We start from the raw sequence: 144,179 nt of genomic DNA, 5'->3' as shown, positions 1-144,179 counted from the left end.
ATTTTAAAATTACTCTTATGGTAAAACTAGACATGCTCTCACGTGCTTTACTGAACCAATTTCTGGAAAGTATGTATATGATATGTTTGTTTGTTTTACATTTTCTATTAAAATTAAGGAACTACACATCATGCACAATGTCTATTTAATGCATAAATGGAAGTCCTATTTTTTCTATTGCTTTCAGGTGGGAAGACACATTTGGCTGTATTAGTGGGTTAGAATAGGTTAGACAGAGGGAACAGACACTTTTTTCTGTCTGAAGCCAATGAAATCAGACTAAGTCCTAGTTATAATAAGCTCAACTTCAAATAAAGGAAAATCCAAAGTAAGGTTCTTGCTGTTCTCCTGCTGTAGGGATGCTATTACCTACTTCTCCTCCCACTATTTCCATGCAGGATCACAACAGTTTCTCTTTCCATAGCCTAAATTCAGACATGTTTCCTTTACAGCAATAACCCAGTCTGAGCACCCGGAATGAGAATATTGGATAAATAAAAATCACAAATTATTCCACCTTTTTAAGCTTGAGGGTGGTGTGAGAGTGTACTCCCTCCAACCCCTTGAATCCTAACTACCTATGGGGGGGCAGTGATAACTGCAGTCAGACTGCCAGCTGGATATTAGGGGATGGATGGCAATGTGGTAGCCAAAAGCTGTCTGGAACAGCGATCCAGACACCATGCTGTTATGCAAACATGATTCCATCATCTTACTCCATAAATAGTGGGCAGCCTGAGAGCCACTGAGTTCTCCAGCACTGCAGTGAGCTCTCCCCTTGAGAGGCTGAGACTCCTCGTTGCCACTGATTCTTGGTAGGTGATTAATGTCATGCTAAATTTTGAAATCTGAGGCAAGGGCTATAAAGCATCAGCTATGCACAAATGAACACTTAGAAGCAAACTTTTGACCAAGTCTAGGACTAGCAGTGCAGGTGCACCCAGACTCTTCTCTGAGAAGGTCCTTTTCTGAACCTCATGGCTCAATAGGAGGATCTCCCTGACAATTTTGTGTGACCCTGTTCTCTATCCAATAAATAACCAAGTGTACCTCGCCGCTGAATCTTGTTAAATCACTGCCATATTTACCATTGAATTTTGTTAGCTCATGGCTCTATTTCAACGATGCTGCATCTTCTCTTTTCAGAGTGAAGTGCCTCACTTCCTTGGAGGGAGCTGGTTATGCAATCTCACAGCACCACAAAGCATATCCAAGCAAACCTGGATTAAATACTTTCAGTATGTCCTGAGTTGACTGCTTGGTCAACAAAAAATGCAGTAACATTCAAAGGAGGATTACTTTGGTTTCATTCCCTGCATAAGCCATTTTGATCATCATCACATGGAATCTTTTTCCTGGGATGAGGCTTCTGAAGGTCCTGTTGTAAACTAGGTCTGTCTGATCTGGACACCAAAGGCACCCATGTGGTTTGGAGGTGGAATTCGATGCTCCACCACTGTTGAACCCCAAAACAATGACTGTTTCAGGCTCCACCACAGACCATATGAAAGCCCAAGTGTATAACAACTTTTGATGGAATAGGCCCAAGTCTGGATTCAAGTTATAGGTGGAATTTGTATAGATTTACTTTACTGGTAAATAGGCAGAAGCTGTCGGTGTGAAAGTTAATGTTTTTTCAGGGGTCAACAAAAACATTTTAACATGCCTTTGCCTCCACCTCCTCTCCAGTGACAGGAATTATTAAAAAGCAAATTTATGCCTTAAACTATGAAGCAGCTCAAGATATTACAAAAGCTAGAGTACTGCAGTAGAGCAAGCTCTTATGTGCTTGATAAAGACAAGACATCAGATGCTAAAATGCTGGAAGAGATTGCAAGACTTTTTGTTTTTTTCCTTGATCCTAGATTTTCTTCCTGCCCAGCTTTGGCCAATTCACTTGAATTTCTTGATTAAATTTTAGACAGAAAGAGTGATACTGCCACAACTCACAGTGACAGAAGGGATAATATTTAGATTCTTTATATAAGACTGACAAAGGCACCCTTGACAGCTGAATGGTAAATTGAAGAAATATTGTTAATAAGCCCCAACAATTAACAACTATCCCATAAGCCAGTACCTTTGTGTCCTCTATATCAAATTCACCATGCATAATCCTTTCTTGTGCTGAGGTCTGCTGATAAAGGAAGGATTCGTTAAAAATTATTTGTGCTATTCATTAGGGAAGCTATACAGGGCTCCTGCATGACAGCAGCAGTTTCAAGAACCAGTCTGAAGATTTTGGGGAAAAAAATATAAAAAAATACCTCAGTTTAAAAGCAGAGGGGGGAAAAAGAACACTTTTCTACACTTCAGTAGGAGCTTTAAGAAACCAGTTTGGTTTTCAATAGTGTCCCTGTGAATAGAAGCCAGATGGTCTTTAAACCAGCATTTCCCCCACCATTTTAGGCATGAAAGCCACTACTCTGATGGAGCTGCAAGGGGGAGAGATAGGGATGGCAGGATACAGGCAGCACACAAAGGAGAAATAAGAAATCCTTTAAACAGGGATTGAAATAGTCTGTTTGACAGCTAGAAAAGGGGGGAGTGTCAGGAAGGTAAAAGGGCAGACTCCATAGGGGTAAGCAGAAATAATGGAGTGTAGAGTAACAGGATGTGAAGGGGTTATAATGATCATGGTAGCCAAGTGTGTAATTTGCAGTGAATAATTGATCCAGTGCGTTTTTCTTTTTTATTTTTTTTAATGTTTCTCATCAAGAAGATCACAATTTTCTTGCATCTGTTCCATCCTGATGATTCAGTGAGTGATTTCTGCAACTGAAGCATGGTCTGTATACTGAACACAAGCAAAATTCATTGTGAATATACAATATCAGAAATCCTAGTTTAGTTTTGATGGAACACATAAATCACATGGTATTTTGTACTTTCTCTAATTAGTGAGTGCGACTCTAACAATTGCTGTGACATTTCTCCCAATTACGTATTCAGAAAGTGTTTTTCATGAATATTCTTTTAAAATGGACTTTCTCTTCAAATGCTTATGACAGTAAACTCATTGGCAAGAATATTACTGCAGTGTTTGACAATCTAGGGATTTAAAATTCCATGGTGCTTTTTTGTTAAAGGGGAAGAGATTACATGAGAGACCAACCCTAATTCCAGCATATATAATTACTCATGAAAATATCTGATATGGTCTTCATTAAATGAAATAGGTCTCCAAGCCTCTGCTTCCCTCTCACTCTGGAGACGTTGCTGTATGTGTGACTGAAAGCAAATTTGCAGATTTCTCAGACATGAGATGGGCTGAAAATGCCTTCAAACCAGAATGTCCCAGCTGCCTCTAATGGAGGCAACAGGGAGAATTACATGCCCAATAAGCAAATAAATGTTTCCTTGGAATGCTAGGAAGGAATTCTTAGTGCACTATGCAAAAAATAATATGAGGGTGGTCTCATTTCATGACACAATCATAAAATTCCAGAGGGTAGAGTTCAGTCCAGTGAGACTCATGGAAAGAACAGGAATGTAATTAACACTCAAATACCATTCACAGACAACAGGCAGTATAAAAAAAATGATGGTGAGAGGAGTCTAGAGCAAGAAAAACTTTCCTTTAGTAGAATAGATCAGGTTAAAGAATTCTTAAGCAAGTTAGACAAATGTAAATCGATAGGTCCTGATCCCATGTACCCAAAAGTGCTGAGGGACTTGGATTATACCATCATGAGGCCTCTTGAAGTGACTGAATGATTGGAAGAGGTGACTGGAAGAGATGCCTGAGAACTGGAGGGAAGCAAATGTCACTCCTATCTTCAAAAGGATAAGAGGGATTTCTTGTAGAATTAAAGGCTGGCCAGTCTGTAGTCCTTGGGAAAGTGATTAGTTAATCCTAGAAGACATTTCCAGGCAAATGAGGAAGAAGAGTGAAAACAGGAGCAGCAGCATGGATTTACCAAGGGGGGCACAAGGAAAGAAAAAGCTGTGCACACAAGCAAAGCAAAGCAAAGATTAATTTACTGCTTCCATGGGCAGGTGCTCAGCCATCTCCAGGAGAGCAGGGCCTCATCACACACAGTGGTTAATTGGGAAGAGAAACACCATCACTCCAAATATCCCCCTTCCTTCTTCCTCCCCACCTCCTCCTCTGTCTTGTACTGAGCATGATGTCACACAGCCTGGAATGTACCTTTGGACAATTGGGGTCACCTGTCCTGGCTGTGTCTCCTGCCAGCCTCACAAGCACCCCCAGCCCCTCCCCAGCCTGTCAGTATGAGGAGAAGAAAAGGCCCTGCTCAGCAACAACAAAAACATCTCTGTGCTATCAACCCCCAATAAATTTTTGTTCAGCACAAATCCAAAACATAGCCCCACACCAGCCTGGGAAGAAAATTAACTCTACCCCAAGCCAAACCAGCATACCCTCCTTCAACAGGCACTTGCACAAGGTGACTCCATCCTTTCAACCTTCTGGACTCTCCAGCTGGTGCTTTCCCACAGTGCTGCAAATGGAGAATACTTCCCTGGCAACCTTTCCAGAGCACAAGTCAGGGTTCTTCCTGCACCAAGAAGGTCACCACGATTCCCCCAACTGCATTTGACTCTGCAGTGACTTGCTGGGCCTTTGTGTTGAGGATCACCAGTGTCTCATCACAGCACTTGTCCAGCCTGAGGTTAAACTGTTCCTGCAAGACCATGAGAAGATATCAACACCCTACAAAGCAGGCTTTTGCCCCTTTAGGGCATCTGCTCTCCTGGCTGAGCAGCAGCTGAGAGCAGCCCCAGAGATGACTCTGGTAGTGCTGGGTAAAGGCTGTGACTGCCCCAAGCTCAGTGTTCTTCAACAGACACACAGGCTTTGGCCCTCAGCATTTAGTTCAGAGCTCCTGTGAGCTCACATGCATGGTGTACAAGTTCCAGTAGGGCTCTGGTCTTTCACACAGAGGAGTGTCATTGAGGACACTCTTGGTTGGCAGAGGTGCTGTGGTCCTGCACGGTGGCAATCCCAGGACCACAGGCAGAAGGATAGTTCCAGCACCCTTGGTGCTGCAGAAGACTCCCACATAGTTCCTGAGCTTTGCAAGGTCACCTCTTGCATGTAACGTAAAATATAAAAGGAAGTGGATCAGGTTCCCTTCATCTCTTTTTTTTTTCTTTTCTTTCTCCCTCCTTTCCTCTTTCTTTCTTTTTTTCTTCTACCTTCATTTTCTTTGTCTCACAACCCCAGCTCCACACCATCCTGTGACAGCACCAATGCAAGACCTAAGAACTGGTGATACTCTTGTTTTATTCCCTTGCTTTGCCTGAGCAAAGCACAGCTGCCACATTCTACACCATTCTCCACATAGAAGTTTGTTGTGAAGGGGAGAATATGTGAAGGTATTTGTGGCTTGTGAGCAGAATCTTTGTGTTGTGGTGTTGTGGCTTTTGTGCCAGCACCTTTGACTGGCTGTGTGTTGTACCTTGTGAGGCAGCACCTTTTGAGGAGTTGGTTGTGGGAGTTGTGTTCTGTTGTAGAGCCATTCTCCCCATCCTTGGGACCTCCAGTAGCGTCCCATGTGCTCCCATGGATACCTGTATTTCAAATTTGCCTAAGTGACTCCCATTTTGATCTTTCTGCACAATCCATGGCATTGCAATCCTTCAAACTCTGCTGTTAGGAAAACATGGAAAGAAGACTGTACCACTAAAGACTGAGTAAAGGAAAACTCTGACCTCCTTCCATGTCTGTTGCCTGTGATTTCATTCAGCAGGGGACACAAATCTTCTTCAGTCTTTGTTTAGCTATTTGTGGGCTAGTAGAAGTCTTTCTGGTGGCTTTTCATATCTATTAACAACTTCAACTCCAGGTAATCTTTAAATTGTCTAATTGCATTGCTCTGTATTCCTTCTGGCTTTCAATCTCTACCCAGTATTTTTTCCTGCATGAACTCAGTGAACCAAATCATCTTCTAGCCAAAGCAGCTCAACATCCTTCACATTGAAATAGGTATTTCTTTTGCTCTAATTTTATCTTTGATGAGACATCCCACACCCTTTGGACCTTCAGCGCAGCATCCCATGAGACCTCATGAGTTCCCTGAACAAGACAGGAGTCACTCATTACTCTGCTAGAGGTTTTCCTATTTCCCTCAGGACCTTTACCTCAACTATTTCATCTCAATGAAGTTAGGTACAAACTGAAAATGAGATTTGAAGATAGGAACAATGCTAGCCATATGACCTAATCTGGAACGAGGAAATTTTGGAGATTAAGCACACTTTTAGCAATGGTAAAAATTATACAACATTTGCTGATGGAGTTTTATGAATATTATGTTTCCCAAACCAGACTGTAACACTAATTTATTGCTGAGACTATTTTTAGCTTGAGCTAACAAATACAAAGGTAAAATAAATTTTTATTATACTGAGCTTAGAATTCAGATATCCACAAGTAATTCAAGATGCTGGATTACCACATTACAACAGTATAATTCAATAAAATTCAGCCATTTCAAAGGTGGTGAATGGAAAGGAAACAATGTGGTCTTGGCAAAGGGTCTGCACGTGAAGAAAGGCAGATGTGTCCACCATAAGGCCAATGTGTCAAGTCTCACCTGCAGAGAAGTCAGACTCATCTAATTGCCTCCTGTCTCACTCTGTTTCTCTCCTACAGAGGTGTGCATTTCACTCATTTTCAGCACAGCATCAGAGCCTTACTTTTGGTACGTGACCATCACATGCCAGGTGTGGCTGGACGCCAGCATTCTCATCTGGGATCAGCTGGTTCTCGAAGTGGTAAAGCCAGAGAGAGAAGAGAAATTGCAGTGCTGTCCAGTACTGCAGTGCACCCTGTATTCATTTATTTAATTTATTAAGAGGCCAATTTCATTTATTAAGAAGCAATTTACCACAGAAAGAACTTTCCCAAAACTGAGGGATTTACAGAGGTTTCTTTTCTAGGGGTTCTTTACTGTCTACAAAGTTGTGAGGTCATATTCAGTAACACTTCTGTAGGGTTTTTGTGGGTTTTATTTTTAATCCAGACATTTCTTTTATGTTAAATTCTAGGAATTAGATTTTAAGGCTAGCTTTCCATATCAAATTTACTTGAAAGCAGCAAGCAAATCAAAAGCTTTTCGAAGAATTATGGTATCATTAAGGTTGGAGAAGACCTTTAAAATCATCAAGTCCAACTTTCAACCCAGCATCACCACCACTTTCACAACTAAATCGTGTCCTCAAGTTCCACGTCCACACATTTTTGAACACTTCCAGGGATGGTGATTCTATCACTGCCCTGGATATGGAGGGCATGGGGGAAAATAATATAAATGTAGGAATCACAATTGCAAAAGCCCTTTTCCCCTAGGATGCCATTTTATATACATTAAAAAAACCAAGAAAAACAACCAATACCCAAAAAAACAAAATCAAGATTGAGTGACAAAAAGTGTCAAAAACACCATAGAAGAGGAAAGTACCTGGAGCTGTAACATTATCACACCCACATTCAGAATTTACAAAAAGGAAAACTGTCAGGCATATTTGCAACAATTTGAACTTGATTCTTCATTGACGATGAAGCCACCTGCTGTGTAATCCCAGTAATGTAGACAAGTAGGCATATTAGGCTGGAACAATGTGGCCAAATGTTACAAACACTAACATCATTCTGTGGCAATATTAAAATACAGACAGCTGGTAAAAATAATATCTAAGATACAGCTTGCAGTCATTGATAAACTGATGCTGAATATCCTGAGAGAAAGGGCCAGGCAAGCCAGGGAACTGAAAAATTTAGCACACCATACTGTGTCTTGTATGAGGAACACAGTCACTGCAAACTGTATTCAGTATTCCCAGAGAATATAGCTTCTCAGACACAGGAGGAGATGTTTCTAAGAGAAGCCAAAGTTTGGAACAAATTTGCTTTTTTCTGCCTTTAAAATTATTGAAGCAGAGAGCTCCATAATACTGATGAACCACTATGGAATAAACTGGTGGCCTGATATGAACTGACAACCCAAGACCAAATGGGTAAACACTTCATCCATGTGAAACTTGCAGCAGCATTCTAAACAGAGGGATGGGGATGTAAATGAGTATCTTTAATTATCCAAACTCAATTAAGACCATGAAATACATTAATTGCTTGTTAATGTTTGTTATGTGGTGGCTGAGTTTTGGTTGGTTTCTTTTTTTGGTTTGCTAGGCTTTTTCGTTTGTTTGGTTGGCTTTGGGTTTTGTTTTGTTTTGTTTTTTTTCTTCTTTGAGATACTTGTGTTCAAAGGAGCCATGCACAATCCACAAAACCACCCAGAAAATTTTGACAGGATTTTAGAATTTGGGTTAGGAAGTGTTTCAAGACTTGTTATTATGTGCATGAGAGCAGCACCTCCTCAAGTTGAGGACTGGTGACACTTCCAATATTATGTGTCTGCGAGGTTGATTATTCTAGTCCACAGGTAGGAACTTCAGTTTGACCCTCAAAAGGGGAGACTATTAAACTAACATTAAACTTCTGGGATATGAAGGCAGTTTGGGGACTATTTGCAGATTTTAATAGCTGTCTTTTTCAAATTTGTGTACAGCTAGTAGAGGGATGTTAGTTGGTTGAAGAAAGGGTGAGTTCAGATGAAGTCAAGGAGGTTGTCTTTTAGCTATTATGTAGACTCTTTCATAATTTGTATAATTTTCTTCCAATACTCCTTATATAACTTGATTTCATTTCTCTCAGCATAGTGAAAAATATATTTCCTCCCTTTATTCCTAGCTTATCTAACTAAAAAAAACCCAAAAAACCCAGACTTCTAAACTAGAAACAAACTGTGAAAATTACTGAATTTGAGCTTCTATAGAATATTTCCTCCTTTGCAAGCACATCACCTTTGCCTTCAGATCTGTGTTTGATTTGTTCTTGTAGCAGGCCAGAAGTCCATGCCATCCACAGAAATACTAAACCTTTTGAAGAAATGATGTGTGACTTAACCATATATTTAATTTACTTGCTACAGCAAATATGATTTTCAAAACACAGATAATTAAACAAACTAGTGAATTTTCTTATTTTTCAAGTAATAGAAATCAGAGGAGAGATGGGATCCTAAAAATGCTCCACTATGGCAAGTAGCATGCAGTGTGAGGTCTTTCACTTGTCATATTAAAAAAGATCATGACATTTTGCTCCCAAGTCTCTGGCTGGTAAATTTGTACAGAACATAGTTTCTCTAATGAGTGAGAGTGCTCTTCAACTTTCCAGTTTAAATTAATTTTCAGCACTTCATACCCATTTTCTCTTTTGCAAACATTACCCGTTAGCTACAATAGGTCCTCTCTTTCCCTCGTGTTACTATTAAAACTTCCCTGATGTTATTTTAGACAGCAATCAAATCCTCTCTTGTATCCCTTTCATTTTGAAAGGCTCAACAAACCAAGCTTTCTAGACTGCTAAGAAAATTTCTCCATTCCCTTGACCTTCTAAGTAGCCCTTTTCTGCATTTGTTCCACTTTGTGTTTCATATCTGGGATTTCATAGTTCATTTATATTAAAACTTTATATGAAACTGGCAAATATATGAATTTCTTATTCCTACACTTTAAGGGAAGAACCACATTGAAGATTAGAAAATAGTCGATTGTCGGTGTTGTTGAGCTGTAATTTTGGGGACAGATATTTTTTGGACTTGTGTGTATTTGTTTGTTTGTTTGGTTTTTGTTATGGAAGTATTTCAATTGGCTTTAAAACATAGGGAAATTACCTGTTACTTACGAGATACACATGGATGGCCTCTACAGACTGAACTTGCCTGTAAATTCAAAATGGAGATTTGATGGCAGAGCAATCCCATCCCTCTCTCTTCCCCCCAAACCACTTCCAGCATAGGTGAATTTTACCCTCCTATACTTTTGGGAGTATCACTGCTTTTCCAAATAAGCTTAAGAGCTGTTCCCAGAGCAAATAAATAGGGCATGTACAGCACTATGTCTTCTAAACATGCCATATGCCTGGGTAGCAAAGGACTCTTAGTGAGAGAGCACCAAGCAGGAGCTTCCTCCAGGTGGAACAGTGTTATATCAAGTGAAGAACATTACTGTCAAGAAATTACAACCTCAGCATTGACATAAATGTTGACAGCACCATATCCACTGATAGTGGTATCAGAACAGATTATGATTCACACAGGACTGCCCAAAGAGTGATGATTTAGATGAAATGCTCTGAAATAAGAAAAAGTTCTGAAAGGAAAACTGCAGATGACAAGGATTTTATCAGGCCACTACTGAGATGGAGCACATTTTCACTTCTGTTCTCAGAAGTATCCTGCCTGTGGAGATAAACTAACCATAATGAAATCTCTTTCTCCACCCATTCCTTTCTTGATGGCAGCAAGAAACGTGATAGTAGGGCATGATAAATCCTGGGTGGTGATTGAAGGTGTTTAACTGCAAAAAATGTCATCTTCCAAGTGCATTTCTATATACATTTGAAGAACTCAGGCCCAAATCTACTACTAATAGTGTGACCTGAAAAAAGCCATTAAAGAGTTTTGAGAAATTTTCATGGCCATAATTTCCAAATGCAACATTTGGAGGTTTTCAGTCTGAGAAAGGGTAAATGGCTTTGTCAAACAGGCAGAATTTATGGCACTGTAGAATTTGCAAAGTATTTTTTTTTTTTTTTTTATTTGGGGTCCTCCTATTTGATGCATATTCACAACTCTCACTGTCCCACTTTCATCCCTAGATTAAAAACAAAACAAACAAAAATGAAAAAAGAGGGAACATCTATATCTAGCATATATAAGCAATGAAATAAACAGGGATGACTTCAGCCTGTAATCCCTTTGGAAAAAATATGTAAATGTTTAAAACCATCTAGGAATGCTGCAGATGGGGTGAAAAGAAGAATGTTGAGCTGTAACATTGAGGAGGATGTGGCAATAATAGTGGTACTGCTATATCAGTGACAGTCTGATGATGTAAATTAGTGAATTTTTGTGGGGCAAAGCAACATCTCTTAATAAGCTTCTAACAGAATTGGAAGAAAAAACCCATATTTTCTTATTATGGAAACTTTTTTTTTTTGACATTTGGGATACAAACGGTAATTTGGAAATCTGAATAGAATTTGACAGAAAAGGCAATTGATATACGAAAAAAAAGGTGAGTTGATAATAATAACCAAACTATAGTCTGGCCATGGACATCTGAAACAGTGATTTTCCTGCTGTGAAAAATTAATGAATGCTTTATTTTAAACTGCAATTAGTGAAGAATTCTTTGAGACACAGATTCACAGACAGCTCCTTCTGGTACCTGAAAAAGATGGAGAGAGACAATTTACAAGGGCCTGAAGTGATGGAACAAGAGAGAATTGCTACAGCTGAAAAATAGTCAGTTTAGATTTAATATCTATGAGATCAATATCTTACAAAACATTGTCCAGTCTGTAAAATATAGCCTAATAAAATAATACTGATCAAACTCAAATATTCAAAATTTTAAATACTCTTAAAACTATCCTGAAATCATCAAATACAATCACTGAGAAAATTTACTCTGATCTTAAAAGTGGGAGAACAGTTCTGGGACCAAGTTTGCTTTTAAGTTATAACTAGACTAAAGCTATCATAAGGTCACTAATTATATTTGGGTCACATTTGAGGTATTTACCCTCAAAATTCAGATGTCCCTGGGACAGCAAGGAAAATTGTCTGACACTTCTATCATTAAGATATATCTGTGTCTGTAGCACTGTGTATACAACCAAATTCAATCTATTGTATTTTGCAATATTTTATGAATTGTAGCTTCATTTTATTCACTATTCTCCATTTCTACTTACAGAGGTTTTAACAGGTTTATGATCTCATCTTCTAATCTGCCTGGGCTGTGTTCAGTGTTCAGAGGGCCTTAAATAATTCCCTTCTTATTCTCTGTTCATGGCAGGGACTAAGCCTGTTCTTTATACAACAGTTTTTAGGCTACTCAAAGTAATGTTGCTAAAAAAACCCATGAGAAACTAATCAACTTTCCTGTGCATGTTCTTAATCACCCATATAATCTGTTCTGTATTGACCAGAGATGAGGTACTTGAGAAACCAGCCTGTATCCCACGATTTGGCCTTCAACTTTTCTTGGAGAAACAGCATTTTTCACTGCAGATCTTAAGAAAGTAGAGAATACTGAACAAATCTATTCACCTTTATTTCTACTTTGAGATAAAAAAAGGACAGGAAATATCAGTATAATACATGTTGATTCCTTGTGGATGTGTAGCCTATTTTAAAACCATTCCCTTTTCAGCAAGCTGCTTTTAGGAGGCCAGAGTGTGATGTAGAAATTTAAGTGCAGCATAGAATATATGAGGAGAGCTTGCTCTGACATAAGTGTTGCAGTCCAGTAATTATCTCAAAAATCCAGATTTAGAGGGGAAGGGCAAGTAAAGTTGAAAAGAGAAAATGAAGAAGAAAGGAGGAAGGAAGACAAAAGAAAAGAAAAAGAAATTGGAAGCTGATCAAAATGAAAGGCAAATGTGAAGGAGGGCTAAGAATGAGAAGGAAGGAGAAGGTGTGCTACTCTGTAACCTTATAATACCCTATTAATTACTAACTAAAACAAACCTGGTTTTATTAGAGGTAAGGGAAAAAGGAAAGCAAAAATATTAGGTGAAAATTGCTTTAAATATATAACTGCTTATGTTGGAATTTACTTTACAAAAGTGTTCAGTTTTATCTGCCCACATTATGTCCTAGCACTGTGGGCAGACTTGGGAAAGACCTGGAAGACCTTTCCTTTCCTTTTGCCAACCAGCTCCAGAGGCCTTGATCTTAAGAATATTACCTTACACAGCAGAGAAAGGAAAATTGCTCTCACCCTTTTTTATGATTATTTGAGTGCACAGCAGAGAATTGTGTGTTGGAATTTATTGCTGATACAGGAAGAAGCACAAATGACCTGTGGTAGTGGGCTGTCCTTTCAGACCTCCAAAGGCACTTGGCATTGAGCTGAAAATACACAAAAGCCTCTATAAGGTGACTCTTGCTGTTTTGCACTGCAATGCAAAGATAGATAATGCAAAAATAAAGAAGGAATATTTATTTGGTGTAAATTGACTTTGGTGTAGCTGTATCAGTTTACACTGATGGGAGATCTGTTTCAAGAAGTCTACAGAGTTGACCTTACCTTCTCCTCTAGACAAACATTGCACTGAGCATGCTGAGAATCTGTTTCCAGCTGTCTGCATTTTATTTCAAGTTTGCAGTAGTTGGAGGGTGGTGGATTTGGGGTATTTTTGCCTGTTTGTTCATAATTCTGAGACCCAGATCTTGGGGTAAAGTGATTACATTAGCTAAAAAAAAAAAAAAAAAAAAAAAAAAAAAAACCCAAAAAAACCCCCAAACAAACAAAAAAACTCAAAAACAACCAATGAAACCAACAACAACAAAAAAACCAACAAACAATCAAAACGTTTAAGATTTATTTGTTGACTGAAGTGTCAGAGTACAGGGAAATGTTCTGTGATCATAATAAGCAAGTCATTCACTATTAGTTAAATCCCACAAAAAACAAGAGGAAAAAAAATCCACGTGCTTAAATACATATTCACTCATTAAAGGAAGAAAAATTAAAAGAGAAAATAATAGAGATTTTTTAAGCCAACTCCACTTGTTCAGACATAGCTATATTTTAAAGGAGTTTTATCAAATGATTACCAAAATTGCCTGGTAGGAGTATCAGTTGCTCCATAGCATTGCAGCATCATTCATTTCAGTAGATTTATAGAAATAATGTGGAAAACAAAAATAAAGCTGCATCAAAAGTTTGTTTTCTATTCTGAGGAGAGGGACTGCAACACAGTCATGTCTCCTTTTTGGTGGCTGTCGTGTGTGAGTGCATTCACAGGCATGCTGGCTTCAAATCATACCTTCCTCTCATACCTTAATTTGTTTGAACTCTAAATACAAAATTAAAAATAAAAATTAAAAAAAAAAAAAAGAGAAGAAAGAGGTAGCTAACACATGTGTGGGGGGAAAGTGTAGCATACCTCTTGCTTTCATGCTCTACCAGAAGCAAAGGCAATACCATGTTTGCCCAAGTTGTTAACTCCAAAAAGCACTACATTTCTCACCAAGAGAATGGAGCAGCAGCTATTTCATTTGGATTTTAGTGAGCAGCTTGCTAGAAAGATTCAAAGAAGGAGGAGTATGGGGAAAATACAAATAAAAAAGGAAAATAATCCAATTCGCAATTACCTGAACAAAAACCAAAACAAACAAACAAACAAAAAACCCAAAACAAACAAACAAACAAAAAAGGGAAAATAATCAAATTCCCAATTACCTGAACAAAAACCAAACCAAACCAAAACAAAAATGTAATAATGCAACTTTCACCAATTTAATGTCAGTATTTAAAAGTGAATCAAATGAAAGCTGAATCAGAGTGAGGCTAGCATTCATGTTTATTTGGACAGCTAAACTAAGCATCCATTTGGATTGCTGGTTTCAATCATCCAGAAATCATATTATGCATGATCTTTTTTTTTTTCCCCCTGACTATTTTCACATTCAGACATTTTCCAGTACTCATTCTTGTGGCCTATAACTCTTACAAGATAGAGTTCTCTCCACAGTCAGAATGCAGTTGTTTCCCAATTTCTGGGAACTGTTTCCCTGATATTATATCTCTTGCTCTGGCTTACTATTTGGAACTAAACTTATTTGTATCTCAATTTAACTGTGCATAAAGTAGTTGTAAATGTGTTTATTTCTCATGGGGCTTGAAGAAGTTATTTCTTATATTTTCTCTCTCACTCACTTTTATTGTTCTTTCACTCTTACTTTATGTTTCCCTATCTGTCTTATAACCAGCCATTAGAGTGAAATCCATCCTCAATTGAGTCAACAGTAAACATCCTTGACTTTGTTATTTTATATATATATAATTATAATGTCTTTGGAAAAGACATTGTGTTTTCAGCAAGGCACTGATCTATGCCACTTACTTCTGTAAGTGAGAAGGCCCTTAGCCAGCCAGCTTCCCTTCTGCAGGAGGACTCATCCTCTCAAAAGAAAGATGCCCAAGTAATGTGGAAAGAATTTCCCTCAAGAGGTACTTATTTTTCTCCATTGTCTATGGAGAGAATCCAGGCAACAATCCTAGATGAGGTGCCTATTTTTCAGAGTGATAAACTTAGTTGGAAAGAATAGGAAGAATTCATCTCACTTAGGCTAAGACTTCTAAGTTAGACATTTCAGTATGAACTAGTCATTCTAAACTCTTTTTTATAAGTAAAGGAGAGATATAAGCACTTTTGCTTGTTCCTCAGGGCTGTTCATTTCATCCTAAAATGGCTTGTTAAAATAGGTCAGATGACTTCAGTCTTCCAAAACTGAGAGAGATGAATCTGACCTATTTGCTGAAAAGTACTCAGCACAAAAAGACTTTGATTTTAGTAATATCATCAATATAATGAAAATTATAAATAGTCACTCTAATATTTAGTGGAAGTTTTTAGGGAAGCAGAAGAAATAATAACCTTGAATTATTCTCATTACCTGACTCATATGACAGTCTTTGATTTTCCACTGCTCCTTCATTTTGCTTCCATCTGTAGAGACTGCTTGTTTAGAGATTCTTAGTTCCTTTGTCATCTGCCATATTTTCATACAACAAAACAAGCCTTGAAATTACTTTGGATATGATGGAAATGGAACACTTAGCTGCACACCTGTGCTTTTGTGTCTGTTTCCCATTGTCGAGGTAGATGGGCTGTTATAACTTTGCACGAATATCTGCACAGGATGGATGTCCAGACGAAGAAAAAGAGGTGTATTTTTTGTGTTAGCAGAATAAACCATGGGATCTGTGCTAGTGTCTGGTTTTGTGTATTTCAGTAGGGCAGTGTAAAATGTAGAACTTAGAAAATGTTTTCTTTTTGTGTGCCAAAAGAAGGATATTTCATGTTCTTTTTAGATCCCTTTGGCAACTGTCAAGACACTTCAGTCTCAAACTCTTGTCTAACCAGGATGTCTCCATCTCCCCAGATCTTATTGTGTTACACTTACAGAGCTGAAGACAATATCTGTACTAGTTCAGAGCAATTCTGTGGAGAGTTATGGAAATTAGGAGCAAACCCTTGATCTTAAACTTGGGTTTATTAATTTGGATGCAGGAATTACGGACTGTTTACCATAACACATTGTTCCTTCAGAAGACTTTTATTTCCCACCCCGCAAAATTAATTTAATAAATTTTATTCATTCATCACTCATTCATTCATTCATTCACTCATTCATAACACTATTTGCAGGCATGAATTTTATTAAGAAAATTTTTCTAACATCCATCAAGGAACTCAAACCTGGACTGAAACTCCTCTTCCTTAAGGCAAATGCTTCCTTCCCTGATGTTTTGCAGCCTAGTTATTTACTGTTTTCAGCTAGAGAGTTGTTTTTTCGCCAGATCCTGGAATAGTCAAGAGATTCTTTGCAGTGTTCAGTACTGCAAAGTGAGTGCCTTCTTCATTGTTGTTAGTCTTAATAATTACTACTAAAAATACCTTTGGCTTACCATCCAGCACAGCAATTTGTCATATTCGTTGAAAAGGTGGGGACTAGATTTACCCAGATGGGCACATTATACAAAAAGAGACCAAAGAAATCTTTTGGGTTTAGTATGACAGGATTTACTGCCATCCTACATTGTACATATACAAAGTATTGAACATTGACTGCAGTTCCTTAAAGGAGCTGTAGGCTTATATTAGCACAATGTTGCTTTATCATAAAGATGTTGTGCTACCTTGAAGATAAAACAACAGTCCCTTTGCACAGCACTTTAAAATTCCACAGAGAAATCCAGCATGTAAGTGCAGCCATCTCATATCCAGAGGAGATTGTGGATGGACAGAAGAAATTGGAAGGACTGGACAAACACCTGCTTTTTCCTGTCTTTTTAAAGCATCTCCAGAGCAGGTGAAGGCAATGCATGCTGTATTCTTGAGAACCATAAGTGTCAGATCATGGATAATTTACCACCTATTCTCAAGACTCATTTCTCTTCCAGTAGTATTTGTTTTGCTTGGAATACCTAGGTGGTACTTCAACGTTGCTACTTCTACTTCTGAAGGATAGAAACTGTCATTCCCAGAGAGATGGAGTTATGACTGTTCCTGACTGAGCAATCCTTTCACAAAGTCATTGTTATGGCACTGCAATGTTCACTTATTCTAGTGACTATTCAGATTTCTGAAGGGGTGGTTAGGAACTTATCCCAGGTTGTCTGTCCCAGGAGCCTGGATAATGTTGCCAAAGTCTGGCACAGTAAAATAGTTTGTGTGAAATTTTAATTTCTCTGTTTCTCTGGTTGTGATTTTTTGGTTGTAGGGATTTGTATTTTTTCCTTTTATGCCTTTAAGAAAGGGATAAAAAGAAACAATCTGCTCATTAAGAGGAAAAAAAAAATTAAGAATCTACTTCTTTGTTCTTCAGCTATCCTGCCTATATTTTCTGCTGAATGATTTTTTCCTTCAACTGTGTAATGAATTTATCTTTCTCAGCTCTGCCTTTTAGGAAAAGAATAAACATTTCCCTTCTCCAAATGAAGAATGTCAAGGAGTGAACTTTCTTTTCCCCACATGAATGGCCTTGGCACTCAGATGTATGGAATTTCTTCCTTTTTTTTTTTTATTTTTCTTTTTTTGACTGAATGTGTGCCCTGTAGATCAGTGAATTGATTCAACTGTGGTGTGTGTGTGTGTAGTCTACTTAGCAAATCCATTTTCTGTTTAATATTCTATGTGTTTTAGCATCTGTGGGTCATCATTGAGAAAGGCAGCAGCTAAGCACAAAGATTTTCCAGTTAACTTCTGTTAACTTAGCAATATGCAGGTGAAATTCTGATTTGTTACATGGGATGTGGATCAAAAGAAATTCTCTTGGATCTATTGGAGCAATACCCTGCTTATACTAGTGCTATTTAACTGAAAATGGGGATGTCCTTTAAAAAAAAACAGCAACCAAAGAACACAAAACTGTATTTTTTTTTTTTCTTAATGGTTATTTTTTTTGTTTCACACTCTGTTCATTCATGAGGTAACCTGCTTTCATATCAATATGAAAAACCCTTGTTGAAAGTAAGGCTCTCTCGAGTGAGAGCTCGCACAGACAGTCACCCTGAGGTCACTTGTTGAAATCCAGCACAGATCAATAGCAATGATGCCTTTTTGGCAGACAAAAAAGCTCTTCAGTGGACTTCAGTCCAGGCCAGAACAGATAAGTTCCTCTGGAGAAGGGTTGAGTAGTCTGAACTCACCCTTCACTGAAGTAAATTGCTGAAGCAGAGGATGAGAAAGAAACATTTTGTGGATGAACCAAATCATTCACAATTTGAATTGTCAGCGCAGCACTTTTTCCCATCACTGGCTTCAATTAAAATAGTACCTTACAATCAGTTAGGAATTCTTTGTACACCCTTGCTTATATCAAGAACCGGATTGTGCTTATTTTCTTATGGACACTGTGCTTATAAATGGTTTTTTTTTTGTGTTTTTTTTTGTTTGGTTTTTTTTTTTTTTTTAATGAGAGGTGAATGAAATAACACTGTGACAGAAGGGAGAAAAAAATCCGAAGCTGAGTAAATTTTAAATTTTTCATAATTTTCCACTTATTTCCCACCAGTTGGTCAAATTTTCATATCTTTCATCTGATCTTCAAGGCTACATTGAAAGAGAAAATAAGAATGTAAAAACCAAGAACACATTAACCAGACATAAACATATTTCTGTTTGAGATTTCATGAGCTTAAAACAAACAAACAAATAAAAAATCACCCCAAAGCCCCCAAAAGTCATTTCTTTGCAAGAAAAACAAACAAGCAATATCAAAAAGCACAATGAAAAGAAAATCCAAAGCTAGAAATGAAGGGAAAGTATTGTAAGGAACTATGAAAATACCCTTAAGTGTGTGAAAAAACCCCAAACAATAAAACGGTTTAAAAGTGAACCTGTATAAATATTACATATTTGCATATAATTCTTTGCCTAGTCTCAAAATCTGGTCCTTCTCATCCCTCATATAACGGTTTTCTTTCCAGAATCACCCTCCCCATATCAAGAAATTGCATAAATAAACCAGAACAAGACTATATAGAAACATGATCTTACCTATGTCTTTAAGAGTTCTATGCACATGGACTGCAACGCATCCATGGGTCAAAATCTGCAGTGTGGGAAAAAAAAACAAAAAAAACAAAACCAAAGGAACTTAACACTTTCTAGGTAAGCATCTTTTAAAAAACAAAACCAAAATAAAACAGACAAATTAACAAGAATAATACTAGAAAGATGTGCACTGCAGATACCCTAGCTGTGATACCTCTCGGGAGCATAAATATTTTTCTACATTTACTTTGTGAAGATAAAAATCTCTGGTGCCACAGCTACACCAGTTCTGATAAATTAAGTAGTTATGGGCAATTTTTCTGAATTCCAGAAGTCAATTGGTTGTAAAGCTAAATTTTAATTTCAGTGGTTCCCAACACCCTTTTGAACCATCTGACTTGAGATATCCCAATTTTCAGATTTTTTTTTGTGTTTAGCACAAGCCAGGGACCAGTTTAAACACATCCACCTTCTTTTGAAGGTGAAAAGCATTTAATAATATGGACATAGCCTTTTCTGTGCCAGTTGGCCTCAGTGCCAGCAAACAGTGTTGGGCACACTTAAGCTGACAATTTCTCTGTTTATTTTCAGCTCCATCTGCTTGCAGATCCATAAACATTTATTTTCTCCCATTTCTAACAAATCAAAGAATCATGGAGCACTTTATATTGTAGAGATTGCTGGATATCATCTTGTCTTTCACTCAGAGAAGGGTTAGGTTAAGGTATTCAGGACTCTGTTTGCACAAACTTTGTCTGCTGGCTTTGCATGGTCTGGTTTTTGGTAGCAGAGGGGTCACAGAGATGGCTTCTGTGAGAAGCTGCTGGAAGCTTCCATCATGTCCATCAGAGCCAATCCCTGATGGCTCTGAAGATGGACATGCTGCTGGCCAAGCCTGGGCCAGGTAGAGATGGTGGTTGCACCTCTGTGATAATATATTTTAAGAAGAAAATTAAAACAAAGTTTAACACAGTTTTTTTTCTAGCCTGAGAAGGAGGAGGAGCTGAGAACATGTGAGGGAAAAAACACGGAGACACCAAGGTCAGTGGAGAAGGTGGGGGAGGAGGTGCTCCAGGCACCGGAGCTGACAGTCCTCTGCCAGCTGTGGTGAAGACCATGGTGAAGGAGGTTGTTCCCCTGCAGCCCATGGGATCCATGGGGATCCAGAGATGCACCCACAGCCCGTGGGGAGGTTCCTCTCACCAGAGTGGGTGGATGCCTGGAGGATGCTGTGTTCCAGTGGGAGTCCCAGTGGGGAGAGAGGTCTTGCTCCCGGTATGGAATAGCCTGGCCTTGGAGGTCTGCACCCCATGGATGAGCGACCCATGCTGCAGCAGTTTGGGAGGACAGTCTGCCCATGGGAGGAACTCAGGTTGCAGCAGTTTTGGGAGGACTGCTGCTGGTGAGATTGGACCATGTTGGAGGAGTTCACAGAGAACTGTCTCCTGTGAGAAGGGACCCCATGGTGCATCAGGGGAAGGACTTCTCTCCCTGAGATGTGGAGGAAAATCCTGGTGATGAAGTGACTAAAACCCCTGTGCCCTGCCTCCCTACACAGTTTTGTGGGAAAGAGGGAGGGGCTGGGGGGAAAGGGTATTTTTAAGGGCTTATTTTCCTTCTCGTTATCCTCCTTTGACTCAGTTAGAAATAAATTCACTTTATAACTCTAAGTTGAGCCTGTTTTGCCCTTGGAGTGTTTTCTCCTGGCCCTTATCTCAACTCACGAATCCTTTGTTAATTTTTTTCTCTCCTCTGTCTAGCTGTGGCAGGAGAGAGCAAGTGAGTGGCTGTTGTGGGTGCCTGGCATTTGGCCAGTGTCACACCATGATATTTTGAGTGTCATTAAAGGAGAGAGATCCCACAAGACCTTTGCAAACATTTTCCAGTGTTGGACCACCATGGTTTCGTGAGAGCTTGCCTGGACAACAAAGATGAAAGCAAGGAAGTTATTCAGTATCTCTGTTCCAAAGATCCACTTTCCACTGAGGAGCAGCTCCACATTTTTCCTAGAATTTGTGTTTTTATTGATCTATTTGAAAAAGAAAAATATGCTTCACATTTCCCTCAGCTTTCACTGAAAAGCATGGGGCATTTCCAGGGGATTATTCAGAACTCAGGAAGGCAGCAGCAAGCTGATGACCAATCCTGGCACTGCACTGTTCTTCAAATACTCCTTCTACCTTAGCTGTCAGCTTAATTTCTTTGTTGACAGCTGTAGGTGTGAAGATTCTGGCGCTTTCTGGTGTTAGCAAAACAGTGGGACTGTAGTCATTTCAGTATCTTTGGTAATCTTTTGCCCTGAGCAACTACTTTGCTTATGCTTTGAGTCAGTCTTACACTTCTTTCTTTAACAAATACATTTGCTTTTCTTAAAGCTCTTGCAAGTAAGTTATTTGCTGATGTTTCTGAGTGTATGTGTACAGAAAACCACTGAATAATGTAATGAGATAAAAGAAAGCAAATAGGGCATTTGTAAGTCTTTGCCAATACAGGGAGAGGAAAATAGAGCGTAGAGAGCATAATCTGCTAAACATGACAGGGGAAAAAAGCAGGCAATTAGAGTGAAGAGTTATATATTCTGTAATGTGTGTGCATCCATATGGAGAAAAAAATTTGTGTGTAAGTATGTGCACATACAGCAATAAACATATATACAAATGCAAACACATATACAAACACACACGATGAATTTCTAATTAAGATGAGAACAACATTCAAGCCTAGACTCAAAAGTTATCAGAGGCCTTGCAGAGATTCCCCCTGGAGTTTCTGAGAGCTGGGTTTAGTAGCCAGTAATTTTCAATTTCTTAGATAATGTGTAGGACCATGGTGCTGATTAGCCCTTAAATCACACTCTCCCTGGAAAAGCAAAGTCTTTAATTTCTTTAATGGCTAAAAACAGTCTCTGCTTTTCTCTTTTTCACCTTCAGAAGCTCTTGGTTAATTGCGATCTGGACTTGGTATTTATTTTTGGGTGCTGAGGATAAGCAAGGGTAGCCCTGTTGAAGAAAAATGCAAGGGGGTCTCATATTTGGGGAATTGGTTTCTCTAGCAGAGAAATGATACATCATTTTAATTCCTGCATTTCTAAAGTGATGCCTAGGGTTTTTAATCTTGAGTCTCCCTTTGACATTAATGGGAGTCATGTTGCTGAAATGAGCACGTGATGCTTTGATAATTGAAAGGGACCATGTGTGATAGAATCATAGGCACTGGAGAGGTAAAATACCTGTTCCACTAGGAGATCTTGCCAGTTTTCCTTCTAACTCAGGAAATTAAGAGATTTACAGCTTGTTTATTAATGTACTTTAGTCCATCTATAAATGATCCGGAATAGCTGCTTTCACTGGAAGATTTCTGCACAGGATAAACAGACTTTATCAATTGGAAATGTTCTCTTCCTTAATCTCATTCCATTCTTTGTTATTCTTTTTGTGACCTGTGAGTAATTGCTCTCACACCACATATTTTACAACAGTTTGTATGTTTTCAGAGGGTTACCCTGCTTTCCCCTGGGCTCTATTTTGTTGATTTGGCTATTTTAATCTACTGACTTCATAAGTCAAGCCTGAAAGTCCCTACAGGGATTTTGCTTTTTCCTTTTCCCCTGAATACTCTAGACTCTTTGGGTATTTCTCAAAGACTAAAAGAAAAACTTTTAGCTCTGGTATGAGGAGTCCATTAAAAGTACCAGGTGGAGTAAGACAGTGCAAAGGGGTCTCAGAGATGATCTGAAGACCATACTGGGGTATGAAGGTGTTTATTTCCTAGGTTTATTAAGTCTATAAAATCCATGGAAATAGTGTGCACATACTTCTAAAAGAATTCCTTTTTATTTCCAACAAGTAGTTCAGAAAGTAACATCAAATGTTTTTGGAGATGATAAGGTCCTTCACCCCTTCAGAGTCCATTACTGTGTATAGTGCAAGAACAAAGGAACTGAGAATCAAGATCCTGTGGTTTAAATATTGCCTATATTGTCTGCTGGTTTATCAGTTTACTCACTTCTCAACCCTGCCTAATGTAAGGGCATGACAATTTCTCATCAGTAAAACAAAACATCGTTATATATATTTACTTTCCCTATTCATCCTCTGAAAAAATCTTGTACATATTTAAGTGGGAAGAAGGAAGAAAAATGATGATAATATACTCTTTTACGGTTCATACAAGGCAAAACAAAAGGAATTTACTGCAGCAACATTTCTGCAGTTCACAGTGTAGAAAACACAACAGGGACTTCAGAAAGAAAAGAAAAAAAATCACAATCAAAATTTGAGCATGTATTTTTAAAGCACAGCAAAAGTATCTAAGGAAATTAATTGGGTAAAGTAGTCATTAAAGCACAGTTGAGGTCGCCAGCACAAATCATTTAAAATCAAAAGCAAAACTTTCAGTCTTTTTATGTTCATTTTCTCATGCACCCTGTGAAGAGCACTTTCTGGTTGCTGCTCTGTCATATTTGCATCAAAAGGCCATGGAAGTATCTAAAGCATCATGGCAATGTAAGCTGAAATGGAGACATTTTGCATGAAAAAACAGAATTTTCATGTCCTTCTTCCAGTTAATTATTAAGCAGCCCAACAGTCCTGTGAGCCTGATGGGAACAATACATCCTTGCTTTACAGTTAGGGGCATTCAGGTGTTAAGAGGATGGGCTACTGTGAGAGAAAAAGCAGGAATGGGTATAATTAACTTGTCTAAAACTAATCTCAGAATACAGATTCAGAATAACAGTATTTTTCCTAAGTACCAACAGTCTACCAGGAGGCCACATTATGATCCTGAATACTCCCTGTATTTCACCCTGGAAATATGCTTGTAGCTCTCTCTCAAGTTGTAATATGTCCAAAAGCTGTGTGGGCATGCACACCATCACTAATTTCTGCATGTTAAGTGCTGGTGTCTTCCTTAGCAGCAAAATGCAGCCACTGATAGCGGAACCATCCAGCTTCTAGAAAGAGCACTGAGTAAGAGATACTTTCCAAAACAAAAGCAGGAGGTTTGGCTTCATCGCCCTTTTTGTTTCAAAGAATTCAAAACTTCATCTCCTGTTTCTCTTGCAGGTTTCCTACCAACCATACCCTCCAGGGTACAGGGACCAAAGAGCTAGGAGGATGATGGAACACATTTTGGCCTCAGAATGAGCTGCTCTTCAGATAGGAAAACAAGCAATGAATCCAGGATGAGAGGAATGGGATTCCAAACAGTTTGGTCATACAGTTAGGAGAGGGAACTATGTACTAGAAGCTGCTCCTCAAGTATTTCCCTCTGGATGTGTAAGCATAAGTAAGCAGAAAGAAAATGTACTCAAGTTTTCTAGACAAGAAGGTTGTTTACAGTGCATGTCTAACATGTAATTTGTTTAGTCGTAGAAGAATTTGAGGCACAAGTACCCTTTCCAGCATATCTTAACCATTACTCTCCGTCTCCAAGCTACATCCTGCTCCTCTTCCATGCTATATTTCTTGTTTCCTCTCTGAACATGAGACAGAGGACTTCACAGGAAGTATTCTTCATGGTGTAAGATAAAGACTTCAGCAGGTTTTTTTTACAGCAAATCTTTGTTACAAAAACCCTACTGTCTTGTACTGTTTGAATTAGAGAAATTACTCAGTCTACTTCTAGATCCTGCATGGGCAGAAGTGCTTAGATTCTCACAAATAAGTGTTTCCTATTATTTATTTCTAATATTCTAATATTCTAATCAGCATGCAAGGGCTTGGCCATCCCAAAGGTTAAGCACATCACTTCCTTCCACTGAATTAATCAACTGTCATAAGCACACAGGCCTTATTTCCTGTGTCTAAGGTGTTTGGAACCAACTCTATACAGTCAGAATAACATATAAAATGTTTATGAAGATTGCCCTGTCCCTAGTGAAAACACTGGACCAGCTTATGGAAGTTTTAGCCTAACTAATTTGGGTCAGTGTGATGGGAAAACAGAGGTAGAGCTGTGGTTAGACCTCAGCAATTGATTCCCAGTTCCCCCTGACACAAAAACTATTGAGAACAGAAATGGTTCTGGTACCACAATGACAGAACATGCAATCCATAGACTACATAATACTTCTCTTTTATATCTGTGTCAATGCAATTTTCTTTTGGTGATATTTTGAAGATTTCACGTTAAATATGAGGCTCTGAACACCTCTAGTACTGAAGCTTTCGCTCAGTAAAAATAATAGCATGAAAACATCAAGTCCACTCTCTTGAGTTTTCATGGTCTATTTCTTTGCTTGCAGCAAACTTGGATAAAAGTATTTACCTTCTAAATGTTTACCTAATACAGTATGAAGAGTTGACCTTAAATGGTCTTTACAGCTCATAGACCATAAAAATAAAATTTTGACTGAGCCATTTTTATTCCTACAAAACCAATGACTGTAGAAAACTATGTTTTTTCCAACTCTTATCTTAAGAATACAAGTAATATCGTCTTGTACAATTACTATCGTGTGCAGACATCAATTGTCAGTTTTCAACTTAACTTTAAAGCCACAGGCATCAGTACAGGAAGGAGTACAATTTCTTCTCATATTCACTGCTGGGGTTGGTGAGTAAGTCCTGGATCCTTCTGTTTCTTTACCTTGTGGCTTCTGTGAGGTCAGTTTTTCTCCCCTTCCTTGCTCTCACAAGAATTTAACTTAATTACAGAGCCAATCTCTTACAAATAGCATTTCAAATCTAACAATTGCATCTTTCCCTCTCCTTCGAAGTTAAGCTCTATATTAAAATGCTGTCCATCCCTCAACTCACAGAACCACACTGGGACAGGGACTGCAGCCCATGAGTAATGCATGCCAGGGAAAGAACAGCCTAAAGGACTGCATCCATGGGCCACTCTATTCTTTCAAGAAATGCATGTTTTCTAACTCACCCGACTTTGCAACTTTCCTCTTTCTCTTCTTTTGGCTTTTTCACAACAGCCATGTGTTTCTAATGAACAACAAACCTGTATATATACTTTATATATGTATTAAATCTTACACATGCATATATATCTATTTGTTAAGCAAAAAAATTATTCTGTATTCATATAATGGGATGGTCGCTTCACTTAGGATTTATGATGAGAATCCATTATTGAGAGAAAAAATGCTTTTCAAGTGCATTGCATTTTTTCTCTCTTTCATGGCTGGTCCTTTGATCTCCTCTTTTCATGTTTCTGGAGTTTTTTGTTTTGTTTTGTTCTGTTTTGTTTTATTTTTTTCTTCCCCTTTCAACCTGCAGCATAAGTGATGAATACTGATGTGACAGAGTTTGGTCCTGTTCAAAAACTGAGAGCATAGGCACACAAGCCTATGCCTGTTGTTTATAATCTGCAGGTCAGGAGATATAAGATATTAAATTATTTTTTTGAGGGAAGAGTCATGCTTTGTGACCACTAGATTCAGGTTAAATAGCTTCTGCAATGCTCCCAATTTTAATACAAGTCACTGTGAGACTTGTTGCCAGTGGCTTTTCCTGATATTGAAATCTATTCACTGTTTTTGGGGAAAAAAATTACCAGACATAGATATTTTAAAAGGGTTTGAGAACTTACTCAGATTTATAGCTCAGCTGGACTGATATTATTCAGTTTATTTTCTCCTGAGATAGTTGATTTTGTCTGTCTGTCTACCTGCACAGAAATATATAATGAAGTAACTGAGGAATCTGTTAATTTTTAGAGATAACCCTCTCAAAACCATAATAGTGAACAATCTTGAAGAACAACCTTGTTTATGAATATGTACTAAATTTTGAGGATCAGCTCAAGCCATATTCAGACTGAATTTCTGTGTCCTTGCTGAAGCAGATCTAAGGTTTGCCTAAGGTATTTACAGGGCATTGAAGCTGCAGAGCCTAAACTGACAGGATATGGCTGCAGCACATTATTGTATGTTTTTCGAACTGGGAGATTGCTTGCCTGTAAAAAAGCAGCTGATTACAAAGGAAACAACATGATAAATGCTTCAGGACATTAAAAATCAGGTAAAAAAAGATATCCTACTGGGCTCTTCACTTCCAGATTGTAATAAAATTGGGTAAACTATTCACCGTGACTAATTTATTCAAAAGTTGCCCCTTCATGAGCTCATGAATTTATATTCAAACAGATTTGGATTTCTACAAATTTGTTGCTCAATGTCACAATTACTGAAATAGTTGTACTTTTAATCCTTTTTTGGGTACTTTCCCTTTACACATTCTTTGATTCTTATTTTGTGCATGGGGCTTTGAGAGAAGATGAATTACAAGAAGCTATTGTGATGGAGTACTGATGATGGGTCTTTATAGGATTATTCTTTCATAGCTGTCCTACTGAATATAAATACTCTGCAGCAAACAAAAATTTTGGTAACATTATCAGACGGTATACTAAATTACATTATAGTAATCTGTTCAGGAAGGCACATTTTGGGAGCAGAATCACTAAGTTCTCACTTTCAGTTTAGATTTTGTCTATAAAAAAGTTGCTTATCTTCTATAATTTACAGACTTATCTGACTGAATTGAGGCCCACACGACTCTCTTACTTAAGAACTAGGTTTCACAGAACGCACTAAAGCCTCCTGAGGTAATTAGTATATAATTTTAAAGTAGAATAAATTCCTAATATGGAAACCTTTGGAGCATTTCATGCTGTGAACACAAATGTGCCTTATTAACCTTATGACTCAAAGACAGGGCAGATTGATGGGAGACCCTTAGCAGCTCAGGCATGTGGATCCAAAGAAACTCCAGTTTGAGGATGGGTGGCTGATTTATGAAAGGTTCCACAAGAGAGAATATGAGCTGTTTCCTTAAAAGGTTCAATACCTCAGGTTGCACATGGTAGTAAAGTATGACAACCAGGCAAGGAGTCACTTGAATCTGATATACTCTAAACACAGTAAAAACTTCTTTCAGTTTGCCCTGCTATCCTATATGCATTTGAAAAAACAAAACCTCATGGATTTTACATTCTTGCATGCATGGATTTTACATTCTTGGGTGTTGAGGCCTAAGGCTCACAAAGCATCTCCAATTTTTTTCTTTAACACTGGCTTGACTCTGAATTCTCCATCACCTCCACTCACCAGTTATTGTCAGCTCCTCAGGAACGTAATGATAGTCTACAAAAGTACCTGGACCAACTTAGGGAAGGTCTGATAAAGGACATTTTTGTGAAAGGACTCTCTATATTGTGGAGAGTGTTCCAAAATGGGTGTATCAGAAATTCCTCCATCACCTTCCCAAATGATTTCCTGAAAGTCTAGATATTAAATTAGTTCACTGCATACATATAAATAAACAAAACATCAAAATAAACAGGTCATAGCTTAATATTTATAAATTATTAGAAGAAACTTTAAATCCATCACACTCAGAGTTACTGGATAAGTAGTTTATGTAAATACTCTGCAGTCCATGGAGAGCTCATACATTATTATCAACAATTATTATGCAAATATTCTCTTTCTTAGTAATTTAATATCAACACTAATTGTCCACTTAGACTGTTTATTATTGGTTTTGCTTCTTGGATGACAAACATTGGGGGAAATCAAGTATTCTGTGAGATCATAATCAGATTTCTATTAACATTGACTACATAATTGCTGGGATATCCCTTACAATCAAAATCTCGAGCTAAATGAAAAGCAAAGAATATGATTAAAAAAGGGTCATGAGGCTATGTAGATGAGTCAATCATGACTGACATCAAGTTTTCTTTGTCTTACATCATTTCCAAACCAGGAGTCTTTGCCTCAAGGGCACAGTTTCTTCATAGCTAGCACAATCTACATGCAAATAATTGAGGATTAATTGCAGATACCCACAGAGTATGGATAGATTTTCACACAACTATTTGCTTTATCTCATTCTTAGAAGGACCTTGTCGACTTTGTTTTGTGAACAGACGGATTTATCTGTACTGCACAAAAAAGTGTGTAGTGTGTACCTGAATGAATACCTAGAATGTTTCTATTTCTGTCTCCCACAGCTGGTTCATTTTCAGCCCATTCTGGCAGTGAAAGACGGACATGAGCACATGACGAGTGGTTGGCAGGTCTGTAAAATGTTCTGCTCACTGCAAATATAAAAATCATCCTTTGACAGCATCCACACAGGAAGCACTGTAAACTCCCTGTTTTAGATCGGTGATGGTGGAGGGAAGAGGAGAGAAGAAAAGAAATGAGAAATAAAGAGAGCAGGACTTATTAATTATTTAATAAAAATTCAGGATAAAGGTTGAGGAATACATTACTACCAGGTGTAAATGAAAGAAAACTTAAGCATTGCGATTGGTGCTGTATTTTTTCAGTGGGTAAGTGAAGAACTGGTTTTCAAGGGGCTTTATTGTTTAACTGCTACCTTTCATTGGCCCTAAACAATTGCTGAACTTCTCTTTTATCCAGAGATATGTATTGTCTCTCTCTTTTTTTTTTCTTTTTTTTGTTTTTTTAAGATAAATTATAAGAACTGACACAGAAAATTTTATGTTTACACACTAAAGATATACTTTATACTCTGTTGCTGAAGGAATTGCCAGCAGGAAAGTATTATTTATTAATAAGTTATTTAAAATGTCCTGTGTACTATTTTCTGACAATTTTCTATTGGTGCTTTTTAACACAAAGGTACCTTTCCCCCAAAGATGTAATTCATGACTTTACCTCTCAATATTCAGCTTTCTAGTGTAGTTATATGATATCAACAGCTGTAAAACACACAGGATAAGTAAAGTAAATAAACAAGTTAAGGAAATAAAAAGAGAAGAAGGAAGGAAGGAAGGAAGTAAGGAAGGAAGGAAGGAATGAAGGAAGGAAGGAAGGAAGGAAGGAAGGAAGGAAGGAAGGAAGGAAGGAAGGAAGGAAGGAAGGAAGGAAGGAAGGAAGGAAGGGAGGGAGGAAGGAAAAGGAAGGGAGGGAGGGAGGGAGGGAGGGAGGGAAGTCAATATGAAAGGAAGACAATGAGAGCCAAATATCAGTTTGGAGTGTAGTACTGCGAATTGTGACTAAAGCATCTTCCATGATGAAATTGTCGCTCTTGTGTTAATCCATCTCCTGCACATTATGATGCCAAGCTGGATGAGAACATCTGGAGTTTGTGGTAAAATAAAGCACCATCAACATACCAAGGTTCTGTTCAGGGTAAATTTAAGGTTAGTTAAGGGTAAATTTACCTCCTGAAAATGTATTCACACTTAGACCAGATCTCTCATTATGCCATCTCTTTGGATTGAACCGTTGTTTGTACTGCTGCAAGCCAGGAAAAATCAGTTCACTTGCCCTTTTTCTTTAGGGAGAGGATTTTTTATGAACTTAATTTGAATCAAAGATGTGCAAGAAGCAGCTTCTTTCCTGTAATGACATAATCAGTAGGTAGCTCTCACACAAACCATGTCATATGTCACTCCAGTTGCTATGCCCTTCAAAATTTTACTTGCTGTCATTGTTTTATCAGGATCTATTATAAGATCTTAAGAAAAAGACAATTTAGGAAAATCTTTGTGCATGTTTCATTCCAGTCCACAGGAAATCCCAAAGTAATTCACAGTCTATTGAATTTTCAGTTAAAAAACATGGTGGGAGCCAGTGTTCAGCAAATGCAGGAGGCAGAATTCTAGCCAAAATAGAAAGCTTGTCATATTCAAGCTCAGGATGGGTTCCTTGAAAGAAAACAATTCGAATTCAAAAGGTTGACACAATTAGGCCAATTTCTGATTTCTATACCTCACAACTGGACATGAAGGCTGGAGAGGGAAAAGGAACACAGGAATCATGATGGAATCAAAACAAAGGGACTGAAAAGTTAGCCACACTGAAATGGTTTTCTTGATCTTGAAATGCAGCCAGTGCTGGCAATTATGCAATTTAGAAAATTGGTTCAATCAAGGCAGCAGCTTCTTACATTGAAAGCTGGGAGCTAAAGAATGGGGCAAGAGCTGGTTGTAGTAGAAATCAAAGGACAGTCATCAGAGTTGTAAGCATAAGATCCAGGACAGTAATTTTATGCTGGAAGGAGGGTTTGAGAGCTCATATCTCCTCAGTGGAGCTAGACCAGATGCAGTTGAGGATTGAAGAAATAATTTGGATTTTTCACTAAAGAAGACAGAGAAACCTCACAGCAGATCACTAATTAGAGAATCCTTGAGTCAGACTGAGGTGACCTCTTACATCCTTTGCACAGTGTGTTTGAGAGGAGTAAATCCACTTCCCCACAGTACTCGAGGAGTTAACACTGCTGATGTGTATATGTATACATTTAAAAGAAAAAAATGCCTTTGCACCAAATATTTTCATATTTATTTTCATTTGTAATGGTAAGTTTGAACTTAAAAATTTTAATTAGGTAAATTGACTTTTTTTTTCAGAATTCAATAATGTTTGGATATATTCTATCTGAAATAATGAAGTCACACTCTGATAATAATCATGATAGAAAAAAAAAAATATTTGAGAGGTTCCTGTTATCTGGCAACAAGTTCCATCCAGTGGATATAAACTTAATTGCAATATATTTCCTTAATGATATGGCCTTATTGGGACTCAAAGATATGGTATCTTTTAAATGTTACCTTGCTTTAATAAAGTGTTTGTAGTCTGCTTTATTTGAAGCACCTTTAAATGATTAGCTTTATGTATAAGTAATGATTTTTCTGAATATTTAGTAATGATTTTTCTGAATATTTAATCAAGACTTGAAGAGAAGGATTGGCAGGAAATCATAAAAATTAGCAACAGGAATGACCTGTTGGGTCATTAGGCATTTTTTCCCCTTCATTTCCAGTCACAGAAGAGTAGAGATGTTTTCCCTGCAGTATGTTTTTCAGAGTTTTGTCCATTCTTTAGAATTTGAGCATTTAATTTTGAAAGAATGGCTGGAAAAGGGAAGCATGCTGGAACCAAGTTTCCTTCTCACCACCAGCAGTAAATTAAAAAGCTCATCACCACTGAAATCAATGCAATTGTTACTTGTTTCTATTAATGTGAAAATTGGAGTGCAAATTCCAGGCAAAATCACCACTGGTCTGAATCATCCTTTTGTGTTGTCTATTTCCTTTGGTGATAAAGGGAGACTCCAGTAACTACTTTCCTAATGTCGATTTACTGTTCTTATGCTAATTCACATTACTTAATCTGATCATTCATACACATGCACTCTTTAACACTTCACTCAGTCACACACTTGTAATTATTACGATTCATCCAAACGGTACCAACAGCATGAGAGCAATAGTTGTAACTAGCAAGTTGTAAGTACTTCAGGAAGGAACAAAAGGTGATGATGGTGACATGGTGACAGCAGCTGCTTCTGCTGATGCTTGGAATGTTCTGCAGTTGCAAGGACCCATGGAAGGGAGGAAATTACAGGAGTGGACACAAAATGAGGCACTGTCACTATCCAGTGATCTCACATTATGGAGACTACTATGAATCCAAATATTTTTATATTTTCATTACCAATTTCTGTTTCAGAAGTCTGCTTTCTTTATTTCCTGTTTCTCACCATCTCCATTCTCTTTTTTCTTTCGTTTTCCATTTATTTTCTTTTTTTTTTCTTTCTTTTTTTTTTAACCAGGAAGGATGTTAAAAAGGTACTTGACCCTAAAACATAATTGCACTGATATTTCAAACCATTATACTACTTCTGCTGCATCCACACTAGCTGCCAGCCATGAATAAAACACTGACACATTGAGGCAACTTTAAAACCAAGTATATATCACCCAAATTCAAACTGTCATGCACCTTTTATTGTAGTTTATTTTTCCCCCTGTTATTGCTCATTACCAAAGCATGTGTTCATGTAAGCAGAATCTTTCTTTTCCTTTATCAGCCTGCATGTCTCCTATGTCAGCCTGTAACTCCATTCATGAGTTATGCCAGAGACTGACTTTAGTAATATCACTATGCTTTTTTATTAGGAGGGTTGCAAGAGGCCTGAACCAATCAAGACCAATCTCTTAAAAGATTGGGAAGAATGGACCTTGTATAAATACCTTACAAATTGAAAAGGCAAGGGAGAGACAGAACATAAGGAGGAAGACAAAGTTGTTTTTTCACAAGGAGAATTCAAAGGCTGATAGATACAGAGATACACATACTGAAAGTCATAGGGTGGGCCAAATACCTAAACAACCGTGCAGTGTCAGAAATGCCTGATATATGAGTTACCTACAAAGGAACTGGCAAATATGACACAATATTTCTGAGGTGTCCATATTCTTCTGGAGCTGCAGCTGAACATTAACAGCTTTGCTGGATGTGTAAAATATCAGTGAGTGCTTGTGTATGTGAAAGTGTACTGCTCTTTTTTTTGACTTTTAAGTAAATTCCTTTCTATTTGTGAAGCTTATTAAACCCTGTCTTATGTCTCAAATAATGCAAAATAAAACATTAACTAGATCACAATTTCAAGCCTTTAACACTTTATTTCCACCTTATCCCATGAATCTGTTATTCAAAATACACCATGATCATGATTAAAGTACATATGGGGGCCCACACCCATCTTTACTTTCTTTGGAGATCACAGAACCACAGAATGGGTCCGTTTGGAGAGGACAACAGTGGCACCTCTGGTCCAACCTCTCTACTCAAGCAGGTCCATCTCAGCGCACAGGATTGTGATTCCAGAGGGCTCTGGAATATCTCCACACTCTCTGTGGACAATCTGTTCCACCACTGTCACTTTACACTAAAGAAATTCTTCCTCATATTCAGGTAGAAGTTCTGTGTACCAGTTTCCTCTTATTCCCTCTTCTATGGATTGGCATCACTGACCAGAGCCTGGTTCACCCTTTTGAAACCCCTCTTTAGATATTTACAAACATTGAAGAGGTCCCCTCTCAGTGGTCTTTTCTCAATTCTGAGCAGACCCAGCTCCTTCAGACTTTCTTCATAGGAGAGATGATCGTCAGAGTAGTCCCTTGATCAACTTTGTTGCCCTCCACTAGACTCACCCCAGGGGGTCCATGTTCCTCTTGTCCTGAGGAGCCCAGAGCAGGACACAGCACTGCAGATGTGCTCACCGGGCTGAGCAGAGGGTCAGGATCCCTTCCTTGACCTGCTGGCACCCAGGAACCCACTGGCCTTCTTGTCCAGCAGGACCCCCAGCTCCTTCTCCTCAGAGCTGTTCCAGCATCTCAGTCCCTGCTGGAGTTTGGGGTTATTCCTCTCCAAGTGCAGGACACGCATTTGCTCTGCTGAATATCATTGGTTTCCAGTATGTTAATTTTCAACAATGTCAATTAAGACAGATAAAAAAGGGAAGCATTGTTAGACCATGTTTTACATAGTCTTTAAATTATAAAAAAAAGAAAGAAAATAGATGAACCAAAGAAGAAAAAATATATTACCAGAATGCTTTTCTTTTAAGCATGTGGGAGTTATGAAGACTCTGGATTCAGTCTTCACATTTTCTTCCCTCTGCAAACGCCAAGCAGATGAAGGATGAATCTCCCAAATGGTGTAGTTTAATTTGGGAGTAGATAAAAGACTGATACAGATCACTCATCTGTAGTGTGGTTGGGACCAACTTCCCTAAGGAACCTTTATTTTTACCTCTTTTACTTTTTACCTTAATTCTGCATGACATTTTGAAAAGGCATCTCTTCAGTTTGATAGATGATTTTGTGGGCCAAGTGTCTTACCTCAGATTGAACCTAAACAATTGCTTTCCCTAGGGGGGAAAAAATAAAATATATGTAAGTAGTTAGTGTTATTCTTTGCTCTCAACTGTCACTGCAAATATACCTCACTTTACATGCAACCAGAAGACAGTCGATGATCCTTGCATCAGTGTCAGGTCTGTTTCATAAATCAGACAGCAGGAGGTGGTCCAAAAGTCAAATTCTGAGTACTCTCCTGGGGTCTTAATAGGTTACCTTTGAATTGGAGCAAGCCCTCATGGGTCCCAGGCTGCTTGAACTCCATAACTGGGTCTTTCACATAAGTAGCTATCAAGCCAATGGGTCTTCTGGGTTCTTACTTAATATGCTTAGAGGTTTTGCTATTAGAATAAATGCCAGTTCTTTTTGTTGCTGGATTCCTCAGGCTTTTGGAGTGTAGTTTTAAGCACTCTAAATGCCACCAGTACTCATTATCCCACCTCCCATTCCCCAGTGGAATTTTTAAGTGACAAGAAGCTGGAAAAATACAGATGGCATAATTATATATTTTGCAGTTGATTAATCACCACAAAACATTAATCACATTTGGTATAACAATACCTAATCAAATTCTTTATAGTAGAAATTAGGTTTCCTTCTGATAGGGAATGGATTCCTTTAGGATATTGACATGGCTTTTCAGCATCTGTTTTGCACAAATTCCACATCTGCATTTGATTTAATCAGCTTTAGGGCTCTACAAAAACAAAATGGCTTTAAGGTTTGTTTCATGTTTCCAAGTGCACATGTTAATAATAGGAGAAGTACAAATAGAGATGTAACTGCTGTGACAAACTACACTTTGAATGCTACTTTTTCTCACTTTCTGTCTTCAGTGGATCTCTTCTTTTTTTAAGTTAGTTTGTCGAACAGAAAATTTCTTTTGAAATAATTCAAGTTGCTAATATTTTGATGGAAAAAAGGAAATCAAGATAGAACACAAAAAAAAATCAACTACAGATAGCTTATCACAACTGTCAGCATCAAAGGCATGAGAATTGTTGTTGGCCCAGTGGTCAAGGCATGATGCTGTGGACAGTCATATCAGATATATTTACCACCTCACTGTCTTTGACTCCCCAGTCTCCATGGTTCATCACATGCAGCTCTTCTGCCAAGGAACGAATTGGTTTGGCATTGGTTCAAAGCTATGACTCTGTGGCACAGACCCACAGATTCTATGTTGACCCAGGATATGCTAAAACTGGTTTCAGCTCTTCAGATGTGGGCCACAGCTTTTACTTCCAAAGTAAGCTTCCAAGTAAGCTTTTACTTACTGAAGCCACAGCTTCAGAAGGCCACAGCTTTTACTTCCAAAAGTGTGCTTTACCAGCCATGTTATGGAACAGCCAGAGGCCAGGACATGTTCCATTGCTGCAGCTAAATCTGGGTCACTGTGCAGTAAAGCAACGTAAAATGTGCAAACCAGAGGCAGAATAATTAAGCAGAATTGAATTGCCAGCTACTAAGGGATGCTGTCTCTTAGGTAATGCATGTAAACATAACTAAAAAACAGGAAGATTACTTCATAAGATTAACTCACTCCGGTAAACATTGGTGTTTTAGTCCAATATAACCTATATGCTTTTCTGGTATATTAAATAATCTAGCTGCAGCACACAGGTTAGAGAAACCTTTCTGTTCAGGCAAGAGGTAATGAAGCTAACTTGGGATGTGGAAGCTCACACTGAGCTCAAACCCAGTCCAGTGGAGGCTTTTGAGGATGCTTCCTCCCATTTTTACAGGAAGTATTCTGACCCCTGAGTTATACTGGAGAGGAGATTTCATCCTCTCTCAAAGAGTCCCATGGAGATACATAAGTTTGCTATATAGTCACTGGCACTTTGTTCCTCTGAACAACATTTTTAAGACACATAGTTTCTCTTCTAATTGTATGGGAGACTGTGACAGACCCAAGGTTAGAAAAATACACCAAGATGAGTGCCTTGGTTTGAATACGAAACCACTGACTTCCACCAGTTTTCACAACTGAGATACAAATCATCTCTGGGGGGGAAAAAAGTCAGCAGGATTGTTTTTTAAAATTTAGAGATAATTTATACTGAATAGTACATAAATTCATCAGTTATACCACTTCTTTAAGCAAGAGCATTGTGCAAGCAGGCTATTAAGAAAACAGTGCAAAGGAAAATCAGTAAGAGGCTGTACCTCATATTCAGTGTGTTCAGCTCTTGATTTCAATACCTAAACATTTGATTCAGAGTATGAATGCATAGTAAAAATATTCATATTTATTCTGTTTTCTGAGGGACAGCAGGAGAGCAAAACAACCCATACATGTTTGTAATAACCATTTGCTGCTGTATGAACATTATTTGTAAATTAAGCATGCAACTTACAAGGAGTGATTAAAAAAGCAAACAAATAAAACAAAAAAGCCAAGCCCACCCCACTTTAAACTAAACTAGATCAACTAGGATTTGAAACAAAGAACTGAGGCATGTTTTCTGAACACATAATTTGTCTGCTGGTGCTCAAAATTGGGATGTTACTGGCTTCTGTGAAACACTTTTAGAGCTATGAAGAGTGGTGCTGTAGAAATAAAGTGACTGATGTTCTGCCAATACAAACCTCAAAAGGAAGTTGAAAAACACAGCAAGTGTCGCTTCTGAAGCTGGAGATAGGGAAGCATTATGTTTTATTTTGCCCTTTAATATAAACCCCAAAGCATTGCTTCACTAAAACTGGTCTGCTACCTGAACTGAGTCCAACTCAGTCTCTTAGCACAAATGCAGGGATGAAAAAACATTCAGCATGTCACTGTAAAATTTCTGTGTTTATTGCTGGAATTAGCAGAGCACAGGGTCTTCACATCCACAGGTTTTGACTTCTATTTTGTTGCATACTGAGGAGATGTAGAGCCAGCTGTGCACTGCTTATTCATACTGGGAAACTGCTACTAGCCCAACATCCCCACTGATAACAAGAGGATTGCTATAATTGGAAACATTAACAGTCATGGGGAACCATGTCTGAATCCTTAAGGACACACAAGGGCTCTGCCATGATCAATGGTAGATGGGAAAATTGCTTGCTTGTTTGGGAAGAGCTTTTGTTTTGGCTGTCCATGCAAAATACACTTGTCACTCCTGCATGCTTTTGAGACTTTCAATGCAAAATTTTATGCCATTATCATGTCTGCCAATAAAAAAGGAGCATTTCACGATCTTCGTTTAACCCAGGACTTATCCCATTGTCCCCAGGAAGCCTCTACTGAACAGAAGATGAAGATCTGGCTTGGGCTTGTATAGGCAAGGGATCATGATGCTCCTGCTACAGTGTTTCTCGAGGAATAAACACAAAATCTCATAGCATCTTAAAAAAAGAGATGCTCTGGAACATGTGCATATTTTCTCAAAGTCTTTTAAATCAATCAATGTAGTTTGGTGCAAGTCTTTAGCATGTAATGCTGATCCTCGTTAAGGCGAATTTTCCTTTCTAGTGCACTTCATGCAAAGTAAATTTGACATTAACACTGTTGGATAATCTTTTCACCCTCCATTTGAATATTTAAAGCAGGATTTAAAATATCTTAGTGGGAAGAATCCTGGTCTGTCAGTAAGTGGAAAAGCAATAAAGCAAAAGGTATTTCTCATCTCTGTTCTTACAGTCCAATATTTTTAGTAAAAAAAATGAATCTGGTCCTTTGAAATACTTGGCATTAACATTAGAAACATGATTTTTATGGTCAAATGGGACAGGCTGAAGATACTAAACACTCATTAAATACTTTTAAAGTGGTCATTGGGTATTTAAAATCACAAGAAACCCTTTTGCCACAATAGAACTTTTTCAAATCTGCAAAGATTTTGTTGCTGGAAAAGAGGCTCTTATATCCTAATATTTAATAACTAATATTTGTATTTCTAAACATATATCTGCAGATCCCCTGCAGCCCAGGGAGGGCACGGGGGAGCAGAGATCCACCTGCAGCCCCTGCAGGAGCCCAGCTGGAGCAGGGGGATGCTCAATGGAGGGATGTTAACCCTTAAGAAGCCTGTCTTGGAGCAGGCTTCTGACAGGGACCTGCAGCACTGTGGAGAGAGGAGCCTAGGCTTGAGCAGGTTTTGGTAGGACTTGTGACCCTGTGAGGTCCTGCACTGGAGCAGGCTGTTGCTGAAGGACTGCACCCTGTGAAAGAGTGACCTGTCTCCCACAGCAAGGAGCTCACACTAGAGCAGAGGAAGGACTCCAACTCCTCTCTCTGAGCAGCAGCAGGAGCAGCATGTGATGGATTGATCATAACACCCCTTCCCGTCTCAGTGTGTGGCTGAGGGGGAAGAGGAGGAGCCTGGAAAGAAGAGAACAGTTGGAGGAAGTTGTTTTCAAGATTAACTTCTCATTATTCTGCTCTGCTTTTGTTGGTGATAAATTCAGTTAATATCCCCAAACTGAGTTTGTTTTGCCCATTATGGTAGTCAGGGACTGATGTCTCCCTGTCCTTAATTCATGAACCTTTTGTTATTTTCTCTCCCCTGTCCAGTTGCAGAGGGGAGTGAGAGAGTGGCTGTGGTTGGTGTCTGGCACCCAGCCCGATCAATCCCCTGCAGATGTTCATCTGTTTGTGTACTCCTGGAACATCTGTATAATGATGGGGGTAAATCTGCCCAGATTTACAGACCAAGTCATAACAGGCACCTGATTTGGGAAAAATACACAATGGTAATAGGAAGATGTCAGTAAGAAGCCTGCAGTGTATTTATACCCTCAGGAGTCCACTCCAGTGATATCTCTGATACAATAATAGACTAATATAAAATCCTATGCTAATACTCACATCTCTCTCAGTTGTTTCACAAACTTAACTTCCCTAGACATTTGCAAGAGTTGTACCTGAGCAAGGACCAAGCAAAGGCAGACTCAGCAACTCAGGAATAAGTAATCTTGGGGAAGTACATTGATTAGCTATCTCTATTCTTGTTTAAACATATTCCTGCTACATTGTTGACTGAGAGGATTTGCATATGAAAGCAGAATGTGCTCCAGTGTTGAGGAAAGGGTGAGATGCTCACTGTGTATTTATGGAAAATAAACTGTTAAAGAGTGACAACCAGCTCTGAAACTTCAGGGGTAGAAAGAGAAGAGAGAGCCGTAGAAAGAAAGAGATAGAAATCTAGCAGCTTTTGACAGGTATGCATAAATCTTCCTGAAGGCTAGAATCACCTGAGGAAAGAGAGTGTGAGAGACCATTAAACCTTAAGAGTTTTGCACGATTCCTGAGGAAAATGTGGAAGTTTGCAAGGCATAGACTGGAAACTCCAAATGTAGATTGAAGATCATCAGGAAAGCTCTTTGTCTGTGAGGTATTTGGCTCAAAGGACTCACGTTAGGAATGTTGCTTCATAAGGTCATCTGTTGGTGAAAGACAGCCTTGCTTTCCAGGGTAGCTGAGCAGATTTTGTTGCAAACCTCAGCAAATCCAGCACTTTTAAGAAGCAGCATTTAAACATTTTGCCTTATAAGAAACTAGACTGGACAATCCTTGCTATTGGTTTCTAGGCCAATCTTTTCACAGGTGCAGTGCCCCTGGACTGAGTGATGAATGACACTGGTTATAGTTCATCTGTGTTTGAAGAAGACAAACAGCTTGGTGCCAGTTAACTCCCTTTCCACAAAAGGAACGACAGAGTAATGTATTAAAAGGAGAAAAGGGGTTTATTTATCCTTCATTCTTCTATCCATCTGTGCAATTCTCAACTTTAAGCCCCTTATTTGTCCCTACATGGCTCATGGTGGAAAGTGAGGAACTGTTCTCTTTTAGTTTGAGGGTGGTTTTATTTTTTTGCTATCACGAAATGGGGCAAAGATGAAAGGCTGGGACTTGGTGAGGTGGCTGTTAATTTTCTCACTTTGCTGGCTTTCTCACTTTTCCATGTGCTTGTGGGGACAGCGACACAGGCAGTATTGAAAACCCTTCCCCAGAATGCAACACTTGTCTGAGGACACATGTGCCTTGTTTGTTCATACCTCTTAAAAATTATATTCTTGAACAGCATCTGAATGATACTATTTCACCTTTCTTCACAATGTTCACTCCCTGTGAAAATCCAAATCAAAACAATCCACTCCTGCCCTCCACCACAGTTGGTATTTCATTACCAATAATCAGACACAGTGATCCTCATTGTCTGGAAAGACAAAGAAGACCTAGTCAGTGCAGAATGAACAGTTAAGAAGCTACTTAGCTGCAGGGTTTGGCTTAGGTTTGTGACACTTTCTTTCCTAAGAAATAAGATCTATTGATAAACAAAAGATCAGGTAATTCCTATTTTCTCTTATGTTGTTGTGATATCAGACAAGATCATACCAGAAAATCAATAAGGAATTTCAGACGATGCAATGCTTAGCAAGTTATTTCCTCCTTAGTTCATAATGTCTTTAGATATTCCCTACTATGACGAACAGGAAATTGGTGATTTCATCTCGTACACACTGACTTGATAAAACAAAACAAAACAAAAACAAACAAAAAAAAAAACCCTCAAAAAATCATGCTGTCCTTGCATATGAGAGGAGTTTGTATGTATGCTTGCAAAATTCAACCACCAAATATCTCAACAATTCCAGTTTTTGCTAGTCTCGACCAGAATGGCAGATGATGGGACAGTAAAGGCAGTGGTCACTTTGTCTCAAGAAGTACCCTACAGAAGAAAACAAATAAGGGGGGAAAAAAGGAAAAAAAAAAAGACAAAAAAGAAAAAGAAAAACATAGAAGAAAATAAAAAAATCCAAGGAGAAAATAAAAAAAAAACAAGGAAAAAATAAAAAAAAAAAAGGAAAAAATAAAAAATCCAAGGAAAACAAACAAATAAAAAAATCAAACCAACAAAAATAAACCCCCTAATTCCCTCCGCCCAACTTTTTCTTAAAGTGCAAAACTCAGGTCAAAGCTTTCCTAATGACAAAACACCCACTTTTATATTTTTATTTAAGATAAGTACAGTCCACCGCTGAGAAAGAGCTACATTCAAATAGAGAAATAAAGAATGATCCACCTCAAGTAATTTTAGGTGTGTATGCCTTTTATGTTTAGTCCTCAGCTGGTTTTAACACTGCCTTTATCTATTAAAAAAAACCCAACCAAACCCAAAATCAAACCGCCACACACTGGAAGAAAAAGAGTCTTGTTACTGGACATATTTTAGATTTCTAGTTAAGAATAACATGTATTGCACCCTAAAAGTAACTGTTTATCTGCTTTGCTTCTTAAGAGAGCCAGAGGATCACTAGCTCAGGGGTGAGGTCTACATTTAATTAGATAAGGACTACTCCTAGTATTGGCAATAATGGTAGCAGTGGGATTAATGTGACTCTTATGGCTGTCACCAGATGCCATAGCTTCAAGGCAAGTAGAGTTTTTATGCAATGTTTACGGAGAGATACGGAGAGATACATCTTCAGATGCCAAAATCTGAGTGATTTACTGAAAACCATGAGCACTCCAAAAGATTCACTTATCTTTTGTAATGCAAATATCAGCTGAAGATTTCCTTCCTCTGCCTTAGACAGCAAAGTATGATTTTTTCCCTAAATTCAGACCTACAGCAGGTCATAACATGTTGCTTCTTTTTTTTTTTTTCTGTAAAACAGCAACACAGAAAGGAATTGCAAGTGTTTACACCCCACCTTAAATGTTCAGCGGTTGTAGCACACCCTTTGAAAAATCTTTCTTTAAATACTCAAAGTGTTTAATTTATGAGACCAGAACTCTCACACCTCAGGAGGGAATCTCCACTGTGCAATCAGATATTCTTCAGTGCATTTCCAGCTTGGTAAGAAAGAGCAGAAAAAGGAGAGGAACGTGGTGAAAGATAGGTAAAGAAATCAATGAACTAAAAAGAAGGAAGCACTAAATACCAGGTCCCAATGTGTTAAATACTTCATTAACTCTCACTTTTGTTATTGTAAAATATGCTGATTATCTACTTCTGATCAGCCCTAATAGGAAACAGAACTAGCACATGTGCTGGTGATACCTGTGGAGGAGAAAACACAGCCAGGGCTGGGGTCACTTCCAAGGCCAAATAGGTTGCCCCCAAACAATAAGGCAACAGTATGGGTAGGATGGAGGAAAAATGCCAGTGGGAGCCCAAGGAAGAAGAGCTTATTTTTACTCTAGAGTCTATCTTTTAGACTCTACTGTCCACTGGAATCTGCTGGGTAAGGCTGAAGCAAAAAGCACCATCAGAAAATGCTGAGCAGAGTGGTTTCTATAGAGACACACAGGACACCTTTACCCAGAATTCAGGTGATTAAATAGAATTGTCTACATGGCTACCTTGCAGCATTTAAGATCTGCCTGAGACAGACAGATATGATGTAGGAGCTATAGGAGGTCTGTTTCTGTCTGGATTGGTGGCTGGAGGCACCTCAGTATGTTTTCTGGTTTCTAGAATCTGGGCAGAGGCTGGAATCCTAAGTAAATAGCCATGGGACCACCTTATTTTGCATATATCTGCAGGTAAAAATCAAGGTTTCAGTGATTTTGATGTTTATAGTACTAAAGTACTATAATACAAATATTAAATTGGGATTCTGAGAATGAAAAAGCATTTTGTGACTCCAGTGCTGAATTAACTTGCTTATTTCTATGAAAGAAATCTTTCAAGGAATTGAAAAAGATCTTCCATGCTTCATTCTAGGGTTTCAAAAGCCACACACTTCCTTTCAATGTTATATTATGAAACAGATAAATAAAAAGCAAAACATAGTTGACTGCATGAGCTGAAAGTTTTAAAAGGCTTTCTTTCATTCTGCCTGAGTCACTGTAAAGAGCCCTGGCTCTTTTTTCTTTGTGGGAAGTAAATCTGAACTCACCAGCCATTGTTTCAAAGCAAAAAGTTTTAAATCAAAAGGGAAAAGAAAAAAGAAAAAAAAAATCAAGTTCAGCAAACTTTTGTAGTGAAGAAGAAGAGCCACTAAGCATACAGTCGTGTATTCTCAGAGTAAATGACATGCGCTTTTTGCTCTGGTGAGCGATCCATATTTTAAATGTCCCCATATACCATTATCATGCATAAAAACCTGTCACTATTATTCATGTCTTTTTCCCAATATCCCTATTTTGACATTACCACTGAAAAGATCCAGTGTGCTCAGTGGCTTCTTAAAAATAAATAATTGAAAGCTACTGTAAATTATATTAAGCCTCGACATGGCTGACCCTCTCTTGCCTCAGTCCATTGCTATCTCTTTAAATGTATTCACTCATAAATTATATTGTAATTTGGAGGTGCTGAAGTCTTAAGTTTTTTGACTCAAATGTAACTTCCTTCCCAATGCATAATTCATTTTCACTTTGTTCTTGGTGCTGCGTGTGCAATCGCATTTTTGGCAGCCAAATGCAGGCTGAAATCAACAACTCTGTAAAGGGTGAGAATGAAATCAGAATGGACGGCTTGGCGGAAGAAATATTAAGCATGTCACAATGTTTTGTACTCTATCTTGTGAAATGGAGACAAAAACCTCAAACAACTCTTGAGTTTAAAAGGAATGACATTTAAAGTCTGAAAATTATCTACTGCTGATGTCATGCTGTTGTTGCATTTAATTACTTTTCACATCACATAAGCTGATGGCTTCTGAATGTTTTTATGCCATGAGATTTTTTGATGGAGAGCATACACTACCATTTTCCAATTTTTAAACTGGAATAAGTCAATCAATCTCAGTGGACTCAGATGATGGACATCAGGCTTATCTGATAAAAATGAGTGTCACTAACTTCAAAATATAGACATTATTTTCTGAAATAGGGTAGGGTCCTTGCAAAAGTCTTGAAACTCCCATGAAATTAACATGGTTTTGAGTCAAAACTTCAACTCGTTTAAGGCAAAGTAGTTTTGCAACCTTATGTTGACTGACAGTTATACCTTTGTTTTCATCTTTTCAACATGAATAAGTAGTACTGGAAACAGACTCATTCAAAAAATAACATCCTCCAGTATTATGATTTTCTTAACATGTAGCTGTATCTGTAAGAAGCAAAGTAGACAGAAGTGCAGCTGCAACGTGATGGATCAATGACAGAAACATGTCATATTGATAAGCATTCATGAAGATTTCACATGATCAAGCATAAAGTCGACAAGTTTTTTCTTTATGAGATCACACAGCACCTTCAAGATAGAAAGGTGAAGAGGAAGCTGCGAAAATTCAAAACAACCTGGAAAAGTGAGGAGGGTAGAAGGACAAACTTATAAAATAATAAATGACATGTAATGACCCAGGAAGACTTACATAAAACTTGTGAAAGAGAGAGATAGTGGTTAGAGGTAAGCTCTTATAAATATTAAGAATAGAAAAGGAAATAGGGTTCAAAAAGGCAGTTGAGACTTAGAAACACCTCTCTCCATCAAAGTGTACTTAGGGATTTGTCACTTACCTGAATAAAGTCATTATGTTATAAATAAGCACCTCTGTGGTATTAAGAGTGGCTAAATCTAGCGATGTGAGGCTGACAATCTGTGATGACTACCATAACCTGTGTGTCAGCAATGACAGCCCACCTGGCTAACATGACTGTTCCTTTTCTCATGTCTTCATGTCTGGCTCCTCACTCCCCACTTGCTTCATTTCTCGGTTGTGAGTTCAGCCTTTTGTCTGTACCTCTGAAACATGGCACAGCTGAAACCCTCAAACACTGCCTCATTCCTTGAGTGACCATTGTCTTCCTGACACCTCCCTCTGTCCCTCATCACAGCTTTAGTCAGGAGGATAAATAAGTCAGCAGAACTCAAGATCAGTTTCAATGTCATGAGTGATGCATACCTTTGCTTTTTGTCTAGCTTTTCCTCAATTCCAGCTCATGATCTATGCTTTTCCCTCCTGAATTCTCACTATCCATCTGTCCCAGCATTGCTCCTTGTGCTCATTGTTACCGCAGTGAGGCAAGTGTTGTTTGTATGGTAACACCTCCCGTCCCAGTCTGCCTCTGTGGTTTTTTCATGTTGTTCTGCAGGACTAGAACAGCTGTCCTGAGGTAATATGCCAAGCCGCTTAACCTTGCATTATTCAAATCTGTCCCTAGGGGACGAGGAAAGTCTGTGAGCATCATCCACTTACGGGAATCTTTTGTCAGTGTATATGGTGTTGTCTCAGCCCTGTTCCTCTCGCCAGAGAGAAGAAGCTCATTGCTTTGAACAGGTTCTTCTCAAAAGGCTGAGATGCCCACCCTGGCTCATTAAGGCAGAGAATGTAAAGACAAAGAAAATAGTTCAAATGGGACATTTAACTAGTATCTTTTTAAGTCTCTGACACAAAAAAAAAAAAAAAAAAAAAAAAAAAAATCAAAGTGAATTACAAGGAAGAAAAGGAAAATGTCTGAAATAGAAACTACATGCTTAGATTTTGACAGCTGCCATATTATAGGCTGAATTAATGTTCCATAAATATACACTGGGCATTTCCATTACAGTAATGTCAGCTCTCATTGTCAGTTAACAGGTGCCTGTATAGTAAACCACATCTGACTTCTGAGCTGTACCTTGAGTTGTATTTTCTGATATCAAATGATACTATCATATGATGGCTTACAGACAGTCTTTAATTTTTCTACTGAAATGCTCTACTAAAAAAATAAAAAAAACCAAAACAACAACAACCAAAAAAACCCAAACAAACAAAAATCCCAAAACCAAACCCCCCAAAAAAACCCAACCAAAAAAATACAAACAAGAAACACAGGGGAAAATTTTGCAATTTTGTTATAGTCATCATACCATAACATATCTTAAAGTGAGGTGTTGATGTGTTATTATCAACTGTATCATTCACATCAAGAAATATATCAAAAGAGAAACCCATTAGCTATTTTAGTTATTGTCAGAGCTATCTGTAAGGTAAACCTTAAGTGAAAATCATCAGTTAAAATACCAGGGTTTATTAGAGATACATAATTGCTACTAAGAACGATGACTGTAGAACTACTTAGAAAACGACCTCCAACATCTAAAAGGAAAAGATGTAAAACTGAAGGAATTTCTGAATTAAAGTGACATGGAATCACTGACTACATGAGCCTGGATGAAAGTAGTATACCCTTTTTATGAGAACAATATGTTTTTTTTCCTCCCACCAAATAAAAGCAGATAAAATTGAGGTTTTCTTTTATGCCACCTCTTTCATTTTTTTTCCTTTTCCCTCTCACTTTATTTATTTATTTATTAAATTAGTGACATGGAAGTTGTCTGGACACGTGGTACAGGAGAGCTTTAGCATTAGCCTAGCCCTCAGGGAAGTGTTTGAAAATCTCTGTGCATCCAGCAAGCAACGACATAACAGATGGGTGAGTTGGTCACAGTAGCAAAGACTTTTCCTTGCATTACCACATCACAGGAAGCTTCTGAGAGAAAGCCTCAACTTCACACACCCTTAACTTCAAGCAAAAGACAAATAGAATTTTTCACATTCTTACATTGCCTAAGAAGCCACTCAGAATGAAATGTCACAGTTCTCCTTAGCACAAAAGTAAACGTAGGATATAATTGTTTGTCATCTTTTATTTAAGTTGTGGTTCTATTCGAATTTCAGGCATGCTTAATTTGACCACAGTCAACGGTCTAAATAAGCAAGCCTCAGTACTCCTACTGCATCAACAACTAGCTTAATAACATCAGCTTATATTTTAAAAGGAATTTGCTCTAGCTCCCTGAAAGTGGTATTTCCTCTGCTTGCTGCCATAGGTTAGTTACATGTAGTGGAGATCAGTTTCAGATACACTGGGTATAATGAGAAAAAAACTAGCATCAGACAGAGCAATACTGGCAGCAGAAGTCTGTGAGAGAGGCTGTCTTATTATTCCTGCCTCAGCCTTCCAGTTTTGGTAAACCTGGACTAAATAAAAGCAAAAAAATAATTTTTTAAAAAAAGGAAAATAATCGTGGTGGACTATATGTAATAGAACCTGTGTTTTTTATTAGACCCATCCTCTGGCAAAAATTGCATGACATTACATGGGTTCCTAGCTTTAAGGCTGGATCTAACCTTTGCTTTTTGGACAAGCTCAGTCCGACTGACTTGCATGTGACCATACAAAAAATTCCATAGTGAAGCAGAGAACAGACACAGAATGTTTGCAGGCTGCAGTCATCTAGTTTATCTATAAAATCAGATGTATTGCTCCAACAGTCCAAGGAATGTGCTAACAACTCAAATTACAGAACCACAATGTTAGTAGTTTATATATATATACATATATGTATATATATACACAGCTAAACAAATGACTTTTCAGCCTGGTCTAGCCCTGTTTCTTTCTCCCTTTAGTCCTATGTCTTTGTATGTCTTACTTACCTCAAAAATCCCTCTGCCTCCAAAGCAATTACACCATTGGTACTTCTACTGGCACTCATTAATTGCTCATCTGGTCTGCAGAGTTAAGCAGAATGCTTTACTCTTTTGATTCCTTTCTAATTAATTGGCACCACAGTGATGTGTAGGTGCTAATACCAGTTCTACTATTTCAGTACATCCTGACAGTGAAACAGACAACCTTGAACTGCTGTCAAATAATGCTACCTCAGTTTCTCTTTTACTTGCCCAGATGGAAGGATGTTTACAACTCCACTGAACTGCAGAAATGAGAAACCTCAGGGATGTTCTCCAGCTCCATACAAAGTGTGGTGTGGCATTCACAAAGTGGCCTCAGGGAAGCAGACATGGCCAAGATGTGAGTCTATAGGTGTTAAATCCAAAGCAGTGATTGCTAAGCAGGAGCATTCTTGACAGATCACCAGAGCTTGTGTTTCTCAGAAGGATCCCTCAGAAGGCTTGAGTGGATAATTACAGAATGACATTGCTCATCCAAAAGCTGTAAACTTTGTTGGGATCTGCATGCAGAAATAGAAACACTACAAGAATGGCCTGCTTTGTGAGAGCTTGAGTATTCTCTCTTATCCTAAGGACTAATATACTTCATAAATGCTCTTTTCCACTGTATTTTTCAGCATCATCTTTTGCTTGTAAGTGTGAAAATAATGCATATGTAAGGATTAAAACAACTTCCTGTACGTCAAAAAAGTTTATGCTCATGAGTTTATACATTATTTGCACTATCTGTTCTTCTTGAATTCAACTCATCTCTGTGCCAGAAATTCTGGAACACATTATATTCCTCCTGGTCCTTAGCCAAGTATGAGGCTTTACTGCATCAAAGAGTGAATTTACTGAGATGAAAAGTTAGTGCAATATTGGTCCCGAAATGTAGGTGGTATTGTTATCTTTTCATAGCCACATATACACCTCTCTTGAGGAGATTTCTTTTAGCTTCAGTCTCGGAGACAGTGCTTTTGAGTCAATATTATGCTGTGATAATTCTTTGAAACTTTATTTCTTTATATTAGCACCACTGGACAATATCCTTCTTTGAGTGAAACACCATCATTTACCAGTAGCTTATATTCATACTAGTCCCTGTAGCACAATTCAGAAACACATTTTCTATTTACATTTGTCTCTCCCAGCTCTCATTTCACTTCCCAGAGCTTTTCTCCCCATGCTGTAATAGGCCTGAATTTTGATGAGGCCAAAACACAAAGCAGCCATCATGAATGACTTATTTAGATGCACAACTTTTAGCATACTGCTGATTCTGTTACTACATCAGTCAAGTTTCCTGACTACTCTTCCTGAGATGTAACAGCTCCAGAAGGATTTGGAGAAACACTACAATAGCCTCAGAGTTGCATTTGTTCTTGCTTTTGCTGTTGCCCAGCCCTGATTAGAAGAAATGTTCCTGTTAGCTAATTACTTTCTCAGTGGTGACAGATGGCCGAAGGGTGTATATGAGGGAAAAACAGAGAGGAAAAGGGTTAATGTTGCAGATCCCCTTGTTCCCCTTTTATTTAGGCTTCTCTAAAGCGGTTGATTTAATGGAGTGATCTCCGATTGGGTGTGGAGCACAGGCTGGAGAATCAGGCCCACGAGGTTTGGTGACCTCGGGTGAAGGCACTGCAGGCATGTGGCTAACAAGGTGCTAATTGGGTACCAGAGCGAGGATGAAAGCAGCTACAAGCGGTTGGTCAAGAGGCAGCATTGTACCCCAAAGAGCTGAAAGTGATGGGCTTTGTGTCTGGGAGAAGAGGAGAGCTCTGCTTCTTCTTGCTGGATCTTTACTGCAGATCCTGGCTGCGAGTGTTTTCATCGGGAGGAGCTGGCGATGCTCTCCTGCGCCTTTCATGCAAACTGCTGAATCTGAGAGAAAAGTTAGACATTTAATTAACGGGTGTGGATGTGGCTCAGTGACTTGTGCTTTCGTAGGAGCACAGATACAAAGAGAAAATCCTTCAGTGAGAGGCTACAGATTCTGCTTCTCCTTTTCTCATGAAATATTGAGAAAGTTGTGATGCCTTCATTTCTCTATTTTCCCCACTTCCCCGATTTTCTTTTTTCACTCTCAGCTCCATAAAGTCTGCTTCTCCTTACTCCACTCTGTCAGGATACAAGATGCCCACCTGCTAACACAACTTCACCATGCTCAGGAGTCACCTGCATCTGAAACCAGCTGAGAAAATAAAGATTGCAGGCAAAAATGCACATGCTCGAAAGGGTGAAGCGATGCTGTCATTAGTGAGTACCGTGTTTTTGGTACTCCACCTGCTACAAACCCTTGGTTTTGTTTCCCTGGCTGTTATCTTGGTTTTAAACAGTATTTTTTGCAAGCAAGGGAAAAAGATACCGGCTTTCAAATATATTGGTCAGCATTTCCATGATAAGCCTGCCTTATGTAGGATTTTCATTTAGAGCTTGATGCAAAATATACATGCCTCCTTCATAATGCAAATTTCCTTTCCAGGTGACTGCTCATTGTGTTTATTTTTGTATTAATGCAATATTGACAGCTTTGTCATCTACGAATCTTTACCTTTTAAGTAACCAGAAGTAAGGGGGAAAAATAAATGGCTGATATATTAGTGGCAGTGCTTGTAGAATATTCTTTTGTGGGTGTTTTCATGTCTTTTTTTTTTTTTTTAATCAGCCATCAGCTGTACTTTAAATCGCTGCTGAGATGAATGGAAGCTAATAGGAGATATTCCTGAAGTTTGTTTTCTAATCAGATCAGACTGGATCTTACTAATAAAAGTGACTACTGTGAGCAGAAATGTTTGTGACTAAATAATCAGTTTTGTTATTGAGAAGTGATTAAATTGCCTAAGGAAAAATTTATAAATAACACCTAGTTTACTAAGATTTAAATTAAGGGCCTTCCCCCCCCCATCAATCTATTCCGAATTGCTTTTCTGTTTAATTTATTTATTTATCTTTATTCTTCTTTATTTATTTAATATCAGTCATGTTGCCTCTTCTATAACATGCAGCTCTGTTGAACTGTGACTATATTGCAAGGAACAATGACAAGAGTCTCCTCCATTTAAATAATGGGGAAACTGTGGTACAGGAAGGTGAATGCAACTAGGAGTAATTGTAAAGTATCAGCTGAAGAAAAGAAAATTAGGGGTGTAAAAATATCTCTTTATGCAGTGAAGTGCAACTGATATATCTTTAAAGAAAGGGAAAATTATTTTTATATTTTAAAACATAATATTTGCATTTTGACATGAAAACAAAGCAAGTGATCATTTTTGCACAGTTCTGGTAGCTTAAAAAAGCATCTCAGTTACTTTTATTGGTAGTTTTGCTGGAAGGTAGGACTTGGGATAATATGCTTAGCACAATTGACTTTAGGGAAAGCCTGAACTCTTCCCCTCCTTCAGTTCACAAAAGACAATATTCCAAAGAAACAGACCATAAAGTATATCCTTCTTGATTTAGACCCTGAGTTGGCACTTACCTTCAACTGAGTTATTAAATCATTTTGACTCTATCACATGCTTAAGTGCTTTGCTGACTTGAGATCTTAATGAGGCCACCTGCAATGGTTCCTTGAGGAAGTTCTGCCTGAAGATTTAGAATGGGGGAATAGGTGGCTCCAAATTCCCATTCTCTTTCTCACTAATTTTTCCAACTTGAGCACATCCCTCCCCAGCTCAGGCTTGATTGCTTGATTACAGCACTGAGCACACTAATGGCACTCTACCAAAATGCTTTACAATTAGCAGGACTGATAAGTGAGAGAGACAACATTAAAATAATAGTTAATGGGCACAGTGCAACAACGTTGATGGGTTAAATTTTTTTCTTGCCTTCACAGTGCAGCTGAGAAAAGTTGATTATTTTTGTTTCTCCTAATTCAACTGTTAATTGCCTATATTAACCACAAGGCACCTTCTAGGACCAAAAAAAAAACCAAAAAAAAACCCAAAAAAACCAAAAAAAACAAAAAAAAAACAAACCAACAAAAAAAAAAAATTCAAACAAAACCAAAATAAAACAAAAAACCAGACAGCAACAACAACAAACAACACAAAAAACCTGAAAAGAAAAAATAAACAGAAAAGCCACAAGAAACCAAGTCAACAATAAAATACCAACCAACAAAAATAAACTAACAAAAAACCCCAACAAAACCAAATCTAAACCCAAAAAACTCATACCTTAATTAAATATGAAATACTTCCCTTCAACTAACAAAATTTACAGATCAAAACTCCACTTCCTACAGCAAAAAGTGTCAGTTCTAACAGCCTTCATCATTATTCCTGAGGGGACAAATGAGCTTCGTGGTGCACTGTGAAGGAGCTGGAATTCAAATCCCACAGGAATGGCTTGAAGATCTCACTGGGAAACTTTGGTGGTCCTGTTTCTGATTAATCATGGTGTCTGCATATGAGAGGAGCCCTCTTAGAGCCAAGTATTCTTATATAAAGGAAAGTTGTCTCAAATAACAGGCTCATAATACATTCAAGATTTGATTGACTAAAACCTGTAACTTTTATTTGACCTAGTCAGGGACTGCAAATGCAGGACCTCAAGACTACAAGGATTTGACTTTAGAAGTGGAATTATCCACATTTGAGTTTTCAAAAGGCTCTGAGTTCTCCAAATCAGTTAAAAGATTGTCATGGGGCTGGTTTGTGACTCTACAAGAGATTGTGTCTGCTGTTATTGGCCACAGCACTCCACACCAGAGCTGAGTCCCTCTCGTGTCAAAGGTGTCTCTTGAGCTTCAACACACATGTGTGACCTCGTCTGCAGGCAATAAAAATAAGGGGCAAAGGAAAAGAAGGCTGCTATTTTCCTGACATGGACAGGTGGTTAGAGGCATTCTTACGACCCCAAAGTAGTTCATTGTTCCAGAAGAAGTTTCAAAGGGTGCCTAATTCTTCAAGCTCAGAGTCTCTTCTCTTTTTATTATTATTCTTTTTTCTCCCAGATTTTTATTTCATATATTTCACAGGATATTTTTTATTTATAGTTTCTTGTAATTATAACCCCAAGAAGGAAGCCCAGGAATAAAATTCTCAAAGTAAAATTCCAAACAAAACTGTAACAAAAACAAACTACCTTTGAGCAAACAAATAAGCAATAATTTAATTGTATTATTTAATTAATTTATTTAATAAATTAATTTAGGATTTTGTTTGGTGGCATACGAAAACTTGAGCTCAAGAAGTTTTTATTCTTGAAACTTTGCTGCAGGCAATATAGATGTATTATATATATGTAATATATATATTGTGCCCATAGATAATTTGTATATGTAGACAAATAAGTACATAAGCACAGATACATAACATCTGTATTTTGCAGGCAGGAGGAAGAGGGAAGAAGAGAAGTGCTTTCCTTTGGCAGTGTTTAGTTCCAGAACGAAGTATTTCAATATTACAAATTACATGCAATCACTGGTATTACAGTTCTTTATCTCCCTGTAACATTCAGGACTATAGTTTTTTTACTAACCTGAGGCACTAAGATGGAAAAAAAGGGAAGGGAGAGGGAGTAGATTTGCCTCTCATGTTTCCAGAAATTGCCTCCTATTCTTCTCCAAATGGAAACCCAACAAGTGTGACTCTTCATAGGCAGCTGTTCTGAAGAGGATCAGGATATTACTACATCCTCTCAGACTAGTGGGCACCTAGCAAGCATTTGCAGAGCTCAGTAGGAAAACTGGAGTACTGGGAAATCACATTTGAATATCCTTTCATTTCTCTCCTGAATATATGTATAATGGGTATTGGGTACTTCATGGCATATGGCCATTGAGGTCAGGAAGTGTGTACACCCATAAATACCACCACAGCAGTCCTCAAATTTATTTTTGGTGAATTATTCTTTATGGCTATGAATCTCAAGATGTCAGGGACAAGTAATGGACTGTGAACCTGTAACAGATCTGACTGCTTCCAGTGGATATGTGCCCTGATCTCTGAATATACTCAGTTCTGAGTTTTTATCTCAGATCCTTCTGTACACCCATCAGTCCCACCATTGCAGTGGGACTAAAATGGGATAATGACTCTATTCCAGAGCATTAATGGGCAGAGCATGTTTGCAATGTGTTTAGCTGCCATCAATATTAATGCACTCATTTGAGGGGCAATAAATTGATAGAGTGTGGCCTTACAATGCATAAAAATTGCATCAGCTTCAGAGCCGTAATGGAAAATTCCTCCATGAGTTGAAGTAATTGGGGAAAGGACTTTTTTTGGAGTCATTTTATTTGGCACTTTGAATACTCAGACCTTGACAAGATCAGTCTTGCTGTCTTCCTTTAGAATCTCAGTGGGACAAAAACAAAGGGTTGTTATGGTGTAATAAAAACTTAAAAAATAGTAAGTGAATAAACTGTCTTTGCAGTTTCAGAGACAGATTATGAGAAGTAGTTGCCTTCTGTAATGACCAAGTTAGATATGAATACGCAATATTTACCTCCAACTTTAACAGTCTGAGAAAATGACTTAATAATGCTCTAAAAGAGAGCAAACAGTGTATTAAGAAAGTTATATATCTATTTAAATACCTATGTCTGCCTCTCACCTACAGCCAAAAGATGTCAGAACATCTTAGTGAGTGGCCCCTTGGTCTGTACCTATATCAGTAAATTAAATGTTAGATTTCTGTACTCTGAATGGGAATGTCTGTGGTGTTGTTAGAAATATTCCTGGCCTGGGTTTGATCTGGACCTACTGGTAAACTCCTAAATAATCCGTGTTCATCACTGACCATTGTCACGCCTTACAGGCCCAACAGGCAGCTGGAAGGTGTCCATCCTTTTCATAGGGCTAGATTGATAGCTGGAAGGTGAGTAATTCAGTGTGGCTTTTTACCTCTGTTACTGAATAGTCCCAGGGATTTATTTAATTTACAGCTAAAAACTTAGCCATCAAAAACTTCTGTGCTTGCCACTTAAGAGCCAGCAAAATATCATTTAATTAAGACAGAAATCATGTATGTGCTATAGCAGGGTGACAGCCTTATTTATAAAAAAACAAAACAAATAAAAAAAGAGATGTGTGGAGATTAACACACCAAATCACATTTAAATGTATGTGCAAGACAGTCAGAAGGATTATTCAATTTCATCTGTGATAGTACATGTCACTTGTGACTGGTGATACCTCATCTGTTCCAGGCTCCTGGACAGGGTACCAGCTGTGGCAAAGGTCATTTTGATAAGGCAAGAAGGTCTTGATGTGTGCCACAGGGGGCTCACCAAAACAAGGTAGTGCAGGTTGATTCAATCTCTAAATTAAAGCACAGCTAGTGTGAGGCATGGACATATGTAAAGAGTCAATGTTATAAGGCAAGGAGCTGGGAAGACCCATGCAAAACTACGCAGAAATCAAGTAGTACAGTGGATCGTTTTACAGGCCAATTTAGGAATGATTGACAGATACTGCCATAACCCAGACTGAAAAATGCAAATAATGAATATTCTAGATTCACACACAAACACATACACATACACACAGAAGTAAAAATGTAAGGGCTGAGGACTGATCCAGCTAACCAGCCTGACAGAGAGGGGATGCGACACTCTGCTGCCTGCTGAAATAGAGATGTAGAGTGCTGGATGACAACAGCATGCTGAAAAACGCTGTAGCCCATGGCTCCTCATTATCTTCATATCTGTGACTCTACATCCTGACCTGTGGGGGATGCCTTAGGGTACATATCCTGAGGTAAGAAATATCCAGCAAAGACTGAGCAGGAAATGCTGCACAATGCCAGCGTGGAGAGACACTCGGCAAATATAGGAAGTAAGCAGCTATGCAGTTCTCTTTTCCCCTTGGGTGTCTTCTGAAGGCCACAATCATGAAAATACAGAGTTTCTTTCAATTTGGGGCATGCAACAAGTAAGCCTTAAAAAGCTTCAGGCATGATGAAGATGATGATGAAGATGATGATGGAACAGTGGACCTTTTGATGTGATAAGGGGATGAGGAAAATGTGAATTATCTCTTAGCTGTGAAACAGAAAGCCTGAGAAAAAAAAAGTTAGCAAAGAGTGTGGAGGTTTTCTAAAGCATTCACAAGAACTGGATGCCCATCCTCCATCACTGCTCTGGGGCCTGATATCACTGGCACTGGAATTCCCACTCCATGAACCCATTACACCCATGGTGATTTAAGGGTGCCTCTATTATTCATCTCTCCCTAACACCAAATTTGTATTGCAGTAACCCCTGGTCACCATGTTCTTGACTTGGGATGGTGATGCATTTGGCATTTTTTGAGAAACAGCACAATCTGCCCCAAACAGGAATCTGGATTCATGTCTCCCTCCTCACTCTTTTAAAATGCCAGGCACAGGCAGGGGTGATGAGCAGATGTCTCAAGGCCACTGTCATCTTCATGGAACTGCTGCCTCCACGTTTTCAGCTCACCAGGACACCCCATCATGCTCCCAGTGCCTCACTGTGCTCTCAGTGGGGAAAAGGTGCTTTCTGCATTCTGGGACCTAATCACATTGAGGAAGAATGGATGAAAAACCAATGCAGTCACCATCAGGAGGACCTTTCAGGCCCCAGAAGACCATGGATCCTTTTCCTTTTTAAGACTCTAACTCTTTTCTCTTTTACATTTAGACAAATGACATATAGTAATTAGTTTCCCTGCTCTGCCAAAACTTTAAATAGGATCCTTTTTAAATAGCCTTTAAAACTTCAAGTCTTTTTTGTTTTTTTTCAGGCAACGAACAATAGAAAGAGTCTGCTTTTTTAACACTTTTTTAACAATAGAAATTTTGAAATGCAGGCTGAATGCTGACAAGTTTGACTAGCACAGAGTTTTGGAGCCTATTGAGGCACTTTCTGTCTTTTTCACTTCATACCACTCCACCTCTCCCTTTTGCCTCTTCCTTTCATTCACCGTTGACAATGTATGCATTCATAATTGAAGAAATTCTTTTCTAAATGACTTAGAGTGGTACGAGTTGTTGCTCTTGTCGATGGTGTGGCTGCTGTTTCTGCAAACTAAACACATTTGACTGCTAATTTCCCACTGAAAGACATTGCAAGGTTTCTGAAATTAATGGTGTAAGACAAGTTTACAAACTGGTCTGCTCTGATGTGAAAATTAGTGTGTCTCTTTTGCAGAAGCTAAGTGCAAAAGGCTGGCATGGTGGGGAGCAGCCTGAATACCCATAAAGCTCCTCAGCAAGGAAGACAAAAAAAAAAATTAAAGATTTCCTATATTTCAGAGACTTGGAAACTGCAAGAAATAGACAAAAATATCAGGGTGTGTAGGCATGGAGCAGGGGAAAGTGGACTTCTTAACAAGAAGAAATTGCAGAATTTTTCATGTAGAAAGCTCCTTTACTCTGAGAAATCAACTTATTTGTTAAGGATCTGCTCTTGGTATTTTCCTTCAGTACGGTATGCATTAAGCTATGAGTAATGTTTGTGGTAAATTTTAAAGATATTTGAGCCAGGAGGTCACAGCGTGCAACTTTATTTAGGAAACAGAAATACAAGAGGGAAAAGTTCATAAACCCATGGAAGTTGAATATTGTCTTCCATACACATAAAGAAGGATTCATTTGGTTAAAGCTAGTGAAATATTCTGCCAGAGTAAGACAAGGTGATGTAAAAACACTTTGCCCTATTTCTTTCAAGAAAAAAGAGAATAGTCCTGGTTGGCCATTTGCTCAGGGACATACATTTCACATATGCAGGCAGCCACTGCAGCTGTCACCTAAAAGGGTTCTGTCCTTAAAAGCAATGTGTCACATGAAGCAATCAAAGTCCTCAACCATATTCACATTCTTCTAGTTTCCTGTGATTCCTAGAAATCTCTGTGAATATTTCCTTGAGGTACGAAAAACTGGCTTCACTGGTTTTGTGGTTTTTGGGTTTTTTTTACTATCAAGATACTTGACTAAATTATTCAAAACACTATCTAATTCATTTTATTTTATACAACAGAATCAACACATGTTATCTGAGAGGATTATTTTGTATTTTTGTTTTGAAATTATGCCATTTCTAATATCTCCTGGTGTAGACTTTGTTATCTCATTAATAGTAGAGCTAAATGGAGTTTGAAAATTATGCATTTTTCACTGAGATAAAGCCATGTTAAAATAAGAATAATTTATTTTAGACATACTTTTGCCCACATAAAGAAAATAGCAATGTGTCCTAACTGTTGTGAATGATTTTCAGACAATAAAAATATCAGGAAACAGTTATGACAAGTAATATATGTTATCCAAAATTTTTATGTGTTGGTGATAAATGTAATTACAATTTCACCATCCTGTCCTTTTTCTAAATGACCTGCCCATGACCAATATTTTCCACAAGCTATAGGCTACACTGACATCCCAAATACAGATGACCAAAATTTAATAACCTATATTTATATTTTGAATCCATGTAAAACCAACAAATAAGAACAAAACAAAACAAAACCCACAAAGGTTTGTCCAACTGCCCCTCTAATGTACAAAATCCACATCAAAAATAGAATATATGAAGCTGTTATTTGACTACTCAGAGCAACTTTTAATTAAACGATCTTGGGGCTGACTAATTCTGCATCCTGTTAAAAATTTAAAGTAAGCATAAGCAGGAATAGAGTGTTAATGGCTATGTTGTAATGACATCAGGAAGCCAGGGAAAAACTCAGGAAGTTTGGAAAAGCACCATGAGAGCTCTTACAACAATGAATGATCAGTACTGTTCTATGTGGACTTCTCTTAAAGGGACTAGTAACCTCTGCTGTTTTTCAGTGAAGTGTTTTCTTGTGAAGATGTAAGTTTTCTTGTGAAGATGTAAGTATTTTTACCCATCACTCATCCTCTGTGTGAACATCAATGATCATAAAGTGTAATATATGAAAATACTTGAGGTGAGTGTGCGTTTTCTTCTGTCTCCCTAGTGAATTGAGATGTAGATGAAAGATAAAAATAAGAAAGACGAGAGAGTTCAATGGAGAAATACATGTCCTGTACACCAAGAACTAATTTAATAAGAAGCTTCTTCCTGCTAGTGGGCGATTAAACTAAATTGCCAGTCTAAACTTTTCTATGCTGCATTTCAAATGTCAACACATTACATTGCTATTCCTCTTAATTTCTCACAAAGAAAATGCAAAATGAATTCATTATGCTGGAGTAAGTGGAAAAAATGATGAGTTTCTCCAGAAGAGTAGGCAATGGGGAGAGATTGGGCAAGGCGATTATATTGAGATATTTGAATAGCTGGCCATTAGCAAGAGGATCCCCATTACTTTGCTGATAATTATATCCTCTTCGCTATGACTTCCCAGTGGAATAATACAATGTTCCCAGTGCAGGAGATAATGAAAAATACCATTCAGGTGGTACATATATGCCAAGAATAGTGTGTTGTATTTCTTCCCTTCCCCCATCATGTAGATTGCAATAGCACGCACCTACACGATATGTTAATGTGTGTTTGGTTGTTCAGGGCTGTGTGCAGGGCAAATAAATGTATCTTGAAAATGGAGCTGGCAGTGGAATATCATTCTCCCAGTGTAATTATCTCCCGTGTTTAGTGGGCCCGGTGTATTGCTGAGTACATTTTTGTTAGCTATTATGTAAATGACTTTCAAAGCCCACCACATTGTAATAATGAGGACTTTGGAAGGGATCTTATAGAGATGAAGTTTTTTTTTTTTTTTTTTCCTATTTTATAGAGAGATGTATGTTTCTCCTAATTAATCCATCATTTTGCAGACACGCTTCTGTTCAGCAATCAAGGAAAATGAAACAAACAAACAAAAAAAAGAAAGAAGGAGGGAAAATACAGCACAAGAACACCCACTCATTTACACTAACTATTTTTTTCCAACTGATACATAAAATCTCTCATGTGTTATTGCTGCCTTATCACTTCTTGGCATTTTTATTGCTGTTCTATTTTCAGTTTGAGGGAATCTTGCTGCATACTGTATATCTGTCTCAGATTCATTAATTTTCACAGAAAACTCAATTTGCATCAAAATACTTTGCTGTTTGGATGTTACTTTACATATCTTGGGGCCTCATGGCTTGCATGAGAACTTTGCCTTCAAATTATTTACCAGAGTGGAGAAAAGCAATGCCATTGAAATTGCTCAAATTTGAATACTGCAAAAGGCAGTAGCATTTTGTTCTTGGTTTCCCCTATGAAAGCCTTTTATTGGACAACCCATGTCATAGGTTTGGTTTGATTTGGATTTGATTTGTTCTAGTATTTAGTAAGACCCACAGATGAATGTAGGTTAAGTTCAATAAAGACCTATGATAACCAATTCTTCATTATACATTTTTCAATCAAAAAAAAAAAACCCACAAACTTTTAAACATTTACAAGTCATGCAAGCAGGATTTTTTTACAATATTGTTATAGAAGAGGAAATATTCACTTTGTTACTATTAAGGAATCTTATGAAGGAAGCTGTAAAAATCTGAGGGGCTGGATTCCCTTCTTACTTATTGTACAGTCAGTCTGGCATAAATTTAAATGACTTTAGGGAACAGAGAGTGTTTCTCTTTTTTTTCTTTTGGTTTGGAGGTTTGAGGAGAGGGAGGAGGTTCAGACAACAAAGAGAAACCAAGTCACTTTATCTGGTGCCAATGTGATAAATCATAGAACCAGAGAATGGCATGGGTTGGAAGGAACGCTAAAGATCACCTAATTTCAACCCCAGTTCTTTGAACTTCAGTTCCTTTGAATGGAACTCTCCACTGTAAAATATGGTGTATCAGTGGAAGGAAAAATAACCTCCAACATATTCATTTTTTTTGTTTTTCAACAAAGACTGTTAAAATGAGTCAGAAGCTCCTGGACATCCTTTTGTATGTGGACATTTATATTGATAAAGTTTTCAGGTATGTGAACTTCTGCAGGTTCAGTTGGCACTGTCAAATATCTAGATTATCCAGAATACGTGAAATAATATTTGGAATAGAAGCTGCAATGAGGATGTGGAAGCTTATAATTTACACAATAAATCTGGATAAACATAACCACCAAAAGGAAAAACAGTATAGTAGTAGTTGCAAATGAATTGTTGTGTGAGTTACCTGCAATAAACTGGTCCTAATTCATGTGTTTCAATGCATTGACTTTCCCTCCTCTTGTTCTTTTTCTTGTGCCCCTTCACACTGTTCTGTCTATACTTTTTTGTTGTTTATTTGTTTGTTTTTAATATTCCTTTTACTCAGATGCATTTGAAATTCTTGTGTACAAAAAAATAAAGCTTTGTGAACATTGAGAACTATTCACTGGTCTTTACTAATATCCCTTTTTGAATGAATACTTAAATAAGCAACGTGTGGACACTCTATGAATCAAGAGCTTTGAATACTAAGTTAAAAGGATTGTCTCCACTTTGCCTCCACTTCTCCTCCTGTAGAAACTTGACATATAAGATGAAAAATGACCAGAAAGTTTTCATATTTTTTTTAAGGTTGTGATCCCTAATCTACCCTTCTACAGCAAGGACAGACACTTCTGAATAAAAGTTCTTGAGTAATAGCAATATATTTTCTTGTGTTTCCCCATATTTACAAGGCATATATTTGTGTTAAACAAAAAACCTTTCAGCTATTTGATAACCTTCATCAGATATAAAAGCTTATGATTTTTTACCAAAAAAAAAAAAAAAACCAACTTTTTTATATGTAATCCATACTACAATAATATACAAACATCTTCCCAATAGTACCAGATTTTGGTAAGAACACACTACAAGAAAATCTGTTTCTATTTTCCATGTAAAAAATAGATGGATGTATTAGATGGTTATAAAGATAGAATGTTATTTCATAATGGACTTTATGTTTTGCTTTATTAATATTTGTTTAAATTAATACTTAATGTTTCATTTCATTACTGTTATGTCTAATGTTATTTCAATTAGTCTGGGAGGAGGGTTTTTTGTGTTTTATGTGACAAAGCTTGAAAAGCTTGGACAGAATCATGGAAATGGAATAAATCTGTTGACGTCAATCTAATTGTGCAATCTACACAGCGGTGTTGAAAATCAATCAATACAAAACATGTTTTACATATTTCAATATGAATTTCCTCCTGTCACTCAGCAGTGGTTACTCACCATAAAAATGTATATTTTCAGCACAAAAGAGATTATGAACTTTAAAGACTGGAATCTTATTCTGCAATCTGTGTTCAAGAAAAATCACTTTAGCTTGCCTTACAAATGACCTAGAGAGGCCTCCTACTGAAAAGTGATGGTTTTCATTCTCCATCTTCAGTCAAATTTTAGCATCCTTCCTGAGGGAGCCAGCTGTCACTTGGTTAAGGGTTTGGGAATCTAGGCACAAGCCTACTTTTATTTCATCAAGACAATTCAGATAATGTGGGCGCATCCAAATAGCTATTAGAGAGAGTGTTAGCTTCCACTTGGTCATTAGGCTGGGATTCATCTGACTAAATGTAGACATCAATGAGGTAGCCACATATTTTTTATCTTGTCACCCCAGCCAATGAGGGAAACAAGGTCATGATTCATCTTGTCCTTAAGAAAATGCTCAGAATATATTAGATTAATTACTATTCCTCTCCCTAGACAATAACAAAGAGTACCTGAAAGGCTCAGAGGAAGATGTCCAGTGTAGATAACTAAAAGTAAAGATGATGAATCACAACATAAATACTTGGATCTTTTTCTATAGATTCTGAGTAATTTTTATTTGATTTTTCAAGACTATTTCAGACTAGCTGATTAAACACTCTTTAAGCTTGCCCTAGTCTGACTTTTGAGTCAAAGACAACACAGGAAACTCTGAAGGATCATTCATCTGAACCTGTGTGAGGCATCTGACTTTCTCTGTTGATTATTTATGCTTAATTTTTTTGTCTTGGAGTATGATTCTTCCCATAGAGGTTTTTCAGCCTTAAAGACATCTAAATTTAACATCTGTCCCTGTCCTTCGTGTGTCACAGAATGCTCACATCACAGTAATGCCCAGACCTTGTTTGATGTCTCTTGAAAGCTTGGACCTCCAAAGACTTTTCTAGGGAGCTATTTAGACATATCCTTAAAAAATCCTAGGATATTGCATTATCCTTAAGTAACACATGCCCAGACCTTTTTGTTTAAATAATAAATGAGAAGCTTTGGAGGCCATGCCCCTGATCTTCACTTTCTTGGAAGCCCATTCTTTGCATTCCAGATCTGTGTTTTCTAACCACTTAGTGTGCACTTGTCGTGTGACGTATACTGAGATGACATCACTGTGTCAAATGTACATTATCACTTTTTACTGCAGTCAAAGGGTCAGATAATTAAGTTATGACTGCCAGGTTTCCCAAAAGCAACAAGAAAGTGGTGTTGTTTCTATGCAACACAGTGTATCACCAAGAGTTGTGCTTTCAGAGTAATGTCAGAAAGATCTCCAGAGCCCTCAGCTTATAAAGCCATCCAAGATAATGGTTCTTGTCTTTCATTTGAAGGGATAAAACTAGGGTTAAGGGGAGCCATTTCAGAACAGCCCAGCTGCCTGCACAATTTGTTTCTCCTTACTGAGCAAGAAGAAATGGAAAGTGCTACAGGACAAAAAACTTTACATAAATGAGTAGAGAAAGAACCAGGGGAAGATCTGTCAGGCTGTTTACCTCAGAAAAAAGCAAGAAGACAAAACAAAACAAAACAGAAAAGTGTCTCCACACATGAATAGCATGATCATTATCAATATTTAAAAGTTTATGAAAGTAATTTTGAAAAGCAGGTCCAGGAAATTCAGTTTGTAAAAACTATTTTTTTTTAAAGACGAGTGAAAGGAGAAAGACTATAAGTCAATACTGGTCACATCAAACTTGTAAATGGGGAGAGGGGCCATTACTGCTTATATTGCTGTGCATCTTACTGCCATCTCAGTCAAAAATTTTGCATTACTACCCTCTCTTTCTATTTTCCATCTGCCTTTTCACACTTTATATACACATTCTTTGTTCAACTGTCTCCAGCCAGGATGTCTGTGACACTCCAGGAAGATATTTTTATGACTGATATGTACAGTAAATATGCTCACTTCAAAAAAACGTGCTGTAAAAGGTCTACTCCATCTGACTCCATGATCTCCCTGATGTCTCATCATCGTGAAAAGTAGATACTTTAAAAGCAGGACAGCAACAAATTTCGCAGTGATGGTCTTGTACTTCATTTTAACATTTACAGCAGCTTTGGGACCTAACTACAGAACCCAAATGCTGGAAGGTCAGGCTATGTGCTGGCACTAAACTGGGCAGAAAAATCATAAGCATTCTGCTGAATTTGGTCTATGCACTTTGATAAAATCTATTAATTATCTTAGACTTCAAATAATTTAGGACTTCGTCTCTAAATCTGTTCATTCCTGCATCATCTACTCTAAAATACAATCATAGTTTTGGGGCTATTTTAAGGGCTCTAAATGTGTAATATAATAACAGGTTATTTTATTTCTGACTTACCCATTCAACTAAACTACCATGATTCTAACTATTTCCCAAAGCACGATGAATGCCACTGAAGACAAAACAGTTGCCCCATATATCCCAACTTCAAGAGGGCCTTTAGTTTCACAGAATCACAGAACACTCAGGTTGGAAAAGACCTCTAAGATCATCAAATCAAAATTTTGACTTATCACCACCTTGTCAGCTATGGCCTTGAGTGTCAGCTTCCTTGAGCACCTCCAGGGTGGTGATTACACACCTCCCTGGGCAGTCCATTACAATATTTAACAACCCTTTCCATGAAGAATTTCCTCCTGATGTCCAGTGTGACCCTCTCCTAGCACAGCCTGTTGCTAGGTCCTCTTGTCCTGTCCCTAGTTGCCTGAGAGAAGAAACCAACCCCCAGCTTGCCAAAGCAATTTGTATGTATTGTCACAGAATCACAAGATTCAGTAAGACTGGAAGACACCAGGTCTTCTAGTCCAACTTCCCTGCTCAAGCTGAGTCCCCCAAAACATGTTACTCTGGATTGTGTCTTGACAGATTTTTAATATCTCCAGGGAGAATGACTTTTTAACCTCTCTGGGCAGCCTGTTCCAGTGCTCAGTCATTCTCACAGCAAAATTCTTCTTTATATTCATCAGTAAATTCCTTTGTTTCAGTTTTTGCCTATTGCATCATGTCTTATTTTTAGGTCACTACCAAGAAGAGCCTGGCTCTGTCCTATTGACACCTTACTTTCAAACACTTGTATATATTGATAGAAAAAAATAGGAACCAAACAAATAGGGCCAGAAATAAACCCACATTTGCAACCAAAATAAGTCTTTCCCAAACCCAGTTATGAGAAAAGAGTTGTTATTAAATCTTGATCCTGATAGAAATTGCTCCTTGTCATGAGCAGATATTGGTGGTTTTGTTAGGTTTTTTTTTTTTCCCCTCTTATAATCTCCTGAAAGAGAAACCTGTGACTTCATTAAAAATTTTTGTCTAATAGATAATGTATAATGCAGAATTAAGGAATGAAGATAATTAGCCAAATTGTTCAGTAATTTAATAGCACACTTTTATTCTGGAACTTAGATATCTTTGGGTATAGGATATTCATGATAAGGGGTGACATTTTGCACTGTGTTTTCTCACACACCAGAACACTATTTACATGAGACTGTGGCAGCCTGTGTTATTAAGAGGGATAACACTGACTAGGAGCCAGAACCTATCCAGAGGTTATAATCAAGATCTTTATTTTATTACTTACTTTCTCTTCTTTTAGCATTTCCATTGAGGAGTTTAAGTTTCCACAAGCAAATGTTCTTCTTGAGGACACTGAGCACACCTCAAGAGAAAACTGAGGTAAACATTCTTCAGATTATCAACTGACTTGTCTGGCTCTGAGTTTCTTAATGATGTTTTTTCAAAAATACATCTTCAAAAAATGCAACGAAAAGAGACTAAATCTGTTTCTTGACCCTTTGAAGAGTGTTGGTGAATACAAATGGATGGAAAAGGGTGAGGCTTTTGAATGTCTTTGAATTTTCTTTGCTCTTGCAATTCATTTATTATGCCAGTGATTAACAAACTTGATTTCCAGTCACCATGGGGAATTATTAGATGTAAGGAACCTGCCTCAGAAAGGAGGCACTGTAAATTTTCATGGTTTTCTGGGATTTATTTCTGGACAGAACAAGATTGAAACCAATGAGGTTTAACTAAGGTTAAAATCATTCACTCATGGGGAGTTCCTCATAAGAGTATGGCATGACACAAACAACTACCATTGAAGGAAACAAGATATAAGAGATAAGGTGAGAAAGCAGTTAATGGACAGTAATGGGTACACAGTGGTGAAGGTTTTATACTGTGTATAAGACCAATTAATGTAAAATATGTTCTCTTTTAAATAAAAAAGCTGCAAAAGAAGACAATAAAACAGGACAATAAAACCAAGAAGACATTCTTAATTACTTGTACATATATGTGCTCCTGATTTCAGGAACATTAAGTGATTTCTTCAGGCAGCTCTTGGGATTTCTGATAAAGAGTGCTGTATGAAATCAAAACATCATTAGAGAGACATCTAGTTTATGCTGGTAAGTAATCCTTTCCATCAGGGACTGGATTTCACAGCAAGGAGTTTCTTCATTGAAGACAATTCTGGCCCACTCTTTGCCAGACTGTTCCAGTGCCAGAACTCTTTCTGAGACTAGATATTAATTCCATATTCTATAGTAAAGAAACCATCAGAAGCCAGTCCCAAACTAATTGGTGTCCATATGGAATTGCATTTAGGGGTTACCTGTATGTAATTCAAAAATATTTGATGCTGTGGACATATGCATATATATGAAAATTAAAAGAAAATGCTAATTAATAAAGTTGCTTATGATTTTTCACAAAAATAACTAGGCAACTGATGTTTTAAGCCATTTCCTGTTCTGTAAAAAACTCCATTCTTTGTGAAAAGAAAGGGTTTTACTGCATCTAATAAGTGTATATCATGTATTAACCCTGTTTGCTCTGCTGTGGTTTTCTAATCATAATGTCTTTCTCTCCTTGAAGATGCAGAAAAATTAGTTTGTTTTTCCTTGTTTATGTATCTTTCTTTTGTCTACATTTTGTAGGCTGTTGTAATCTCTCTGCTGCAATGCTTGTTCTTTAAAATGTCTTCATGGTTTTGGGGTTTTTCTTTATTTTTTACCATAATATTTTTCTTCTTTTTTTTTTTTTACCCTAAGACTTTTCTTCTTTCTTCCTTAGCTCAGTTGGTTAGATCTTGGTGTTAATAGCACCAAGATCATGCATTCAATCCCCCTATGGACAATTCACTTAAGAGCTGGACTCTATGATCCTTCTGGGTCTTTTCCAACTCAGACCATTCTGTGATTCTTTGTGATACCTTCTCTATTATTCTTCCCCTTTTCTTGTATTTCCTTTACTGCTTTCACAGTGAAAACTTGAAATCTGTACTGGGAACTAAATAATTCCATTATGGATTTCCTTCCTGGGAGAGGGAAGGAGGTAGAAATAAGACTCTTCTTATTTTGAACATTTCAGCAGCTCTAAAAACTACTTTTGAGATGTTGGTGGGGGCAGGGAAGTGAAGGATGGTAATTTTTTTGTTACTTCTTCCCCCTGTAGAGACCTGAATGCCAATCGACTCTTCTCACAGCACCACCTACTGAGGTGGTCTAGCTGCAGGCTAGTGTGGGGAAAGATTAAGCTTTTTCATCTGTAGTGTTACAGTTCCTGGGAGGCTCCTGCACTGCTGTTTCGGTAAAGAGATTTATAGAAGCACTTGATGAATTTTAGTCATTTTTTTATCAGTCTGTAACCATAGAAATATGTGTGTGGAGACCACTGCCATCTTAGGCACTTCTGCAATTTCTACAAATCATCTTACTTGTCTGCCTTATACCTTGTTTTATATCAAGCTTTTCATTAGGAAGGAATAAGACAGCTTATACACAGAAACAGTACCCTAGTGCATCTTTATTCTGGTCATGCAGTGCAGAACATCACAAGAATGAGCTGGAAGAACGAGGCAGGGATTTTGTAGGAGAAGGGGATCACCTGATTGTGTAAGGTTGACACAGATGAGAGTTCACAGTCCTTTGCATTCTTCTTCAGACACACAGAAACTTCCAGAAGAAAGAAGTCTAAGGGATCTAATAATGGGTATTTTATTGTCCTCAAGATGCTCTTAATGCCTTTTGTCCCTGAGATGCTTTCTGGCCAAAAATGTCTCCCAGCCAATTCCAGGTTGCTAAGAATGAATCTTCTGGGATAAATGTCTTCAGAGAGAGTTAATGAATCACAAGTCTACCACCTGCTATCAGTGTAAAAATTAATATGTAGATATCACTCAAGGGTCTTGTCCTGTGTCTCTTGGGATACGAGATCAAAATGATAACCAGTGTTTTTCTGTTTAAATGAACAAGGTGGCAGAACTGGGTGCTCAGTAGCTGCTTCTCAGAATAGCAATGCTCATCTTCAGTGTCACAGAATCACTGAAAGCCATTGTGGGTCAGGTTGGAAGGGACCACAGTGGGTCATCTGGTCCCACCTCCCTGCTCAAGCAGGGTCATCCCAGAGCACACAGCACAGGATTGTGTCCATAGGGCTCTGGAATATCCCAGTGAGGGACACTTCACAGCCTCTCTGGACAATCTGTTCAGGGCTGGTCACTGCACAGGACAGAAGTTCTGCCTCCTGTCCAGGTGGAACTCCCTGGGCTCAATCCCTGCCTGTTCCTCTGGTGCCATTGCTGGGCCCCTGGAGCAGAGCCTGGCCCTGCTCAGAGCCCTTCCTGCACACAGGGACACCTGGGGATGAGGTTCCCTCTCAGTTCTGTATTCTAGATTCTAGATAGCTGCATCTCCCTCAGCCTTTGCTCATAAGAGAGATGGTCCAGATCCTTAATAACCTTTGTCACCGATTGTTGGACCCACTCCAGGAGCTCTCATACTGAGGAACCCAGAATGGGTATGTCTGTCTTCTTGTGTGCTAAATTAATTTTCCCTGGAAACCACTGGCTTGTTCATGTGTGGTTCCCTTCCGTGTGTCTTTCTTTCCATACTCTTTAAGCAATTTTTTGTTTATGTCATTGTTTTAGGGATTTTTTTGTTTGTATTTTTTTTTTTTTAACCCCAGATATATAGATCTCTGGGATTTAGACAGTTAAATGATTCTGAATTTCTTGTGTTTATATACTGCTTATAGACAGTTACTAGTAGGTAGTTAAGATACATCCCAGCTCCATCTTGAAACTTGAAGCTTGGGTGAAGTGTTGATATAATTACATTTAACCACAAAAAGCCTTTCTATGTCAAATTAAAAGTATTTCTACTATTTTTTTCTCCATCTCTTGGTTACTCTTTTAAATTTTCTTTTGTGCTCTTAAAGACTTCCTCACTGCTGCTGTGAACACTGAAAAACAGAGCTGTCAATAATGCACATTGCTTCCTACGTAACTCCCTTGACTTCATAGTGCTGCTGTTGATTTTCCTGGGTAGGAAAGGAGAATGGGCCATTGCCCTACACACAGCCACATTACATTTAAGGCAAGTGATTCTGTCACCAGTAGGTTTTTTCACATCATCTCCCCACAGCAATCCAGCAGTTCTTCTATCAAAACATGGTAGATACCTCCACCAGTCAGCTGCACCTGTTAATGAAGAATAAAGATCTCCCTATTCAAAGATTGAGCCTTCTGTTTCAAAAGTCTCTGCAATATAATGTAGCATAATGCAAAACTGAAGAAACTCTTCATTCAGGATTACATCCATTCGCAATCTGACATTATTCAGGCAGGATTGCTATATTATGCAGAGCGTAATTACAAAATGCTATCCCTGTAGTACTGTGCTTTTGTACGTATGCAGATTATTAAAAATGGCTAATCTTAAAATCATTGCACATACAGTGCAGTCAACAGCGAAGAGTCTCAGCTTTTGTGCATTGGTATAACAACATTACAGCTCGTGGAGCTGAGGTCCTGGCCTTATTTCTGCTCCATTATTGCGCTCTTGTATACAAAGGATGAAACCTGTTTCTCCATTACATCCTGCAACACTTGAGTAATTCTTCAGAAATAAAAGACAAATATTGGTTTCATATTGTTTTTTCTGACTCAGCGTTTGAATACTATTAAAGTGACAATACTTTTTTTTTTTTTTCTTCTAATTCTGCAGAAATTCTCCAGCCATAGATACAGGATCTGAAATATGAGTCAGAACCCAAATGATTCAAAACTCTCAGCAAGCCAAAACTGCCCTACCACATCCATATGACATTCTCATGAAACAGGATCAAACACAAGTTTCCTTGTATTCCTGACTGAAACAAATAGACATCTAAAATGTAAGTTTTCCTAGATTCATAATCATAAATTCTTAGAATTACTCAAGCCAGAAAAGACCTCTAAAATCAGAGTGCAGCTGTTCACCTGCACAACAAATGTGTCCACTCCTAAAACACATTCCCAAGTGCCACCTTCACACACATTTTGAACAATTCCAGGATTCCACCACTGTCCTAGGCAGCCTGTTTCGATGTCTGACCACCCTTCTAATTAAGATTTTTGTTTTTAAACTATCTCATCTAAACTTCCACTGGTGCAACTTGTTTCCTCTTGTTCTATCATCTGTTACCTTGGAGGTGAAGTACCCAGCCAGCTACAACCTCCTTCCAGGGACTTGTAAAGAGAGTCCACCCCCTGCCTCCTTTACTCCAGGTTAAACACCCTAGCTTCCTCAGCTGCTCATCATCAGATGTGTGCTCCAGACTTCCCAGCTTGGGGTGATACAGACCTACTAATGATACAGACCTACTAAAAAATTAGAACAAGTCACACATCCTCTCAGCAAGTACAAATTTCTTGACTCTGAGATGATTATCTGGTGTAATGATTCTGTTCCCACTGGCACCAGTAAAGGTGGGAACCATCTTGAATTAGCATGGAAACATGGAGTCAGTGATCTCCTGCCCTAAGACCATCAGCCACCAGAGGATGAGTGACTTAACCTGCCTGCAGAAACACAGCTATAATCACCAATACAGCAAAATCCTAATGATGGAATCTATACAGACAGAATAAATCTATGCTATGAAGAAGAAGAAACATTTTCCCAGCTGATACAAGTGAAGAAAGAAGCAGATACGTATTTGTTATGATTATTCACTATATTTTTGAAGGACAGTTTCTGATCTGATGACAGAATTGGGGCAGGTGAGTGGAACAGAATTTTTAGAAATGAATTTCACTTCATTAGGGAAGCATTTTCTACTCAAATCTGGAATATAAGTTTAATATTGTAGGTGATTATAACTGCTTCATATCTCTCATGAGCTGAGAGAGCTGATATTATTTGCATTTGCATCAGTGTAGTCTTGTCTCTCAAGTGTGAGTACATTCTTTTTAAATTTAAAATTATTTTAGTAAATCCACCAGAATAATTTTATAAAACACTGTAAAAAATTGTAAACAAAATTGTCTTTTCTAAGGCAGTAGGGACAGTGTGGGATTCATCCCTCTCACATTCAGCATCATAAATTCAACATGCCATCAGTTAAACTAAATGAATTGTGCTGTTTATAAAAGCTGAAAGAAGAATCCTATCCTTTTGTGCATGATCTCTAACCACAAGTGGTTCATTACAGTAAAGGCAAATGATAACCCTTTTCTGTACCACACACAAATCTAAAAAGTGCTGTACAAACTCAACATATAGATGTGAAGATTGCACAGGGCTTATGCCTTTGCCCAGTGCTGAAAGCAACCACAACCTCAAATAAAACTGCAGCTTGCAACCCATTTGAAATGTTATTCAGTTAAGCTCTATTTATTACCATCAAAAATAGCACACACAGGGACAGACAAAACAGTCCCGTTTCACAAAGCACAACCGGGATCAGCTGACTGGAACTCACACTTATGTTCATCCAAGGGCCGTATTCTCATTTTGTGCTCCTTGTTCCTATTTAGAGTTAATGGTAAGTGTCTTTTCCTTATCAACTGTCAAATTGTCAGAACACACTTTGTATGTTCGAGGCTGGAGGATTCAGGGGGTAACGGAGGAAGGGGGAGGACCATCTGCTTTGTTGACAGAAGTTTACTCCCAATATTTTATACTGAGTAATTATTCAAGGTCCCTTGTATTTTGTGTCTCCCAGAGAGGAGGTATTAAAAATGCCCACTATTAAATGCTTTTCACATAGAAAGCAGGATTTTATGACCCTGTAACTGCAGGATCAGTGGTTTTACACTCTTTAGCCTCTGCAATAATGTGTGCCTGGTTCCCCCATGCAGGCCATGCTGTGGTTAGTGTTGATTCAGTAAACAACATTTTGTTTCATCTCCACGGATATTAGGTCTATAGAGGACAGATTGCATTTGCTGATAGTGCCTCATGGTCTTAAAGCACACTTGACTAATTCTAGCTATCGTTTGTTGTTTGTCGTATTTTAAACAAGGGCAGAATTTTTTAAAGAGAGATAAAGCAGAAGAAAGAAGAGCAAGGAAGAGGCCTGAATTGAAGCAAAGACAGGAGAAGTTTTCAATGTCTTTAAAAAATTAAAGACTTCCCCAAAACCCTGCTTTAGTGATTACATAAGGGTAACATTTAAAGGAAAAAAAAAATCCACTCAGGTATCCTGTTGAAGCATAAATGCTTTAAATTTCTATTAATAGAAAATGTAAGTTTTTTTGATTACCCATTGTTCACTCTTCAGATGCCATATTCATTACTAATGCAGCATCTGAAGATGTTGTTTTCCCTTCTTTGGACTGGCACATGGTTCTTCAAATCTTATCTCATCCGTTGATTGACCAACCTTATTAAGAGGTTTACATAAAAGACACAGGTGAGCAGCAAATTTGCCTGAAATTACACAGCTGCCTGTGAGAACAAAGGACTGCCTCAGTAAGGAGGTACTGACTGCAGGGATCCCTTTCAGGGCTCTGTTTTTGTGATTATTCCATGCAGGAGAGCTCTCCATGGGAAAAAAAAAAAAACTTACATCACATTCTGATCGTAATGTTGTTGCCTACCAACGTGTAATGATGGCACTGAGGGAGATGGGATATCAGTCCCTTCCCGGTTCTGACAAGGATGGGAGACAGTGGCAGAAGAGAAAAAGCTGTGAGCCTGTCCTGCTCACCAAAGGGACACTCCCAAAGCATGCCAACTTTATTCCCAGTTCATGAGGCTACATCAGCTCTTGCAGAACACACTGAGATTGTGTCTTTGTGGTGTCATCAGCATTTCCAGCTCAGACAAATGAAGCACTTCCCCTATAATTTATATTGAAAGATCAACTTAAGTGTAGGGCAACAGCTCATTTCTGAATAAACAGCTGACAAAGATATTCTGTCTTCCTGTTGTCTATTTGCTTCCAGAAGAGTTATTTAGGGAGGAATCTCAGTATCCAGTACTAAGACTCAGATTTCACCCTACAGGTAGAAGACTTCAGTCATTTTACAGAGTTACTGATCTGACCCCATTTTCATTGTTGAGATGTGTGCTATTGTACATTTGTCCTGTCCTAGACCTGTCTGCCCCAGATTGGGATTCATAAGCCATTACTTGGAAGCTTCAACATTTCACCATTCCTTGAAGTTTCCTAGAGTCTTTTTAGAAATTATCAATTAAAGCTGCATTCCAGTTGCTTCCCAGCAAGGTTTATTTTTGTTGTTGTTTTTGGTGTGTTTTTATTTTTGGGGTTTTTTTTAAGCTCTTGCAGCAAATTCCAGTCACCTTAAAAGCATCAAAGATTCAATTTTTGATGGCCATCTCTTAATTTATAAAATGATGTCTTCACCACTGTCCTTGGTTTTCAGACCTTTCTAGCAACAGCCAGTGTTTCAAATCCTTATCCTTCTAGAGAAAACCAGACGGGTCTGTTTCCTGAGATTGCATCATCTTCCTCTTTCAAGCTACACCTATCTGGATAGAAGATCCAAGAACCATAGAATGTTAAGGATGGGAAGAGACCTTAAAATATCATCTAGTCTCTAGATGATAGCCGTAGGCAGGGACACCTCCCACTAGATCAGGTTGCTCAAGGCCTTATCCAACCTTGCCTTGAAAACTTCCAGGGTTGGGGCATCCACTACGTCACTGGGGAATCTGTTCCAGTGTCTCACCATCTCCACAGTAAAGAGTTTCTTCCTAATATCTTACCTAAATTTCCCTTCTTTGAGTTTGTACCCATTCCCCCTTGTCCTATCCACTACAGATGCAGAGTCCCTCTCTGGCTTTCCTGTAGCCCCTTCAGATTCTGGAAGGTTCACATAAGTTTTTTGCTCAACATTCCAGGCTGAACAGCCCAGCTATCTCAGCCTGTTTTTGTAGGGGAGGTACTCTAGTCCTCCTATCAGCTTTGTGGCCTCCTCCAGACTTGCTCCGACAGTTCCATGTCGTTCTTATCTTGGGAGCACCAGAACTGCGGTCAATTCTTCAGGTGGGTTCACACAAGAGCAGAGCAGATGGAGAGAATACCCTCCCTTGACTGCTGCCTGAGCTCCTTTGGGTGCTCCTTCTGGGCTGCAAGTGCTCACTGCTGGCTCAAGCTATTTTTCGTTAACCATCACCCCCAAGTCCTTCTCCTGGGCTGTTCCACCCAGCCTGTCAGTGTGTCTGGGATGGCTTCAATCCAGGTGTAGGGCCTTGCACTGTGCTGGTTTGAATTTTGTGATGTTTACACCATCCCACCTCTCCAGCAAGACCTTTTCTAAAGATCCCTCTGGATCCCCATCCCTCCCCGCCAGTGTGTTGACTTGCTGAGGGTGCCCTCAATCCAGTGTCCCTGTCACCAAACAAAGATGTTGAACAGTGTCAGCCCCAGCACTGACCCCTGAGGGACACCACACATCAGTGTTCTCCACACGGACAATCAGCTGTTGACCACAGCTCTTGGTGTGGTTAACTCAGCTTATCCAAGTTAATTATTATCCAGTATTCCAGCTCAGAGAAAGATTTGTACCTCTTTTGACAACAGATGGCTGTCCATTCAAACTTATTCAGTGATGCACATGTTCATAAAAGCCCACCAGAATGCACATACCCTTCTTGCACATGTTATGTGCATTGTCATAGGAAAGAAAGAAAATAAACAAAAAAGGAGGTAATGGAAAAGTTAGAAAAATGGAATATTGTGAATGAGGTATCTTTCCTACCCAAGTTATCTGAGCTAATTTTTAACCCTGAATAATCTTTGTTGGAAGTAATGTCTCTCATTACACATGTCTTTCTATCTATTTACATAAATATATACATAAAACCAGTCGCCCTCACAAACTTCCCATGACAGAAGTCTGCTATATTTTTTCTACACATCCTCACACACTCCCCTCCCCTCCTTACCCCTACCAAGTAACTCCTGCTGGGGAGATGCGCCAGCCAACTCCCTTGATGTGTCCTGCCCCAGAGATGGCAGCCAGATGGCCTGACATCTGCAGCAAGAAGAGCTGGCAGGTCGCCCTGAAATCTCCCACTCAAGGGAGCTGTTGTTATGTACTGAAGTCCTTATCCCTAGAAAGACTTCTTTGAATAAAATATATAATACATGATAAAATGCAATAAATCCTGAAGAAAAGGAACGCAAATAGTATTTTGAGACTACTTACCACAGCCTCAGGAACAACTTTTCCCCATGGGCAATATTTGCAGTGGAAGCCCACCAAGTCTGTCATCATCCAGCACTTAAACACAATATGTGCCATAGCACACACCATGAATTGCAATTTTTGTTAACACATATTAGAGGAGGCCATGGTATATATAAATGGAAGAACAGAAGTGGATCAGCCCAAAGAGGAGCAATTACAGCTTGTGCATGTTGTGTCACTTCTCATGATCACGATTTAAGTACGTTGCACTGCTTCCAGACTATGCATTTTGGGAACTGTATGGGAATTCAAACACCTTTCAAACAGAGGCTGGTTTGCACTCCTTTGCTATGAGGTTATGTAGAGAGACAGAGAGATTGACAGAGTTCTGAGAGGGTAAAAAATGAAAGGAAATAATGTTAGCAATATAAAACCCCTCTTAAACCAGTATTTTTTCCCTAAAGCTATGAGGAATGCTGTGGCTTCAAACATCACCTGTGCAGGATTCAAAGTGCAATATCCCTAAGGGACATCTGGAATCACCCTGGCCCTCTTAGATCAATCTCCATTGCTATCTCCATTGAGTCTCTGGGTGTTCATTCTCAACATATAACAAAGGCTCTCAGAGTACTTCCCTGATGGAGATTTAAAGAAAAAGACAGAAAATAAGAAAAGAAAGGAAAAAAAATAAAAGGGTACCTGGCATATTGCCTTTTTAAAGGAATCTGAGTTTGAAGAACAGTTAGAGGATTTGAGCAACAAAATAACAAGTAAAGAAAAAGAAATGGAGAAAGTATAGATGAAACAGCAATCAGCATATTTTAGTATCAATATGAATTTTCCGCACATCTCAGTCCTTTTGGGAGATCGCTACATGTGTGTATAAACAGACAAAGCTCAAATCTGAGCTCTGAAGGACCTCTTTATTTCAGATGCAAATCAAAACCTTATCTGTGCACTCATTCTCAACCTAGAATTCTCCAAAGGTGAAAACCAAGTTCAAGGTTAATTTTGTTGCAAGAGAGCAAGACACCTTTCACTAAATTCAGAGATAAAAAGCAAGCGATATCTGGTGGGAAAGGAAAGAAAAAAAAGGCACCACCAACATAAATCACTCAAACCAATCCACAGGTCAAATATGTTACGTGCATATTTGTCACCTTTTGTTGTCCAAAGCAATATCCACAAACTCGTTAGTGTTTTCCCATATAGACAGCCAGGCAATAGACTCTAGCTATTTTATGCAGCTACTGGTAACATCTCTTGCCCAGAAGGCAGTGACAGACAGAGAGAGAGAGAGCAAAGAAATAACTTTCACAGTTTTTGTGTTTTCCCAGCTATCAATCAAATTCCCTCTGACATTGCTTCATTTATGGATTATTGCAAAAACACTGAAACAATGTGCAATGATAATGTTGTAAAGCTACAGAAATGAAATTGGTAGGAGTAACCCATTTCTCACTGTGTTCCCAAGCACCTCTCCACTCTGAATCCCCAGCATTGTTTAAGCTTCAGTTCTATATAAGAAAGCTAATCAAATGACACTCAGGAAAATTGACTTGGGTTTTCAATCTAGTTTCAGATCTCTATTGTACTTATTTCAAATAGCATTTGTTATTCTCTGCATATCCTTAGGAACATGCCCTGTCAAGAAATGCCATACAACTTCAAACCATGTTTTTTCCCACCTCTATAACTTTTTATGTATTCCCTTTTTACATTTTATTACAGCATAACATCTAAAAATGAAATAAAGATTATAGGCAACGCTTCAGGACTTGTAGTTCTGCGGCTTGCCCTGAATATCAAGTATTGTTGATAGGAACTTGCTGCTATACCACTATAAATCGCCCAAATCTCCCCACTGACCATCACTGTAATTATTTCTGTTTGGAAATGAAAGATTTGATCAGCAGACTGACTTTTTCTTTCTTTATATTTCCCACTACCTTTCTTGTCTATCTTTCCCCCATTCACCTGGACTTGCATTTTCTCTTGATAGTGGATTTAAAGATTAAATCTGTATTTATTTACCATAGTTATCTCTAAAAGTAAAAGAAAACAACACATTGCAGGGGGAAAAAAAAGTAAAAGAAAACAGGGCAAAATATGGAGGGAGGGAAGAAAGCAGGGGGAGAGAAAATGCACAGAACAGCCATTCTAGCCACTAATTTAACAGGGATTTTTTTTCATCAATGAACAAAAAAAGGAAATAAAACAGAGGTAGTTACTCCCTTTGCATCCAACACCTAGGGATATTGGTAGGATAGGTACTGAAATTTAAAACATGCTTCCTACAACACTTTATTGCCTAAATGTGTCAGAATAGGAACAACAGGTCAAATTTAGTGCCAACAAAAGCCTTTTTGAGGAATAACTTACAATTTAAATCCAAACAAATAAAAAAAAAAAAAAAGAAAAGAAAATTCAACACATCAGTAAAGAATAATCAGTGTCAAAGCATGAATTAGAGGTACAGGCCAAAAGTATATAAAAGGGGAGGATTCAGGAGTTTTTTGTAGGAGCCAGGTTCAACTCCAAGGTCAACAACAGAGTCGCAATAAATGGGAGTAATTTCTTTGTGTCAAAGAAAAATGTCAGGGAGAAAAACTAGAGTTTGTTATTGTTTTATTTTCCTTTAGACTTTGGACTGAGACTCAACTGTTGTGCAGCCTCCGTTTCCAAGACTGCTATTGATTTTTCAGGAGACAGAGAAGTGCTGTTCTCCGCTGGGGCCTGGCTTTTCTCCTGAGCAGGCAGGAAGAATAATGGTCCTTTTGTCCTCATTTCTTTACACAACATCTACCCTAACCAATGTGGTATGCTGCAGTGAGTAGATCTGCATCACTGGGAGATTATACTGTTAAACAGAATGTTGTGGTGCCATCCAGAAGTGAAATTTAGAGCCTTAACAAAAATGTGGGGATGATAAGAGAACATTATGCCAATCTGCTAACTGGGATTACTAAAAAGCCTTTGCTAAACCATCAGACTGATGGGTCTAACCTTCTTCTGAGTATGGAATTTGTTGCTTCTGTGGGAGATCTCCATAGGGGTTTCTGTTTCTCTGCATTGTTTGAAGGTGCCTCAAAGCTGAGAATAATCTTGACAAGTACACCAAGAGGTTGCAAAATAATTATTTTTTATTTATATGCCACTTGTTTAAACTAATTTTTTTAAAAATTCATGAAGAAGAAGTTTTTAAATTGAAAAGTGCCAAGCACCTGTCAAATACTGACAAACTGGGGATTCACTTATTCACAAACAATATGAATTCTCTACTGTTTTGAGGTGTATACACACACACACAAGGTTATTTAATTTCACTGAAACAAAGACCCACTTTTTGTTGCATTAATTCTTAAATTGCAAAGAATTAAAAAAACTAACAAAATATTAGTAAAATATTAGAACAATTGCATAATGAGTTTCTTTATGTTATAATATATGAGTAAATATAATTATATCTTTGTACATTGTTAATTTATTGATAAAACATGTATTCATTGTACAAGCAGATGATTCATGCAAATCGTACACACACATATAAATTTTAGATAAATGTACTTCAAATGAGGATTTATATATATATGTGTATATGACCTATTTTTCATGTATCTCCCTTTTGTCCTTTTTCAACATAGGGGCAATGTTTGCTTTCTTCCATTTTTCTGCTGCACTCATCTCCAAATTTTCAAAAAGAAAATCACTGAGACTACTTCAAAGTTTGTCATGGATGCTGATGTGATATTCAACCAACTTAAAAGCAGAATGCATTCCTGTATACCTATAAGTATATGACATTTGTTTAAATGACATATTAGGATAACTAATCTTTGTGAATTTTTAAGCGAATTAGTTTAAACAATTGGCATATACTTATATGAATGCAAGTAGTGCCCTGTAACTTCCACTATTTTAGATCCCTGTCCACCATGCAATGACATAAATTTTGTTAGCTGCCTAAACACAGCTGCATCCAATACAAATTTATTAAAAATAATGAAAAAAAGAGCACCTTAATAAGGTTTCACTGAACAGATCTCTCTGAGGCAGGATGAATATGGTAATTTTTTGGGCCTTTTTATTTTTTTTTTGGAATATATGATCATATTTTATGAACTTTTGGGGTATGGTTGCTTTCTGTGCATTTCTGTTTCTTTTTCAGTCTGCCTCTGTAATCTCAAGCTATTATCTTTATAGACTTTACAGAGTGCAGCTTTATGGCCAACACATGCCAAGGCAGGAGCAGTGCACTGATGAAAAAGGTAGCCAGGCTCTGCAGGTCCTTATCCCATTTCCACCCCATCCCTTCCACTGGCACTAATGTTGTTGCAGCTGCTCAGGGAAGCAGATCAACCTGTAGAAATGATAGAAGAGGGATCAGCTCCTCTCAGGGGCTGATTTGGATCAGCTCAAAAGGTGTCCTGTGAAAAGCACAAGTGAAGTTGCAAAGAATAAGGGAATGTTTGTCATATTTTCATCAACAGCACAGAGATCCACCTAAGCTGGCTTGGAAACTTCTACTCAATTCTGTTTTCTTCCTTTCTGTATTTAAGACCAGTAAACACATATTAGTGTAGCAAATCTTATCACTTACTACCGTTTCTATTCTTCCTTCATATTAGGATAACTTTTTCTTCTTCTATTACTTATTTAAATAAATAAACTTCTCTATTACTTTTCTTTCATAACACATTGTTGTCTAATTCTCTGAATTTATTGAAATATTCCTTACTGAAGCCTTATTTATGAATTCTTTTATTTTCTCTTCCTCCTTCTTAACTATCATGAGCTTTATCTTTTTGTGGTGCCATTTGTCTTCTAGATTGTTAATCGGTTCCTCATTTTGGATGAGATGATTCAATTAAGAGCCTCTGCATAGAAATGAATTATTCTCAGCACGTCTGTGGGATGGTGGAAGTTTCATTCCACCAGCAAAGTCTGTTTGTTACGAGTGTACATGAATGTCTATTGTGGAAGCCAGTTGAAGCTGAAGTTTATCTCCCTGAAAATGTTTTTAATTTTGCTGTGTATGACTCAGCTAACCCACCAAGGCTTCTTTCATATTCAGTGGTGAGAAACAGGCACTTCCAGATGAAAGAATCTGTTCAGGTACAGTTCTTCCTTGAAGTACCTGTTTCTCTGTTGGACTCTTAAGAGGTTGAATCTAAATAACTCAGGTGTCTAACTTTTGGAAATCTACAGTTAATGAAGTAAATCCTGTTACCAATGAATTGAACTCTTTCAAAACAATTGAAATCAGTTTTGAATTTGAAATCTCATTTTTAACCTCCTAAAGGCTATAGACTTCAATCCATAGTTAAATTTAAGTAAATATATAAACATTCTTTTTAATCCTACTGCAAGAATAATTTGGAATTAATATAAAGAAGCTGGATATGAAACAAATCACCTTATTTCCTTAGTAACTCCTTCGAAGTGTGTTCCTTCAGATCAGCCATTCTATGAATCTGCATTTCCTTGAACCCTCTGTAGCATGATGCTGAAATGATATCTGCCTGATGACTTTTGCTCTTAGTTTAATTTACAAACTGCAGTTCTTTCTTTTGGTGGTTTTTTTTTTTCCCACTATCAGCCTTTGTTTTTGTCATCCCCTCATTCTTATTCTCTGAATATGGGCACGTAAAACTTAAGTTCCCTCTTATCCTCTCTCTCCTGATGTTGTTATAAAGTTATGCCCAGTTATTACAATATGTAATTCATTTTGTCATCCGACATTATCCTTAGATGGCCAATACAGTTCTGTTTGTGTTCTGTTTTTAGGATAGCTGCAAGACACAAAGCCACTGCCTATCCTACATGTGGACTTAAGGACAGACTAATCTTACTTAGAACACTGCCAGATCTCAGTAGGTTAAACCAATTACAGCAGTTTATACCTACTGAGAACCTGCATGACACTCTTTTCATTCAGAAGTGAGGCTGTGATTTTGGAACATTCTGGATAACAACATAATAAAGGGGTGGTTTGTTTTGTTTTGTTTTGTTTTGGTGTTTTCTTTGTTTGTTTTTTTGGGGGGGTGTTTTTTTTTGTTTGTTTGTTTGTTTGTTTTTATTGCTAGCTCCAGAAGTTTTTACTGGACCAGACTTCACATGGAACTGAGAGTTGTCATGTAGAAATTAGGACTTCTGAGCCCCACTTCTGAAATCTGGGTTACTTCCATCCGAATGGGGAATTTCTGTTTCTGAGTTTACCTATCTGCAGCCTAGGCATAATGTTTTGTCTCTTGGCTCTTTCAAGGCTTAATTAATGAATGCATGTTTTACAGCTAGTTGAGAACCTCAGATAAAAGGGTCTATAGAAGTGCAAAGCATTATTATGTTGCAGGAAGCCTGATTTTCTTTTCCATCAGAAAAACAAGACTTTGTGCAGACTTAATTGGGTTTTTTTAAATTTATAAAGAGGATTAAGAAAACTGAGCCTATCTAAGTCTCCCTACTGGTAAATGAAAAGAAAAAGAAATAAAGACTAGAAGCAAAGAGAGGATTTATAATAAAATAAATAAATATATCCAAAGGGTAATACACAAGTAACTGCTTGGAAAATAAAGGGCCAGATTTTCTGAGTTATGAAGTGGTACATTAATAGAAATTTAAAAAAAAAAAAAAAAAAAGAAAAAAGAAAAAAAGAATGAAAGGTTATGGGAAGGAAATTTTGGAAAGCATCATGTTTTAATCAGTTATCCTAATTCAGTTTCGTGATTCCCACAGATAAAGGTGAGTTTAAGAAGATCAGTGAAGACAGATCCACTCTCTCTATGGTTTTAGTTATTTAATTCTTCATACAGATATTAAGGAATCCTCCTATGTTACCCAAAGGGAAAGAGTAGGTCTTTTATTTTGAGTCAGTTAGAGGACACTGTAATGGTAGTGAGAACCAAAAGATTAAAACCAAATCCCTTACAGATGGAAATCAGCAAAGCTCCATCTAGACTAGCTCCATTGTGCAGCTATGCCAATTGATGGTGGCTGAAATCTGGTCTCCAAATGTCACTGTAACTTTGTTCTTGATGTTAGGGTGGCCAAAAGAATAAGCTTTCTTATGGGTTTTCAAGGACTTGGTGCCAGTTTGCTAATACTCCTCTCATTGCATTTTCTCAACATGTTTTGTGTTTTTGTGTTACCAGCTGAAATCCATGACAACACATGCTGAAAGAGATAAGACATAATGAACCCATGTGTTATGAACATTCAAATAAAGTTTTTCAGATTACATTCCATGTTCAGTTTGAAACATTTGGATTTTAAGTTTCTAAGACTTGTGGGGTGTACAATTGGTTGGGAAATTGAAAAGCTATTTTCATGGTATTTTTGTAAAAGTCAAAGCTACTTTATTCTCATTTGTTCAAAGTCAGATACATGTTTAGCCTAGTTTCAAGAGAACAGGGAGTATATATAATCTTTTGATGTATGCCTGTACACTTACATATATCTCTTTCTGTATTTTGCACCCAAATCTAAGAAAAACATGAAAAATAATGTGATATTAATTTCTTCCCAAAACCATGAAAATTTATGGCTGTTTAAAGACAAGAGCAATCTTTTATGCATAGAAACTTTGATACAATTTTGCATTCTGACCAAACCCATCCTGGATTAACTTCCAGAAAATCCACACAGGAATTCATTGGCTTTACTTCACTCAGTCATTTTTACTGATTTTCTGCACCTGAGAAATTTCGCTCACACAAAAAGCAAAACACGACTATCTGATAAAAACAACTGATGTACAGATAAAGGCAATTAAGGTGATTTCTCTTACAGTTTTTTAGGTTTCCCTTTAGAGAAGGAGGCCTTCCTCTTTGTGTTCTTAAGAGGTTCCATTATAATTCTGTGAAGCACAATATTTAGTCACACATTTTTGTTTCCTTCAGGCTTCCATCAAGTGAAAAATATTATTTATCTTATAAACTAACATTTTATAGGTCAGTGGTGTCATTTCAATAACCATGTGGTGCTTATCTTTGGACATTATCAGTTGTGAACTGGAAGCAGCAGGGATATTTCTCCTCATGGATCAGCTATCATCACTTGCCTTCCAGAATCAGATAGAAAATTAAAACAAAATAAGTTTGGCTTTAAGTGGTAGAAGACACAGAAGAGAGCGCCTATGATGGCCAAGAGTGTAGAAACATATTTTGCTGGAAAAGGAAATTGAAGTAGCTTTGTTTGTTTAGCCCTGAGGAAGCTGTTCCCAGCAGCCCATGACAGACAACTAGAAAGAAGTCTTCTGTCGATAGGTTTCAAAAATCTGAGGAAGTGTTCAATTTTCCAGTGCAAAACTGTATATGATTGGCAATCTGCAAATACTGGAGAACAGCCATCCAGCAGGTAAAACTGACTGGCACAAACATATCAGCTAAACTCCATGCTCTGGGTAGGGCCACATCGGACAAACAGACATCTTTGGGAATAGAAGAACTCAAGAATTTAATTCTAACAAAATAACCTTCCAGGGTCATGAAATTAATAACTACATATGACTGAGGTACTAAATTTAAGAATTAAGACACTCTATTCCAGACTTCCTTCCTGTAAGGACTGATTTTGAGTGCTGTGTAGGCATTCCACTTCCTTTGCATTCACTGAGAGTTACTAAGAGGATACTTGTGTAGCTTTAGGCCTGTGGATTAATGGACTAACTTTCAAGATGTTGCATTAATATAGTCACTTTTTCACTAGGTAAACCAAAGATGAAATGTCCCACACATTCAACATACTCACTATGAAATTGTACATTAGGAAATGTTTTCCTTTCTCTTTTTGTTCTCCTAGGAAAGAATGGGAATATATAAAGAACAATACTGTAATGACACAAAAAATATGATGCCTTAATGAGTCTTTTCATCTCTGTTCCCTTTCCTCCTTGTGTATATTTTACTTAATGCACATAAAAGGCAAATAGAAAGATAGGGGCTTGAACAGCTGTATCTCTGATATGATGAAAATGGTTTGTGAACTCACCACCACTCTTTGTTTATATTCTATTAACAATTTTCTTTATATCACAATCACAGATTGTGTAAGGCAAATTCTTACATGCACATAAATTAGAGAATTATCATCTTTGGGAAATGGTTTTAAGCTTTATCCATCATTTGCATGTATTGGGAGGATCATGGTGGTGAATTTAATAACTGGCTCAGTGCATTAAGTTATTAAATGTATCTGCCTTGGAACTGAAGGTAAGGGTATGCCAGACAATGGCAGAGAGGAGCCAAATAGCTGGAGTGGAGAATGAACAGCTCTGATTGCTTTTACATGGATCCTACATTTAAGAATCTGGTGGAGCTGAATTGTTCCCTGTGGAGCTTAAAAGTTTGATATTCTTTTTTCCTCTATATAGGAAATCATGGTGATTGCAAATCCTAAAGCACTAAAGTTATTTAGAAGAGAAGCTGTAAATATATACAGTAGAAAATAGGCATTTTCCTTGGTTTATAGCTCTAAAGGATTAAAGCAGGATTAAAAAGAGAAGAAAATAGATTTCAAAGCTGTTATGTTTTCTGCTAGTAAGTGTCATGACTGTTTTCTTTTTTTTTTTTTTTTTTTTTTCTTTTCTGGAGGATAGAGTAGGGAAAATCCAAAGCAAAGGAAGAAATAACTACAGGCAATAAAAAGTGAAATTATAAAATAATAAAATAATATTAACAATAGAGACATACACACATACATATTTACATACATGTATATGTACTTTTATACACTTAAAGCTTACATTTGCACAGGAACTTTATTTCTAAAGGAACTCAAAACCTCTAATTAAATCATGTAATGGCCAGTCACTGTAGAACCAACTAATGTTTGCAATATTACTTTTCCTGTTTAATTTAAATAGTATTCTAAAGTAAACAGAGCTGAAAACAGATTACTAAAGGTACTCTCAGAGGGTGTAAGACAACTAGGAAAGTGTGGTGGGAAATTCTTAGAAACTGCGAATTTTCTATATTGTTTCTTCTCTAATCTCCAGAATACAAAAAAATGCTGAAAACACAAAATAATAGTCAGTTTTACAAAGCAGAACTTAAATATTATCCAATATTTTTGTGCAGAATATAATTTTTACTTACCCTAAGGCAGATTTACCTTCCCGTAGGGATGGTCAGGGCTGAGAAACAAACAGGAGCAAAGGTAGTTAGAGTCACTTTAATGTCTCTACATTTTGCTTTCTGTAGTTAGGGAGTACAGACCCAAAATTCACTAGAGGTAACAGGAATCTATTTACTAACAGGAAGAGAATAATAAGGACTGGGGCCTTTCAAGTCAATTGAAATTGATGCGGCTTGAGAAAATGCAACATCTTGTGGCTGGTGCTGAGCACTGAGCCAGATGAGCTTGAAGTTCCTGTTTTGTGGCTGAGAAAGCTACTTGGATTCATGTGTATACTAAGGACTCGCTCCAAATCTTTATCACAGAGCTGTTCCTGAGAAATTGCACTATAGTTATGTTTCCAGGGTAGGGTTTTCTCTGTTTGTTTGGTTTTTGGGGTTCTTTTAGTTTTGGGTTTTTTTGTTTGTTTGTTTGTTTTCTTTTTTTGTTTTGTTGGTTTTGGGTTTTTTTTGGGTTTTTTTGTTTGGTTGGTTTTGGTTTTTTTGGGTGGTTTTGTTTTGTTTGGGTTTTGGGGGACTTTTGTTAGGTTTCGTTTGGTTTTCGCTTTTTTTTTTTTTTTTTTTTTTTGTTTGTTTGCTTCTTTGTTTTGTTCTGTTTTGAGAGGAATAAATGATGTACACAGAAACTACGGACATCATGCAGTGAAGTGTGCTTGCTGTTGAGAGCTCCATGGTGTGCTTTATGTGGCTGTGGCCATTTGCATCAGGATTATCTCATATGCCCAAATGGAGGGGTTTGGCTGAGGGTTTACTCATCGTCTGAACAAGGGCATCAGTGGAAAGCAAAATGGGCAGAAAGGTTATCCTGATTGTGCTCTTCCCTGTATGGTTTCATATTGTCCTCTCTACAAAGGATTGCTGATAACCTTCCCTGAGGGGAGTGATGAAGAAGTGCATTTCATGAGAGTACCAACAAAAGTACTCATGTTGGATGAAGAACAGAAGAGATGATTTTTAAAATTTATTTGGCATTGTTGCTTTTAAGGGAATTTTGGGGAATACATAGATACAAAACACAATTTAGTGGTATTTTTGTCGTGTATAGTTAGGGCAGGTGGAGCAGCATTAATTCTTGACTCAAAAGGATGGGGACCTGCAGATTTTGTAAGTTATTCTGTGTCAACTCCCCAAAACACCTATGGAAAAGCATTTGCAGATTTCTTGGCTTGAGCAAAGCCTCCAGCACAGGGCTTTTGTATCAGGCTCTCTGTACCCATGAGAGGACTTGGCACAGGGGGGAGTGTTTCTGTTCCAAGTGGGTCAGCAGTGGGCACAGACCATCATTCATTGATATGAAATCTTTGGTGGAAACTGCACTGTAAACACATGAAATATGGGAAGAAAATTGTTCTGGCTGACTCCAGTGTTAGTAACAACTGGCCAAACAGGGCCCACAAGAAAAGGAGAAGGCAAGTTATAAATCCCTATCAGATCTAGAAAGATTGTATTGACCATTCAACAAGACTTCCACCTCTAAACAAGTAAACATCTTCCAGCTACCTATTATGAGAAGACAGGAGAATATTTATGTTTGACAATTCCTCAGGTGTGAAGTAGTTAAGTTCCATATATTTACAATTGCCCCAGGAAAACCTGTGAGAACTTCCCCACATTTCTACAAGAGGTAATAAATGATTGATTGTCCTCACTGCACCACAGCTTATTCAGAGGCAAAAAGGTACCCTTTAGAGCTAGCTCGATTGAATTTTGTGGAATTTTTCTCTCAAGGCCGTGATAAAGCTCCATGAAATCTTCCCATTCTTCATTCCCAGTGCTCACCCCAGGCGTGGGGGTCTTTTACACTGGGAAATGTAGCAGAAGCCATTATATATCCAATGTGCTGACTTTACTTGCTTTCTGAAACCCCGTTTTTTGCATAGCAGGGAGGATATTCCACGGTGGCCAGTTCCATGGGCTATAAGGCTGCTTTTCGCTGCCGCAGCACTGTAAAAGAGCCATGGTGAAGCTGAGAATTGTGCCTTACAACTGCCTGTGCCACTGGGATGCATCCCTTTGGAGGGATTAAAATGCCTAAAATGAGGGATGTAATGTAACAAGGAGAGCACATAGAAAGACAAGAAATATAAAAGGGAGAAAGGGAAGGAAGTGATTTTGAAGAGGACTAATAAAGTATATGTCACCCTGCTGATTGCTTTTTCTTTTCTTTTCTTTTCTTCTTTTTTTTTTTTTTTTTAAGCTCAAAATGCTTCCCACTCTCAAGAGTCTTGCTTGCCAGCAAATGAATTGCATTGAAAATCTCTGTTAGTATCCTATTAAAAAGGTGAAGTTTTAAAGGCATTTTGTCCCATTATAAATTTGAAGTGATGAAATATAAAAGTAAATATTTTTGCCAGTCTAGTCTGCCCTTTACAGTCCTGCTTTCCTCTAGAGAAACAAAATCTGCCGGCTCTGGATTAGATCCATTTGCAATTGCCAACAGATTCTCTCTGATGAATCTTCAAGCGGTTGAGTCAGGTTGGACAGGCAAAATGTCCATCTGTACCATCCCTGATGGATGTAACAAAGCTTGGAATGCATTCATAGTACCAGAGCAGCAATCAAGAGAGCAGAGAACTAGTAGAAATGCTGATCTTTATTTTATTTTATATATTTTTAGTCTTATTCTATTTTGATTTAATTTAGCTTTTAATATAGATTGAATATTTTCTGCATTTCTCTGCATGGAAATAGTGAAGTACTTTTCCAAAGCCCAACAGACAGGATGCTTAGGGGAAAATTTTTCAAAGCGAAGGCAAGTGTGGGATTTAATCGATCAGCTTCTGTTGATGTTTCTGAGAGTCATGCAGCTAAAACTCTGTATGCTGCTTTGAAAAGATACCCCTAAAATGTCACAAATCTGGTAGGCAGACAGCTGCAGGAGATAACAATGGTACATCTCTGTCTGTTTGTCTAATTTTAGGAAGATTACCTTAATCGTATCTAATGACAGAGTATTTGGGGGGAAAATATTTCTATCAAAATAACGCTGCCAGACTAATATTTCCTATAGCAGTGATATATTTTTTCTTTTATTTCAATTTATGTATTTTGTAGGAAGCTTTTTTCTTTCCTCCTTAAAGTATATGTGTATTCATATCTGAAGCATAAACTAAGTCAAATCAAAATTCTCAAATTCAATAGTTCAAAGCACTTGCCTTTGAAGAATCTACAAAGTACAAAGAAAGGCTTAGTCAGGGAATAACATAATGGTCTGAAATAATTTAGAGTGAATTTGACCTTTGCTGTAGGTTCCTGCTTAGCACAACCTATAAAAGCCATCCATGAGCCCTCTATTTGTTCTCCCAAGGCGATGGAGGGAACACAGAATTCCTGCAGAGAACAGCAGAAAAGAGACAGCATATGAAGAATAAGAAGTGATTCCAACTGATTTTTAACTCAACCTAATCAACATGATAAAAAAATCTGGAGCACAATTGTGATGTAATTACACAGTGAGCAGAAATGACCAGTGTCCAGACAAAATCTTCTTTTGGTTGTAGGTCTTGGCCCTAGTTTCAGATTGGTTGTCATCTTTCTGCCTATGAATGACTTAGAACAAGCTAAGCTTGTTTTAAAATGTACTACAGGAAAATCCACTAAGGATTACCTTATTGGCAGCTGTTATTGAAGAAAATTAGAGTTGTTTAAATGAAGCTACCTCATTATAGAGGATGAAGTGGTTTCCCAGAAGTGTTGTGCAAGATGGAATCAGAAGGAAGAAAATGTTTAATGACAAATCAACTAGTTCTATGTTACCCCAACCTTCCCTTTCTCTTTGGACAAATGTGATCTTTGTCCCATTTATAGCACTGTTTATTATAACTGATTCATATGTTGAATCTGAACAACCACTTCTTATCCAGGCAATGATCCTGCTGAGTTCAAAGACTTCCAGTGATTCAACATAAGGTGTTTAGGGGTGTCTTTTCAAAGTTATGTATCGGTTTAGTCACATAGTTCCTGCTAACATCAAGGGAAGTTGGCTGGTTAAATCCCCATGCAAACTTCCTTTGAAAAAATTACCCCTAAAGCATCCCGTCTGCTGAGGTTTGAAAGGGGACTTCAATCAATATATTTGTTAAATGAAATGCAAAGAAGATCCATTATTTGTACTCTGGATACTCTTGCTTAATAAAGGCTGTAACACATTGATGGTTAAAACATAAGGGTTCTTATTCTGTTTGAATTAGTCTTCAAATGTTTGTCTAAAATATTTATATCTTTCTCTTTAAAAAACTGGACATAAAATTTCATTGGAAGAACCTCTGTCAGACGATTGCTTTTTAAAACCTTTTCTCCAGCCAGAATGCATACATATATGTTAGTGAGGGCAGGTGTATATTTTTATATACATATATAAAATTTTTATCAGTTTTAAGGATTTGGAACAATGGAATCAAAATTTCTTAAGTGCTTAGTGAGAGCCACCTTATCTAATTTCAGATACTTAGAGGTCTATTGTCTCATTTCAATTGCAATCTCAGTCTTCCCAGTATTTAATGAAGATTAAAACTTTCATAATCCCCTATTTTTTTTTTTAATAGGATAGAATTCAGAATATTACAATAAATCCTTAGTCTAATATGGAGACAAATTTTTATAGATGCTGATTTTGTAATTTGAGGCCACAAATGACAGCAGTAAATTTCAGCTGTGGTTTAGGTCATCCTAAAGTAGACACCCAGATCTTCTGGGATGTATCACACAGTAAATTCTGTCAACTCTATTGGTCAGATTCCTGGTGATTATAAAAGCAGCCTGCTCTAGGTTACAGGTATTCAATTTGAACTTCTGAAGCTGGATAATATTTATTTTACTATGGGTTATTCAGCCAAAGTACTGCTCACTTTCCCTTAAGTGTAGCAGGAGACTAGGTCAATTTGAATACTAAGGCTCCTACTATTGCATAAATCTGTGCCTTAACCTGTTTTCAAATATAAAACTGAAGCATCATACAACCCTACTGATAAGGCAAGGAAATTCTGTCCCATCTCATCATTTGGAATAGAGAGTAAAGAGATTCAAAAAACCTGGATTCTAGACTGAAAAAACTGTGCCATTGCTGAAAGACAGATGAGCAACATAAATGTGAATTTCTTGTCCTCTGAGTTTATTTTCTGGTATCAGGACTTGGTTTTATTTCAAACTGGGGGAAAAAAGAGTAGAAATACAGCAGTGGTATATTCCGTAACATCATTAAAATTGGAAATGCCAACACAGAATCATAGAATGGTTTGGGTTGGAAGTGACTTTAGAGGTCATGAAGTTTCAACCTTTCTGCTGTGGACAGGGAGAGCTTCCACTGGACCATATGTCTCAAAATCCCATCCACCCTGGTCTTGAACACCTCCACAAGGTTCCTGGCAACCTCTTGCAGTGCTCTGCCACCCTCAGAGAAGATATTTTCTGATGCATTTTTAAATCAAAATGAACAATTTATGGCATCTCACACTATTGTTTTTCCATGTGTGAAACCTCACCAGACAATTTGCATCAGTTTCCCTTAGGAATATTCCATATTCCTAAGAGTTAGTCTGCTAACTCCTCATGCTGTGGCCTTGCTGAATGATCTCCTCTACTGTGCACCAAAGCAACAATATTCCAGTGAAAATCACAGTGTGAAGATTGGATCAGAGGACATTTAGTCAAATTATGATGTTTGGATCCCTTTAGGGAATGGCAGCTGAGTTAAGTGAAGCATAATATTCAATAGTCTCCCTGAGAATTAAGGGAAAGGAAAGGGGAAAGGGAAAGGGAAAGGGAAAGGGAAAGGGAAAGGGAAAGGGAAAGGGAAAGGGAAAGGGAAAGGGATGATCCTTGTAGGTCCCTTCCAACTGAGGTTATTCTACGATTCTACGACAGTATGAATAAAAATTAATTCTGATTCTCCCTTATTCTCACAGTATTTCTTCTAAGCATTTAATCAAAACCTGAAGTGGGAGCTGAGGCTGGAGATGACCAAGACAGAACACTGCCACAAGCACCACAAGGTTTTGATGTGATTGTGTATTTATTTTTTTGGCAGAGCTGATCATTCCTAGTCCACATTCTGTTTCTCTGCCTTGCCCAGACATCCTCCCCCCATTCCCTCTCTTAGATTCACATCTCTCCTTTTTTTTCCCCCCCTCTCCTAGTCCCCCTCATGTCAGAGACCTGTGCAATATCATTTTCTGCATAATGAAATCAAGAGTGACATTAATGTAAGTGTAATTTTATAGTGGGGAATGGGCCTAGCTGATTGTTTCTACCTGCTGTGTTTTGATGATAGACATTGGGATGTCACCATCTGTGTAATGAAATTTCACCTCCATAATGGTTCAGATTATCAAACATTCTTCCAAGCTGTCTCGCAGAAATTTATTTATTTATTTATTTATTTACTCAATAAGGATGGCAAAGTTGCTCGTCTCTGAGAAGCAAAAGGAGGGTGGGAAGGGGAAGGGGTGGGTGGGGAGATCTGAAAAACATCCATGTCTGGAAAAAAAAAAAATTATCATTATGCGAGGGAAGAAAATGAGGTTGTGCCACCTTTGTGTTCTTTATTGTGTCCACATTCTGTTATTCCCTCATCTCCCCTAACAAGAATGAATAAGAAGCCAAAACCATATTCTAAGCAGAGTACTGGCATACTAAAGTAGCAAGTGCCGATTCTGGAAATTTTACAGCTATGGTGTGTCTTTGCTTCATTCACACTCAACTTCCCCTGATATTGGTATGTGCTGCATAACATGAGAAGGTCAAATTTTTCTTCCTTCTAAATGTCTGATGGTGTGATTAGGAAGCTGAGTGATTCACATTAAAAGAACTCAGAGACATAAAGACAAAATTTCAGATAATGGTAGTACCATTTCTACATGTCTTACTGTTTGGGACCAGGAGCTTGTCCAGAAGATCATTTAATCCTTCTTGATATTTCTGTCCTGTCACTTTCATATCTGTCTTTCTGAGGCTCTAGTTTGGAGAGTCTCCCTTTTCCTCCCTGTCCTAGTGAGAAAAAGAGGGTTCTGAACACCAGAACCAGCAGTACTGTATTTCCCCATGGGGAACTTCTGAACAATTACATACCTCTTTTTCATTGCTCACTCCCTCTTCCTTCCCCCAACCTCATTCTGATTTCCTGTCACCTCTGCAGAGAGGAAAGCCCCAGGTTTTCAGAGAGGACAAATAGAAACCCAGCCCATCAGAGTCATAGCCAGAACAGGTGATATTTCTCTTTTTCCAGTGGAAGCTATAGTCTGTATTTACTTAAAACTCCGGGTGTGTCAGAGTTCCAGCAGATCAGATGCTTTTAGATACACTTTGTGCCTTCCTCTTGAATGCCAAACTCCAGAAGTGCCACAAAACATGTACACTGCAGCTGCCTAGGACATAAATACTTTTGAGAAACTCCAGAAATGTCATAAATATGAATTGCTGCAATTTGACTCTACAGATCTATAATGCCTAGGGAATCTGGATGGATCAAGTGTGCAGACACTTTCCAGAATGTAATATGCTTACTGCATGCTCTCATGCACATGAAATTTTTGCCTGGAAAACCAAGGATATTCCTGCTCAAAGAGATCATTCCAAAAGATGCTAACCAATTTGACTGCTCTATTTATAATAACATGAAATTAGCTGGCACATGTGCCTGTGAGAGTAAAGAAGCACAAATGACTATATCTGGCCCCAGTGGAGTGTGAGAGCTCACCAATTTTCGCAGATGAGTTTGCACTACAATGAACTGGAGAGTTAAAAAAAAAAGCAAACCTACTTGTCACAATTTCAGAGTGTATAGAAAATTCCTTCTCCAAGTTTCCTTGTCCGGTTCCCTTTATAAGTGTCCACCAGAAGATATTCTGTGGTAAAATAAATGGTTTACATTTATCTGGTTCCCCAGTGTCTGACAGCCCAATAATCATATGGAGTTGACCTCATTTTTTTTGACCTCGTTGACCTCATTTCCTATGTTATATTTTCTCTTACTTCCTCTAATATAGGACCTTTCTTTTACAGAGAAGTGAGAGCTCCTCATGGCTCCTATCTTGCTTCATGGGATAAATAGACCTGCATTATTTTGTTTTTTTAAAAAGAAAAATATTTTAAAATAATAATAATAAAACCACTTTAGTCACTTTAACTGTAAAACGTTTCTTCTGTCATTGAATAGTTAATATTTTATCCCAAACTTATGCAGAGATGAAGTAATGGAAAAAATGCTGGAAGGGCCTTTTTTTTCTCCCAGCAAATCTTGGCCTAGGAAGAATGATTATTCAATTCCCACCCCCCCAAAGAAAGTTTACTAACTTGAATAATTCTTCCCCAGATGTCTTTTTTCCCTTCTCATGATTATTTTTTAACTAGTCTAGATAATGACATTATTAGCTAATTAGTGATAAATGTCAGTAATTTTATTTTACTGAGACCATTTGAAGTCACGTGTATTTATGCAAAATGCAGATTGACTGAAACTTGAAAAGGTATCAAATTCATTTATGCTCCAGGGTCCCTGCACTGAGCCATTGCAGTACTTAGACCCAACTTCCACAGATCGAAGTGGGACCATGGATGGGTGTGCTCCCAAGAGGAAAGTGGATTTTCCCCTGGTTAGGACTCTCTTCCTGTAGCTCTTGGCATATGCTAGCCAAGTCAGTTTCCTCTAATCACAGATCATTTCGAGCAAGGAGTTTGGGAAGTGAGTCAGGCACTGTCAGTCCCAGATGTTTCAAATGGAAAAGGAAGTGAGGCCATGGCTCCTCTTCTCCTTTGCCACTGGAGCTGTGTCACGGTCCACTTATAAGCAGACATGTGATGGTTCGTACCAGCTTTTTGCTCAGAGTGCAAAAAGAAAAGAAAGCACAAAAAATCAACAAGTCAAGGGAGTTAAATTTCAATCCAAGGAGGAACTTAATTAATGTATCCCGTAAAGTGGCCTGCAATAGAGACAGAGAACTGGGAAAAGACTGGGAGAAAAGGGAAGGAAAGGGGGCTATAGCCATGGGTCCACAGACATCCAGCATCTCTGAGGATCCCATCCAGAAGGTGTTCCTTTGCCTCCGCATCAATCTATGTGGTCTCAAGGTGGGGAAGATCTTCAAATTTCAGTCACTCCAGAGCTGTCTTTTATGCTAGTCCACACACCTGGTCCCTCCTTGTGACCAGCCTTTTCTCCCCCTTAATTGTTGCAGAGATATGCCAAACTCCACTTGACAGGGTCAAGGGAGGAGTGTCCGAGGCCTGGTCGGCAGCTTTTTCACAACAGTGAATAATGGGTGTCAGGGCAATGGGTGTAAAGCCTTCATCACATACCAGCTTTGGTGGCACAAGGCCTTTGTTCTGTACCAACTCAGGCAGGTGCAAAGCATTTGTTCTGTACCAACTCAGGCAGGTGCAAAGCATTTGTTCTGTACCAACTCAGGCAGGTGCAAAGCATTCGCTCCATACCAGCTTCAGGTAAGTACAAAGCATTCTTTGTGTAAGTCCTGCACCTGTAGTTTCTGATGAGAAGTATTAAGAGAGAACTCGATTCTTTGATCCACCCTTACAAGCTGGCAGAAAGGGATATTTAAAGCAAAGGCAGATATCTAATTCTTAAGTAATTACCAAACTAATTCCTCCCATGAGAGGTACACACTGTGTGTCTGCACATGTCCACCAGAAAACCCACACAGCAACAACACATGCAGCCACCACAAACGTTTGCTATCCAGGTCATATTCCTCTAGGAATTTTGATTTTTCTTCAGCTTTAAAAGGACACATGGTGATAAGGCAAGAGGGAATGGATTTAAACAGAAAGAAGACAGATTTAGATTGGATATATAGGAAGAAGGTATTGGGGGTGGTGAGGTCCTGGCACAGGTTGCCCAGAGAACCAGTGGCTGCCTTATCCCTAGAAGTGCCCAAGGCCAGGTTGGACAGGACTTGCAGTAACCTGGGATACTGGAAGGTGTCCCTGCCCATGGCAGGGTTTGGAAATTGATGACCTTTAAGGTCCTTTCCAACCCAAACCATTCTAGGATTCTATGATTCTGTGAACCTACTTTTAGTTCTCAAAATACTTTTTTTTCCAGCCCAAAACAAGCCTTCAATATGGGACTGCTCTGAGTTTTTTTTTTGGTTTTTGGAGAAGGAAATCATTATAGAATCTCTTGGCTCTTCCCATGGACGTAAGACAGGAGATATGCCCTGTTGTAGTTCCAAAATTATTTTTCTTAAGAAGTGTCCAGCAATGGAAAATACTGTTTTTCCTTTAATAAATATTCTAACTTTGTGCCATATGTGTTATGATATGAAAACTTTAGTAGGAAAACTGTTTCTTCCACCACCAGGGTACAGTAGACAGGAACACTCAATGCAGGAGAGATTTCTGACATCACTGGCCTGTTGAGTTTCAGGGCAGCCTAATCTGTTCATTTTCCATGACTCCATCCATGCAGCCATGGAGTCACCATTGAGCTCTTCTGGGTGAGCCTCAGCAATTTGTTCACTGCTGCATGCTCGGATCACAGAATCACAGAATCGTTTAGGGTGGAAAAAAACTCTGAGATCATCAAGTCCAGCCTTTGACTGATGACCACCTTGTCAGCTAAACCCTAGCACTAAGTGCCACATCCAAACGTTTTTTTGAGCACTTACAGGAGTGGTGATCCCATCTCTGCTTTGGACAGTCCATTCCAAAGTTTAATAACCTCTCCATGAAGGAATTCCTTCTGATGTCTAACCTGAACATTCCCTGGAGCAGCTTGAAGCTGTTTCCTCTTGTCTTATTGCCTGGGAGAAGAGGCCAAGTCCCACCTGGCTGCCTCGTCCTGTCAGTGAGCTGTGCAGAGCCAGAAGGTCACCCCAGAGCCTCCTCTTCTCCAGGCTGAGCCCCCCAGCTCCCTCAGCTTCTCTTGGTGCTCCAGACCCTTCCCCAGCTCCATTCCCTTCTCCAGACATGTTCCATCCCCTAAATGTCATTCTTGCCATGAGGATCCCAGAACTGGACACAGCACTGGAGGTGCAGCCTCACCATTGTCACGTACAGAGGGAGACACACAGTCAGCAAGTGCCATGAGGAGAAATCCTTAATTCAGAATACTCCAGGAACCATTTATAACAGTTTTCTACTCTCTGTCATCTCAAGTTCTTGTTTTTGTTATTCTTACTGCATTAGCAGGAAATCTGGTCATATGCCAGCTTGAAAGACTGAGAAGAGACCTATCATGGATGGCTTGAGAGAGACATATGCAGCTTGAGAGCAACTGTCTCCCACCTTCAGCCCGAAGGGAGAAAACAGGAATATATTAACCGTCAGCAACCTTTAACTAAAGGGCTCTGCATTTCTAATCACAGCAGCCTGTGACAAATCGGGGAGTGTGTCTGTCTGTGTATAATGCCTATATTTTTTGGTACATAACTAGACTTTAATAAAATAAAATATTTATAGGAAATAAATGAAGGGATATTTCCTGGGCAGCAATTTTTAAAGCTGTCAATAACTGTTGTAAATGCTTTGTGCTTCCTTCAAGAAATAAATTGAACCATATTAACCATGTATATCATGGTTTGAGTCATCACCCTCTAAACCAGAGATTTGCCAGAAGCTGGGAGACTAAACCAGGCAAGTAACCATTGCATACTTGCCTGGTTGCTATTTTTTCCCTAAGTAGTTGTCTTTGACCACTCTCATCAGCAGAACATTAGGCTAGTGAGACCTTTGATCTGACCTTGCAAGGCAGGCCCTATCATCCTGAATTATTATTGCCGACGCTGATTTATAGTTCACTTGCTTTTATAATTTTATTATAAGTGTTTTCCCCAGCTGCTATGCAAACACACAGTAACAGCTCAACAGAATATATCCTTTCTGTGAAAGTGTTGAATAAACCAACAATGTGAGTTGGCTTTAACTCTTTGGTCATTTAATTGCTGTTGGGAAAACAGGGGTCTAGGTACAATCAAGCCAACTAAACTTTTGTTTCCTACCTGAGCTTCATGAGGAGAACTGAAGGTGCAACATGACCAATAGAGAGTGACATTGATGAGTTTTTCATAAATGGCTCAGGTTCACCTGGTCTAACTTTAGGTGCTCACCTGTGTTTAGTACACTACTGACTTGACTTTCCTTTCCAAGCAGTGAAGACAGGTCGGGAATTAACACATTTCTCAGGCAAAGTGGGACATACTTTTTTTTCTGGCAGATTATAGCGCAATTTAGGGTGATTGCATTCCTAATTTGGATCCCTCAGTTTTTACTCAGTGGGATGAAGGGGGGGAAGTCCTAAGCCTAGCAAAGGTTACTCTGTGAATTTGCAGAATGGAAACAATGAAGTCACAGATATCACGCTGGAGCAAAACTAAAATAACATCAGAATAAATCACCGATTTTTTCTGTCTTTGAGAGAATAAAGCCAACCTAATATCTAAACCAAAATCAAAGCAGACAAATTTTATTAAAAGAGAAGACTCTGTTAGTTTGTACAGTGGGTTGTTGGTTGCTTTTTTACACCACAGTTATAAAATTGTATTTTGTTGATGTTTTAAAAGTAGTTTTTAAGGTATAGCAGTGATAATAATGAAATAAAATATAGAACATGTGTTGGGTTTTGCTTTCATGACAAATAGGCACTGACAAATCCATGCCACATTACCATCCTTGATTGCTCTGATGGAACTCATTTTCATCTCCTGTTCCTCTAATTACATGAAAATTGCATACTTTTTATGCATGACACATTTTCTGCAGCTTTAGAAAAAGGTTGTGAAGGGGAAAAAAAAAACATTTATCAGTTTCTATCCCCCACTCATAAAGGCTATATGTCATCTCACCAGCGATCAATCCAGCTTTAACTGCCAGTTTTCTATGCTATTGTTACAATCAGAAAAGGAAGTATATAAAAAAAAATGGTTTTAGGTGTGTTTTTCCCCCTTTTCTCTTAAGAATGGATATTTAGAGTGGTCTTGTCACCAGTCTGTGATTCTCTCTCCAGCCCTACCTTCCCTGATTTCAGATTTCAAAGCATGGATGAATGATTCAACACCAGAGTAAGGAGAAAAGATTAACTTTGAACAATAGTACCTCTTAAGCTCTTCCCCCATTCCTCAGGTTTTGTTGAAGATTTATTTTAATAGCCAGATGAGAGAATTGAAAATCAGCATCATTGCTGCAGAGACCTTAAATAGCAAATGGATAGTACCAATAAATTACAAATACAAGGATAAATTAGATGACACATACCTGTTTTTTAGTTTTTTGGTTTTTTTTTTTTTTTTGCTTTCACAATAGAAAATGGAGGGGTGGAGGGGAAATAAAGTTGATGTTGTCAGTCTGTATTTAACTGGAATGGATTTGCACCAAATGGGTGCATTTTCTTCTTTCTAGGGTGAGAAGTTGTCTAGGTATTTTTCTCCTAACAATGACACCGATGGGCAACGGAAGCTCCAGCCATTTGCAGGCCCCTCTGAAAGTTTGCTGAAAATCCTCATAGAACTTCAGCAGTGATCAACCCCATGAGCTTTGAAGACAAATGTGTTTCAGGATGTTGCTGTTGTTTTGGGGTTTATTTCTGAGTTACTCATTATTCACGCTAATTCTTATATGTCAGAAATTTTTAGAAGCAGGGGCAATATATACAATTAAATTAAACAGAATGTTCAAGCCCCTTTCTGAATCAAAGGCTAACTTGGACCTTGCATCTCCACCACACTCTACCTTCAGTCATAGGTTAAAGCTGAGAATCTTGCTAGAATAGATGGGATAAACCCATATGGGAAAAGTAGAAAGTATATATTGAAATTCCTGTTTCTTTCCCCTGTTGAATCAGTTCTTAAGTCAACTGCAGAAACAAAATCTCCACAGAGTGAAGTAAAGCTGTGTGACCTGCAGTGCTGCCAGTGCTGGCAGACAGTGAAAGCACATTGGCATGTCTGGTGACTGCAATGCCCTTCTACCTGCTGCTGTATGGAGAAAAGACTCTTTTGTGCTGGGAAATGCCTCTCTCAGGAAACTCACTGTCCTTATTCAAGCTTCACATTCAAGAAAGTGCAAGCCTTTTAAACTTCAGAAAGGAAACTCAGTTCTGCAGATTTTTTTATGAGTTAAAATGAAAAGTGGGTCTTGATGATAAGAGCACGGAGAAGTAAGAGCTTCCTGCAGCATTCACAGTAAAATGGCAAGTCAGAAAATGAAGCTGGCAAGATACATCCTGAAGAAAGAGTGCCATGCCATGAGCTCATTCTGGTCTGATCTACATGCAGTTTATTTCCAACATAAAACATTCACAAATAAATAAACTACCAATCTGTCCCTCTTAAATACCCATCCACATCACTGTGAAACTTCTTTCCCCTTTCCCTCAGATTTGTTTATTACACCCACTGGTTACATCATCTATTAAATTAACCCCCAATCTAGTTCTTAAAAACCTTTGTAACCTTGAGTAAAGTTATCACAGATGATAAAGGTATCACAGACAACTAATCCAACTTCACTTCAGTCCCTGCAATGCTTTTATCTTTGTAATTTGTTCTGGTGCTGGGGATGAATAAAAAAGGAGCTTTACTAATCACCTGAGGAAAGTTATGCACATTGTGTGTGTGCAAAACTGGGGACTAAATTTTGCATACTCTTCAGAAGAAGGACTGTCTCCAACCAGGAATGAAATTTTCAGTGAACTTGATAGAATTATTGTACTCATTTTACCAGAGTCAAGATTTAATTCTGTGTTTTGTGGCTTGCATAATGTTTAGTTCACTGGGGCCCCTACACACTGGTAAAATATTGTCAATTAATAATAATGAATTTGTTTATTTTCTTTTTCTGAAGCTATGAAATGGAACCCTTAAATAATTAACATCCACTTTGTTTTTTAGAAAAGTCTGTGTTTTCGATGTGTTTTTAATAATGACAGTAAGAGAATTAACTATGAATTAATACATTCCAGAATGGAAGTAACAATGAAGTTTATTTTGCTTTACAAAAGAAAAACAAAATCATGATTTTTGTCTTTATGTTCTTGTTATTAAAGACCTAGGTATTGATACATGGAATTTCTAGGTTTACAATGGCAATTGTTTAGCTAGTGTAAATGTTCTTTGAGGAATATTTCAGTTTAGAAGACCATATTAAGTTTGGTTTACAGTCCTTTTCACACTAGGACGTACAGTTGACCTCTGCACCCTGACAAAACCACTTATTGATCCCAGAATTTCACAAATGAGATATAAATCTATGCATGTCTGAAAATTCATACCCCAAAAATGCCTGATGCAAGAGCTTCTCCTAACTAATCTCTGGAAACAGTAAATAACTACGTATTTCAATGTCAACAACATCATGTAGCTTTGAGAATGAAGATTGTGACAGTGAAATGATATATTTTCAGAGAAATATAAGCAATGTTGTTTCTGTTACCAGCAGTAATGATTTGTTTGATCTCTGATGAATTCCATTGTGTTTCTCTGCCTTTGGATCCCTGCTTGTAAAGACGGGTTCAAAATTCTTGACATGAAGACATGCAAATGATTCTCCTTGCAACAAGGAACAAATACAATTATTTTTGAAGTGGCATCTAAAGCAATTTTGTTCTTAAAATTTCACAGAAAGTTAAATAATGTATAATTACAGGTATTAAGTGTGAGAGAACAAGGTTTTTAATGCTTTTTAAATGCCATGTGCACCTGACCTGGAAATGTCAATCCTGTACTGTGAACTGCTCTAATCCAGAACCATCCTCCAGGGGAAGGGCAGAGGGGTTTTTTTTAGTTCTTGTGAAAGGAAAGCTAGTTTCTTCCTTGTTGGAGAAAATGTAAAGCCTGATGAACTGAATCAGGTACATATCATTTGGCTCAGTTGAAAGAAAATCTACAATTGTGCAATTAAAGAGATTTAGCGAGAAATTCATGGGGGGTATAATTAGGAATGATGGGATGAAATCAAGGAAACAAAAATGTGTTAAAATATTACAGCATGCACCTTACTGTGAGATCTATTAGATTATGGAAATATTTATTGCTGGAATGGGTAAACCTCTGGGTCTACCAAGCAATGAATAATGAGCCTGAACATCGGGCGTGAGCAACAGGACGTGAGAGCTCTTTCCTGATTCTCCATCTGTGCACCCTCTCTGGCAAGCAGTGAGGTCCTGCAAGGGCCAGATATGTACAACAGAAACAAAGATAAAATCTAAACTATGTTTTTTCTTTTAAATGAAATGCGGAGGCACAGCCAATGGGCAAGAAACACAAAATAAACTACTGAAACACAACATGGTATAGAAACACATCAGAGCAGGTATTTAATGGGTATCCAAATACTGGCTGACTAAAATTCATACAGCTCTGATCAGAAGATCTAACACCTTTTGCACATCCTCTTAATATAAAGGTTGTTCCAAAACCTTTGTCTAATCATGCAACATTGCTTTTTCATTCCATTTTCTGTAATAATTGATGAATTACTTATTTATCAGCAGTTCAGTATTTGATATTTATCTACAATGATTAACAATTCTGGTGAAAAAATAAAATCATATACCTTCCACTGAGGAAATTAAAAAGAAAGGTATCTCAAATGGTATCATTGAAGCAGATGATAATTTTATTTTCCAATATCATCATCATATTCAAAATAATAAAGCAGTAAAACCATTAGCAGTATATCTCATCTTTTTTATAGGAGCAGATTACTTCTGAGACAAGCTCAGCACATGTGATGATCAGTGAGGAGTGATGGATGGAACCCCATGTCCCTAAGTATGGGCTATGCCTGCTTGTAGTACAGCCCTGCCCAAGTAGGACTGTGTTGTAAAGTTGTTTATATACACTCTGTATAGAAAATCAGTGAACAATTTCTTCAGAAAAATAATTTAAGATGCCATTGCAACTGCAGAATAGCACTATTCTGTGGTGGTTTTGATTGGCCCAAAATATCAGCGAAGTGTTTTTAACATCTAAGAGAAATTTGGACCCCTCAGAAGCTGTTCTAGTAGGCCTGGGGAGGTGTCTGAGGGGTGGGGTGTGGCACAAAAATGGCTCCTGTGTGTCCTGAGTGCAAGTTCTGGAAGTTTTTACATCAAGTCCATCAGAGCCAATCTCTGATGGCTCTGAAGGTGATGGACATGCTGCTGGCCAAGTTTGGGCCAATTGGAGGTGCTGGTTACGCCTCTGTGAAAACATATTTAAGAAAAAGTCAAAACAAAGCAGGCGCACACTTCTTTCACTTTGTAGTTGGAGGAGGAGGAGGTGAAAATATGTGAGGGAGAACAGCATGGAGGTTACCAAGGTCAGTGAAGAAGGGGGGAGAAAGGGGTGCTCCAGTGCTTCTGGCACTGGAGCTGAAACTTTCTGCTAGCCGTGGTGGAAGCTATGGGGGAGTCAGAAATTCCCCCTGCAGGCCATGGAGTCTGTAAGGATGCAGAAATACACCCACAGCTCTCTCCAGAGGAGGAGGTGGGTGCCTGGAAAAGACTGTGAACCAGTGGGAGTCTCATCTAAGAGTTAAAACTGCAAAGGCCTTGCAAGAGAGAGAAAGGCCTTGCTCCTGGGATGGAAGCAGCCTGGCCTCAGCTTGGGAGAGTCTGCACAGCACCCTATGGACAAAAGACTCATGTTGCAGCAAAAATTTGGGCAGGATGTTGCTCATGAGATTGGACCCACGCCAAAGAAGTTCCTAGAGGACTGTCTCTCGTGGGAAGGACCCCTGGCTGAGTAGAGAACCTCTTTTCCTGATTGGACTGACCAGAGGACTCCTCAACCTGCCCCTTGTCTGTGTTGCTGGTTTGCAAAGAGGGAAAAGGGGGGGGGGGTGAGTGCAGAGACTGCTTCTTAAGAGGGTGGGGGTGAGAGCAGAAAACTGTCTGAAGAGGGAGAGAAACAAGTAGAGATAAAGAGTATTTGTAGTAGAAGAATTGTGGTGATGAGTAAATTTGAGAATCTGCTCTGTGGACTGAAAAGAGGCCCCACACCCTGCCCCCCCCACCTGGCTTGTGGATTGTAGAGGAGGAAAGGGGGTGAATACTATAGGTTCGTAAGAGGGAGGGGGGAGTGAACAAAATAATGTATGAAAAGTATATTTTTGCCTTGCATTTATCCTCCAATTCTGTTAGGTAATTAAACACTTTTTGCAACTTTAAGCTTGAAGCCTGGTTGCCCTTTTCGTGCGTCCTCCTGGCAAGGTCCTGTCTCAAACCCATGACAGTGCCCATTTCATGTTTGCATCACTCATTGCTTTCACTGTGAGCAAAAGCAGATTAAGTCTTACCAAACCTTTCAAGATCATTCTTTTAAAGAAACTAAAGACTCAGTGAAACCTTTATATATCTGGGGCCATAAGTCAAATACCTACAACAAAAATTAAGCCTCTGACCTGAGGGGCTCAAAAGCTATTTCACCCTCACTGTCTGGGATGCCTGAGCTTTTCTTCCATGCTGTTTTATTTACAACAATTAAGGTAGAAAGCAGGACTAAGTGTAGGTTAAATATCCATATTATTCATTCTACTAACGCAGTTTCTCATGGGCAGGATGTATTATAATTTATTGTTATTATTATTTTATATTATTATTACTACTACTACTACTACCACCATGACTACTATTATTATTAACTTCCTCTGTGTGTTTTTCTGAAATTCTTATGTGACGCCAAAACAGGTCCCTTCTGTAACTGAAATATTTCATCTGGTCCAAGACATTCAACTTCCATAACATTCCTACAGATAGTGCCAAAAGCATGTAATTATTGACAATTTAGGAAAAGTCTTTATTATGGTTAAGGCTACCTTTATTAGAAATATCTATTGGAAATGTAGCTCTGACGGTCATTCAGTTTGGAGAGTCAGTGAAAAAAGTGGAAGAGTCCAATATCCAACATGTATGTGCACATTAATCAATACATCAACAGACTCTTAGTTATTCTCCAAAAGTTTTTACTGGTTTTACCTCACTTAAAATACTCTACTCTTACTCCAATACACACAGAGTCATCAAATTAAAATGATCTATTATTCATCTTTTTTTTTTTTTTTTTAGTGTGAGAACCTACCATGTTTTGTTTCAGAGCAGTTTTAGGCTGAAGTGGCTATACATTAAAAAGGTAACAGTATGAAAAGAAAGTATTACTCAATTTGCAGGTATATGAAAGAATGAGAATTGATGTCTGAGCCCTAACTGAGCTCACAAGGCCTGAAGTGAAGTCACTTGTCCTGAAGGCCCATATAGCTGAAAGACTATTTAGGGTATTATTTATTTTTTGTTATATGTTTTATGCTTACAGCATTGGCAGTAAATAAACACACTGAAGAAGAAAACACTACTTAACGAGGAGTAGATGAGATTGAATGTGACTGTTCCAGACCTGTACAAGAGGCACTGGCCCATTAAATGAATGTGTAGAGCTACTTCTTAATGTGTTAGCCAAGTAATCAATTTCTGAAAATACCAAATAATTTAAAAATAGCCCTGTCTGACCTGAACCAGTGCTGGCATCAGACCAGGCATTTCTCAGGTACCTACTCCTTCCCTTAATCAATCAGTTCTGACATTTTTCCTTTTTCCTTTTGTTCCTTTTTCTCTCTCCCTCTTTTATAAACCTTCTTCTGTAAAATTATGTGGCCAGCCAACCTCAAGAGACAAAATTCTTAAGCTTCTTTTAATATTCCATTAGCTTTGTAGCCCATTAACACATTGGAGTGGTTGTAAAGGGAGAATCAATACAGCAGACACAGCACGACTCTGGAAACCAGGACCCTGGGGGTCTGCTCGTGGTGTTGGAATAGCTTTGCTCTACAACCTTGAGCCAGCCACTTAACCTCTTGATGCCTCAGTTTATTCAGCTGTAAGCAAATGTAACAACATTTGCATACTGCACAAAGGTCCTGAGAAACGTAATTTGTAAAGCTCAGGCGATGCACATCCATTCATGCCTACTCAGACTTGCAATTCTCTTACAGGAGTTAAGTAAAAACCTGAGCTAATTTCGGAAAATATTGCTTTTCGTATTTGCTGTGTGCTTTGAGAACTTTGAATAAAACAGTTTTTTCAGGTCCAGGTGTTGAATCCAGGGAACATATACTGGGATAGTGTTATGAAGGAGCCAAAACTGAATTAGGTAAAAAAAAAAGAGCAAATTATAAAGAGTGCTGGGCAAGATACATAGATCTCTGTTACATGGTAGAATTTAGAGTCACTGGAAGTTGCTAGGACTGGCTTTAAGCAACCACGGAATACAATTAGATGTGTACACAAAGCACAAATATCCCTTGACAACCTAAGTGACATCTCCATTAAAATTTAAAAAGAATCTAAAGATGCATTCATACTTTCAGGAAGTAAGTTGGTCTCTAACATTGATGATCACAATGTAGGCAAGTGACCATGTGGAAAAACATTCCATCAAACAAAAAAAACACTAGTTTTGAGTGATTTGAGCAGTGTCAGGCAATACAATACTTACTGTGTTAGCATATTCTAATCAATGTCTGCATTGAAAATGCAGTTGAGACCCCATTGGTTTTGACCTGAACCATTTGCTGGAAGGGATTTTCCTGCACAGCTTTTTTAGAGGTTTATGCATCTCTACTAGTGAGTTTTCATAATTTTGTCTGAGACAGACCACATGGAATTAAAGCATCTGCTGATGATTGTGTATACTTCCATATTCTGCAAGTGCTTTCTCATTGATTGGTCAAATACATCATGGAATTACAAAACAGTTTAGATTGGAAGTGACGCTGAAGATCCTCTAGTTCCAACCTGCTGCCCTGAGCAGGGATGCCACTGATTAGGTTAAGATTGCTCCAAGACCCATCCAACCTATCCTTGGACACTTCCAGGGATGGGGCAGCCACAGCTTCTCTGGTCAGCCTGTGCCAGACCCTCACCACCCTCACAGGGAAGAATATCTTCTAGTATCTGATCTAAATCTCTCCTCATTAGTTTAAAACCATTCCCACTTGTTCTATCACCATCTCCCTGTGGAAAACTTGATTCTCCTACATTTACAATTCTCTTACATATAATTCCTGTATAATCCTGGTTCAGTGAGGCTTGTTTACTGAGAAGATTTTTGGTTTTCAATTCACCTTTCTGAGAGAAAGAATAATTCAATTCCATTAAAAAGCACAAAAAAATTTAAAGTTGAGGGACTTTGAATTTTTACTAAATTTTACTAAATTTTTACTCTAAGAAATATTTGAAGGATTTTATTGTTTGTAAGAGGACATTTGAGAAACTAAGACTTAAAAGAAATTTTCTGGAACAGCAGTAAATCTGTAAACTCGTGTTATTTCAAGTAATTAAGCTCAAACTCTCACGTTGAAAAACATTATACCTCTTGTTTTCTGTTTTATCAGGACAACTGGTATAAACATTTCTTGTATCATGCAGAGAAACATAAGGATATGAGAAGGAATTGTCAGGAAATGGATTTTCTCTACAGATGCTGTAGCCTGAATCATCTGAAACCTCATAAAGTTGGAATACTGATCCCACAAGTGGACACAGCAGACAAAAAGCCAGTGGTTGTATAACTGAGGAGGGTGAACATGGACTAGAGAATCAGTTGACCAAGGAATTGTGACTCTTATTCAGTGGTTCATAGTTGGCAGCTGCTTCTCTTTTAGACCACATTGGGTGTCTTTGATATGAGTGAAACTTATTGAGACAAGGAAAACCTCTGCCTTTTAAAAAATTTTTTTGCAGACATTTATTTCAGTTTCTCTCTATGGCTGTCCAATACTTCCATTTTGAAGGGGGCTGAGAGTTTGTGCACTGCCATATCCATTATTTTTCACTTTGTTGGTTGCTAAGCAGTCCCTTGTTGCTAAGTAGGGTATGAGCACTTAATTTACTACATTCTTTTTTCTCGTACCAGATTTTAGAAATTGCAGATCCTGTTTAATCAATGTGTAAATGCATGCTTTTGATGTATTTTTCCTAAGAGCAATATTTTGATCATTCTTAATGATACTTAATGAAGTCACCGCATGATTTCTGATTGTACCTAATTGAAGCTTGTGACTTGCATTTCAATGCTATCATCTTACAGTTTTTATGTCTATCAGATGAAACTTTACAAGGACCCAAATAAATTAGGAAATATACTGACTTGATGCATTTCTTGGAATTAACTCGCTTGGAAAAATATGTATAAATTTTCAAATTAGTTGTAGGGCAAAAAGTGTCTCTTCTATTACAAGTCTGAGGTGGAAGAGGTACAAGAAATTGAGATGGTTTATTAGTGTGTATTGTTAGTTTACATAAAATGAACTAAAACTGTTGGACTGCTCCTTAAGAACATATTCCCTTTAAAAGCTAACAGAACACTTAATTAAGTAGATTGTTAATGAACATGTAATTTTTTATAATGCTAGCAACAGATTGTCATTCTACAAGCACAAACATATGACAAATACTGGCCCAAATCACTTTTAAAGTAAAATACAAATCTTGCCAGTATTTACTATCACAAAGCCATCACATAAAGTCAGTAAAATCACCAGATCTATGTATCTGATAAAATTTTGGGGATCTTCATTATCTGGTGAGTTGAGTGCCTAGTTTAACAGTGATAAAGAGGGCAAATTAATATTTCCAAACCAATAGAGAAAATAAAAATCATGCAGATATCCCCCCCAAACTTACCAGAATTCAAGAGCAAGGTCCTGGCAATATCCTTCCACAAGAGAAGGTGTTCCAGTGTTCTTTGACACTTTTCAGTTACCCATCTGATTTCCACTTTTAAGGAAATTGAAATTAGAGATATCATTGCTTTCAACTCTCCTGGTTTGCATCTGTGTCTGGGAGAGCCCTTGTGAGATCTTTTTATTTGCCATCTGCAAATAGCTCACAACAGTTGGTTTCAAGTGGGAAGAAACAGTTTGATGCCCACATCTCTTCATTACGTCAGAAATTAAAGTCAGTGGTTGAGATCTTTGTCCTTAAATCTGTATCATCACTATACCTGCCTCTATTTCTCTATTTGCTCATGTTCCTGCTGTTTATTCTGTTTGGTTTGGGGTTTTTTTGGTTTTTTGGGGTTTTTTTTGTGGTTTTTTGTTGTTGTTGTTGTTTTTTTGTTTTCTCTTTCACAGTCAAGACATTTACTTAGTTAAAAAGATATTAAAAAAAAAAAATAAAATAAAATAAAATGCTTGATCAGGAAGATTGGAGTAGATGACCCAGTGTGGTCTCTTCCAGCCTGATGGAATCTGTGATTCTTTGAAATGTTCAACATTAAAAAGAAATAAATTAAAAAAAAAAAAAAAAAAAAAAAGAAAGAAAAATATAATTAAATTGTAAGGGTATGACAGGATCATTTTTGCAAATTTTTAGGGGATATTCCTTGGCAATGGAGTTTGCAAGCTACCTGAGACAGCCTGAAAAATAAATAAAGTGTCCTAAGTAAAGCAAAGTACTTTAAGGCTTTTTAATAAAGGTGATGTCTGAAATAAAGTGGTAAAAAGAGAGCAGTTAAATATATGGGTGCTCTTAAATCCTGTAAGTGACTTCTGACTCACAGTACAAGTGACTGACAATGGGCTTTGCAAGTTACTTATGTTCAAGCCATGTGGCAAATCTCAACATTGAGTAACACTATGTTTTAAGTGCCCTGTTGGCAGAATGAGTCAGAGCTCTTAGCTGGGTTGTGACAGGGTTGCTGCAAAGCATGGAGAGAGTTGACTTAAGAATAGAGCATTCAAAAGCCATCAGGAGTCAAGAGGCTCTGCTGCCTGCCAACTTCATAGTCCGAGCATGCTTGTGGGTCAGCTCAGTGGAGCAGAAACTGGAACCTTGTTACAAGAAATGTCTAGATCTTTCTGCTTGTTCAATTTCTAAGATTTTTTTTTTTTTTTTAATTTTCTTTTTTTTTTTTTGTTTGTTTGTTTTTTTTTTTAATCTGGGACATGAAAGAGCATTAATGGAAGCAGGAGATATCCATGTCAGGCTTTATACTAACCTAAAGATGTAAAGTGGAATAGGTGTCCTTGTCCATCCAGACCCACCTCTGCTGCCACTGGCACAATGGCATGTGGCCCATTGCTGTAAGCTTAGAGCAATTAATTTTTAAAAGCAGTTATTATTTTTCCTCCCACTGTTTTTGTAGGAGTGGTTCTTGGGAAAGGTTTCTAGGTCCCACTGGATGAAAGAATATTAATGGACTAAATATAATTTATTCATGGTCATTTATACTGATTTATTCCATGTTAAAATAACCTTAACTCAAGTAGCTGCTTTTCCTCTCTCCCTCTCTATTCCATATTACCTTTAATTTTGTTTGGTTCAACAAAAGAAATTCCTTCAGTCTTTTCTTAGAAGATGAATTTTCCATTTTTTCTGACAATCCTAGTAATTTTGTGACTTCTCAAGGTATCAGATCAAATTACTTTTAAATTAATACACACTCTGAGTGGTAAAATTTGGATATGAAAGAAGATCTGTTCAAGCATTTGGGAGAACATAAACAACTTCTTTTGTCTATTTGTGCATATACCTGGTAATAACACAGGACTTGGCTAAGTTGCTTTGAATTCACAGTGCACTTGACAATATTACTTGTTTTTGGCATTGCCCCTGTCCTGGCCAAAGACCATTGCTCAATTCTAGCACCAGTGATTCTACATTAATGTCTCCATCCACCCTGTGTCATATTACATTCAAAATGAGAGGAAAAAAAATTAAAGATTGGGTTCCTGCTAGTACCATCATTTCAAACATTTTCAAATCACTGCCTAATCAGCTCCCTCCTTGTTTCAGATTGTCAAACTCCTAAGCAAGCTATTACTCTTCCTTACAATACTAATGTTTCTTTCCAGATATACAGCATCAGCAAATCCTTGGATGATGTGAATCATTTGTTCTAAGACACGCGTGAGGAGAATATGAATAGAAGACTAAATTGTTTTATTCTGTCCATCAGAAAATAATATTATTTTTAAAAAAGAAAATAACAAAAACAAACAAACAAAAAACAGAATCAGAAATACAAGGAAATTCATAATCTGTGTTACAAACCAATGTACTTACTACTCTTTGTACATCAAACAAAGTTTGGAGGTCTTTTTGTTGGGAAAGAAGGAATTGAGTTGCAGAGGAGGAAGAGCTTTTCATGCTGATCTAGAAATATTTGAATCTGCTTTTTTTTTTTTTTTTCCCCAGCAGTTATCACAGCTAAAAGATGGAACATTGAATTATGCAAGGACAATGAAGAGCTAAAACTTCTGAATCTTTGTGTCAAGTTTGTGGAGTGTCCTTGAGTAACACTGGCAAGCATGGGAGCAAAGGGAAAAGTACAAGATGGGAGGAAAGGCATTGGTTAAAGTTTTTTGTTTTTTTTTTTTTTTCTTTGTTTGTTTGCTTGTCTTGGTTTGGTTTTATAACAGCTGAAAGATTCACAAGGAGTAAATCAATTTTTTATGTGAAGAAGGGAGAGGAAAGGTGTCAGAGTTGCTTGCTCTGTCCCCTGCCTCAGTCCCAGATATGTGGAAGTAGGCACCAGGCAAATGTTTTAGTCGTCCTGTTCATTAACTTATGAAGCTCTTTTAAAGACATGAGTTCAGGCTGTGCCAAATATATGCTGGGCTTGTAATGAAGACAAATGCCCACTTGAAGCTGAGTTCAGACTGTGGAATTCATTTCACTCTCGAACTTTTATCCCTGTTTAATGGGAGTGACATTTGGTCAGTCTCGTTAGATCTGGATTCAGGCCAGGGACTTAGAGGTGGAGTTCCAACAAATTCTCTCCTCTAAAGCTGATAGTAACTGTTTTAATTGTTGTGCTACTTTTACTGTCAGTTAGCCTTCTATTACTGCTAATGTTTCTTTGGCTTAATCTGGCTCTATCATCCCCTAGAATGAATTCCCCATCTTGTTTGTATTTTCTGTATTCTCCCAGACCAGCTGAATTGTCTGAAACTCATGAGGACTTGTGCATTGTCTAAATAAGAGCATTACTGCAGTAGAAAATTCCAAAAGGAAACCCTCAGGGCTGCTAGGAAATTATAATAGCACTTGAATAGGATGCACAGCTCTCTTGCAGCTGTAATATAGCAAGGAACTGGCTAGTTCATACACTACTGATTTGAAGTAAAATTGCTTGACACTGATAGCTCTTAGTCTGATATCTCTGAATCTTGAATTACATTATCCTACTTCTCTGGTCTCAGGCCATTGTGATATATGACACAGAAAAGATAAAAGAAGTTACTTCAAATAAGGATTTACCTAATCAGATATAAGTTATAAACAACTTTATCTGAACTACTCACTTACAAACATCCCCATGTAATCAATGGAGAGAAATAGCCACACCTCAGACACAACTTCACTATTCTGAAGTTGGTTTCCAAAACAGGTGATATGCAAGAATTCAGAGTATTTAATTCCTGTGGTTTTTAGATCAGGGAGATGAGCTGCAAATTTCTACACCACAGACATATAATTTAAGGAAAGATTAATCCCTCTCTGAGTATCATTCCTAGGTAATTTCCAAATAAACCTTATTCTCTTTCATGGTAGTACTACAGCAAAAAAGAGAGTACAGATGAACTACGATAATATCTTTAACATAAATATACACATCTTGAAGCTTATTCGATAAATGTAATGCATAGATAATCAAGAATCACTGAAAAATTTGGAGGTAGAAGTGGGCAACTAAACTGTCTAGAATCAATTAATACATCGTCTTACTACATTTATAGTTATGGCATATATTAATAATTATTTTGGTTATTCAAGCAGGTATTCCAACATCTGAATCAAATGAAGATCCTTACACCATGATGTAAGGGTGTGTGTGTCAATTTTTAGTCACAGATTTGATCTAAGACCTCAGGCTAAGATATAAAGGCAAATAAAAGTTCTATTGTTGCATGAAAATCTGCAGTAAGTTTTAGGTTTAAAAAACCACATTAAAAAAAACAATACACGAACAAACAAGCTAACAAAAACCCAAAAAAAGTATTTGCAAAAGTACAATATATTGCTTAGCAAAAGCTCAGTCAAAATCTCTTTTCTGTGGAACCTTAAAAGCTTCATTAACTGTAAAGTTCTTTGCTCTATGCTTGTTCAAGCTTCTGTAAATAGGTAGTTTTGTAAATACAAGTATACTCATAGTGGTTTTAATACTCTTATTATATCTTATCATCCTAATTAGTAAAGCAGTACTTAATAAATACTGATAGGCCTGATGCAAGGAAAATGGGTGGAAGTGAGAATGGAGAAAATTCCTCTAAACAATCTCCTCACCTTTACAGAGCATATCTGAGAAATTTCTCTAAACAATGAAAAGTATTAAGTATTTTAGTGATTTGTTTATATGCTCTATCTCAGGCATTTTCTAAAATAGAAGATGATATGAACTATTATCTAAATTTAACTGTTTCTTTTCAGTAAGCATAAGCAAAATCTAGACAGCTTTCAGTGACATAAACAATATATAGAGCTGGTCAGATGAATTTCACACCCTAACAGAAAAACAGATTTAGTGAACCACCTAAACGTGTTAAAATTTCACCATTCAAATAGTTGTAAATAGGAATAGGGACATGTTTTAGATACACATATATCATTCATACCAAGTGCAGTTTCCAGTATAATCAAATGAGTAGCAGGTGTAAACACGTATTTTTATAGCTCTCTTATTTCTTGTCTTTTAAAAAAAATCAATTTATTTTTAATAAAATAATAAAGAAAATGGTTTCTATTACAAGAGCAGGGAAATGAGTTCAATAACTTAACCTTTCCCTTCTCCCCACACAAACTCATAAAAATGGCTAGGCAATGCAGTTAAAGACCTTGCAGACTACTCAGAATATAAATAATCACATCTAGTACAAATAAACAAGCAGTTACATTGTTTAACAATTAATGCCCAACTCATGAATAAGAACACAGAACAGAGACAGAAATATTTAATTTTGTATTATGGAACATCATTAGGAACTATTTGATAAAATACAAAAGTGGTAGAGTCTCTTAAAATGCATAACTTTCACATGTGATCAGTTCTCTCATCAACCCACATTATTCTTATGCAAGGAGTTTGATAATGATGGAACTGATGATACACAGCATTTAAAAAATGTGGTTTGTCTATTGCATCCCTCAATAGGTGTAACTCGGTGGTGAAATTTCTTTTGTCTTCTCTTTTACTGTTTTTATGTGGAAGATTCATATTGTAGGCTCTGACAATTTATTGTTTAAAACTATTTCTGCTGCACACAGCCTGTGCTGAAGGAGAAGGTGGTGGCTCATAAGCAAAGGTGTCTGATATGTGCTGGGCTGTATTATTCTACCTTTCCAAACTGGTACCTCTTCACTCCTTCCTTTTCCTCTTCTGTTTACAGCAAGAAGGACATTCTCTACTCACAAGAAATCTTTTTTACTTCTGTTGGTTAAAGATTAAGGGGATTCTCAATCCACCTATTTAATACATTGGAATCAGACCCTGGCAGGGTACAAACACCTGTGTAACAGAGACCTATCCAAAAAGCTAACTTTCTAGCAATGCATAAACCTGATGTTAGCGTAATCTAGAGGCATCTCCCTCTTGGACTTCAAGAAACATGTGGGGGAATGCACATGACTTGAAAGATCTGATGGCTCAAGGTATTCCTAAAACATTTACCTCAATCCTTGTCTTAATGATTTTGTTAATGAGCTTTGTAAAAAAAGGGCTATGCTATGTATATTCACGAGAGGCACAGCATGGGAAGGAACTATGAATGCAAATGGAAGCTGGAATGCTGTAAAGAGTTGTATGCTCTTGAAAACTTGATGAGTTGAAACCGGGAAAAATATAACTGTATCATAACAATGTATAATATCAATGAAAAGATTTGGTAAAAGGAGGAGGTAAAATGCACCAGAATACAAAAACTTGGACTACTCCACCTGTAACAGGGGAACAGAGTTCCTGCTTTACAAGTGTCAACAAGAAAATAAAGTCTTTCTTGCCATAGCAGGTTGAATGAGGAAGTGACTACTGACTGTACAGATTGGCTACCTGATAATGATGGCATAAAGGAACCTTGCATGGGAAATCATAAGAATTTTCTGAAACATTTAGAGAAACAAAAGTTTAAGTAGAAATATTGAAGACAAAGGCATTAAGATTAAATTGAATTGATTGCATCAGAGCAAAATATGTCCTTGCTGGAATAACAGGCAACTCGCCTGGCATCCCAAGGAAGACTTAACTTATAGCAGTGATCCCTCTTTACATGTTTCTGTTCTTCTTCACCAAAATGCGAAGACCAAGTTTTGATCCTGCACAAAGAAATTGTAATTCCTTAGGTGTAATTGTAAAATTTAGTTCTACCTTTAATTGAAATGCTGGAACTGCTTTTGGTTGGCTCAATATGCCCCAGCAAGGCTCGCTTGCAACTCAGAAGACCAACTGTGCCACCCTGTTGGAATGAGTCTAGAAGAAAGGCACCAAGTTGGACATCACAGGGCTGGAGCATCTCTCCTATGAAGACATCCTGAGAGAGTTGGGGCTATTCAGCCTGGAGAAGAGAAGACTCTCAGGAGACCTCAGAACCCCTTTCCAGTCTAAAGCTACAAAAGAGCTGGAGAGGGACTTTTTGTGAGAGCATGTAGGGATAGGATAAGGGGAAATAGCCTCAAGATGAAGGTGGGATGGTTTAGATCAGTCATGAAGAAGAAATTATTTACTGTAAGGGTGGTGAAGAACTGGAAAAGGTGGTCCAGTTAATTTGTGGACTCCCCATCCCTGGAGGTGTTCAAAATCAGTCTGGATGGCACCCTGAGCAGCCTTGTTCAGCAGAAGGTGTCTCTGTCCATACTAGGGCATTGGAACGAGATGATTTTGAGGTCCCTTCCAACCCAAACCATTCTATGATTCTATGATTTCTCACAAATGTTTTGCAACTAGAACCAAAAATCTCATTAAGAATATGCTCACTATGTGCCATTTTAATGAATAATTAGACACCATCTATTTAGGCAGTCTCTGAAATAGTTTTTGAAAAACCCAAACTTGGAAGAGGAAAACTACTTGACCTCTTCTAGACCAATAAACAGAATCCAGATTTGGAACAATCATCATCATCTGTACCAGAGATATGATTCTTGAAGCCAGCTTTATCAGTTGAAATAACACAGATAATTAAATGCTAGCAAAAACTAGGACAAAAACAAACCACAAAGCAACAGGAAAAAACCCAGCAAATATTTCCCCAAACTCTCAAACTCTTTATTATTCTTCAGTATGCAGTTTCAGCCTCTTTTGTTTCCATTTTATTTGCTTTGATTTATAAGAGTTTTTATTACACAGATATTTAAAGAAATTAATGTTTAATGTTGTTTATACAATAACTCATGGGTCTGATGCAAATTCTATTGAAATAAAAAGTGAATCTTTTCATGATTTCAGCTTGTATAGGATTAACCTTGAAATTCCCATGTGTGCAGAAAATGTTATTTGTCATTCTTTTTTTTTTTTTTTTTTGTGCATGTGTTCAGTATCAGTCGTTCTTTGTATATTATTGAATACAAATAAGAAACTATAGCCATACTACGTGACTTGTCTAAACTATTGGCAAAATCATGACTAATCAACAGAGTATGTTATGTGATTGCAATTTTCAGTCTTTGGATCCTTCCTGAAGATAATGTTATTCTTAAACAAAACGATAACTTTTTCTAAGAAAGTTGATTTTTCTTCCCTAATGCATTCTAACGGCATTTTAGAATGTTTTGGAGTTCAATAAGAGCAGTAATAATTTTGTCAAAATTTACATTGAAGACACTTATTGACACTACCACCAGTGAATTTAGACGAACTGAAAATTCAAACCTGATTTCAGTCATTCATTTTTACGCATAAAAAGAAAGAATAGAAAAGTAAATTTTCTCTCTTCTTCAATTATTTCATTAAAAACATGTACATTTGAATATTATAGAAGTATTAATTTCTTCTTACAAGAAGTCTGAGATCCATTTTGAACCCTCAGAAAATATAGCACAGATTGAGCTGTTGTAAACCCTTAGTACAATCTTACCTGGTTTAAAGGTTTCATGTGTTAGGAACTCATCAGCACAAAAGAATAGACAATCCCCATTCCTTAAAACATATATTTCTCTTTGAGAGAAGAGTGGCAGGGGTTAGAAGAAGGCAACAGCAGTCATAACCATTGTGATAAGTTAGTGATGTGCAGAAAAATTCTCACAACAGTTAATTATATAGACAACTCCAATAATGATGGGATTGATGAATATTCGTGACTTATCCATACAGTAACTTAGATCAGAATTAATCTGTCAAAAATTAACAACAGGAATTTTTTGTGTGTGGCTGAATCTATTTTAAATAAAATAAAAATGGAGAATACTTAAATGATTTCACAATTTTACTTAAAATTATTTTTTATTTTGTTTTAATTCTATATTTAATCTGCATTTATGTAGAAATTCTGCACATATTATCTGTAATATTTTTCTGTAGGGAAAAAAAAAAAGCTTTCAAGACACTCTAATGCTTTCCATACTTTCATTTTGTCCAGGAAAAATATCATTTTGTTGATAGGACAAAATGATTGTTTCCTACTGAGAGGGAAAATTAGCTTTTCTTTATTTCATTGTTTTGCAAAAGAATAATGGAAGCGTTAAACATTGCCCGAGAACTTTAATTCCTAAATTAAAATTATTGTGCTGCATTCCTTATTGTAGTAGATATCTATTCCTCCTGAACTGTCAGCGGTGGTGGTGGAATATATCTTTCCTTTGATGCCAATGCACACAAAATGCCACTTTTAACAGAGAGAGTCAGAAGGTCGATTCTTAACCTGTAGTTTTGGATCCTATGATTATTCCAGCAAAATGTTATTGTGGAAAGTTCACTGACTGAAATACACACACTGCTGGATGCTTCATATATTTTCAACATCTTTACAAACATTTTGATTGTAACCAATAATTTCATGAGATACCAAAGGTAGAATTTTTATGTCCTCTGAACATCTGGTGACTTTGGAGCAAATTTGACAAAAAGAGGTCTACAGTGAAAATGTCAAGTTCCAGGACAATTCACATACATAACCAGTAGCAGTCATCCGGTGTTCCATAAAAAAAAATTGAGATTCTCTTTGATTTAGATGCAGCAGGATCAGATTTATTTTACTGCAGGAGACATAGTAAATACTTTATATTCTTTACAAGATGTAACACCGCCCTAATGTTTTTTGTTTTTTTAAATATCTACAGCTAGTAAATTTGCAACTTGTAAAGTACTTTATTTGAAATCTAAAAATTCACTTCAGTGATACCAAATAAAACAGTCAGAAACAAAGGATGAAAAAAAAAAAAGATATTGGGATCTCTGCAAGAAATATTTTATCCATATTATAGAGCAACGGTTAATTATGTCAAAAGAAAAATAATGTTTCTACTTTATATTGGCAAGCAGACCTGCAGATGAATCTGCTTCCTCTGACAATGGATGGTCCATAATTTGGGGATACACGCTTGAGTGCTCTTCATCGAACTCCTGTGAAGAACACAGATCAAGATTATCCTAAGAATTTATACCACAGCAGAAAAACTGAGTAAGATTAACAATGTGGCTGCTTCAGGCAAGTTAGGAAAAAAGAAAGAAAAAAACCACAAGTGTTCAGAGTAGACATTACAGATGTGCTTGGCATGAATCTAGTAAGTGCAAAGTGGAAAAGGGAGAAAATATATTGAATATGTCAAGCTCAGTGAGAAAATTCTGGACGGCTACCCAGACTAGCTAAACCTCCAAGGCAGATTTTCTGGTCCTTCTGAGAAGATCTGTCTGCTCTAAAGCCTGGACTAACATTAGAAAAAGCTATTTTTTTCAGCACCTGATTCCGTTTCTCTCTAACTAAAGTTACCCAAGTGCCAAACTAGCACAATATTTGGCTTTTTTTTTTTTTTTTCTTCCTCCTTTCTGGAAATTGATCTTATTCCCACTAACATATAAAATGCAGGATTATAATTTGAGCCACAGAATCAGGAGAGACGTGAGCACACCATTAAGTACAGGAGAAAGAGCTGTTCTTTCCAGAAATTGAATTCCTTAAGTGAGTAACTTTAGTTTATAATGTAATTATCATTTTTTCATTTACTGTCCACATGCACACATATAAGTTTATGTATCCATATGTTCATGTATGGATATATATTAATATGTTCATGCACACAGTCTAAGATGAGGGGTTTTGGTGGTCAGCAGCAGGCCCCAAGCTCAGGACAGAGCTGGACTTCACACTTGCTGCTCAAGCTGGAAGACAGAAAAAACAAGATAATTATCCTGCGATTACACAGCGCTTACCTTGCACTGCTTCTCTAGCATGTAGCTGACAGCTAAAATGTAGTTACTAAAAAAATATATGTAGCAAACAAGCACTTAAAATAAAGCCAGACCCTTTCTTGTGGCCTTTGTTTTTTTGTTGGTTTTTTTTTTTTTTTTTTTTTTTTTTACTTTAGTAATTTAACATGCCATTCTCTTTATCAGCTCTTTGTTCTGCTGACTTATGAGAGAAACAGAAATTGGTGCAACAAATTTGCGCTTTTAACAGGTTTATTATTGCATTATTCCTTTATGGGGTCTTCTACGTAATTGCACAAAATGATGTTATAAATTCCCACCGGAAATACTTATTCTTCTGTAGCCTGATGTCCAATGTCTAGAGGACGTGAGCGGTGACTGTCCCTTGCCTGCTATTAACATGCCCACACATCCCTTTTTGGTGTATTAGAGGGCAAAGCAAACAGGGGACAAGGACTAAGCAATCCAAATGGATAGAGGGGAAGGGAGAGAAAGGGAGAGAGAGGATTTGAAAATAAGCCAACAAGCACTTACAGCAAAACTAACTACCAGCAAAACATTTCCTTCACAACAAAGGTTGAATCAAAACCCTATTCCCCCAGCATATGAATTAGAAGAACAATCGTGTGATTATGATTAAAAAAAAGAGCATTACATTTTATGTTCAGCTATAATTGGTATTTATGACAATTTATGTAAACAGTAATGAAGCCTATGTGATTTTTGCAGGGAAATTGCATTATGACACCAATGATCGTTACTGTTAATTTTCCTGAAGATGATGGCAATCAGCAGGCATAGTTTCATTGTAAATAGGTTAATTTAAAATTCAAACGCTGCTGGTATTTCAAAATGAGTTCACATTTGATTTCCGAAAGCTTTGGCCCTGGCTGTCAGGATGTCAGGAAAAAAATGTTTCACAACAGAAAGAAGGAAAGAAAGAGCAAATGAGAATGAGAGCGTGAGACTAAATGAGCTTCCTTCCAGAAATGTGTTTTCCCCTGCTAATTCAACTATGTTTCTGGGTGTGATGTGATCTGCTGTTTTTGTACTGATTGTTTACACCAGTTACTCAAGTTCATGGTGAAAAGTGGGCTCACCATGTCTACAAATCATGAGCTAATCTAAGAGTTTTTCCAGTTAAATTATGATGGCTTTGCAAAGGGTCAGTATAATGATATCCTCATCAGTGCAAGGCAGAGGCACCATGTTTCTTCACACCAAAACTCACCTAGCAGCATCTCTTGGCAATGTATTTCAACACCTAAAAATACCCCACTTCTAAATACATTATAATTCCCACCGCTTGCAAGTAGAAGGATTTCATATACATAAGTATAATCAAACTCCCAGCTCTGCCATGTGAGGAAATGCAATATCATCTCCTGTTTCACAGAACGGAAATTGAAGTGTTAAAGCCTGAATTTTTAGTTGCCAACATAACAAAGAAAAGGCAACTGCATACTTTATGAATCCTGGTCAGACAGAAAATGGGGTTCCGGTTCCACTTAGAACCCCAGAGATTAATAATTCCACAGCCTTCTCTCTTCACATGAATTTTCACCAGATCTTTCTTTATGTACATTTCTACAAATTATTCCAAAAAATCATTTTCTGTGTTTTCAAGCCCGTCTACCAAAGCGGTTTGAAAGCATTTTATTATCTTAGATTGATTTGAATATGAATATCTAAATGATAGATTTCCCCATAAGTAGGCAGAGAGTGAGTAGGCATGGAGGCCAGCTCAGATAAAGACTGAAATACAACCTTCTACTTGTCTTAAGCACAAGGTCACCTTCAAGGACAACATTAACAACTTGTTCACAATCTAAATGACATATTTAGATTAGAGTTTGCAGTGCACATAGGCAGCTTCTTTTTTTCCATTCTCTCCTCATTGCCAGATAAAATGTTTGATAGGAATCTCTACTGTAACCTTTCAGATTTCATTTATTTAGGAGAACTAAAATAATGAAATGCCAAATGAATTAAGAATGGTATTTCTTATAATATCAAGTGAAGACAATTTAAATAGTCCATATTCACAAGCTCACAGAGATGAATGATCTGTTCATTTGTTAGTGTAAATGGAATGTATTTGTTAGCTGTTATTTGTTGTGCCTTGAGAATTTTTTAAGAGTGAAATTTAGTCACACAAGATGGGCCAAAAAAACCCAAAATTGCTCTTTGAGAATCACAATTGTTTATTTTGGCTACCTTCACAAACATGAAGCTCTTGGTCCTCTTAAAAGGGAATTAGGCACTATTTTTTTTGGAAACTCTACTAGTAATCCCACCATATTTTTAGAGAGGCAGTCCATGAGAAAGCTCAGGTGAGAACTCCATATACTTCATTTTTTTTTTTTTTTCCCTGGGAAAGATAACATCTGGGATTAAACAGAAATATAGTAAAAAATTTTGTATCCATCTCAAACATAAAACAGAGGTCTGAATCCCTTCTTCTCTTTAGAAATCATACATAATTCACTAAAAATGACCCTATGAATTTTTTTTTTTTTTTTTTAATTAATTTTGCTGGTCATATGATCAACAGTGGTAGTCACAGCACCCACCTGGTAGAACCCTCAGAATATTAATTGTAGTTTCATTCTGTGTTCTCAAAGTCACAGTAAAAGTGCCTGAAACACTAGGGTAAAATAGCAATGGGTGTGGAGTAATTGCATCCAATATTTTTGTGACAAATTTTTACAAGACAGTATTTTAGACAGCATGATTATATGATAACAATTATTGTCTTCATTAAGGTAGATTTTAGGGCCCTAAACTAGAAAAGGTCCAATAATATAATGCCATGGAAACAAATAAAGAATTTTTCTCAGAAGACCTTATTATTTATGCAAGTAAACAAAACAAAATATAAAAAAGAAAACAATGGGTAGAAAATGTAATGGAAACAAATCAACTTATTAAAGGCTTTCTGATTCCATTAGATAGTGACATTACTTCCATTATTTGTTTGTCAGATAGAGTACTCATGACAAACACCATCACAACACACATCTCAAGAAGGGAAGTCTTATTCAGTGTAGAATTAGTCTGACAAGTCTAGAAACAAATGGAGGCAATAAAGTAGGATGGTAATATTTCTCAATATCCTATCCCATCAACTTGCTTGCCTAAAATTCAGATATTAACTTCTTCATCTAATTGACATCCAGGCAAGTTGCATGCAGTGCCTAATTATACAAGACAGGAAATCAGCTCCTGCTATGGCCACTGGAAACAAACAGAAGGATCCACATCCTGATCCACCTCAGCTTCTTTCTAAGATGTTACCTTAGAGCTGGATGAGCTCCATCCTGAATATCCCCACTCCTCTCCATGAATGGCTGAATAGGTCTACACAACCACTTGAAATTACAAGCCTGGTTTCCATGCTTCCATGCAGCACCAAGCCAATTTTCGGTGCTCTAGCAGTGGTAACCTTGTCATATTGTATTGACATGGCTGAGAGCAGGCCATACAGTTTGCAAGGCTCTAAGTCTGGGGTTAGCAAGAGCTCCACTGTTTCATCTTTTCTTGACCTGCCTGCAGACCTCTTTTACTTGGTTTGGCTGTAAACACGTTTTTCTTTAACTGACCAGGTGTCTGTGGAAGATTTGCTTTGCTTTTGTTTATCCTTGTATGGCTCAACCACAGTTATCTACAGATAGCAGCAACAAGGAGTTTTCCTATGTAGAATGAGGGATTTATGACTAACATCATGACATAGTGCAGAGAAATGCATACTTGCTATCATGGCAAAGAACTTGAGAAGTGGGGAAATGGGTTGTTCAGCATACACTGATAAATGACAGGGCACACACTGCCTCTTGAGTCCATGTGGATTTTTACAACTCATTCACGTCAGTTAGCGACAGACCAGAAGCTGCAAAAAACTGGTTTTAGTGGTAAGAGAGAGAACAGAGAAAATAGAAGCAATATTAGTAAAAAGGAAAAAAAAAAATATATATAGTGCATTTTGTCATAGTATGACAGTACAGGCACAAAAGAGCAAAGTGCAGAAACATGTTTAGGAATATGTAAAAATGACCCCACATAGATCCTAGAGGGAGGAAGAAGAAACTATAAAGGTCAGAATGACACTTTTCCAAGTTAAAGGCTTGGGATGTTGAAGACTCACCACTGATACCAGCACCCCCAGAAGATGAAACAGCTGACCTTGGGGTGCTGGCAAAGAAGGTAAGTGTAACATGAGGACAAGAGGTGAAAATCCAGAAGTGTTTCTTACAACCATATGTCCTAAAATTGAGGACTTGTAGATCTGATAAAGGATAGAAGCTGGTACTTTGAGTTATAGTAGGATTCTGCCAAAATCAATATTGAGAGTTGTGGCCTAAAGTCCTGTAAGGAATTGTCTATATTGAAGTAAAACTAACCCTAGAACTGTGGCCAAAATTCTGACGCTATTCCTTTCATTGGCCCTTGATTTTCACATGCCTGTCCTTGTTTCAAACAACTTAAGTACAAATTTTTATAAGTTGCTGGAAAAGAAAATGAGACTCTACCCCATAATGTAATTGGTATTGAATGTTGTGACTGAATAATGATCTCCAACAGATAGTGAATACAAGTATTCAAGCAAAGCAGATATGTTTATTTTCAAAGCTGGAGACCATTTTTCAATCACAACATTCAATTTCTTTTTCATTAATTCCATTACAGCATCATGGTTCATTGCCAATGAAAAAGCAGATAAATAAAATAGATGAGAGTGACCCATAGACTCAGAAAATCAGATGCTGGTAGTACTAGTTAAAAGATCAAATAATCACTACACAAGCTTGGATAGGTGGAAAACTTTGGTGATTAAGTAAATTTTATATGGTCATGCATAATGTTTGTGTAAATCCAATGACCACAACCTGGATATCAGAATTTCATCAAGAGTAACACTCTCCCTTGTTTTGTTCAAAAAATTACACTTTAGTTTATTACTGACAATTTAATCAAACTTGAATAGAGTAAAACTGAATTTCTCATTGGTAAGGGGATCTTTGGATAGGGTTCTTCCCTATTGATTATCGTTAAACATAAACCCACATACAGATAACAACCTCAAATTTTACCTATTTAGAATGTCAACAGCAACTTCATGAAGGAGACAATGGAACATCTGAAAAAGAGTGAAAGGGAGAATAGTTTATGTTTTGCCAGACTCAGTAATAACTTTCACCCTTTTATTTTTTATCAAATTGACGTGTTGTCTGGATTTAGCGGTCAAATCACTGTAGATTCACTGTAGAACCTGCAGTGAATTGATCCCATGCTCTGATCAGTCTTCATTTTGTTTTTCTTTGCCACTGCAAAAACATGGCAAAGGGGGGAAAAAGAAGACTGACCCTCAATACTTTGAAGGTGTACTCTGCACCGACATAAAAACTGAGCTAACACTAATTCTCCTCATGTGAAGACATTCCCTCTACCCACATGCTGGCATTGTGGAGCTCACCCTCAGCACCTACCACCTGCCCAGCATGAGCACAGGTGAACAAGGACATACAGCTAACCAAAAAAAAAAAAAAGAAAAGGAGAACTGTTATTTATTATTCATCAATCTCCAGGGCTTCTTTGCCACTCACAGTTAGCTCACTTGCCACAGACACTATTTACCATTTGACAGTTCAATTCAGGTACATCTAACGGAAGCAGTGCTTGTTGCTAGCACTCATGTATACCAGAACAGTCAGTATCTCTCAAGCATGACATGCACATTATAGAGCAAATGCAAATGAACAGCCCCTGTTGCAAAGAACTTACAATCTAATATGAAGGAGAGAGAGAAAGAACAGCAACGTTGGGCGTAACGAGTGGTAAGAGAAGAGAAATACTGCTAAGCCAAAGTATTTGCAAATCACTTCTCACACACTAAGAAACTCTGGACTGCCTTGAGATCATTACACATACACGTGCCACACTAATGGGATGTAAAAATGTCCCTTAAAGATAATGTTAGGGCTGTAAAATTCTGTAAATTCTATTTCTAATTTTTAATTCTATTTTTCTAATTTTGGCCCAGATAGGGATATATGCTATCATAATGAGTCAGATTACCCTTCTTTTCCATATACCCAGGCAAACATTTAGGGATATGACACAGATGAACTTAAGTGCTGCAGTAATTTGAAAGAGGGAATTTGACCTGTACAAGGAGACCAGATGTACAGCTGTGATAATGGATATCCTAGCAAGAACCTCTGTAACGTCTGTGAAGGACTGTAGTGTTCAGATGAAGTTCTCAATGAGTGGAGAAAAGTAAATATTGAATCCATCTTTAAAAAAGTCAAAAATTATGACCTAGATATTTACAGGTTAGTTGTCCTTACTACGATCTCAGGAAAAATCACAGAGCCAGTCTATTGCAATTACCTCTAACTTTTTCACAGTTAAAGTTCTTCTGATTTTTTTTGAGGATGAAAAACCTATGCAGAGATTTAGGAAGATGTACAGAAAACTCTTAGTTGATATGAGGTCCTGTCACAGTAATATTCAATAGGCAGTGCATAATGTTAAATATAAAGTGTATAATGCTTGTACATTTAGCAGAAGAGGAGGAAAAGGGGAGTTTATAGTAGTTACTACATTCTGCTTCCTTCACCATATTCCAAATATTTTAAGGGAGACAAAGAGAAGTATCAAATACAATTCCTCATAAATCAGAAGTTGTCTCTCCCAAACATTTTCACTCAGACCATGTGTTTGTTCTTTGTCTTTGTACAGCCTTCCATCACAGCATCATGCACATTTAATGAAGAAGTTCAATATTGGCTGGGCATTCTGAATGCCAGACATCTCATTCAGTGCCACTCACTATTACCCTGCTTTATGGGTGTTCAGTTAGTTTTCAGTTCATGAAGCCGAGTTCATATCTGAGCCAATTTGAACTAATTTTTTGAGACACTGTATCAAATGATTTAGTAAAATCCAAATATATTATGCCAAATGCATTCCCTTCAGCCACTAATTTTGTAATTCTGTCATAAACAAGCAATCAAGTTCATCTGACAAGATTCGTTCTCCTAAAGCCCTGCTGCTTATTTATGATAACCACCCACAAAAACATGAAAGATGCATGCACCAAAAACAGAATGAGGCTGGATCCTACGAGAGATGGGAAGTTGAAGCTCACCAAAAATAAAATCTGTAGTGAATCAATCCACTGGTAAGATGAACAGTGCTCTAAAACATACACTACGGAGGTTGGTAGTCTTGCTTCTACTGAAAGAATTTAGATTTTAGTCAACATAACGTAGTTTGAGCTGACTATCTCTTTTTTGTTTGCTTATTTGTATTTTGCCCTTGCTGCCTGTAAAGACTGTATGTATCTCAAAAAGCTGTGAAAGAATACAATAAACTTGTATAACTGAGGTTTTGTTCAGGGATAGGATGTAGGGGAAACGATATTGGAAAGAGGAGAATAAAAACAAAAGCCATAAAATCAAACCAAAACAGGAGCAGTATGAAAACATACGAAAGCCTCATTTATTTTTTCAATATGTTTCATAATCTAAAATGAAAAGGGTAACAATGAAAAAAATTATGTGAAATATTTTGCTCAGAATGGAAAACACTTTTTCTAGAATGACATCTGTAATGGTAACACAGAAATTGCACTTCAGCTCTATATCAAAACTGGTATTATTTTCCATTACCACCCCAATGTATTACAGCACTGGTGGTCTCTTGATATGATTCTATATAAATATGTAGCAATGCAACACACATAAATATCATATTGTTTTTTGTGACTTTGGGAGTGGTGTCAAGTAACAATAGGCTAAATATGGATCATATCACCATATTGGTTCTAAAGCATGAAGAGATAGGAAAAATTACCCTTGTTAGTTGCTCATAGTCTAGAAAGTTATTTTAGAGTAGACACCTAACCCTTTTCCAAGCTTAAAACAAGGTGTAATGAATGCTACTTCTGTGTGCAGAACACCTCTGTCTATAGTAGAAAAATTGGTTATTATTCAGAGATGAATTATTTTCTATTTATTTATACAATAAGTATATTGCTTACCCTTTCTATGAAGCTACCAAATTAGGAACAATGCCCTACTCTTTCTTGATGGAAGAATTACACCCTGGTTTCAATGAACAATTCTCTGTTACTGATAGTCTTGATTGTCTATCTCTTTTTTTTTTTTTTTTTTAAAGAATGTGAGACTTTTGTTCATTTATTTCTTTAAATCATTACATCTTCCAGAAAATTTACATATCTAGTTGTGATACACCAAAGAAAGAGTTTAGAGGTCAGGAAAGCACAGCAAGTTGTGATTGACAAATAATCAAAAGTATGGATTTGAAGCTAATAAAAATACAAAAGACCTAAATTAATCTGAGAGCCAATCACAATTTTTGAAAGGGAAATATTGACTTCCTTCAAGCTTTTGAAAAAGTGTTTGGCAAGCTGTTAATAACATTTCAGCTATTTCTCCTCATCTCACCTAGGACTGAAAATATTCATAGGAGTCATAGCTCCAATCATTTGCTCAAATTTCCTCTTAGTCAAGCCATGACTGACCAGTCAATGTCATGGCTTTGGGAAAAAAATTTGTTTTTCCCCAAAATGCTCCTCATGACTCAATTGATGGTACAGTTTACACAATAGCTTGATTAGTAACTTTGAGCTGTCATGTTTCTTTTGGACATATTTTCCTTCCCTACAATATAGATGTAACTTATGGCTAAGAGCTAGACTACTCATTTTATCACCTATATGTTAACCGTCACTCCATCCATTAAAATTCATTAATTTTCCAGGAGGATCTATGAAAAATACCTTACACTTCTCACATGTGACACTTTTCTACATGTGACAGACATGATGATCACTGATTTTACAGTGCTTTGGGTAACTGAACCTTTGGTAATGTAATGAAAGCATGTCCAGTTCTGGGATTAATTGCAACTGGCTTTTTTGTGACCTTAAAAACACAAACTACTTCTGAATTCACAGAGTAAAATTGCTCCTTTCAATTGTCAGAACACTTTAAACACATTTCATGCTTCATGTCACCCGTTACTACATAGCAACCATCTCTGTACTGATAAATAGTAGTTTTAACAGTTCACAGAATCATTAAACCACAAAGAAATTGGGATGGGATTCATCTCACCTAAATTTAGCCATCTAAAAATTAGGTGATTTATATAGGGTAATCACACAAACCAGTTTTGTTGCAAATAAAAAATGGTAAGCATCTTTAGAGGGCCATTCATCCCATCCTGAAATGGTGTTTAAGATGGCAGAATGCCTTTTCCAGGTAAAAGTTTGTGTGTCACCAATAATTTAGAGGGTGGTATGTTGACTCTTGTAGTAAGAATTTTTTGCAAATTGCCTAAATGTGGGCAAATAAATCTTACTCTGCATGCCACTAAACAGTAAGAAAAAATTAAACATAAACAAACCACTTCAATTTGGTCACAATTCTTGTGCTTTTCATTATTATTATTAGATTTCACACATTCTTGTTCATTTAATGCAGTGGGTTTACACTAACCCTTTTTTTTTCCTCTTCTGTTTTGTTGAAGCTTTGATTTGTAACTGAGGAGTGATTATTTACTGAGGAGAGTGCCACTCAAACAATATTCCCCCAACAGGATTGCTAAGTGTTCATGAAAATATTTGCTTTCTCTCTGGAGTAATGCAAAAAAAACCAAAAAAAAAAAACCCCAAATAAACAAACAAAAAAAAAGTAAGTTAAAAAATTAAAGGCAGAACTAAAAAACAGAGAACTGTACTGCACTGTGGGAAGGAGTTGCTCTGCTTTTAGGGGCTACAATGGGCAAACAAACCAATGCAAATCCTCCCTCCTCCCAGCTGTGTCCATAATGTGAAAAAGCTAATGCAATCCCTGTCTTTCTAAAGAGATGAGTAGGAATAGGGATGGGTTTAACATTTATATATGACAAAGATAAAACAGATTTAGAATTTCTTCTATTTTTTAATACTCTTAATGCTCGTCATTCAAAAACAATGATGAAAAATCAGGAGAGATGCAGAAAAGAACCACAAAAATGATTTAGGATCCATGGAAAATGCCTTATAGTTAGACACTGAAAGAGCTTTACCTATTTACCTTATCAAGAAAAAGATTGAGAGGTGATTTGATTAGAGTGTCTAAGTACCTTCACAGGGAGAAAACACTAACTGCTAAAAAGCTCTTTAATCTAGCAGAGCAAGGCATAACAAGAGACGATGTCTGAAGCTGAAGCCAGACAAATTAGAAATAAAGCACAATATTTTTTAACAGCGTGGGTGATTAACCACTGAAAAAAAAACTGCTAGGGGAAAAGTGGATTCTTTTTTGTCTTGAATCAAGCCTTTGCCTTTAAATCAAGCTTGGATGCCTCTCTGGAAGATTAAGCATCTCTTGAAGTAGCTAAGTTTTGAGTGAGTCTTGAAAGAGAAGGGGAATGTTTGCATAAGGACTTGTAAGATCTTTCAGTGAGCATTATGTGGAGATGTTCCATTGAAGATGAGGACTTATGGTACTCAGGAAGTCAGTTTTAATGATCTCATTGCTCCCACGGCCTTTAAAATCTGTGAATCATGCAAATTGTAAACAAAACCTGGCCTCAGTTACAACTATTGAGTACAATAGATGCCCATTAGGGTACCTAAGTCCATTGTGGTAGAATTAAGTGGTCTATCAAGTATCTTCATTTTTTAAGAAAAAGAAAGTGGAAAATATCATTTGCTACTCCTGAACATTTTCTAGATTTCAGGCAATATCCTGTTCTGCAGTGGGACAAACTGTAGAACATTTTCAGCTCCCTCAGACTTGCCAGTATTTTGAGGAATGATGCTTTATGAACTGATTTTCTCCTTGTGTGGTTCTCCTGCAGCCTGACCTATAGTGAAATTATAATCACCACAATGCAGCAGTGCAATAATAGAAATCACTGCCTGAAAGTCATCAGGAATTTGGTTTTGAAATGACATTTTAAGTGTCCTGAAGTGTGTTTTTGCCTCATGTTGTGATATTATATATTTGCATTTACACTGAGTGCTTAGACATGAAGGACCAATTTAATTTGTCTGTATGACACAAAAATGGGGTTGGGGAGGGACAAAAAACATTTCATGGTTGTTGCAGAGAGCTGGGGAAAGGAGTGACCCAAAAGGAAGAAACAAAGTCTCAGGAGGGCAAGGTTCTTGTAGAAAATATGTTATTTTCATTTGAATGTGCTCCAGTCCCATGTCCAGCTGGGCAGAGCACATTCAGCTGCACATTGTGCTATTGTGCAGTGGAGTGGTGTTCATTTGGATTATTTCCCTGTGCACTGCTGTAGCTGCCTCTTTCTGTCTGGGTATGTGATATGCTGTGGATGCACAAAGGCATGGATTTCAAATACAAACACATGTGCTTGTGAATGATTAGATGAATAATACTTTTATTGCTATCTGTTACAAAGAATTTTCTTTCTTGTCCCCTCAAGATATAACTATGAATTAAAGAAAGCTGGCAATTACAAGCTGCTGCTGCGACACAGGGGAACAAGGACAGCAACTGTTTACAGAGCATTCTTTCTTCCATCTTTCTTTTTTTTTTTTTTTTCCCTTTCCCCCTGACTTTTTTTTGGCTGAAGAAAAGTTTAGAGGCCAGTTTTTTCTCCCCTGCACTCCTCTGGCTATTCCAGCCTGGAGCTAGCTCGTTATAAGCTACTTAGTCAGTTGAATGCTGTCAGTCACTACTTCAGAATCAATGGTTGCAGATGTGAGCTCGGATGCTATGCTATTTCCCCCTGCAGTAATAAGCAGTTAATAGATTTTATTTTAATTTTTCTAACTGCTTTGTCTTACAAACAATGTCAAAAAATTTAGAGGATTTGCAGTTCATTTGCAGATATACACATGCCCACCAAAATGAGGGGAAATCTTTTGAAGTGGCAGTTCCATGTCCAAGTGCAACATTAATAACTATAGAAATCATACACTCATCCTATAGGGAATTTGTTTGCATTAACATGAAATGTCAGTACATCATTGCTAAAGGAAAGGAATATTACACTGGTCTGTCATCGGGGGAGTAAAGTTTTCTTATTGGAAAAAAAAAATCACAAGCATGGCTACATTTGGAAAATCAGAACATTTTTTATTGTTGTGTTGCTATTATTATTATTATTATTATTATTATTATTATTATTATTACTATTATTACTATTTCCTCCAGAGAGAATATTTTTTTTTTTATGTTTCCCTTTGCTTTGGAGGGATGGTCATGACTAAAAGTTGTCCTCACATTTCCATGACTTTGCACACCTTTGTTATTCCATGGAATTGCTCTCATGCAGCATTCACCCAGATGCTGCTGGCTTTCAGGGGAAACAGGAGGCAGACTGTGGGTAGTTACTTGTTCCAAAGCCAGTGCTGACTTTTCCTGATGTTGTCAGATCAGGTTACCATTGCAGCTCTGAGGTCTTAATTGCATTCCAGGCAGCCTCAGCTCCAGTTTTAGCCCTAATCCTTAGGAAACAGCAGCATTTCAGGGCAGCAGATTTTGAGCTCAACACAGCAAAGGAGCCTTGTAAGCTACACATGCACTAAATTGCTTTCAACAACTAGGACAGCTCTGTGTGGAAGAAGACAAAGGGGCATCTCACCTGTCCCAGGTTCTCCATGGATATGCGCCAGACTCCAGCGGGTTGGGCATCCGTGTTTGATTCCCAGATGACCCAGCTAGGAAAATTGCGGCAGAAGACTTTGGCACTTTCACTTCTTCTGTGATGAGATGGAGTATAACTAGGAAACACTGCCAGTAATTTCATGAGTTAGGCTGTCTTTCAGTTGCCTCACTCCTGGTGAATTTATCTCAGTTCCTGGGGAAAAAAAGAAAAATATCTCTGTTATCTTCTAATAAGTAATTATTTCCCCAGCTTTTCACAGAAACTGATAAGCCAAATTGCAAATGCATATGAGAAGGAGGAAATAAAGTCCTTTTTTTACTGCCAAATGAGGTTAATGTATAATAACAAGATGGTGACGGAGTTCTTAATTCTAGTGGACACTGCTGCTGAATTAAGATATAAATCCCATAATTTCTACTGGGAGATGACAATTCAGGTTAGGTCTTCTCATATGATTGTTCTCAGAAGGGGCAGAAAATTAATGCTGTGAAAATTTTTCTGGAACATTTTGGGTTTCAATGGAAATTAAAAATAAATAACTAATATTTTAATGATTCTCAGTCTGGATCCTCTTTTGCCTTTTTCTGAAATTTCTGCTTGACTGCATCAGAAAGTACATAGACAAATCTTGACTGGGAGGAGAGAACAGTGTCCCACCACCCAGAATAACTTCCACATTGTCCATCATATGATCTGTGTTCTTTCTTATGATTTCTTATCTGTAAGACACTGACTTTGAACAGAGACCATAATCATGAGTTTGGAGGGGAGAATTCTCTTCCATCTTAAGAGTACTATATCAGCACAACAGGAAAAGAAAAAGAACCCCTATCCTAGGTTTCTAAAGCTGAAAACCAGAGATGGTAGCCTCAAAATCTCAATGAAATGTCTCCCAATTTTTTCCATCTCTGGAAATATTTTACAGACAAATGTTGAAAGTTCAGATATTCCTATGGACAACTTAACTCCCACAGGATTCATGAATCTGATTTTAGCTACTTCTGTCATATTTGGTTCTTACCTATGAATATGGATATCTTGAATATGCTCCTTTGTGTGACTATGAAGCTTCAAAAGACTTTCATCATTGGGAATTCAGAACTGGTATTTCTTAAGAGAACTGACCAATGTAAAAATGAAATGGACAGGCTGCAAAAATAAGAAAGGGAGATGAAAGCTTTATGAAGTAATATCTATCTATAAATTTAACATAGAGATTATAAATATGTTTTTTATATTAGATGAATTTTTTTTATTACTCCTAGAATAGTCTTTCATCCAAACCTTGGAACTCTCATACAGCTGAAATTTACGCAGCAAAGAAAACCTGCCTAGAGCTGCTAAATACTTCAGTGTTTGCCTGTTCACCCAAAACAGTTAACCCTGTTTCAGTGTAGAAGTGATGCCCTGCAAAACATTTTACTTATCATTCATTTATTTAAATTACTTTCTGCAAGGCCAAGTGAGTTCTGGGAAATGTACCAGACTGTGGTCCCTAGAGAATCAGCTTTCATTCAACTTAAAAAAAAAAAAACAACAAAAAAAAATCCCAAGTGCCCAAAAAAATCCAACAAAAAGAAGTCCAAGTAAGAAACTAGAATGAAAATTAGTAGATGCAAAATGTTATAATCCTACTTCCCCTCCTCTGCCCACACAAAAACTCCTACAGAGAACTGTGGATACCATTTCCTGGAACATTTCAGTTTCTAGATTGAAAACAAGAGTCACACTGATTATGTTCTGTCTAAATTGGAACTTGGCTTAAATTTGGGGTCTTTTCTAAGAAAGCAATTAGGAACACTTGCTCTCTGCCCACCTGTTCCTGGCAGCACTTAGACCCTTTTAGGATAAAATGCCAATCTACCTCAGACTGAGCAATCCTCAGTTTTACATTCACATACAGAACTAGAAACATGTGTTTAATCACATCCTACTTATATTAACTACTCATTGTTTTCCTTCAATTTTCTTCTAAAGAAAATGCCCTTTCAGAGAAATCAAAGACCAATCTGAACTCCCAGTTCATGTTCCTTATCTTCTAGAAGACTGTCCTAAACATTAAGATACATAAAGAACCAGGTATTCCTTTGTTTGGTTTATCAATTTTGTATTCCACAGTCAGTGGATTGAAATAAAATTGTGTTGTACACAGTGCATTTAACAAATCAGTGGACTAAAAGCAATCTAAATATAGTCCTGAGTGCTTTGTCTTTACTTTAAAAAATAAAAACATGATGTCATAATGTTTTTCATCCTTACCCATCTTTCCCCTACTTTCCAAATGTTTCATTTACTAAGGTACACCACCATTCATAATACTAATTCCTTCCATTTAAATGTGGGTTTTTTGGCATTTACTGCAGCTTATCCAGGATGTCAATCTCCCTTACCCATCTGGAAACCAAGAAATGGATTCTGACTGAAGAGCAACTCACTGTGGATTTTTTTTTTTTTTTTTAATTTCCAAGCAATCAAACTTCTTCTTTCTCTTTAACAAGAGAATGACAAAATTACAGTTACATGCATTTTATCCACATATCTTAACAGTAATTGGAATGGACAATAAGGATTAAAAATATAGATCTATTTTATCTGCGACTGTTTATCTGACCATTATGCTCTGAATAAGCATACAAATTTCCTGAAAGTTGCAAAATCTCTGCAATTTTTTGGAACCAAGTATATTGCTGCTGTCTGCACTGAAGATTCTGTCTTCAATGACCTGTCCATACTTAAGAGAATGAGGACTTCCAGACCAGTTCTGCTTTGCTAAGCCAAAATCTGAAAGGAAGGATGCACTTAAAAAGATCCTTTAAGAGCTCTTACAGGTAGCACATCAATTACACTCACATTTCCTAAGCTAAAGATTAAAAAGAAAGTGTACTTTTCAGAATAAGATCTCTTTCATATGCTTGTTAGCCATCTAAACTAAGTATCTAACCTAAATTAATCACTTGGTCCCACCTCATTTTTTTTGGAGGAAATGTGTGCAGGGGAAAGTTGTCACCATTCTATGGCACATGTCCATCCTTTTTTGAAAATTCACACTGCAGAGCTGCTTGACCCTTTCATGGCTATTGCAGGAGCCTGGAGTGATAATGTAAGACATCTACATCTAACAAAAAGTTAGATAAAACCAATTTGCATTAATCCTGGTGTTAATTTTATTTCCTGCATCTCACAGACCATGTACTCACGTTGCCTCTTGAACTAAAGAGTAGACCTTGATTATGACTCATGCTTCATATACCTGCTTGCTATAAGTCTCTTTGGACACTATTTTTCTCTTTGAATGGAGATCCTTGAGGCTAATGAAGTCACCTATCAAAGTTAAAACACCTCTCTGTAATTTTCTGCAATTTCTGAATATTTTTACCTGCATCATCTCCTTTTTTTTTTTTTTTTCCGCATAACATTTAGGAACTCCTACTCAGTTAAACATCAACCACCACCATATCCTCATTGGACATGGTTATCCTAAATATGGATCCTCAGTGAGTGGTGCTGGGCTACTTCTTTCTAGATTCCTTAGTTTCCTTTGGGCTTTGCTGAATGGAGGCTTTTTACTCATTGAAAATCTACCTCAAGTTTAATGAGACACCAGCCTTACCCTTATTTTTAGTGCTTTTTTTTTTCTTCTCCTGCATGTTATGGCTAGCAATATTATATTGATATGTTAGACCTACTTCATAATTATCAATGTAGATAATAAGGCCTTATTTAGTATAACACTCTTTTGAGGAATGACGTGGCTGTAGTTCTTTTTTGTCCAAGCTCAATTGAGTATGATTCTCCTCTGCTCTGGTAAAAGGCAGGAGCAAAGTCTCAGACTGACTGCTTGGACTTGTTCAGCTGTGTGGGAAGCAGGTTAATAAAAAAAATATATTGACAAAAAACCTGCAGCTTCCCTGGGATGTGTTAGTTTAGGAGAGTTTTCTGAAGAGTGGGATGCAAAGGGAATGATTTACCTGTAGACATAGCACCTCATGAAATTCATGTGTGATAAAAACTCTTGGTGTTTCTTCCTCCTTAGTCTTCAGCATTTTGGGTTTTCTTTTACATGTTATGAGACAATATGTTTTATCATTCCTCATCTTCCTACTTGCCCATAGCTTTGCTCACAAAGCTCTCCTTTCATTTCTTAAACTGTTGCCTTATGCAGTATCAACTCTTTAGGTGCTAAACTACACAATTGATGAGGTTATGATAAAGCTAATAACTGGTTAGAACAGCCATAGTGGCAAATTACTGATACAATTAATGAGCAAGCTAAAATAAGCTCAAGGCCAGCTGAGGCAAGTCCAGGCAGAATCTGACAGGTCCTGATTATTTATGCTCTTCTGTTAATACAAGCCTTAACCTGTTATCAGCATGTAGTTAATATAAACCCCATGGCTTCTTATTAGCATTGGCATTACTGTATTTACTGGGCTGCAGAATCTGAGCAGACGCAGAGGAAGAAATGTGGCAGCCAGAAACACAATCACATTTCAGACACGATGATAAAACAAGGGCTTTCTCTGGAACTCTCTGTTTGGAGCTGGTCTCTGCACAGGCACACCAGGGATGTCCTTGAGGATCCTGACTGGAGCCCAGGAGGTGCTGCAGGGAGGAACAGCGCACAGGGCTTTATGGCCATTTGTGACAAAACAATATGGATGCAATGCTACTGCTTCGAGACATCTCACACAAAAGTATGAGCTGTTATGAGCTCTGGTTTTCCATACATTGTGAAGGGTTTGTTTGACTAATTTTGCTTTCGTACCTGGGGTTTTTTTGGCCATTTTAATGGCTAGGGTTGTTTTGATATGTTATTAGGCCATCTTCAAACATTTACTATTTATGCTGCTTTTATTTAAAATTTACTTTGTAAATGTAATGACATGCTTACTTCCAGCTGAGGTAAGCACCAAGATGTGTGAATGCTCTTTTAGAGTTCACTGTCTGAAATGGAGGTGGTTCAAACAGTCATTTAAAAACTGAAAACAGAGAACCTGAGTGGCCTTTATTATTCAAGCTGAAAGAACAAGCTCTTTTAGCATTTTGTTTTCCATTCCTTTGTAGAATTAAGATGAAGGCAAAAAAAAAATTAAATTTATTTGGTGGGTTAATTTAGATTTCTTAAAGATGCTGGAAATAAAGACTTCAATTTACTGGTGACTAAATATACTTAAACAAGAATATGCAACACAGGACACTGCTCAAAGCTCAGGGTCAGGAAGAAAAAGACATAAAACCCAAAAGATTTTTTTTATGACAGTCAAAATTGTTAACTATTGGAATAAAGTGCAAACAGAAAATAGTTTCTGGTTCTTCTTGCATCAAGAGACAACACTCTGAAAGGCAAGCGACAGAAAGTGTTGCTGTGCTGGTTATGGACAGCTCATGTAGGGTGTAATGACTTGACCTGTGCAATGCTAGGGTTGAGATACCAGCTGCTTTCTTTTGTCTTTAAATTCCAACAACCTTTTCATTTATCCAGAGGCTGTTACAGCAGATCATAGGGAGATGTGATGGAATGAGCTCTTTTTGTGAGACCTCCAGTGTGATATAAGTCATCAGTCATGTCTGGGAAAGAAAAACTCTCTCAGTGTTGGCTTCTCTCCTTGAGCTTCCTGTGGCAATCAGAACTGGGGTTGCCAGCCTGTGCCAAACCTGTGGCCGTGGGATGAGAACAGCTCTCCAGCAGGAACAAAATACTGGCATTTCTTTCCAAAAGGGTGCCAAACACCAGTATTTAGCCACTTTTACCTCCTTGTTGTTTAAGTTGGATCTGAACTGATAACCTGGTGCTGAAAGTTTGCATAAGTTATAACCAATTCTATAAATCACCTTTTCCTTCCTTGCTGAAAGATAATTTTGACCAATTTTAAAGGAAAACCTACTTCAGAGGATAAAATTAGACAGGAAACCATAGAGTTAGAAAGTTTGAAATATAGAATCCAGAATCTAAGGCCACCTTACCCCATCAGCTATATTTTAGGAAAGGCAAAGAGGGAAAGAAAGAGAAATAGCATTTTTGTAATACAAAAGATACTTTATAAACAAAATGCTGAACTCAACAACACATGGAGCCTTCTTAGAAACTGCAGGTACTGAGTATAAACATATTGCTTAGGCATGATTCTTTCTGAGACTGAAATTTTGTATCCATGTTAATATTTAAAAAGTCATTAAAAAGGAAAAAAAATGTAATTAAAGGATACTAGCTGCTTGTATTCATTCTTTCGTATTCTAGTAAACAACAAAAGTCTGTCTTCTTCTTGGCTTCTTTCTGTCTACTGCCACTGCTTAAAGTTGGTGAACATCTTTGTCTCCTTTTGCCTGCAAGTCCGGAAAGAATTTTGAGGTTCCTGCAATATTCTGTTCTGATTATTCATAAAATAATTGCAACCTAGGAGTCCTTCTTTATGTTTCTAAGAAACCTGAGTGATATCCTTAGAAATATTTTTGGAAGCAAGAGAAAGATGACACAAAAATAATTAGGACACTATGAAATATGCTAAGGTTCTGAGTGTTTAAAGTTTTTTCTCTCCCTCCTTTTTCCTCAGAAATGTATTTATTTTAATTTACATTTAGATTAGGCTCCCAGCAGCAGATGGAAGGAATTTAAGTCAATTTGCAATAGGAGACAGACATTATAGCCAACGAAAAATCAAAGAAAAATAGCAACCATCTCTTGCTCTTCTTTTGGACAATTGTCTTCAGAATAATCAGCATCATGAGAAAAAAAAACAAAACCTCTCCAAGGCCAGATGGGCTCTATGCCTTAGTGCTGACAGAAATAGCAAGAAATACAGATAAAGAAACCTGTTCACAGATCTATTTAAATCTTTTTGGAACAATGAATAAACTGACAGTCATAGCTAAAATCTGTCTGTATTGCAACAATCTAGAAGTTCTGTTAAGCAAAATACGCATTTTTTATTAAATCAGGAGTGTGATGGGAATCAGCACAAGTAACAACCAATTTTCTATATGAGCTGGCGTACAGCAGAACCATCTTTCCTAAATTTAGATAGCTACTCAGGAGCTTGAACACGAAGTCTTTCCATCTCAGATTCTCTCTGTCAAGTCACTAAGAAGAGATAAGAACCTCTGTTCAGTGATTCAATGACCCAAAAATATGAGTTAACATCTGATGGTGACTGTAATTTTCCCTTGACTACAGTATGAAACTCTTCTCCAAGGACATGAAGGCAAAAGCATAATGAATATGGGCTATAATACTCTTGTCTGTCTTGTCTTTCCTGCATGCAACAGCATTTAATGAGACACACCACTGCATAATATGGATTAGAAATAATAAAAGTATTAATATGGCTGCTTAAGAGCATACTCTCCAACCCCTGCTGGACCATGAACAGCAATGTTAAGCAAATAACTTGTCACAAACAACACTGCACTTCCATTTAGCTATTCAAATGGATGATAGGACCAATGACTTCCTGCCATCGCACACAGCATTGCGGAATCTCCTGGAAGTTAAGACATTTTCCCCTGGCAGAAGGAGGCCCCTCAGGCCTCCCGAGGATGGAATTCCACCTTCTGTTCCCATGCCTGGCTGGCTGTCACTGCTGCTGCCTTACAGATGTTTCTGTAATCTCATCTCGAGGGCTGTCAAAGGGAGACACAGCACAGCTTCCTCAGACAGCCTTTCCTATTGCTTCCCCAGCCTCACTGTCAAAAGTTTCTCCTAATATATGAGGTAAATTTTCCCTGTTGGATTTTAGAATCTTTTTGTCTTTTCCAGTGTATCAGGACAATGAAAATTAAAGGTTATTCCCTTATTTGAAGACTGATCGTGTCTTCTCTCACAATGCTCCTAGGCTGAGCAGCTTCCATTCCGTGTTCTGCCCTAGGTATTTCTGGCCTACATTTTTGTTAACAGCCCCCTAATTAACCAGAAAGGCAACATCAAACTGGACAATGTTCTTGCTGAGGCCAAAAGCTGAGCAGGTTTTGTAGGGATGACTTTCAATTATACCTTTCAGCATTCTGTTTACCTCTATTATATCATTGCCATATAACTGGTTATATTAGTTCAATGATTCATTAAAAAGTCATAACTTTTTTTTTCCTGTTGATGAGTTGGCAAAGCAAGAGATTTCTATCTTGTATTTTCACAATCACTGTGTTTTAAAAAATGACATTTTATTCTACTGAGGAGAGTTCCTCTTTTCTCAAATTCACTTTGAATTGTAACCATGTGCTGTAAAACATTTGTTGTCCCTCATGCTCTGATGCCACCTATGAATTTAAAACATACTTATACAGACCAAAAGAAAAACGTAGGATAGGACTAAACCCATATAAATAGGAAGACAGGCACTTTTCTCTACAACCCAAAGATGAGAAAATTAAGAAAAACTAATTCTGGGGGTTACTTTTCCCTTTCTATTCTTATTGGATTAGTTTATAAGCCCTGACCATATTAATATTAATATATACAATACAATTAGATGACATTCAGTGTTATGTGACATAGTTTCCAGGTTCTGCTGGACTAAAAAACCCTGATATGCACTGTAAGTGACTTCCTCCACACAATTCTTTCAACAGCTCTTAACATTCAGTATGTAAATTGCACTTGTTTATATTGCCAATTTACCTCCTATTTAAATCACATTGGAATTTGGCCTGTTGAGTTTGTGTTAATCTGCCTGGCAGGATTTGGCCTATATCGGACAGAAGGAGGGAGGAGGGATGAGGAGAAAAAGAAAAATAAAGTAATCTTCAAACATTTTTACACATTAAAAAAAATTAACTAAGATAAGCTGTGTAAAAATGTTTCTTTAAATTTGTAGCTCACTCTCCGTTTTAAACACATATTTCCAGAGGGTTAATTAGTGTATAATTCTTCCAGCAAGAGGAAAATAATTTCCTAGCAAGCTTGAATTTGGCAAAAACAATCTACATCACATTGTCATTACAACTGAACTTATTTAACTTTATTTTATTTATATATCAAGTGGATATATTTAAGGCATGGGGGGGGTGATAGACATGAGGAATTGAAAGCTTATGTTCATTTTTTGTCCATTGATTGTGCAGAGAAGTACAAATACATTATAATTGTCAGCTCATACAGATGCTTGAGATGTTCTGTCTTGCTAAAAAAAAAAAAGTGTCCTAAGTCTCTAATTCAGATAAGTTGCACTGAGTGGTATTTACTATATGTATGGTAGACAAAACTGCTAACAATGCATATACCCAAGGTTTTCATTTTTCTTCTATTTTTCAACATCCTTTTTCACTTTTATTCATCTGCTTCAGGCTTTTTTTTTTTCCCCCAGAACTTATACAGTATTTTCTTTCTGTGAAAAGCAAGCCAACAGACAAAGAGGAACGTGTTAGTTTATCAGCTACATTGTTTGATAAATCTCTGTGAATTGGGCATTCTTCTTTTCCTGCATGGGATCTCCATGTACATGGAGTTTGCTTGGAAAATGGTGGACAAAGTTTCAGCTGTCTCCTGCTCCAGCTCTTCCTCTTGACTGCCTGAAAAGGCTTTCCATGGGATTGGATCAGTTGGAAGAGGGTTGGAGTTGGTACTTCTGTTGGGCTCCAACCAACTCAAAGGCAATGAGGTGTAGTGGAACAGAGAGAGGTGAGAACCTGGAAATTATTAAGGTGTTTGTGAACAGAGAGGATACAGATAAGCTAACATCATCTGGTCCCAGAGGTACAAACAAGAATCTCACATATGAGGATCTTGAAGTGATTCCATTCTTCCCCTTCCAGTTACTTTTGGACAGAAGAGTAAGAATTCCAACTCTGTGGTGATGAGATTAAAGAGAGGAAAATGAGAATGTAAGCCAGAGGGGCAAAATTACCAGAAGATGGGAGAGTAGAAGTGAAGTTCTAAAGACAATGATGATGATTTTCTGGACAAAACAGCCATAAACATCAATTGGAAAGATGAAAATAAGGCTAGTGGACAAATATAAATGCAGACATGTTGTAACCAGAGGGATGGGGTATCAGGGAGATGGTTTTGAGCAGGGGTGATTTCTGTCCAGAGTCAATCAATAGCAGTCCATTCCTCCTTTATGAGGAAGAAACATAGAAACCATGAGTATGATTTTTAACAGGGATAAAAATAATCCCCTTCTTCATGTCTGGTTACGTTCTTAGCCCAAATGAAGGCTGTCTGTAATTTTAAAGACTGAACTTGACAGAATAACACAAAATGTCAATGTACAATTTGCAATTTAATTTTAGGAGAAAGGCTGACTTTTTTGAATTTGTTTTGTAGTTTTGGTTTGGTTTTGTTTGGTTTGGTTTGGGTTTTTGTTTTGCTCTGGAGGCGATTGTTTGTTTGTTTTGTTTTGTTTTGTTCAGTAAATTTCATACAATAGCAAATTAGAAGATCATCCGGCTTGCAAAGTTAAACGCTGCAAAATTATGAGCTGCTGGCTTTTACTACCTTCTCTGTGACCTTAATTTAGCTGTGTTGTTTTGGACTGCTTTGAGATTCCTTCAATTGCATACTTGGAAAGATTATAGGGCAGGCATCAAGTAAATTGGATATATTATCTTCTCATACACATGCACAGTCATATACAAAAACTCCAACTTGCCTTTCCGAGCAAATCTAGTCAACAAACTACACCTTTGCCATCTGTGTGTGAAGGTTTGCAAGTTCTGTGTGACCCTGAGCTTAAATATGGATATCCAACTTCTATAGGTACATATGACAACACTATCTGTAAAATAAAAAATATCCAATAAAACCTTTTGTAGTGGTTTAGGGGCTTGATATTGGAGTATCTGCAATGCAATTCTGATGTATTCTGAGTTTGTGTCAGCATGCCAGGAGCTGCAGGAGTTCAACTCAGAGTAACCTTCAGTTCAGAAAAGGCTATCTACATCTTTTCCACATGATGAATTCCCCCACAAACTGGCTGGTGGGGCACACACAACACATAAATCAAACTTAACTCAATTTCCACTTTAGATTTTTCCTTTTCACCTTTAAAAAGAAAACAGCATATTATCTTACTTAGTCTAAGACCACCCTAACAATGTAGGGGAAAGAAAAAAAAAAAAAAAAGCAATATATACTTTTTAATGAAAACTTGGTAACCTGCAAAAATAAGCTTTTTTACTCTTTAGAAAGATGCTAAAACTGCAGTGTCCACAATTTTGGGGTAACTGAGGTTTTCAAGTGTCCCTTGTGATAACAAGATCAGTACAAGAACCAATTGTGTTCAGTTTATGTACCAGCAACTCAGAGGTAGGCATAAAATACGCACAAAGGACATGAAATTTGCTGATGGAACATAACTGAGGAAAGAAAAACTGTTGATCAAAAAAAGAAGTACAACAGTGTAATTCTAAATACTCAAAATGAACAAAACCACAGATGTGGGCATGTGGTTTGTGTGGTTTTAATGGAGAGGGGTTGGGGAGTAGATATTAAAAATAGACAGGACAAAGGAAATATACAAAGGGAAAATCACTTCAGTGGCCACTAGACTACTAATGTAATAGGTAAGGGAAAGCTCCAGCAGAAAGAGGAGCTAAAACTTGAAAGCATTCAGAGCAGTTGGTAAACCACAGTAGAAACCACAAGAGATAAAACAAGAAAGATACTAAAAAGCTGAGCAAAATTTCTATAAAAGCTCTTCTGAGTTCAGTGTGTGACAAGCACCAAGGTTCTCTGCAGTGTCCAAATCTGGGTTGGCTTAATGTTTCAGCACACAAGGGATATGCCACATAACAGTTTTGATCTATTTCTTATTCACACTAGCTCAAAACTGAATTTGGAAAAAAAGAAAAAAAAGAGCTTTAACCACAAAAGAAAATAAATCTACATGTTTCTGCAAGCAAATTCCTCTGGTTTTTCTCTTACCTACTTTTTTTTTTTTAAATAAAATCACAGTTTTCAAAAAATTATCTGTCTTGTCATTTCTCTATTGCTTCTTTTAACAGGAAGGTTTATATGTTTGCACATCTATAAATGTGTAAAATAATAATAATGTGCATGGCCTATAAAGGATTTTCTAATTGATTTGAAAAGAGTGGCATCCATTCTTCTGTCTAAAGACATCTGTGTCAACCTTCTCCCCTGGAAAGGCTGGGGGAGGCTGTGTCTCCACTCTGAATACAAAAATGAAATGGATAGACACACCCAGGCTTCCCCACACTCTCCCAGCCACCCACCAAGCAAAGCAAACACCAACAGGAAGATGTCCTGACTTCAACAATTAGTCCTTAGGTCTATCCTTTGCTGAAGTTGTGCTCATGTGTAGAAGGTGTAGCTTAAACATTTCTGAGTTCATTTAAAGAGATATTAACCTGCAGTAATTTCTGTCCATTTATTACAGACATCTGAGGTCCCAAAAAGTGTCTGATCCAGTGTTCCCAACAGACTGAGAAGTGATATTAGGCAGAGACCTCTTATAGATCACTGAGGGTCCTGCAGAGTAGCAGTCCAGTCAGTAGAGAAGTATAATGGCAG

This window comes from Lichenostomus cassidix, chromosome Z (genome assembly GCF_008360975.1).
Source record: "Lichenostomus cassidix isolate B80296 chromosome Z, HeHo_3.0, whole genome shotgun sequence".
In the NCBI taxonomy this organism is placed as follows: Eukaryota; Metazoa; Chordata; class Aves; order Passeriformes; family Meliphagidae; genus Lichenostomus; species Lichenostomus cassidix.
This window is presented reverse-complemented; position numbering follows the sequence as displayed.